This window comes from Pararge aegeria, chromosome 17, assembly GCF_905163445.1.
Source record: "Pararge aegeria chromosome 17, ilParAegt1.1, whole genome shotgun sequence".
NCBI classification, from domain to species: Eukaryota; Metazoa; Arthropoda; class Insecta; order Lepidoptera; family Nymphalidae; genus Pararge; species Pararge aegeria.
The window spans coordinates 13,601,255-13,745,433 of NC_053196.1; the positions used below are offsets into that span (position 1 = coordinate 13,601,255).

At 35.8% G+C, this 144,179-nt stretch overlaps 2 protein-coding genes across 2 annotated transcripts; both read left to right on the forward strand.

Annotated features, from left to right (window-relative positions):
* Positions 1-18,471: 18,471 nt before the first annotated feature.
* Positions 18,472-76,281, forward strand: LOC120631268. The gene is made up of 14 exons (XM_039900753.1): positions 18,472-18,581; positions 19,536-19,715; positions 54,689-54,862; positions 55,136-55,248; positions 56,057-56,145; positions 57,855-57,973; positions 66,511-66,794; positions 67,891-67,982; positions 69,765-69,923; positions 71,487-71,598; positions 72,260-72,429; positions 74,697-74,845; positions 75,443-75,550; positions 75,953-76,281. Exons 1-14 carry the CDS (start codon positions 18,472-18,474, stop codon positions 76,092-76,094), a joined length of 2,001 nt encoding a protein of 666 aa, XP_039756687.1. The 3' UTR covers positions 76,095-76,281.
* A 2,134-nt stretch (positions 76,282-78,415) lies between these two features.
* LOC120631175 (zinc finger protein 277) lies at positions 78,416-81,356 on the forward strand. The gene is made up of 2 exons (XM_039900637.1): positions 78,416-78,753; positions 80,175-81,356. The coding sequence occupies exons 1-2, from the start codon at positions 78,504-78,506 to the stop codon at positions 81,269-81,271; spliced, it is 1,347 nt and encodes a 448-aa protein (XP_039756571.1). The 5' UTR covers positions 78,416-78,503; the 3' UTR covers positions 81,272-81,356.
* Positions 81,357-144,179: the final 62,823 nt, after the last annotated feature.

Sequence of the window (144,179 nt, forward strand, 5' to 3'; positions counted from 1 at the left end):
GTGTTCAGCTTATAATATCCTTATTTATCGACGTATTTATGGCCGTTTAAACTGTAATCATGCTACATCATTATTGAATTCAGAGATATTTTAACATTAAATTAGTGACAGATGGGACAAAGCGACAAAGTCGTTTAAAAAAAGGGGACATTCTACTCAAATTTTACAGTCGAAAATATTAAATAAACTTAGATCTCGTGAATCCCTAGAAGTAAAATTCTACGTCATAATATATATTTATATTACTGCTTTAATTTAACAAAAAAATCAAACAATCGACTGACTAACACTGGCCGAAAACTATGTAGTTGAGTGTTCACATTATCTGTAGTTTGGAGGTTGAGTTTATTATATTTTCATAATATGATTCTTACATAATTATTCGGAGTTAAAGCCCATGTACCTATAGCATATAATTAAAATTTATTTCTCCAACTCTTTCAACTCAATTAATTTTCTTTTTGTTTAGTTTGGTAGTAGTCAGCTTTAATTTGATCCCATTAAATACTAGAATTTTCATATTGTAAAAGAGTGATTGTTATTTTTTTTTCAATTGTCTTCCCAGTTAAATCTGCCTTCGGACACACTGGTAAACTCTGACAGATTAAACTTTGCAAATGTGCTTATGATGTAGGCCTACTTGAAATAAATAATTTGGAATAAATAATGTAGCTTAAAACACACCAAACATGGAAAAAAAACTTACAAAACCTCAAATTAAACAGCCGTGTTTAGAAAAAGTCGTACCTAGTATCGCTATAGATCTCTTCCAGACGAATTGAAAGTCTAGAGGGAAATGTTAAAGAATATTTATTATTTTCAATTCAATAACCACTCTATTTATGAGGTATATATATCTATAATCTATAATCTCTTATTAAAAAGGAGCTACGCATCGGCAAGTAATAACGTCAAGACAGGTTTATACAGCCTATTGTAATTTTCATATAACTATTAAATAGCTCTATTTGTCCTGTTTTGTATTTGGTAATAAGCAATTTTAAACTTCGACTTAATATGTTGTTGCGATATAATAAATTAATTTTTGAAATAGTGGTGAATTAATACACTTTAAAAATATATCTTGCTTAAGGTTCTAAGTACTGCTAAATGAGGTTACAAGAACTTAAACCATTTATAATCTATGAAGTTCTTCACAGCAAAAAATCTTTGCTGAAATTGAAAAGTAAGCATAGGTATATTGTTTTTACAAGTTTTTATATCCCGTTAGAAGAAATCAAAGTTCCCTCAAAATGTTAGTTGATTTTTTAAGTTTTCGGATAAAATAAAAAAATCTATATAGTAATTATTTCATACTAGCTATCCCCGCGAATTTCATTTCGCCTTAATATATTTTACATCTCAATGTCTTTATAAAGTGCAATACGTAAAACTCATCTTACTCCGGAACCTCTCTATAGGTCACATCGACAGTTTTACGATTAGGTATAGACAACTTGACGTGCGCTGTCAGTTGTGTTTTGTTACTAATGAACGGCTAGATAATTGTTTGATTTTAAATAAAAAAAATATTTTATTTTAATACTTATTTTCCTATTCCGGATTAACAGGAATCAAACAAATCAAAAATAATGAAAATCGGTCCATCCGTTGTCAAATTATAAATGGTGTAACTAACACGACTTTCTTTTATATATATAGAAGATAGTATAATGGCAAAAAACATGAATACAGGCAAAAAAAAACAAATAATTGCAAATAGCAACGTTGCATACTGAAATCGATTCCAGTTATGTATCACGATCATGTCATTACGATCTTAAGCAGTAGGTATTATAGGACAGGTATTCCGTCTAATAGGAGAAATAGCTTTATACGTTTAACTAGGTTAGTTTGAAAGGTCGATAATAAAAATAAAAAAACGGTTCCCAACCTATCCTTGAATAAATACTAAGCCAAGCCGACGGCTAAATATTCCAAACATATTGTGATATAAATGGTTTAAGCCCGCAAACCCGCACTTTGAAGCGTAATAGATGTATGTAAAACCCTTTGCCTATGGGAAATAAAACCTGTAGTGGCGTTGGGGTAGACACCCTACGGTAAGATGACATCAAACGATTCGCTGGACCCAAGCTGCACAGGACCGTGGTATTTGGAAGCTCCCCACAAAAGACCTATGTCAGGCAGTGGACGTTAATTGTTTGATGATTCTGTTCAACAGTTGTCAGTTGGGTGCAATCTTGAACGCAGCTGGGAACTGGACGCCTCAGTGCCTTGTTGTTAAGCCGCAGTCCACGCCACTGTTAAGCCTGGCCTTCACTTAGTCAATTACAATATCAACGTGGGTGGCGCACAGTTAACATAGAGGATTAAAATACTACTTTGTAAGAGTAACGCCTCATAAAAATGTTCATAGACAGCTAGATCACGTTATATCTTAACATTTCCTTATTAGCAACTAGTTGCGAACAAAAGTTATGTTCGCAGTGCAAACAACGCACCCTCTCGCAAATAGCTCGTAAAATTTAATGACATTCCGCCGATCGATTACGAACTTAAGAAACGCAATTTTTGCGACCCTTTCGATCGCCGCCTTATATTTAAGGCTAAGTTTTACTAAACCGACATTCTGTTTTTCACTATACATGTCTGGAATTATCTGTCTCAAAATTCTCAGTAAGGAAATTTGTTCAGCATTGCTTTAGAGAATACGTTGAGCTGTATCACTGACATGTAATCATAATGTCATTAAAGCGCACCCGCATTGTAGCAGCCTGGAAGGTCTATTCTACAAATCAACAAATAAGCAAGGATAATCAAGTTAGTTTGGCGTGTGTGTTTGTTTGTCCAATTGCCTGTATCTAAAGATTTTACCAAACACTACTCTATTATAATTTTAACAAAAGTTATAAAAGTAGGTATATAATTTATAATGTTATATGTAAGTAATGTTCAAGTACTGTTCAGAAACTTATTGCACTAAGAGACTTCTTGAGAGCATCGCATTCAAAATTCTAAATATGCCTTTTTATCATTAGAATAGTTTTACCTTATTGGTTAGGTTAGGTGTTACTTTGAGGAATTTCAATATATATAATTAATAACAAGCTAAATTTGTAATAATCAGGAACTAGCAGACCAATCCACATGATGCACGCTGTCACTAGTATCTTATTTTCCGCCACTACACAAATCTCACAAATCGCTCTCTACGCTTGTTCAGCTCCAATACCGGACCATATGTGTAAATAGTATTTAGTGAATCAACTGGTTATTATATTCCTTGAGAACAGGGCAGCAACAAAAACTTAGCTGTTTATCGCAGGCGCCGCGGGCATGAGGAAAACTCAGCACTCACGACACCACACTCATTCGTTGCCCTACAGGATAGCATATTTAAACCACTATCTACTCATTACACATATGACCGGAGCTTTCTGAGGAGATGTCGACTTCAAAAGGCATAATTAAATAATTAAGTATCATTTTATCTATTTATTTGTTTTTATTAGGACTTCCAACAGAATAACATGTATTTTAGTTATGGATAAAGCTAGCCTTAGGTTACTAATGACTCATAATTCCACTTATAAGTAGTCACGGCATGCACTGGAACTTTAAAACATTATGACGCAAAATATAAGACATTTGTGCCGCGACATAGAGTATGGCTTGTGAAACGTGCTCTTAACTAAATTGTCCCGTAATTATTTTAAACGGTTTAACTTAATATTTAAGGCAAAACGGTGGATGTATTTTATTTTTATCGTTATGGCAACTCGAATAATTATTAAATAATAACGCCGGACTTGCGAAAGGTGTAAGATTCTTCCGTAATTTAAATGTTGTTAATATAACGGGATGTGACGTATTGGAGCTCATCTTCGACCTATTTAACCGTGGTATGTAATAATTCTACACTACAGATTTCAATTGCAGAGATCCTCGACATCCCCACAACATATAGTTAATGTTCTTTACTTTGCACCTACATAAAAGGCGATATGACCAAAACATTTATTAATCTATACAATCTTTACTAATATTATAAATGTTAAAGTGTGTTTGTTTGTCCGTCCTTTACGTTTTAACTAAGCAACCAATCAACTTTATTTTTGACAAAGAGTTAGTTGAAAAGTCGGAGAGTAATATAGGATACTTTTTATCCCACGAAAACAAACGTTTCCTAGGTGATTTGTAAAAAAGTGTAATATACGCGGACGAAGTAGGCGGGCCACAGCTAGTATAAGAATATTTTCGATATATTTAATCCGGTATAGGCTTTACCTGTTCTCCGTAGTAAGAAAACTACGATGACCCAAAAAGGGTTAGCGAAAAAGAAGGGAGTCATTGTGATAGCATAGTTGGGATTTCGGCATCCCTTTTGGAGGAACCGAGTTCAAACTACGGTACGCAGCTCTAACTTTTCTGAGTTATGTGCTTTGTAAGAAATTCAGCTTTGACGGTGAAGGTAAACATCGTGGTGAAGCCTACATGCCTTGGTGTTGTTGTTGTTTATAATATTCTCGAAAGCGTCTAAATTTTATCCATCCGAACTTGGCCAGCGTTTTGGACTATGGCCTAAACACTTTTTTAAACTTTTCTTGTCTTGTGGCTAGCACATTTGACTTTACGAAATGTCAGCTCAACATATCAACACATTACCAGCCCTATACAGAGCACGGGTTTCCTCCCACAATAAGAAGGGGTTAAAGCCGGAGTCCGCCAGCGTGGTGGCCTAGTACGGATTGGTCGACTTCACATAGCTTTTAGAACTTGTCGTAGAACTCTCAGGCATGCAGGTTGCCTTATGGAGCATTTATAGATATTATCATTACTTAAAACGCACATAAAAGTTAATGGTACTTGCTGGGATTCAAACTCGGCTCCTCGAAAGTGAAGTCGAGCTCCTACCCAGTGCGCTATCACTGCTTCAATTTCAGCTCAGTCGGCGTTAACTGATTTACTCAGAAATCACTCTATGATCCCCAGTTTAAGCATTTCATACAATTATTTAATATTAAAGGGTAAGTAAATCGATAACATAAACTGCCCAACTTCCAAAATAATCTACTAAAACTACTTGGCTAGTCAGATTTTGTTTGTTTAATGCATTAATATTGTTGCCTCTTTCCTTTTAAAATCTTAATATATATAAATCTCCTGTCACGATGTTTGTCCGCGATGGACTCCTAAACTACTTAACCGATTTTAAATTAAATTGGCACACCGTGAGCAGTCTGCTCCAACTTAAGAGATAGGATAGCTTAGATCTTTAATTATAGTCGCAATTTTATTTTATTGCTAATTATTTGTCTTTAATTAATTGACAGTCACATGTTATACACATATATACTACTATACTCATTTAAGGCTTAACGATACTGAATACTTTAAAAACAAAATCAAACGCAGACGAAGTCGCGGGCAACAGCTAGTAATTAATATAGAATTAGTTTTGTCTTTTTTTTCTTTTGTATAATTTTGTATATTTAGTTTCTCTTTTATTTTCAACGATAATTTTTTCGTATTATACTCGAAGTTGCCCTCTTCATTTAGCGTGGACTTGAACAATTATTAAGCAGGTTGTAATTACCTATCTACCTACTACCTACCTAAGTTGAATTATATGTGTATCTAATACCTTAGGCTTTTATTATATGACAATGTATTACATGTGATTTGGTCGGTGGTGCTTTAAATAAATAAATAATAAAATTTACACACATACTTACTAACGTGTTATATTAATACTAGGTAGTTTTCAACCGCCTTATTTGGGCATAATATACGACTGTCTATATTCAAACAATACCAAAACACGGGAATAGTCGTGGGATAGAGATAGAGAGGGTAATACACGCTAAGTAAACGCTATAAAAGCCACGAGAAGATCTAGCGAGTAAATAAACACAATTTGTTTTATTGTAATCCCTTATAATAGTAATGAGAATCGGATTCCGATATCGGCGTTCAATATCTTGAGAGTGCCACAGTAGCGTATACATCCTTAAGTTACGGTAGTAGTATCAAAGCTAGGCTATATTTTTTAAAGTAATTATAGATCACGTCCTGCAAAGTGCAAAGATTGCTTAAACTAAGTTACAGATTTGTCCTGTATCTGCAAATATAGAGCTCTGCGTAGCAATCCAAGCTGAGTAAGACTCAGCTTGGATCCATTGCTTTATTACAGCTACGTCCACACACAAACATCAACCTGAGGCGTATTTGATGACACACGACAAATGAGGCTTGTGTCTGTAAATACACCGAAAGCAACGCCCTTCAGACCAGAACGCAGAAATTCTGCATAACACAAGCTAACGCTTACTTTGGGGCTTGATGGCGATGTGTGTATTGTCGTAGTATATTTATTTTATTTATTTATAGCACATGACATATGTGGCTTGTGTCTGTAAATACACCGAAAACACATTGTATGAAACATTCAATACATTCTGCTTGGTAGTAGAAATAAGCATAGCTACCGCTATGCTTACTTCCCCGGACGAGCTCTGTCACAAAAAAGCTCTGCCACCACTGAAGCCAATAATATCTCACTTCTGCAGTGAGCTATACGAACAATTTGCTAGATATATCATTAATTGGCATTTTATGGTAATCTTTTTCATGTATGTTTCAACTTGTCATATATATGTTATGACGTTCCTGAGAATGAAATAAGATCACGAAAAGATGGACGAGATTTTTTTTTTAGATATTTAGCTACTTAATTTCTTTAAGGACCAACAGAACCCATAAAACAATTTAAATCATACTGAGTGGTCTACATTCTAAAAACCCGTTCTTTTTACTATTAATTCTGGGTGGCTTGAAACTAGTCAAGAAAACCCGATATTAATCGTCCACTGGCTCATGATGGCATAACATTTAAACATCCAAGATAGCTAAGACCATAATGACTCTATTAATACCATGTTTAGCGTACGATCATCGGTTCATAATGACTAAATTACCCATACATCATGAGCTTGGCAGTGAACTATTATTTATTGAACTATTGAACGATATAATTTCGCTATAACAGAACAGTGAAGTCAGCGTGCGATGGAGTGGAGATGGTAGGAGTTTATCTACGTCATCATCACAACTGGACAATATTTTTGTGATGAATTCTGGGTGTTTATCTATATATTATAAGTATTAATGTCTATGATTCATAAAAATTATTCAATTATTGGAACTTATCTGAAATAAAAGTCAACCCCCAGAGATATAGCCATGTCCTTATAAAGCTCGGTATGAAGGTAAAGTAGGAACGTTGTAGAAACCATTTTAGTTCAGTTGAGCATTCCGCTATAGACATAGTATTGTCCCCAGGAAAGCAGTAATGCATGCAACTATAAAAATCACTCGCTTATTTAGGGTTCCGTACCCGAAAGGTCCAACAGGGTTAAGTAGGTTTAATTTTGAGAAAGAGGTTAACCGCCGAATCAAACTCGTTCGGGAAACTTCGAGACATCTTTTCGTCCAAAATCCCTCAGTGCCTGAAGACCAATGTGTTCGAACAGTGCGTGTTTCCAGTGATGACTTACGTGGTCACTTACTATGGGCCTCATAGAAAGACTCAGAATCACTTAGCGGGTGATAGAGAGAGCAATGTTAAGAGTATCCCTACGTGTTCGAATCAGAAATGAGGATCTCCTCATTTCTCCTCATTTCTGAGCTATGTCGTTTCTTCTATGGATCTCCATAGAAGAAACGACATAGCTCAGCGAGTCGCAAAGCTGAAGTGAAAATGGGCGGGGCACAGAGCTTGGAGAAACGATGGACGTTGGGGTTCCAAGGTGCTGAAATGGCAACCCTGCACATGTAAACGCAGCGTTGGTCAGCCCCGAACGAGGTGGAAAGACGACATCAAACGAGTCGCAGGGAGCCGCTGTATACAAGCGGCCCAGGACCGTGGATTTTGGAACTCTCTACAAAAGACCTATGTCCAGCAGTGGACTTCAATCGGTTGAAGTGATTATGATGATGAAGGGCCCCTTTTTCTAAGCCTCTAACTGTCCGTCTGTTTATCGATTGTACTTTATGCCACATGGACATAAACAGTTAAATTTTTCTGAAAGTCCAGCGAACTAATTAATTAATACATTGGTTAATATGTTCAGTCCTTTAACAATAAAATAATAGTAATGCACATTAATGAAAAAAATATATACTAAGATGGTGATTTTCAAAATTGCTGCCTGCTGTATAAATGTACCTACTTTATGAAGGCAATAAATCTGAAATTTTATTTTTATGCATGTTGTTGTCTATAGGTTATCTCTAACCTCTTTGTGACGTCATGTCCGTCTGGCCGTATGTTCGACCACTGCTTAACAATATGTGTGAAGACTAAATAAAAAAGTTAATAGCCAGCTTTTAAAATTAACTTGGAGTCAGTACAATTATATATATATTTTTTTTTAATACTCTGACGTACACCTACGGAACCCTACACTGCATGTGGCTTGAGACACACTTGACTGGTTTTTGATACAAATGAAAACAAATAATAAATAATGTAATTTTTATTATATGTATAAAACGGTGTTTTATTGGTAAGTTATAGTAAAAATATAAAACACTCATAAAAAAAGCTGATAAGCGAACATTTATATCTAAAGGCACAAGCTTTACGATTACATTCACATAAAATTCACCCATTGATAAGTTATACCTTCTTATAACATGCTAGCTGTTTCCAGCGGTTTCACCTGCGATAAGCCTGACCTTAGGTTCTCTTAAAGTCGTTGATAAAGCGGTGATAGCCCAGTGGGAAAGGTTTCCGCTTCTCTTTCGGAACCGAGTTCGATACCCGGCAGAGGCAGTTTGGGCATTTATAATATAGAATATCACTTGCTTCAACGGTAAGGAAAACATCATGAGGAAACCTTCATGCCTGAGTGTTCTCGGTAGTATTCTCAAAAGCGTGTGAAGTCCAACCATCCGCACAGGGCCAGCGTGGTGGACTACGACCGTAACCCCTTCTCATTGTGGAAGGAGACCCATGCCCTGCAGTAGGTCGGTAATGGGTTGTTATGATGATGACGACCATGATGAACTTTCTCTGGTCTAGTCTGAGATTTCGGTCATGGTAGTACTGACAAGACGTTTACAATGCTGCACACAAACCGATAAAATATAGGCTTAAAATAACAGCTGTCAAGCTCCTTAAAGGTAAGTCTGCTTCCATTTTATATTAACTTCATCACTTAGGTACCAGCAGGTGGAAATGCAGTTAAGAGCTAACACGTAGGGGAATTAGGAAAAATCATTCGAATGACCTATTTCTAGTAGTTAAAGTACTGGTTGAAATGATGATGAATGAAGATATCCAAACCAAATTTAGAGCGGACAACAGACAGCGGCGGCCTCTGTCCTATTACAACCGTCTACTGATCACCGACCCGTCTGAGTGGTTATGGCAAAACGCTACCGTTGGGCGAGGCTAGCAGTGGACCTATACAGGATTGAAAACAAACTTAGAGAAGGTTAATCTTTGCCAAAAATGGGCAAAAGAAGTAATAGAATGGTGTCATAGATACAATAAGAGAAAGGTAGACGGTATCGTAAATGGGGAGATGATATTTAATTAGGTGGAAGGAACAATTTGGTAGAGGAAAACAAGGGATAGATCTCCGTGGAGAACTCTTAATTGCTTTTTCTTAGACCAGGGCGCGTTTAAAACCCTCGTAGTTTTAGTTTTAAGTTGACAAATTTAGTTATCGCCATCAAATCACTTCTATGTTGTATTTACATGTAATGTACGCATCAAAAGTGCCATCTTTGTGCCTATTTGAATAAAGAAATATTTGACTTTGTCTTTATGCTGGAGAGCAAAAGAATTAAATAACCGGTTTAAAAAAAACAATTTTTACCAAAAGGATTTTAAATTCAAAAATTCAAATTCAAAAATGTTTTATTTATGTAGACCTTATCACAGGCACTTATGAAGCGTTCATACATTTAACATGTTAACACTTATGTTAATGATGGTGATAACTCATTCGTTAACTAAAAACTAAAGCTAGGAGGGTTCCAAACGCGCCCTGGTCTGAGAAGAGCCCACAACTAACTTATCCAGGTAAATAAACTAAAAAACTTGAACCAAAGATGGCACTTTTGATGCGTACATTACATGTAAATACGACATAGAAGTGATTTGATGGCGATAACTAAATTTGTCAACTTAAAACTAAAACTACGAGGGTTTTAAACGCGCCCTGGTCTAAGAAAAAGCAATTAAGAGTTTGGTAGTGACTTTGGTAGTGCTAAATAGAAATAACATGATATGTAATTTATAACATTGTTAATAAAGGCTATTATTATTAATCTAGAGTGGTAGCTAGCATTGGCCAAACCGCTCCCTGGGCCGGACATGACCCAATTTAGATACTATAAATTAACTTCACTTCTTGCTCGTAGTATGTTAACTAAAGTAAACAAACAAAGGGTTCCACATCAGTATAAATACGAATTTGTAGAAATACAATTTTCTTTAAACAACCATGAGATCAGTGCTGCGCTTTAACATAACTACATAAGGGCTATATTTGCGTGAAAAGTGGCAAAAAACTGAAACTGGAAAGTGGTACCGCTTCCAGAATGAGCCGATATCAGGATCTGGCTATTAACGCGAAGAGTTTGGGGCGTGGTCATACTGACGTGTTGATTACAACTTTCTGTACCGAAAAATTTGGTCTCAGCTATAGAGATTAAGGTTAAGGTTAGAGCGGCTTAAGGGAACATTGCTTTTTAATATTGTAATCATTATATATCTTTAATAGATAAATTACGAAATATTCAAACATATTCAATATACATAAATAAAATACGTACGCAAAATGCATAAAATTCCAAATTGGTATTTGGAACTACCTACAATAGGCCTACTCATATTTTTTTTGATACCAACATATTTTTCATACGCATAAATTTTAGTTGGTTTGCTACAAAGTAATATCAGAAGAAATAAAGTTTTAATTTTAGTGTTTATGGAGCTTACCACATAACAAACACTAAGGGTCTTACAAATAAACATGGTATGACGTCATAATAGTTATGCAGTGTTTTGTTACACTTTTTATCGTAATAGCCAAGCGCAAGGCCTACCTGATAAATAGGTAACTGGAAAACTGTCGCCTAAAAACAGAGCAACACATCGCAGGGAAAGCAAGGAACACGTCCTGCAAAGTACTGCCTTATGCGTAGCTTCATGTGCCTGCTGTAACACCGGCAACAATGCCCTTCAGATCAGATTACAGCATTGCAACAATGCTGCTTTGCGGCAAAAATGAGCACGGTAGTTCTTTCCCCCAAGTTCTGTCAGAAAAAGCTCTACTACTACACTCCAACCGAGAGCACTTTCCAAATGAGAGCGTGACAAAATAGCCAAGCATAATTCAATACTATTTTTCAACTGTACTGCAGTTTATCAATGTACTTAAGAATAAGACCCAGTTATTGTAACAATTTTTAGAAAATAATATATATTTCCTCTGAATCAAACATAAATATTCACACATTAAATATTTAACATCCGGTCCTATCTGTCACTGATATTAAGGCGTTAATATCCTCGGCCGGAGTTACATAGGCGCTAGGCCCCAGGCGCTTTGGGCACTAATGAAATAATTCCACATGTAATTTAAGACTGTTTAAGATGTCAAATTTTAAATTGGATGCGCGAAAAGGTTGGCATGAAATAATAAATTAATCGGTTCCCTGAAGAGGTAAAGTGACTTCGGGTAATGAAATTTGAGTTAAGTAGGAGGTGCGTTTTACTTTTTCTTACGTTTATTAGCCCCCTTGACTGATGGGAGTCAATTTAAAGGGTAATCAGATAGCTGTGATCGCTTACTGAGTTCGCGAGGACTTGCATTATTAATACAATGTATCGGGTCAGCTTGTATTGACAAAAGTTCGACTTTTTAATGTGTCTCGATTTAAGTAAACTCTTAAGGGCACGAGACCTTTTTTTTAATGTTTATAGACGAGCGCTTGACTGCGATCACACCTGATGGTAAGCGATGATGCAGCCTAAGGTGGAGCGCGCTTGCCTAGAAGATGCCTATTCACTCTTGATTTGAAGGTACTCATATTGTACCTACATGCGTCAAAGTAGGTAAGTACCGATGCGTTCTAAGAAGATCCCGAAATTTTTAAATATGGATCTAGGATGGCTGAGGGGGTTTTAGTGACTTTAGACTTGTTCCAAAAATATTCCCTCGCCACAAAAAAAGGTGAACTTTTTTTATCATATCGTAATATTATTATCTTTATTATTATCTATATTATTTGACAGCCGATTGGCGAAGTTTTCAGCGACCCTGCTTTCTGAGCCCAAGGCCGTGGGTTCGGTTCCCACTTCTGGAAAATGTTTGTGTGATGAGCATGAATGTTTTTAGTGTCTGGTTGTCATATGTATATTCTAAGTGTTTGTATGTTATTCAGTTATCAGTCATCTAAGTATTTATCACGCCTCTATATTGCCTCGTGGGATATAAAATTAGCGTTGTCGCTTAAAAACGTGTAAAAGCAATTATAGATCGCTTAACCTAAGTACTCTCGGTCCATTATTATCAATTACAGATAGCAAGGCATAAATGTATGAAATAAATTTCCGAGCGGGTTATCGCGCAATAACTCAGATACAATCGCACAAATTATTCTTGCTAGTGTGGAAGTAAAAAAATAAGCCAAGTGCGTTCTATAAGTCTGGAAAATTAGTCTATGCGTTTTACATTGAGACATAATGTTCTGAAATAATAGCTGTTGCCCGCGACTTCGTCTGCGTTTGATTTTGTTTTTTGATGTGGCATTAAATTTAGTTGTAGTTCTAAAAAAAAATTATGCAGTATCGCTAAGCTTTGAATGAGGCGTTTGCTGCTGTCCGCTGAGGAGTTCTGTCCTCTATCTCCAATCACAGTTTGGGCAAAATTAAACACATGTTATAAACTCTATAGAACATAAATAATTATTTAAATCGATTATAATTTGTCGGAGTTATGGTGTAAAATCGTCAAACACTCATCCCCTCTCCCAAAGGAACCGAACTTAATGTTGGGATACAAAGTATCCTATATTACTTCTAACACTTCCAAGTATATGTGTACAAAGTTTTATGAGGATCGGTTTAGTAGTTTTTGCCTGAAAGCGTTACAAACAAACTTCAATGTAAGTTTGTTTGTTACGCATTCCCTACTAACATTTATAATATTAGTAGGGATAGGGATAGGGATTATAAGCGTAATATTTATAATTATGAGAGTAAGTGTATATAGGCATTGAATAGGCAAGTGCAATCCCACCTGGACCAAATAGATACCAAGGCTTTCCATCAGGCATCAGAATCGTCATCATCATCAGACCGGCCCACCACAGGGCACGATTCTTCCTTTTATAATAAGAAGGGTTTAGACCGTAGTCTATATATCTAGTATTTTGGAGAACTCTCAGACGTGCAGGTTTCCTCACGATGATTGACTTCGCCTTCAAAGCAAGATATATTTAATTGCATTAATTAAAAAAGCGCCCTAAGCATTAGGCTATCACCGCTTGTTAGTGGAAAAAAAATTCTGGATAACCAAAGATGGAAGGCTTCATTGGTGATCCATTTTGACGGCCGATTGGCGCAGTTTGCAGCGACCCTGCTTTCTGAGCCCAAGGCCGTGGGTTCGATTCCCACTACTGGAAAATGTTTTTCAGTGTCTGGGTGTTTATATGTATATTCTAAGTATTTATGTATATTAATCATAAAAATATTCATCAGTCTTAGTACCCATAACACAAGCTACGCTTACCTTGGGGCTAGATGGCGATGTGTGTATTGTCGTAGTATATCTAGTATAGTAGTAGTAGTTATGCGCTCTTGATCCTGCCTATATCAGTTTAAGAAGTTAAAATTACACAGAGCTGGTTCGATTAATAACTTACTGGTAAATACGGACCGTCAAGAAATTGTATACGCTGTTTTGTGATTGCTCTTCTGTTTTTTGTCATTTTATTCAGTTGTCAATAAAAGTATATTCATTCTTCATTTCATTCATTCATTCAATTTAATGTCTTTTGGAAGTCTATTAGATGTATGGGTTAAATAACTATAGACGGTAGGTAGGTAATTTCAACGTTCTTACCGCAAACAAACAGTGAAATAGACATAGTATGAGAACCTTAAGCCTTATTATGGCAAATCTGTACGGTGTAATTAATGATTTCTTCAATCGTTATGCACCGCACAAAATCAACACCAAACGTATATAGATTTGCATGGCAATACATTTGACAGAGTAAGAGTATGGGGAAAAATAGTCCATTTTCATCCGCAATATGGCGACGTTTTTTAATTTCCCGGTCTGGTTTTACAATGAACAATTATTATTGCTTAATAATAGATGTTACATCTTGCGTTTGTAATGGATTTCTATGGCATTATAAACTTTTTGGTGTTTTTTGTGTGTCAATACTATATCCGTCTTTAAAATAAAAATATATTAAACATACGAGTAGATGCCATCTAGAATTACGTAACAAATTGGAAGGGAAAATATTTATTTTTCCCTGTCCTCGGGCGAATGACAGATCCCCAAATCCCGTCGGAGACAAACCCAAATTCTATAAACATGCCTTGTTAGTCGCCCTGATTGGGTTCAATTAGGTTACGACATACGCGAAAATAGACTAAAACATTTTCATTTATTTTTAGATTTCCATTTTATTTTTACAAGCTTTTATTCATGATAAAAGCTTGATGCTTCAGCTTGGCCGATTGGCGCAGTGGGCAGCGACCTGCTCTCTGAGTCCAAGGCCGCGGGTTCGATTCCCACAACTGGAAAACGTTTGTGTGATGACCATGAATGTTTTTCAGTGTCTGGGTGTTTATCTGTATTTGTGTATATTATTAGTTAAAATATTTATCAGTCATCTTAGTATTCATAACACAAGCAACGCTTACTTTGGGGGATAGATGGCGATGTGTGTATTGTCGTAGTTTATTTATTTAATTAGCTTTTTAAAGTCTTCCTGATTCAGTAAGTGGTTTTTATGTCCTTGCGTTTTATAGAACTGTAACTCTTGCTTTTTTTTTCTTGCTGCTTCAGCTAATTTTTTCTTTTTTTGCGGCTCTTGCAGCTTCTTACGGCTATTTGAAGCTTTTGACGCTTGTGTCTATTGAGACTCTTCCGCACTAGCACCTTCTGCGGTTGCTATGCCCCTTGCAGCCTCTGTGACTGCTCTTTGAGTTTGAGTCTTAAAGTTTCTGCGCAAAGCTATATCGGTCTCTTCGGTCTTATAGCCTTTGTTTATGGGTAATAATAAAATAATAAGATTTGCAGCTCTGGGATTTGAACTTCGAACAGCTATCGAAGTTCGAATCCCAGTACGTACATCTGTAACTTTTTGGAGTTTTGCGTGTTATTAGATTAAGCTATTAAATATCCCTTGCTTGAACAATGAAGGAAAACATCTAAGGTGCGTTTCTATTTGACGCAATGAAATATCACTTGCTTGAACATGATTTGGGTTTAGGCTGTATTTCACCAAGCTGGCCCATTGCGGATTGTTGGACTCCACAAGCCTTTGGGAACGTAATAGAGATCTCTCAGGCATGCAGGTTTCCTCGCGATGTTTTACTTCACCGTTGATTTTGATTGTTATATTTTAGATTCGAACTCGGCCTCCCGGCCGGCCTACCCTCTGGGCATTCGCCGCATCATACACGCATGAAACTTAAATTAATAATTAATAATCACAGTCAACCGTGTTATTATTGCAATCCATGAAATCCATTTCGTTATCTAATGTTGGCTGTAAACAGCCGAGATCGCAGCTAAAAGCTAGCTATATCTATTCAGTCAGACCGTTTAGACCGCTGACTGTCCATTGTCACAGTTTATTTATACCGCGCCGCATTCTGCGCGTGCGCAAGCATTTTATTTCTACTCTAATTAAATAGCACTTGGAGACCGATCGAGCGATAGCTGGGTGTGGAGACACAGACCGAAGCTTTGTTTATCAATGAACAAAAGCTTTGATCAGCCACGAGTTTCACCACGATTTTCCTCATGGCATTTAGCTACCTATTTCTCGTACTTACTTACAATTATAGGACCATGTAGTAAATTTAGCTTTGTGTATATGTTATAAGGAAATAATTGATGAGAAGTTAGTTTATGCACCTGCAGGTGGATCTGCAGTGCACAGCTAGACTATATTACATTATTATGCTTTTATTTTTTTACTTTTTTTTATTAATAAAATAATAATATATGAGCACTTATGATTTGAGAACTCTAAGAGTGCTTTAGGCAGTGTGATGGTTGGATAGTAAAGGAGAATAGGTTCCTACAACGATAATAAAAAGCAAGGCTTATGCATAAATGGTATAAAAATATTATTTTTTAGTTACGTGAGAGGGCCCGGGTTCGATTCTCCGCGGGGGCAATTTGTGATTTTATCATTCAAAAATTTTCTCTGGTCACTTCTAGGGAGGCTACAGACGTAACAAGTCGCCACCCTACCTTCAAAGAAGTATGGTTCTTATATAACTGGCATACTGTTATATAAGAACCCATACCTCTTTGATGATACACTCTGAGATGGTAGTGGTACTAACCACTACCACCTTAGAGTGTATCATTTGTAGAGGTAAGATGGCGGTCAAGGCCATCGTATATACACGGATCTAATTACTATACAATAATAATATCTATCAATTAGATAATAACAATGTTTACAATCAAATCAATCAACGAAAATTATAAATTCCATATTCTATTAAAATTTATACAATTCTTATTATCTAGTTTAAATTTCGAAAATAAAGCGCGACTACAATATTCTATGTAAACCTATTCTTGCCTTCTACGCTATTTTATAGTTAGGATAAGGTAACGTATGTTTATTTGTATACTCTTTGGTCGCACTGCTGAATTTTCGGGTAGACATCTTTAACAAAGGCAGAAAAAAAATACGATTGGCGGGAAAACTAAATAATTGCATTTATTTCAAAAGCGCTTTATAAGCTCGTGAGAATAGCAATTCGTTATTTTGAATTCGTATAAAGTATAACTCCTGAGTTAGCCTGTAAGTGGTGTATACAATGTAAAATTCGGAATATTACTGTTATGTTTATAATCATTTTAAAACATTGTATATAAAGTTGGCTTCCTAAATAAATAAATAAATAAACTCCTCCAGCAATTGCCCAATTTCCCGGTGTCGACAAATTTCAGCTGAGCCATAATTTCGCAATAATAAATAATTTAAATATAGATTGCCCATTAAACTAGCCACATATTATTGAAAGGAAAACCATAAACTTTAAGAGTTTTTTTTATTAACTATTTACGTACGTACTTATCTACAGACTGACGTAAGTTATGAAAGTCGTAAATATTGAAATGAACGGATTAAGTTATTATTTGGAGATTCGAAAGTGAAACAGGAAACTAACATTCAAAGTCAAAAACAAATATTTATTTTCAAATACATGGTACATAGATGGCACTTCTATAAATATATATATATATATATATATAAATAAGATAAAAAATACATACTACATAGTGGTGAGATGATGGCGATAACTATATTCGTAAGTTTAAAGCGAGTTCCAAACGCGGATTGGTCAAAGAAGAAGCCCTTAAAAAACTTAGTCAGGTATTATTTTACAATGAAATCAGTGACTGAAGTTTTATCTGTAAAGTAAGAAAATTATTGGGTACTAGCGGTTACCTGTGACTTCAACGGCAAATTACTTCTGATCAGTAAATTTGCCAGCCCAATGTGTCGTATCGCCCATCGGCTCTACTCCAGATCGTAGCATAAGTTTAAAGCCTTAAAGGTTATATAACCTTCCTTTTTCTAAGTCCTATTTCTAGTAGGAAGCCCTTTTTTGTCCCAAAGCGGAGATAGACTTGAATTATATTAAATTTCACTAACCTTTTTGTACTGTATTCGGTAAGAGTTTTCTCCTTTAATATTTTTAAAATTAAAAAAGGCAAAGGTATACAATATCAACGTACAGCCATTTTCTTCTTTAAATACTTTAGACAACATAAAGTTAGGTCTCCACAAATTTAAAATTGTAATAGATTCAAGCGAGCGGAATTACTGGTAAATAAAAAGCGCAGGAAGCGTTGCCGCAAAAGGGTTAGGACATTGTTCGATTCTCAAATCAAATCGAGCAAATGGGGTTGGGGGGAGGCAAATTCATAATTTGAAAAATGACCTAATTTACTTTGTTTTCTAAATAAGTAAAGGTATGTTCCATTTTAAAATTTCAAGCATCTCAAACTTGTAGAGCACGGGACTGTTTAATGGCAATATCAATTACTGCTAGCCCTATATAAACTGGCTATAAAGAGGTTTAAACTCGCCATGCTAGTTGGACAACCGACTCCATATATGATAAAGCTACGGCGAATCCGCTAAAAGCTGTGAAATTAACAGCTCCGCGCCCAAGTCTCACCGCCCCCGTACAGTTTTTGTTTGATAGCGATGCACGATGCACCCATACTCACTGACCACGCATCGACGCCGTGGTGCAGTCGCGCGCACGCATCGCCGATGCAGCACAGTGCATCGCGTGTGACCTCAGCCTTACATTCGTACGCAAAAAAAAAAAGTTTTAACACTCAAAAAATACGCTTTGGGCGGGATTTCTTTGATATTAATTTAGTGTTTTTGCGTTAATTTTTTTTCGTGAAAATCATTAATAATTATTCCAGCGACGTTTTAAATCTTTTTCTAACTGTGTTTTGATTGATATAGAGTGTATTTTTATTGATGTCCGAATAATATATATAATAATAGCTGCCTTATTAATGTTAAACTTCTGGACACATCGGAGATATAGGAGAGTTTAGAATCAAGATAATTATTACATACTCGTACAGCGGCGTATTAAATTTGTTTAATGGTGTCTTGATTGTTTAGAGTGATATCGGAAATATGCATCATTACCCGTCAATGTCCAACTTCTGGTCACAAGTCTCTCTCTCATAGGAGAAAGATATAGGAGAGATTAGAATCATCGTGCTTTGCTGATCAATGGAGCACGAATTAAAAAGTATAAGTTATGACATTACCAATAGTATTTTTTATGCGAAATTTTTTTTATAAATTAAAGATTAACATTGGTTGCCTGGAAGAAATCTCTATGAAGCGATAAGGCTGCCAAATTGTATACGTTGTTTTGTTATACTTTTATTTTTACGTACTTTTTGTGGTAGGCAATAATATATTTTCATTAATTCATTCATTTAGATTATGAAATATTTTATATATATAATATAATGTATTAAAATGTTTAGATATATAAATTCTTGTTTTGAAAGTTTGTGTCTGCCTATTTGACCAAAGGTTGCAAGTGCATCGAGTGTATATAAATAACACTTACATTCCGTTCGCAAAAAGCTAACCCAAAAAAGAACTATTACAATATATGGTTCCCGCGTAATAAATTCAATAGCATCGCATCACTATGGGATAAAATGCACATTACTATACATGAATACACCAATAATAAGTGCCAGCTTCCACTTGCTAGGTGAATAACTTAGTTTTCGTACACGTTTTCGGTTTTTGGGCGCCCAAATGTTGAACCCATTTTTCAACTTCACATTGAATTTCAAATATGTCTTTATAAGCGTGTTAGTGTTTTTATTGTGGACTATTCCCAATTTGTTGTTCCGCGAAGGTGGATTGTGTTTTAGGACGGTGCAGCGAAATAGGAATATGAGGTAAGATTTTTTTTTTTTTTATGTTTTATAGGACGCAAAGGTTTTTATGTATGAATTTATCCAATGGACTTTTATTTTATTTTGTTTTACACTGCGTAATAAATTTACGAAAATAACAATTATTACAGAACTCACATTAATAGTACTTACAAAAAATTTAAGTCGTCTAAATGTTAACTTAAGGGCTTAATTATTATTATTATTATAGGAGTAGCAAATATAATTAAATAAATAAAAAAAAAATCCTTAAGTATTCGATTTTAAATAGTGTTATTTTATATACTTAGGGCTGGTAATATTTTGTGAGAATTAATTAAAATAATCTCTTTTGGTACCAGAGATAAAAAAATACATTTTTCCTACTAAAACCTTGGCCATTTTTAATTTTATTTACTCTGGACTCGGGACTAGGTTTTTTGTAACAAAACAAATAATCGTTATGTACTTGATATAAAATTCTTGGCCATTTGTGGCGGTAAAATTTTAGGTATTTTTTTAATTACATTATTTTAACGCAGGTTATATTTATCTATGCAATTTTGAAATACAATATATAGTACTTACTAGATATTTAATATGTTGTATTTTCACTTTAAAGGATACGTGAGTTTTGGCGGTAATTTGTTTATTTATTTTTTTATTATTTTCACCGATGAGGCTCTAGTGAAAAATCTGCCCTATGGTAAGTATTTTTTTTAAATTTTATAATAACTAGGGCTTCATGCAATTTTATAACTAAAATAACTTTTGAGTACCATAGATATATTATAGTAGTTATTTTACTTTCAGAAATTTTACTTACTTAGGTTTTTTTATAAAAAACCTTTACATTATATAGTAATATATATTATATATAATATAATTATAAACTTTTTATTTAATATTTTTCAGATTGTCGTTACAGTTATATTTAATTAGGTTTGAAATAAGAACACTTATAAAATATACTAAGTAATAATAATATGCGGTTTGCGCGATTAACACTGCAGTACATAAGTTAACTATGTACTTATGCCATTTGTACTTATGCCAATGTGACCGAAATTTTACACCTCTTCTTAAAGCTTGACATGCACATCAAGGCACCCGTTTTGACATAATCAATTACCTAGCCAATACCTAACATTTGGCCAAACGTGGGAATCGAACTCGTGATTCGAAGTCAATATATCACTCACCACTAAACCAACGAGCCATTATAGCTAAATAGAATTTGGGTTTTCAATGGACTAACAACAGAAAAACAAAAGAAAATGGAATAATTTATTGCGTGCAAAGTCGAGGGTTAATATGGCGCCACGATAAGCGCTTAAGACTAAAGGCGCATTCACACTGTAATATAATTATTTTTAATCCGATTTTGTTTAACTGACTCTTTACAATTTTTATATAACTAGGTGCCGCACGCTACTTAGCCTGCGTTTATTTTAAATTCTTAAGATCCCGCAGAAGTCCTTCATTTTTCCGGGATGAAATCTAACCTATGGCATTCTTCAGGATATAAGCTATCTTTATGGAAAATTTCACCAAGATAAGTTAAGCAACCAAGCTATGCATACGTTACAAATGCTATTTCTTTTCCGTGGGTATATTTTATCAGCAGCTATTCCGGGATAAACATTCGATCTCTAGAATGAAAGTTACAGTTGACTTAATTTCATCAAAATCTGTTTTGATTAAAAGTGAACCCGAAAACAGGTTACAAATAAACAAACAGAAATACTTTAGCATTGGCACCTCAGAATGAATATAGAGGAGTGTGTTTGCGTCTGTGTGTTTCCATTTTCTTTTAGGTTTTGTACAAATTTATCTGTTGTTTTTTGAACTAATACGCTCTTGGACAAGTTTTTTGGTTACGAGAAACGCATAAATCATGTTTGTTTTCTCTATGTCCCTAGATGGTTTTTAATAATAATAATCCTTTATTTTCTGGCAATAGTCCCATAACATTAAATATATTCTTTTTAAATTAGAAATCACATGTACATCTTAAATTTTAAATTATATTTGAATTTATGTGTCTCGATGATTTTTTTACATAAGTTTCCTTAAAATACATAACTACATTTACATTTGTTTCTCAGGAAAAATCTTAATAATATATCCAGATAAACTTTTCACTGAATTCAAAAAGTTTTTTTTTTATATTTATTTTTTTGGGGAATTTTATCCTCAAAGACATGTCAGCCCCAGATCCTTAAGATTAAACCAAATAGGAACCATATATTACAAATAATAAGTACTTACATACTATAGTATTCAAAAAGTTATTTTCGCACATGTGTGTGTATTAAGCCTCGTCCACACTTTTCCCTGAATTGGGTAGATACAACCTGCCTATCGATTCAATACACGTAGCAACTTAACCCCTTGTAACAGAATCGCGAAGCCCTGCTGCGACATAATTACTACACTGTTAATGTCAGGGAATATAATACTCGCACGCAATAGCGCTGTTGTTAACTTGGGGGTTTAATAGTACGAACATCCTTGATTTCAACGCTGACTCAGCGGCGAACTGGGTGATAGACATATTTTAATTAGGACCTCGTAGTTAGATACATCACTAGCATAAAAATGTATCATCAGATTATCTCCTCTCCTCCATGGCGTGGCGGGCACGGTAACTGAGAGTGAGATTTTGCTATGCCTACCTAATCGAGTTCACACGATCAACCGCTGCACAGCGTCTTCGCCGGCGAAGACGAGGTCCCCGACTTTTAACGTCAACCGGACGTGGGCTCCATTCCGAGACTCGCTATCAAGCCTGCGTTACGCTGTTAAAATCATTAGGGTTAATCAGCTACACACAATCCGAAAAAAAAAAACCTAATCGACTTCGTGATGGTTAACTAATATTTGTATGAAAATGAAAGAGCACCATCTAGTGAGAAAAATGGGAAACAGTATTGTCAGTATTGTCAGTAGTGTCCAAGCGATGATCAGTTGCTGCAGTTGCACAGAATCACAGTGAGTCAGTTTGTAGCGAGCTATTTGTAATAGAGGTCGTCCAGGGGTAACGCCATGCTTATTTCTGCTGTCAAACAGAATTGCAGTGTTTCGATCTTAAGGGCGTGGTTGCTGGTGTAACAACAGGCAAATGATGGTTAACATCTACGCCACAGGTTGATCCTTGCATGCAGTGGCGTGCATAGAGGGTATTCACAGGGTATGCAGATGATATAAAATGAAGAAAGTCTCCAGTACGAGTTATAAATACTAAAGGGTAGGCCTTTTATAACTCTTACAAAGCTTAACTCTTATTAGCTTAACTTTATACAATAAATTACCAAACTCAGTAAAAGTGTGTAATAACATTAACATTTTTAAAAGTCAGCTTAAGGATTATATCTTGGAAAATATTGATAAGTTAGTCATTCACTATATCTAGAATTCCTAACTTCACCACAGAAATACTGTTAGACATAATATAATGTGTGCATGCGTTCTGTGTTGTTTTAAAGGATTAATTGTAACACTATTATCTATTTTAAGTGAACAGTATGTTCTTTTTGAGAAATAAATATCTTTAAACTGAACTCGTACTGGAGATATTCTTCATTTTATATCATCTGCATACCCTGTGCATACCCTCTATGAACGCCACTGCATGCATGCCCTGCGAAGTGTTTCTCTGTTTATGGATGATTTTCCACTCACCAGCATTGGCTTTAGTCATTTACCAAAAAAAAACTTTTTTTTTGGGACAAAATATCTAATGATGACTTTTGTATGTTCCGTATTCAATGGTAACCACCAAAAAGAAATAGATGTCGCAGTTGCTTTATGTGTTTTTCCATAGTCCAAGGATTTTAAAAATTAATTCGACCATCCCACTTATACTTCGACGCATCCAAGATAGATTTTTTCGACAGGAAGTAGTTAGATACGAATCCATTCATAATACTTTATTCATGCAGTGAACAAGGTCATCATACGGACCGATGCGATGTTTTTTTTTGACGTTCTTATGACGCCGATAGCAAAGCTTGTTAGGCTCCTCACACACGCCTCAACATTGCCCGTGTGCAGAATTTAACAGTTGAAGTATTGGAAAAATATATTATCAATTATATCGACTGTGTGTGGGCAGCCTTAGGGCTCAGAATATCTTCTTTTATATATACATTCTAGCGTAAATCTTAAGCACATCAGTAATCAAGTACCTGATCTTAGTTTGACAACCTTATATAAGATTTATTAATCCCAGTTAATACTTGTGCAAAGATTGCCACAGTTTTCTTTTTGATTTATTTGCAGTCACATTATGTAGTAAGCAACGTAACTTTTGTTAGATAAACGAAAACTGTAATAGGTCCGCGGGACATATTTACGACATTCAATGTTTACTGATTGATGGATTCAAATGATGGTTAATTGAAGCTGCAATAGGTATATTAATCCCGAAAACTACAGCGGACTGTTCATTCTGATGAAAAAGTTGCATTATTTCTACTTGGTTCTGGTGCGATAAGTAAACGTTTGAACCACTGGTAAAACACTACCTGCCTGGACTTCCCTTTAACATCTGGCTTCTGATTCTGAAAATTTAAACGCAGTATACTCTAAGTACTATATGTTTACATACTCACAGTTGCTCTAGGTATGCTACGTTTATCTAGTAATCTCCCAAATAAAGCATCACTTTTGTTATGCCACAATAGCCCTTAAGTATAGGTATTTTTTTGAAAAAATGTACTTCATAAAAGATTGCTCATAAAATCGTCTGTCCGTTTGTGGCGATCTAACTTAAAAACTCTTAAACTGGTCCACACTTTAGGTTGCCAAATCATTGCATTACCAATTCATAAGGTATTGGGTAGGACTTGTAAGCGCTCCAAAAAGCAAGCAATGCACCGCGGCAAACCTTCTTCGTCATGGGAAAGCAGAAATTCTCCTGAGAAGAAGTCAAGAGTATAGCTAGTAGGTCCTTAATATTTTAGAAACTTTATGTCATGTCTAAAGACTACGTACGCAGCTTTTCGCTTCCTTTCTCTAATATCGTTTGATAAGACGTATAAGCTTCCGGCATCCGTCTTCCAGCTGCCGATAATATTTTAAGGTAAAAACTTAGGATTTTTGTTTGTCATATTCGCCATCTTGGACTTGTCAGTATAAAATACTAGCTGTGTTACGTTCTCGACCCCGTTTTTAACGGTTTTTTTCTAGAAAAACCCGTGGGAACGATTTGTTTTCCTGACATAAAAGAAATGACAATCTCCGTCTTTTCAACTAACTTTATGCCAAAAGTCAAGTCGATTTGTTGCTTACTTAGGGCGTAAAGAAGATACAAACAAAAGAACACACTTTCGTATTTATATTAGGATTATTATGATTCCCCTCTACCCTCATTCTAAATGGTAATGTGTAAAAATGTTGTAGCATTCATTGCGAATGTTAATACTAACTTTTAATACTTACTGTTAATACTTACTTAATTATGAATGTTAATAATACTTAGCTACAAGATTTACCAAGCTAAAATTTGTCCACGCGTGTACGTTACACCCAGCGTGTGCCTACGGAAAAATTATTTTGAGTTTATGCTTACACCTTCTAAATAAGATCTGTGGTGTATAATTATTATTAATAATAATAATAAACACAGACGAAGAACCATATTATTATTTAATAATCTGTTGCTAGAGTTTTACCGTTACACCCTGCGCCTACGACAATCATTGGTCGTGTATGACTATACTAACATGCTAAATTCTAAAATTATCATGCAAAATTAAACTAAATGATCATTAAGTAAAGGCAAGTGACGATAAATAATAAGTAGGTTAACAAAGATATACAGGTAAATGAGGGTAGGTTTAAAATAAGTGCTTAGATAAAACAATTACAAGGAGAGTACAAACATTGTGTTGTGTTAGGGAGTATGGTAGTCATACCCCTAATCGGTTTAGTACAAGATCGCACCGGAACACTAAATCGCTCAGCGGCACGTCTTTGTCGTAGGGTGGTAACTAGCCACGGCCGAAACCTCCTACCAAACCAGACCAGAGAAATTTCAGAATACAGTAGTAAACTATGATCAGCCTAGTAAAAATAACTAAAAAGAACCGAAACTCCTTTATCCGCACCAGTAAAGTCCGTTATTTCACAATACAAAGGTTAGATGGATAATTATAAAGTACTAAGGACAAAGACATTATATTATTTATAGCCACCTTTGATGTCTGTTTATCGACCCGAGTAACCTGCCCGTTTGTTTAGTCTTGATTCAATTGTCTGTTCGTATGAGAATTACGTAGTTAACTTAAGCCAAAACAGCTCAACTCATACTCAAAATTGCTTAGCTCAAATAAGTTTTTGCTTTATCATGTCGACATGGGTTTCCCTTCAGGATAAAAACGGTTTGGGTCGTAGTCCATGCTTGAAGTTCTTTTAAAAGTAAAGCTTTTTGTGACAGTGTTCGTCCGGGGAAGGACAAGGTAAAGGACAAGGTAAATTGGATGCAGCCAGCCTCGCTCTCATCTCCCGCAAGATAGAAAAATGATTGTAAATGTTGGAAAAGAGCAACTACTGAGTTTCTTGCCGGCTCTTCTCGGTAGAATCTGCTTTCCGAACCGGTGGTAGAGTCACTACAAATATACATACTCGTACTTGAGGTTTCAAAAGTGCTTATAAAGTAGGCCTACTTGAAGTAAATGAATTTGAATTTTTGAATTTGAATTTGAAGTTCTATCGCTATGCTCATTTCTGTAACTACATCCGATTCTGTTCCGGTCTAAAGGACCCGGTTGCCGGTGTTATTACAGGCTCAAGAGGTATTGGATAGCAGGCGTTACTTTGCGGAAATCCATTGTATATTAAGAAAGTTAAGCTTAATTTGCTATACTCCGCTAAAAGCAGGAGAATCTGTGTGATGTGATTTATAATTTCTTCAATCCTTATACTCCACACCAAACAGATTTTCGGCAATGTAGGGTACATTTCGCTACGCTTCCTCAGGAGATGTTGACTTTACAATGACTATAAAAACTCCGAAAATTTGAGGGATGCGTTTCGGGTATCGAACTCGGAACCTCCGATAGAGATGCCGAAGGATGTTCAGTGGATAGATACAGAGATGGCTTAGACGGTAATCTCTATGCTTTCGCTGTACCTATACCTTATATATGTAATATGTTTAAATAATTATAATTATATATATTTATGTTGTTGAGAGCTAGTGGTGCTTATCTTACCTCGCATCAAACCTTGGATTCCGATTACAAACGCAGCTTGTCTCTATACATATAAGATAACTTTTTAGTCTCATTGGAATCTGCCTTCCGAATTCTGGTAGAGTCACTACAAACAAATAGACTTGACGTCTCAAAAGTGCTTATAAACTAGACCTACATGAAATGATTAAATTTTGAATGTGGAATTCTTTTTGAGTCCTTTGCTATTATTTCCTTAAAAAAATTGCGACAATTGTTTTATAACCACAGTAATGGAAATAAAAGGTCTATTTTGTTTCTTCGAGCGGAACTAATGTTAGAAGCATATTAATTTTTACAAAATTAATATGCTTCTAACATTAGTTCCGCTATTAAAAAAAAAACAAACATATATATTCTTTAAGAATGAACCAAACCAGTTAATAAATCCTTTTTTTTAAGTAGAGTTAATTACGTTAGTTTTATTACAATAAAAAATAAAATTAACCGCAACCAATTATTAAATAATTATATTTACCGAAAATTGGTTCTTTTAAGAATTATGTACATACGAACCCGCCGGTTGATAGCTTAACTCCATAGAATTAAGAACACACAGAACCCTCATTGATCCATTATTGCATGCAGTGCATTGTGCCCAACAGTGAAAACGACCCACGCGCATCCTACCATCACACCCGCGGAATGTTGCTAGCTCAAAAAAATTTCCCCGGGTAAAATAATTACTGTCAACTGACTGATAATTACTGACTGACTTTGACTTTATTCGAGAAACACTAAATAAAATAAATAAATATAAATTAATATACTACGAAAATACATACATCGTCATCTAGTCCCAAAGTAAGCGCAGCTTGTGTTATGGGTACTAAGATAACTGATGAAAATTTATTATGAATAATATACATCAATACTTCTAATTATAAATAAACACCCAGACACTGAAAAACATCCATGTTGATCACACAAATATTGTCCAGTTGTGGGAATCGAACCCACAGCCTTGGACTCAGAAAGCAGGGTCGCTGCCCACTGCGCCAATCGCCCGTCAACACTTCTAAAGTGGAGTGGTTTTCGATGCTTTAATAATAGTCGTGTACACGGCTTCTGTATGTTCTTAATTCCGTGGTTTACTTCTATCACCAGCCCACTAACCAGAAGCTAAAATTTACTACATCAATACTTTGCTTTAAATTTTTCGAAGAAAAAAACATTGCCAAAAATGATGATTAAACTTTTTTTAATAAAGATGTATTATCGTTACCACTTAGAAAGCGAAATTAAAAAAAAAAACATTTATGTGTACATTTAAATACACGCGGAAGTTCAAAAGGGATGAATTAAGGACCGGAAAAAAATAACGAGTTCTTAGTGAATGGATACGATTAAAAGACTTTGGAGGTTACCTTCGCTATTGGTGGGTACCCTTTTGAAATAAAACCTTTTTTGTTTGTAGGAATTTATCATATCTACCAACCGTCAAATTCAAAGGCCAGGAAATGTGTAGACCGCTTGTATTTTATTTTTACTGACCTTTGTTACCTGTCAAAGATCTAATTTTTTTTAAGTTAAACTTTTTAAGACTGTCGTACGTTAATCTTTTGGGATAAAATTTCTAGGACGTCTTAATTCAGAAACAAAGCACGCCACACAAATAATAAAATAAGGAAAGACAGCTTTGATTAGTAGGTATGAGTATATTTATTTCTAGCAGCTGCTTGCGATTATTATGACGGCCGAGTGGCGCAGTGGGTAGCGACCCTGCTTTCTGAGTCCAAGGTCGTGGGTTCGATTCCCACAACTGGAAAATGTTTGTGTGATGAACATGAATGTTTTTCAGTGTCTGGGTGTTTATCTGTATATTATAAGTATTTATGTGTATTATATTGTCGTAGTATATTTTTAAATTTTAGGTATAATATAGTTATCGACCGGAGTGCTTCTTTAGGTAAATCACAGAAAAATGGACGATTCTTACGGGACTATCGGGTAGACTGAAAAGCTTAATAAAAAGCAAGATGCCTATACGTGTTGACCCATCTTCTTATTCCGGTCCAGAAAGACGTAAAACAAGTATGTTAAAGGTTTCTTTTAAGCTTTATGATAGTAGTGCAGCTTTTGAGACAGAGTTCGTCCGGGGAACTACCGCCATACTTACTTCTGCCGCTAAGCAGCATTGTTACAACGTGCGTTCCGGTCTGAAGGGTGTGGTTGCCGGTGTTATTCAGGCACATGAGGCTTAATGGCACGTTTCAGTTCCTTGCAAGCCCTGCTTAGGATTACTCTGTTTATAGGCGATGGTCTTCCACTTACCATCAGGCGGGCCATCTGCCTAGTCCATCAATTATACAAAAGAAATACTCTCGACCTATGTTGTACTTGTAAGCACAAGAAGTGTCCTGTTCAGTCAATAATGAATTTAATAATATTTTAATATTGTCGTAGTATATTTATTTATTATTATTTATTTATTTATTACGGGTTTTTTTTTACAAATTCTTTTTTTTTTTCCACTAAAATTTCACATTTATAATATGAGTGAGGATAAGTAAGACACTTGGCCGGTTTTTTTAAATTTTGATATCTCATTTATAGAGTTGATGTTCTTACACCGATGAGAGGAGTTTTTTTTTTAAATTTAATTTAATATACAAGTTGGCCCTCGACTGCAATCTCACCTGGTGGTAAGTGATCATGCAGTCTGAGATGGTAGCGGGCTATCCTTTTTGAAAGTATGGTAGTCATACTACTAATAGGTCTAGTTTATACGGCCAAAGCCTCCCACCATACCAGATAAAATTTAGAAATTATAAATTTCCAAATCTCCCCTGCCGGGAATCGAACCCAGGACCTCCTAATTGAATTCGCAGCCCTAACCGTTGCGCCAGGCAGGTCGTCAAAAATAATCATGTGCGAACTCTTTGTTTTCCTAGAATAAAAGTAGCCAATTTTACTCTCCGTCCTTATTCTATGCCTGTAAAGTAAAAATAAGGAAACAGAAAAACACACGAGATTATAATATTTGAAAGGATTGTATAATTGTATCTAATACAAATGGCGATTTATATCCAGTAAACTTTATGCCTCAATCATCCGATGACACGGGATTAGTTCACTCGTCCCTTCTCTTTTTGAATTTTTTATTATATTACCACTAACCACTACACCTAACTATTTTCTGTTTTTTTTCTATCTTCGCCGTTGGTTGCCTGATATTTATGTTTGATCAAAGCAAGGCATAGCAACAGTAATTTAAACAACCAAATTAGAACTCTAAAATCCGAATTAACAATATCACGTTCCAAATAACGAAACTATGTATACAAATCAAAATATACGTAACGTAATATTCGGGAGACGTCATGTGTGTTAGTAATGAGTAACAACATTGTATCGTTTGGAGTAAAAGGCACGTTCCCAGTGGCAATACAAAATATAATATAGTACCTGATTTATTAGCGGTTGTGCACCACATCCGAGCCGATCCGATGCGATAAAGTGCACTGCTTTTACGATTGTTATTAGATTTTTCGGTGCACCAAGGTTCGAGTGACGTAGATGTTTTTTTTTTATAATAATACTTGGCAGACCAAGCGATCTTAAATTGGTAGGCCCGCGACAACATATGCCCTTTCTAAGCTATATTTCCCTAGTCGATGTACAACTGCATTCTGATCTGCCATATCCACGTAATTTCCTCGCATTGCTTAACACTGCTTAAGTATCTACACATTTGTTTGTTTAAATTTCAATTTTTACTACTAAGTATTTACCAATTAGTATCTACCTCATATTAGAAAGAAGCAGGCGTTACTTTGCGGAATTCCATGATAAGTATATCAACAATTATTATCTTAACAATTATTCATAGTAAATTCAATATTCCCGGACAATGCTTCGGTGTCGGAACGAAACGTGCGTACAGGTTGCATTGCCGAAGACCTGTTTGGTGCGGAGTAAGTTTTTTTTAATTGAGCTTAATTTTCATAATTACGGGATTGGATTATCGGATCTAGGTTGACTGTAGTGCACAAGCTTTTTTGGACAAGGAAAATGGCATTGCGTCATCATTGCTAAGAATAGCGCGTTTTGAAAATCGAATTCGAATTTGAAATAATTTTGAAAAATGTTAAGGTGAAAATAGACAATGTCCATTGAACATGCAATTGTACTGTGTATTGAATGTTTCATAATTTCTTATGTAAAGATCTTTGAGAGAGTTGAAAATGTTAAATAATTAACATTTTCAACTACGGATCACGAGATCAGCGAGGCAGCTAAAACAAAATTATTCAAAATATATCTACTTTGCCGATTCAAGTAAATATTCCTCTACATAATATTTGTTCCATCTGCGGTTGAGACCCCCCTGGGGCCATGGAGTCTAGGTGCCAAAATAATCTTGCGAGACATCGACACCGCGGTTTGGTGGCAGAAGGGCTGGCTCATTTTTTGCGCAAAGAATCAGCCTGGCTGTTCAGCGTGCATATGCAACCAGTATTCTTGGCACCATTCCGCATGGGCATGACCTTTATAATAATTAGTTTAGTCATAAGTTTATTGTAACATTATCAATTAAAAAAGAAAGACCTACTCAGAAAGCTAGTTGTATTTGTAAAATGAAACGACATAATTACAGAACCCAACATTAGCAAGCTGCAAATGAATATGTTTGTTGTTACAATGTATTCCAGGAACGATGAAAACAAACACAAATCAGCGATTAAAGGATTTCTGAAATTGAAACATCCTGTAGCACTGGACATTTGATATTTATTTAGGGATGTGTTATTGGGAAACATTTCAGTATTTTGATTGTGTTGTTTTTTTAAATCCAGTATTAGGTTATGATTCAGTGATTTTGCAATCTAAGATGATCAAAATGGCAGGTATATTAAATGCATATTATTTTTAACCGGTTCCTGTTCTAATTTGGCACGAACAGTCCGTTATACGTACGGCCACACTACTGTCTTAGACAAACATACATAAACCTATGAACCTAATCGGTGCCCTAGACGATGCGTTTTTATTGATAAGGTGGTAACAAGCTAGGTTGAAACTAGAACAGCACGACTAGAATGGGCAGGAGACAATTATATCCCCGGGGAAAGGATATCAATTGATCTTCTCCCACCGCTTTATCAACTCACAGAGCACTTACGCACAAGTGGAAATAAAATCCATACAACATATGTGTATTAATAAACGGGGGTAAACTTCTCCTATTCCATGTTCCAGTGTTTTAGCAGGTGAGCAGGGGATATAATCGGGGGATATAGTTTTTATCTCCCACCCGTGCTAGCCCTGCAAAACAGAATAAATCAGAGATCATGAAATAAGAAATTACTAAAGAGCTAGCTAGCCGCTGCTCCGCGGAGGTTAAAAGTTGTTTAACCCTCCAACCAGCATTGTAACGAAGGGTAACTATCCTAATCCGGATCACAACTTCGTAGTGCTAATAACATTTGCTTAAAAAAACCACGAACAAATTACGGTAAGAAAAACATAAGCTTTGAAGGAGCATTAATGTATAATAAATTACCTAACGACATTAAAATAGAACAAAATTATAATATTTTTAAGAAAAAACTTAAAACTTTTGTTATTGACAAAATCTGAATGCGGTCCTGGCTATGTATGACAGTGCGAAGTATTTATTTATAATTTTACGCTCAAGTTTTTTTTTTTATATAATTTCTGTTTGTTTCGTACGTGCCGTTGTTTGTAGTTTTAATATTACCTACATGAAATAAGTTGTAAATATTCTCATTGAGTGAAATTTTAATTTCTTTTGAGAAAAAATAAACGTAACCACAGTCCCTTTACTATGTAACTAGAGGCTTGTGTCCAAAAGTGAGATATTAATAAGCCGATACTTTTACTACTTCCACTTATTTTGTTGCAGTTAAATACGTAGAGTTCTACAATCTACAAAAAAAGCATTACTTTTTTTGGTGGTACCTACTTTGAATTTATAAGCTGTGGATAACAGTGGTGTTATTTCTAAGATCAAGCTCAAGTCTAAAGTTTTTCCTTATTTAAACGAGTTTCACAGTTATACTTCCTTTTGCGCGTTCAGATAGTTAGTTTCATACCAATGAAAAGGGCGTTAGTGGTTCTAAACTAACAGACTCATGACGCTTGTGTCAAGCGGTTCTGTCTGCTTAGATTTTTCAACGCCGCGCTTACCAATACGCAACTCGAAACCTCAACATCCATAGATTCTCCAAAAAATGTGGCCAATCTATTGGCAAATCTTCGCCACTCGTTGAGCTATGCTGGTTATTTTGATTGTGCTAAGTATCTCCTCATTCGTTTATTTGATCTTGTAAAGATACTCCGAATAAACTCACTCCATCGCCTGCTGAGTAACTATGAGCCTTCTTACCTGCCCCATAGTTAGTTACTACGTTTTGGAGTTATAAGTCATCTCTGAGTGTTGAATACCTGAACGGATAACAGCATCATCATATCGGCCCATTACCGGCCCACTACAGAGCACGGGTCTCCTCCCACAATGAGAAGGGGTTAAGGCCGTAGTCCACCACGCTGGCCCAGTGCGGATTGTTCGACTCCACATACCTTTGAGAACATTATGCAGAACTCTCAGGCATACAGGTATCCTCAAGATTTTTTCCTCCACCGTCGAAGCAAGTGATATTTTTAATTTCTTAAAACGCATATAACTCAGAAAAGTTAGAGGTGGGTGCTGGGACTCGAACTCGGCCACTCGAAAGTGACGTCGAGCCCCTACCCACTGCGTTATCATCGCTTTGGACAACAGCATAGCACGCAGTAGCGTCTGTATGCACGCACAGAGTATGCACTAAGCGGGCAGATGATACACGTACGAACGTAAGGTTAGGCGTTGAGGTTAGGCATTGTAAGAGTTATAAAAAGCCTACCTTTTGGTTTTTATAACTCACACACACACACACACGCACATACCCTGTGCATACCCTCTGGCCTCTATTCCCGTAGTCCGTTAGTGCGACAGTTACGTACGACAACAGTTCCCTTATAACATACTTTCTAGCGATAATTTGTTGGTAAATACTGAATCGGTAGGTTAAAGTTTTTTGAGTTTTGTTAACATTTGAAAGTAAATTTATTTGTTCTGCAATATGAAACACAAGCATTAAAAAAAAGAAAAAGAAAATAGAAATAAAAGTTTGAAGAAATTAAATCATTTTTTAACTAAAACTTATTGAAACCCATGAAGTTTGCGCCACAGATTTTCCAATAAAAACCTGAGCGCAGTTGTTCTGCTAAAACCAGAACGAGTAATCGCATGAGCTCGAGTTTTACACGTTAAATGACTATTACTGGTAGCAAACAAAAACCCTTAAATTTTCAAATTTACACCATCAATATTTTACTTATCATTGTAGGAGAGCGGAGTTTGTAAAGTGTCGAATTTCATTGTTCCCAGAACGAAAGCTTCCGAGCTGTCTAAACGATTATCAATACTTTTTGAGATTAGGGCCTACTTGATACCGGGAATCAAACGAAATCAAGGTAAAATCATGTTTTGCTTTGCAACATCATAATCCTAACCAATATTATAAATCGGAATATGACTTTTTTTGTTTGTTACGGTTTAGTAACTATTTTTTAATTATGTTATTTCCATACACGTTGTCAAAGGTACAGAAAAGGACAAAAGTAACTATGTAAAGGGAAACATATCTTATGATCCATTTGTACGCGAGCCTCACTAACATTGGTACCACTTTTTTTGTTAGTTTATATAATTTAAACTATTTTACTTATTATTATAATGTTTATAATATTTTTAACATATTTTAACAATTTTTTTTTTTTTTAATAGATAATTGTCAACCCTTGTAATTTATGTTTGTATAAAGGATGTTCAAGAAACGTCCTGTTTACGTAAAGATTACCCAGACTTTATTATCGTACATTAAACCTTTTACTAATTCGAAACATCGGTAAAGCTCCCTACTGAATGAATTGTCATTCTGTTTACGTACTGTACACCCGTAGAGTACATTGGTGCGTCGCCATTTCGGGGATTCAGATGATTATTACATATTATTTTGATATTCCATTGTTTGATTATCGTAATTAATGTAAAACAACGAGATAAATGAGTTGATTAAATTATAATTTTACCTACATTATATTTTTTCGTAGTTACCAGTAAAAGTAGGTGTACCGCAAACTTTTTGAGCGGTCGAACTGTCTTCTAGAAAGAGTCTTTAAGAGTCTAGCTCTAGCCCTTTCCAACCATTTCTATCCATGGCCTTCTCTTTCGCCTCTTCATAAGACCCCACCCCAACTTATCGTTCTATTTGTTCCACTAAACCCAGTCTCCGGCGTCCTCTTCTCCTCTACTTTTCCCTCAATTGACTGTATATAGATTGAACTTTATAAACTAATAGGAAGTTTTAGAGCCAGCGAGTATTACTTAGACCGATGACTCGCATTACCTACAAAGCAACCTATTAATGAACTCTCTACAACTTTTATTTACTCACCCACACACACACACACACACACACGCACACACAAACGCACATACGCTTACACACCACGCGGAATTATGATAAGCATGTTGCATGTATCCCTTTTGGTCATTGTTTTTGGTTATCTTATATTATATTTTTTTTTGTATTTAGATTTCTTGATAAGTATCCAGTAAATAGTGGTAATCACTGTTACGCAGTTTCATACTTTTACAGTGATCATCGTTTCATTTCATCGTTTCTAATAAGTTATGTTATTGTTCACAAATAAATAAATAAATGAAATAAATAAACTACAGAAATACAAGCGGCAGCTGGCCCGCTGTTGATAATAAGTGGAAAATTTTCGCCTCGTCGTCGACAGAGCCAAACTTCGCAGGACATGCATGGCACACTTCCTAAAAAGTCACGCCTTGTGACAATCAACCTGAAGCGTAGGTGTTAAGACATGTCATGTACCTATTATTATTATCGTCAGTATCTTGCGACTTCAGCCTTGTGAAATTACTGATAACCTATGAGATGAAAATATATTGAAAATAATCTGAAGTTTTTAATTTTTTTGCTTTTAAATTTAAATATATGTAAAGTTTTTTATTTATTCTTTAAAATAATTGTTTTATAAATATAAAATAAACTATTTAAAACTAAATAAAATCCAAAACGTCCTTGAAACCACCGCAGGGAGGCACAGTTCCTAAGATAAAATAGATAGATAGATAGAAAGATAGATAGATTCCTTTTTAATTAATTGGCTATTTATTTTATTTTCTTTTCCTTTTAAGTCACCCTCGTATTGCGAAACGGCACGGTATTACATTTTTTTAAATTTATTAGAAGGCTAAGTAAAAGTAAAAGTATAAGGGTACAAAGATTTGCGCTTGAAGGCGTTGAAGAGTTATTGAGCCAGTTACAATTTTTCTTTTCATATAAATGTATTTTCCACGTAATAAGGATTGATTTGCGGTAATTTTTTGGTCAAAAAGCTCGAATCGGTCTCATCAAAATTTCGATATTATTAACCAGAGTTATGTGATTTTAAAGGGCAAGACATTTTCCGTATTGAGTTTATTTTTTAAACAGTAAGAAAGTGTCGTTTCGATGCCAAAAAATCATATTCACCGAATTACTTAATTATATATTTTCAGAAAATTTCCTTAGAAACGCGAAATGAAAGCAAATGGTCCGGCACCGGCGACGAGACGCTTTTCTGCAAACCGTGTTAATCCTTGAAGTTATTTATACGCAGACGTCTCGAAAAGCATTAAGTCAAATTCGAAGATATTTCAACGTTGTATTAGTGATAGACAGGACAAAGCGGCAAAAAGTACTCTGTGGATACACGTTATGCTCACGTATTACTCACACGTTAATAAATTTTTTTTTTTTTGTTAAAAACTTGTTTTATTGAGTTTGTTGTATTATCATCGTTATATTACTGTCCCAATGCTGAGCATAGGCCTGCTTCTCGTATGATTACTCTCACATCAAACACTCAGAATACATTTCAGAGTCTTAATTCGAGGCATATTCTTATTAGCTGTCTGTCTGTACACGGATTTATTCTTCTTTTGTTTTATTTAAATAGGAATCTTTGAAATTGGTTTTGTTAAAATTTTATTTGTATAATATTTGCTTAGCAAACCATTTGCTTAACAAACCAAGAACCTTTTTTTATATGAAAATTAAGTGTCATCTGCGATTCAGGTGTTTTCGTTTTTTTTTCTTGAGTAAACAGTAGTATATTTTCGTCTCCAGAACGCAAGCAGTGTCGATGCGATGCCGTGAAGCCGTGAAAAGGTTACAAATTCTATATTTTTTAATCCATGTGCCAAATTTCATCTAGATCAATGCAGTCGTAAAAGCACAGCACACGCAGTGCACAGCACAGGCAGTGGCGAGCATAAAGGTTATAAACAGGGTATGCTCTAAGCGCGCAGATTATAAAAAATGAAAAAATCTCCAGTCAGAGTTATAACCTTAACCCAAAGCGTACCCTTAACTATTTATAGCTCGTGCGGGAGATTTCCTCCACTTTATATCAACTACCCGCTTTGTGCATACCCTCTATGCACGGCACTGAGCACTGGTAACAAACAGGGACACATTCACATTTAGCATATAGATGTCTTAATATCCTATCTACCATTTAAACATCTTTGACTAAAATACATCAAAACACAGACAGAAATACAAAAGCGTGGCAGACTGACGGGCAGACGGCTTATTTATAGTGATTTTTACTCCAACCTCGACAGTTATTGATATATTTGTTGAAGTTTACTCATTGACTTTGAATTTTCTGTAACCATTCTGTTAATGGTTCAATTTATTGTTGACACTTTTCTTTTTAAATTAACGCTTATTTTTTACTCGAAGGTTTTCGATTATTTTTTTTTTTATTCGTTCTGTTTCTCAGAACAATTTATTTATTTTTCTCACTACAGTAAAAATATTTCTTACGATCTGCTTTGTTTAACTGTTGTTATAGCCTTATAGGAAGGCTCAGAGTCACTCAGCGGGCGATGGAGAGAGCTATGCTCTAGAGTATCTCCACGTGATCAAATAAAAAGTCAGGAGATCAGTAGTAGAAACCAGGGTTACCGACTTAGCTCAACGAATCGCAAAGCTAAATAGGCCATGGGCGGGGCACACAGCTCAGAGAACGGTTCATTCGTTCGCCGTCCACCTTGGTATCCAAAGGTGCTAGAATGGCAGCCCCATACTGGTAAACTCATTGTTGGTCGACTCCCAACGAGCTGGACACAAGCCGTGGAATTCGGAACTCCGTATATAATACCTATGTCTAACAGTGGACGTCCATCAGATTTCTAGTTCATTTATGGAGAATGAATAAAAATAAATAAATATACTACGATAATACACACATCGCCATCCAGCCCCAAAGTAAGCGTATCTTGTGTTATGGTTACTAAAATGACTGATGAAAATTCTTATGAATGATATAGGTAGACAAATACTTATAATACCTATATAGATTAACACCCACACACTGAAAAACGTTAATGTTCATCACACAAACATGTTCAAGTTGTGGAAACCGAACCCAGCGCCTGAAAGACCCTGCTTTCTGGACCCAGAAAGCAGGGTCGCTGCCCACTGCGCCAGTCGGCAGTCAAAGGATAATGGCTAGGTATCTATTTTTTTTCTAAACAGGGTGTGGAGGATCGTAGACGAGTCCAATCCACAGTAGTGAAATAAAACAACAAGGTGTAGTCGTTTTACCGGAGATGCGTTCGCTTCAGAGTCAGCGAGTGAAGTGCGTGATTTGACCGCGTGAGGCGGGGTTTTATGCTCACAGAAGCGCGCGCATATCGGTATCTTTATTAGAGTATGAGACAAGGATGCAAATACAGGTAAAAGAGATAGCAATATTAGTAGAGAGAGATAGTGATACATAAAGAGTGAAGCGGTTGTTTACAAATTGGTCAGCTTCAGTATGGTTGGTGACGGGGAAGCATCGACCGCTTAATTTAAATTAATCTTATATTTAATTTTACAGCTATAAATCGTCTATATTTATTACTAATAAAATATACTCTAAATAGACTTATCGGAGATTAGGTCTCGCAACTAACTTGTATTTTTCATACAAATAACCAATATATCTACATTATCAACTATTAAAACATAACTTCCTTATTATAATAATCAACTGTTTGATACAAGGTCTCGCAAAAGTATTTGTTAATTTACTTAATCAATTTAGGTATCGTGAATCTTCAACAGTCTCCCCTCCGTGCGAAGATGACATCTGGAGCACTTCATGTTGAGGAAGAAGATTGCGCGATTTTCACTAGGCGGGAAACCGGTCGCTTTAGTATTCCGGCGGTAGTGCGCACGTCTACTATACGTGTTTTTCCGTCTGGTCCGGGGTAGGTTTTGATGATTTCACCTCTTGGCCAGGTGCCTCGGGGAAGAGAATTATCAATTATTATTACAATGTCGCCGATGGTTGGGTTAATGAATCCATTTTGATTGTTGTTGTATCGCGGTGTTATCGTGGGTAGATATTCATTGAGCCAGCGTTTCCAGAAGTGATCGGTGAGGCGTTGTAATGTTTTCCATGTTGGGGGGCCGATGAGTTCGTCGTCCGTGAAATCTCCCATGCGAAGGTGCCCGCTTGATCTTCCAATCAGAAAGTGGTTTGGAGTTAAACCTTCTTGGTCATCTGGATCTAGGGATACCTCTGTTATAGGTCTTGAATTTATGAGGTGTTCTGCTTCTAGAAGTAATGTATGTAATATTTCTTCTTGAGGATGTCGTGTATTAAGGGTTGCGGTTAGTGCGGTTTTAACTGATCGCACTAGTCTCTCCCATGCTCCTCCCATGTGTGGAGCTCCTGGAGGTATGAATTTCCATTGAATTCCTTTTTCTTTGGATTTATCTATCATTTTTTCAAACGCTGTCTTGATTTCTTTATTTGCTCCGATGAAATTTGTTCCATTGTCGCTAAACATCGTTTTAGGTGTCCCTCGACGTGCTATCATTCTTTGCAGTGTGAGTATCATGTTATCTGCTGACAAGGATGTAGCAATCTCCAGATGAACTGCTCGCGTTGTGAGGCATGTATATAAAGCCACCCAGCGTTTATTTGTTTTTCTGCCAATTTTTATGGTTATTGGTCCGAAATAATCTACAGCAGTGCAGGTGAACGGGTATTGTTTGTGTTGCAGGCGTTCCACCGGTAAGTCTCCCAAAGGTGTTGTGATAGGAACGGCTTTGTGTATTCTACACCATTGGCATTCTCTTGCTATACTTTTGACGGTGTTTCGAAGAGATATCACATAGTATTTCTGTCGAATCTCGTTCATAATCGTGTTGTGATTACCGTGATTGTATTCTTTATGGTAATGGTTCACGATTAGTCGTGTAATCGGGTGTTTTCCATCGAGTATTATGGGTTTTTTGTAGGAAATCGCTATGTTGTTGGCAGCGGATAGGCGAGTTTCGAGATGCATTATATCATCTTCTATAACGGCGGTGAGTCTTCTTAGGCGGGATCCTTTGGCGAACTTCTTGTGATCTTTAAGGTTTTGAATTTCATTCTTAAAACTGTCATTTTGAATTCGTTGTATCAACATTGTTTCAGCTTGCTTGATGTATTTTCTTGATAATGGTATTAGTTTGTTCACGGTTTTTATAGTTGGTTCTTGATTCGTGGGTGTTTGTTGAGTCATCTGTTTTTTATACGGTTTCCAGGCTTTATCCTTGACGATTCGTTTAGTGGCGGTGACTTTGTCGGGTTTATTTATTAATGTTTTAAAAACTTCGACGCTTTGTATGAAGCGTGCTGAGGCTCGTAGGTAACGTGTCCATGATGAGAAACGACTGACGTCTGGTATAGGTGGTTGAACGAGACGCGCCGTGGCTACTGTCTGTGTTTTTTCTTCGCCCGTAACTTGTAGTGAGCGATCACTGTGATCTTGAGGCCATTCGTTGCAGTCAAGTTTTAGGAATTCTGGACCGTTGAACCATCGATGGTTGCTGTCGAAATTTCGGGGTGCCGATCTAGTTGCGTCGTCAGCTACGTTTTGTTTAGTGGGTACGTATCTCCATTCTGATGTTTTTGAGAGTTCTTCTATTTCAGCTAGTCTGTGTGCGACGAAGGTTTTGAACGTGCGTGGGTCGGATTTGATCCATGCTAATACCGTTCGAGAGTCTGACCAGTAATACTTCTTCTTAATATTGGTGTCCATTTCTTGGTGAATGCTGTTTGCTAGACGGCAGCCAAGCACTGCGGCTTGTAATTCTAATCGTGGTATAGAGGTAGGTTTGAGTGGGGCCACCTTGGCTTTTGCTGCTATTAGTTTTATGCTGACCTGGTTGTTCATAGTAGTTTTCCAGTATGTTGCAGCGGCATAGATGGTTTCACTGGCGTCTACGAAGGTATGTAGTTCCCCCTCGTTACAGGAATCTGTACATCGTGGAACGTTGAGATCCTTTAGACATGCTAGGTTGTTGAGCCATTTTGACCAATGGTCTCTAAGCGTGTCGGGTATGTGGTCGTCCCAATTTATTCCGGTGCGCCATAGTTGCTGTATAAGTGTTTTTCCTTGTATTAAAACTGGAGTGGCTAAACCTAGCGGGTCGAATACTGACATGACAGCGCTTGCGACTTCGCGTTTAGTTGGTGGTCTCGTTTCTTTAGTGACGTCATCGGGCGTGTTGCGAAGGCTGACAGTAAATCGTAATGCGTCGTTGTTGGTTTGCCATATCATGCCCAATGTCTTCCCATATTTATCGTGGTCTCCCAAATTAATGTGGTCGGGATGGTTGATTTCCATTGTGTTAATAGTGGATGGATAATTCGATGTCCATCCTCTTAGTTCGAAACCTCCACTTTTGTGTATGAGGTCCACTTCTTTACTTGTTCTTTTTGCTTCTTCGACTGTTGGGAAGCTTTGTAAATAGTCGTCCATATAATGACAACGTTGAATGGCATTCACAGCCTCGGGATATTTTTCTTGGAAGTCTTGAGCATTTCGATTCTTAACGTATATAGCTGAACAGGGTGATGACGTTGCTCCGAATATTAGCGACTTCATTCTGTATTCTTTAGGTTCTGCGTCTGTTTCGTTCTCTTTCCAGAGGAATCGTAAGCTGTCTCTGTCTTCTTCTCGTATTACGATTCTGAGAAACATTTCCTTGATGTCGGCTGCGACGGCTACCGGGCCTTGGCGGAACCTTATCAGCACGCCGAAGAGGGATTGTAGTAAATCAGGACCGGATAGTAAGGCATCGTTTAGACTTTTGCCATTTGTGCGTTCGGCGGCGTCGAACACGACTCTTAATTTTTCCTTTTGTGGATGTATTACTGCGAAATGTGGCAGGTACCAGGTTCTTGGCGAGGTGGGTTTTGTGGTGGCTAGTTCGGCATATCCATTGGATATTAGATTTTGTATTTGGTGAGTATATTTTAATTTGAAGTCTTCATTTTTATTTAGTTTTCTTTCTATGCCTTGTAGGCGGCGTAAGGCACTGTTTCTATTTTGTGGCATAGTTTCATCGTCGGATTTCCATAGTAATCCGCATTCGAATCTTCCTTCGGGCAATCTATGAGTTGTTTTTTCTAAAATTGCCATGGCTCGTTGTTCGGGATCTTTTAGTGGTTTTCTTTCTGTTATTCCCAACGAGTCGAGACTGAAATGGTTTTTAATTAGTTTATCTATGTCTTCAGTTTCTTTTTCATGAATGTGATTTATGAAGAGGACGGGTTTTGAGGTTTCAGTCTTCAAGCCGTGAAGTATCCATCCTAGGCTGGTTAGGGATGCCACGGGCTTTGATGCGCTACCAGTCTTCAAGTCTCTTGTAACTATTAAGTGCCAGTTGTCTTGGCCTATTAACAGTGATGGTGGCGTTCCATCGTATATCAGCTGATCTTCTATATCTTTAAGATGGGGGCAATCTTCTATGTCTTCTTTCTTTACGGATTGTGCTATAAGGTTGAGTTGTCCGATTGTATGTGCCTGAAGATCTTTATATGTCCTTGAGAATAAACCTTTGATACGAATTTTAATATGTCTTGATTCTTCCGTTTTTATTTGATGACCGCTTATGCCTTCGATAACTAGGCTCTTTGCAGGTCCGGAGGCTCCTATGTGGTGGGCGACTTTGTCTACCAGCAGAGTGACTGTTGACCCCTCATCTAGTAAGGCCATGACGGTCTCAGTGCCATTTGGTCCGCACAGCTCTACAGGTACTATTTTTAAGTAGGCTTTTGAAGTGCCTATGTGATTTACTGAAACTATCTTATTAGAGTCTGGTTTTAATCTTTCTTGATGCAGTAGCTCATGATGCTTTCTGATGCAACCATCCTTGCCACAAGGTTGAGTTTTGCATTGAAAGTGTCTGTGATTCGTTTTGAGACATTTGAAACACATCTTTAGTCTTTTGACTATTTCCCAACGTTCTTTGGTGGGTTCCTTTGTGAATTTGTCGCATTTGATAATATCGTGTGATTGTTCGCATAGGGGACATCTTTCTTCTTCTATTGCCGAGGCGGTAAGGACGATTCTCATTTCTTCTTCGAACTCGCTGTCGTAGTTTGAATCTTCGTCACTTTCGTAGGTTGATTCGTGATTTGCCGTATTAACTCTGGCTCTTCTTATTGGTCGTGATTTGTTATTTTCTATTTTAACCTTCTGTTTGAGACGTAAACCGGGCTCATCAAATTGATCCGATATCATATTTAAAAACTCAGACAGCACACTGAGTATTGGTTCCTTTGTCCGGTGGCATTTGTATTCTTGCCATCGAAATCTTACTATGGTGCTCATTTTTCCCACGATTCTATCTGATATATCGGTAGAGTAAAGATATTCCTTTCGGTCTAATTGTTTTATTGTATTTACGCTGTTAAATACTGCGCTAGCAAATGTGCCTATGCCCTTAATGTCTTCAGTCATTTTGGGCAATTTGTCGAGTTCTGCGATTTCGCTTTTTATTATATATGAAGGTTGTCCGAATCTTCTTTCTAATTCTGTTAATATTATTTCTGGGTTCGTGCTGGTGTATAGAAGAGATTTTACTGTTTGTCTTGCAAGTCCTTTGAGGGACTTCCTGATGCGAGCGGTGTTTTCGATGTCACAAAAAAATGATGCCGTGTCCTTGTAGTGGCTGATGAATGGTATCCAGTTGATGGGATCTCCGTCAAATAGGTACAGATCGTTAATATATATTGGTGGTTTCTTTGGTGCGGTATCCGTTCTGTGTTCGTGACTACTGTTGGTTTGTTGAACTGCCTTTGCTACTAGGTTTGATAGGATGTTCATACTGCGGTTAAATTCGGTATCTTGTGGCGGCGGAGTTTTGTCTATCCAATCGTTGACTAGGTCGTTTTCATTGTCCGGTTCTTGGTCGGAGTTCTCTGCTAGTTGCAATAGCTCCAATTTAGTACGAGCGAGTGCAGCTGCGGCGTCCGCCTGTTCTTTTTCTCTGTGCTGGAGTTCTAAACGGGCTTCTAGTTCTGCACGTTTGCTCTGCGATGTCCGTGATCCCGTCGCTTTTCTTTGCACGTCTTGTGGTGTGTTTTTCGCTGTGCTGCTTGAGTCTGTTGTGGTCGTAGTTTGATTGGTGCTAGTTGTTTGTTCTGTACAGGTGGTTCGCTCTGTACCTGACGTTTCGCCTGTTCTAGACGAATCTCCCGATTCGTCGCTTCCGACTTCCTTTTCCTTCGGTTGTGACTTCTTGCTTCGCGTTTCGATGGTACTCATCTTGGCGCAGGTCTTCAGTCTTCTTGACCCTAACAGCCCTAACGCCCTATCAGTCCTGGCAGAGGGTCCCAAAGGAAGAACACTCTGACAGGGATGGAAATAAAGGTAGGGTGGTGAGGAATCGCCCGACAGAGGGTAACGCGTGAGAATCGCGCGCTCGGGTACCGGGGGGAACGCCCGATACCGTCGTGCGTGCCTTCCAGGAGGGCGCTATCCCACGCGAACCGTACCGGCGCGATCAGACTGTTACAGACTTACTGCCCGTTAAGGCAAGCTGGCAGTACCGTCTGGTATACTGCTCCCGCCGTTAGGCGTTAACTCACTGTTCACCGTTTGACACCGTTAGGTGGTGAACAGATGAGGCGCGGTAAACCGCTTTGAGTTTTCTCTTCTACGTTGCGAAGCGATTTTCCCAACAGGCCTCGCGGTCTTCGGCAGCTATGCAGAGCTTCGCCTCAATGCACCCGCAGCGATGGTGGATTCCTCTTCGTATGTTGAAGGTAAGACTTCTTGTAGGTCTCCTCTGCAGCGCGGCAAAACGATCTTCCCAACAGCCTCGCGGTCTTCAGCAGCTACTCCAGAGCTTCGCTTCAATGCACCCGCAGCGATGGTGGATTCCTTTTTGCCAATGCGTTGTAGGTGGGACTTCTTGTGTCTGTAGCGCGAGAAACGATCTTCCCCACAGGCTTCGCGGTCTTCGGCAGCTATGCAGAGCTTCGCCTCAATGCACCCGCAGCGAAGGGTTGATGCCTTTTCCGTTGCTAGACAGACTTCTTGTACGTTGACTTCGGTCTGCAGCCTGACTTGAACGATCTTCCAAGCCCGCGGAACCCGTTCCGCAGCGATAGGTTGATTCCTTTCAGTCTTGCTTCGCAGAAATGTTCACTGACTTGAGCTCGTCTCCTTTTCTTATTTTGCCGGTTTCTTGGATCCGGCTCGAAGGACCATGCACTGTGGAGGATCGTAGATGAGTCCAATCCACAGTAGTGAAATAAAACAACAAGGTGTAGTCGTTTTACCGGAGATGCGTTCGCTTCAGAGTCAGCGAGTGAAGTGCGTGATTTGACCGCGTGAGGCGGGGTTTTATGCTCACAGAAGCGCGCGCATATCGGTATCTTTATTAGAGTATGAGACAAGGATGCAAATACAGGTAAAAGAGATAGCAATATTAGTAGACAGAGATAGTGATACATAAAGAGTGAAGCGGTTGTTTACAAATTGGTCAGCTTCAGTATGGTTGGTGACGGGGAAGCATCGACCGCTTAATTTAAATAAATCTTATATTTAATTTTACAGCTATAAATCGTCTATATTTATTACTAATAAAATATACTCTAAATAGACTTATCGGAGATTAGGTCTCGCAACTAACTTGTATTTTTCATACAAATAACCAATATATCTACATTATCAACTATTAAAACATAACTTCCTTATTATAATAATCAACTGTTTGATACAAGGTCTCGCAAAAGTATTTGTTAATTTACTTAATCAATTTAGGTATCGTGAATCTTCAACACAGGGGATATTCTGCTTTATGTTTGCCCTTGAATGCATTATAATGTCATAGTAAAGTGCTGATGCAGTATCATATGGACTATGGTAACGACCCAACCTGTTAGGAGTCCGCATCGTACCGGAACGCTATATCGCTTGCCGGAACGTTTTTGTCGGTAGGATTGTAACAACCAAAACAGATTTAGAATCCAAAACAAATGAAAGAATGTTTAACGATATAGTTACGAAAAAGAACATGAAAGTCTTTTTCTAGTTAGCAGAGGTTGTAAAACATACGATTTATAACTTACCCAAGTAACAAAGTACCTATTAAAGTAAAACCTGAAGAAACGGCAAGGGTTTCCATCATAAAGAGAAACAATTCAAACACGCTGTCATCCGCAAATGATCGTATTTGTTTCGAGAAGAATTATTGGCAATAAATCTTCTTTTTACTGCACGTTATTACAGGTACACTTAATTTTACTTAAGTAACAAATAGAGTTATCACAAGAGCAACTACTTTTGACAAATAGACTGACTGGGAATTGTGTGGTATAAGAATAAGGTTGACTCATGGCGCTAAAAATGGGTAGTTGGCGGACTTTGGTAGTAGGAATTTAACATTATCGAAGTAAGTTACTTCCATGATATTATACTACAATGCTAGTCTAAGCTTATAATATGCGCGCTACCAATTCATTATGTCCACGCGTTTTCTCGTCTTGTGGAAATAGGACGACATAATGGTTGAGATAACCCTACAGGTCATCGCGAGATGTCTAACATCCAAACTGTTTGTACTTATTTGTACAGAACATATGCCATGACCAAAAAAAAAAAATTCTGATTTTGAAATAAGAATATTCTTTATTAAACACTTTAAGCTCACTGTGCGTTGCCACGCCATTCGGTCTGATATTATATTCAAAATATTCATCATCATCATCCTCAGCTTATAAACTTCCCACGGCTTGACACGGCCCTCTATCATAGCAGAGAGAGATTAATTCCTTAGACCATTCACGGTGCTCCAATGCAGGTGAACGCAAATGCGGACAAAGCTATGCTCATATTCTTACTTCCAAACTAGAAATCGAACTCAGAACCTCCAAAATTTTTATCACAGCACTAACAAGGCAGTTATTAATATACATAAGTAGATTAAAATATTTTAATATAGCACTGCAAAGTATGTCAAATCAAAAATTCACTGACATACTTTAAGAGTTCTCACCACATGCCTGCATTAGATAGGTATATTAAATGTTGCATCACCATGTGTACATGTCACTGTGATATGTTACGCCGGATTTTTGCTAAAGATATAATATATAACTGTCAGCGACCACCAAATACAGTGCTTGTAACGACTAGGTGTTGATTTAGTGCCAGAATAAGGTTCACCAAGCTGCTACAGATTATATAGGACCTTCTCATTCTTATTAAAAAAAAACTTTAGGACAAATAAACGATTTACTTGATAGGTGGATATAATATAAGAAAAAATATTTTTAGAAAACTAACATAACAAAGCATAATTAATAGATTTCAATGAGTTGCAGTATCATAGGTAGATAGAAAAGACATAAAGACATCAAAATTTCCGGATTGAAAACGCTTAAACCAAATTGGTGCTAATCTCACAGACGTTGCACTAGATCCATAAACATCGCATTTTCTTTTTGTAGTAAAATTTTAAAATGTATTGAATTTCTTCATTAGATTCGCTCATCTTCACATCACGAAAAATAAATAAAAATCACACATTTGTCTAATTTGAATTTGGAATTATCTCCTTTAAAATTTAAACTTTTTATGATACAAAAACCAGCCAGATACAAATAGTATAGCCAAGGAGATTTTATTACAAGTTCACACATACTATAATGCGAAAAGACTTTTTCCTCAACCTATTATATACTATGTAAAGATCTTGTAGTAAAGAGGTGTTAGTACTGGAGGATAAGGTGTTTTTCAAGTCTAAGAAAATATGCGCTTTATTAACGATCGTAAAGTTCTGCATTAAGATAGCTTGCAACCTCGAGACAGAATCCTTTTAACCTCTTTTGAGTTTTTTTTTCCACTGCAAGTTAGGTCTTGACTGCAATCTCACCTGGTGGTAAAAGTGATGATGCAAAGTAGATGATTAGATGGTAGTGGACCTGTTAGGGAGTGTGGTAGTCCTGCCCCTAATCGGTTTCCATGTGACATCGCACCGAAACACTATATCGTATATCGAAATATAACTATATACTATACCGAAACACTATAGCGGCACGTCTTTGTCGGTAGGGTGGTAACTAGCCACGGAAAAAAACCTCCTACCAGACCAGACCAGAGGAAATTCAGAAATTATAAATTTCGAATCGACCTCCTACTTAAATTCAGGGTCGTCGAATCTTTACATTTTTTTAACTCACCATTTTCATTCACGTATAATGCCTTAATAAAGTCCTGAAATTTTCACCTCCTATCACGGTGACACTAACTGAAACATAAAGTGCTCGTACATTGCCGATTCGTCATAACACCTATTCCTGAATCACACCATTTGCCGCTTTATCGTGATCAATGTACAACATCAAATTATAAGTGAGGCATTAATAATTCAATAACTTATTGCGTACTCACGTTGGGCGATCATTTTCTTGATCTATATTGAGAGGCGATCGGCTGTTACATTACGTTTATCCTGCCTAAGGTGTATGGACTATTTATAAGCTTTTATTTAGTTTCATCCATCCCTGTTTTTCTGTTATAAAACTGTTAGTTAAATTTGACCTACTTCCCGGTTTTCCTATTAAGCTGTCCATCCAATTTACACTAGAAAATTAGATTATTAAAAAAAACATTTGTTCCTCTCACAGAATTAAGAACCTGCAGAATCCTTATTCAGCCATTATTGCATGCAGTGAATTGTGTCCAAAGCAGGGACGCCCTTAACACGTCTCACTTCACACCTGCGGAATAATAAATAAATAAATATACTACGTCAATTCACACATCGCCATCTAGCCCCAAAGTAAGCGTAGCTTGTGTTATGGGTTTTTAGATGACTGATGAATATTTTTATGAATAATATACATAAATACTTAGAATATATAAACACCCAGCACTGAAAAAAAACATATTCATCTTCATCACACAAACATTATCCAGTCGTGGGAATGGAACCCACGGCCTTGGACTCAGAAAGCAGGTTCGCTGCCCACTCCGCCAATCGGCCGCCACTTGTTATGGAACGTTACTAGATCACAAACTTTTCCCATTTTAAGGTTAACGTTTCGAACATTAGAGATAAAATAATTACTGAACAAAGTTACTGTGTATTCTTAATTCTGTGGTTCCTATGCACGGTTACTTCTTCTCGATCTTGGCTGAATTCTGTATAGAGACAGCTTACATTCTGGAGATAGACATAGGAAACTTTTCATCCCGAAAATCCATCCTTGCCAGACACTTCAACAGATAGTAGAATTACTATAGATTCATCATCTTCATTAACATCCCGTTATGAAGAAAGTTTAATGTACAATAATTAAGACTGGGCAATCTTTACATAAACAGGAAGTTCTTAAACATCCTTTATACAAACATAACTTATGAGGGTTGACAATTATCTAATTCAATTCAATACAATTCAAATTCAATAAAAATTCAAATTTCTAAAATATCACGGTGCTTTTATTGACCGTTAAAGAAAGTGATATTTAATTGCTTAAAGCACACATAACTTCGAAAAGTTGTGTGTGCCAGGGATCGAATTCGGTCCCCCCGATAAGGAAGCCGAAGCCGAACCCTGGCTATTACCGCTGATTACAATAGATAACAGCTCATATAAATAAAAGATCTTGTAATAAAACACATTGGAATGTGAAATTATACTACTACTTTTGAAATCATATCGCAAACAAGACAAAGGGTCCAAAATACACTCGATACGACTGCGCTACAACCTTCGAGTGCGCTTACCTTACCAGATTCCGATGTACCTTCTTTTTTAGCAATGAAACTATCACTTAAAAACGCGCGCGCATGTATTGTTTGCAAAAAACACCGCTAATGGAAACACTAAATCATTGTGAAATTTACTACACCCTACTACGCCGAGATTTATAGAGTATGGTCAGGGATCGCGGGCTAATGTTTCATCTGTCAATATTCGCGCCACCATTTTGAAATTTGCGTTCACGCAAATACAGACGTTTTTGGCGTGCGCGTTTTTTTGATATATCGCTGAATATTTCTTTAGCGACGTGAGAAACAATGACCGCTTGTGGTATGGAGTACAAATTTATGGTCATTTTGCCATATGAGCTTATTGAACTCCGGTGCGCTACTTAGTTCCAGGAATTTCATGAGAAACAATAAAAGGGTAGGTAGGTTATATTATACGTTGTACAACATCGATGTGAGTACAGACCTATTGATATTTGCTTATACTGAGGTGGAATATTTTTAACCATGTTCCATGTGATGTCGACTAGTGGAGATCTTAAGACCGGATGTAATAATTATGGATAGTTTAATGAATCATTTAATTTGTTAACATTACATTAAGATTGTTCTCGTTTCGAAAAACTAGGATTCGATTTATCGTCTGAAAATTTATTCGAAAATATTTTCCAGAGAGTGTATTTCTATCAATTCCGGTTTGAAAACAAATTCTTAATACAAAAAACTCGAATCAACCGTGGTTGGGACAAGAAAAAGACGGCGCGTAACGAAAAAATGTGACGCGTAACCGAAAAATGTTACACTAAATTTTTTTCCAACCCCGATAAAGAAGTTTCACTTCAAAAAAAAAATTAAGGGTGTTTCACCATCCTGGATAGAGGTTTTGTTTAAGCCTCTTAGATTCCGTTGACCGATAGGGAAAAACACACATTCCGGGATCGTATGGGTCACCAAACAATGGGAATAATTGCAATACCCTGTAGCGTGTCATTGTACTGGTAAGTTTTGTGGCAGAAGTACTGTCGCCATGCTTATTTCTGCCGCAAAGCAGGATTGTTGCAATGCTGTGTTCCGGTCTAGAGGGCGTGTTTGCCGGTGTAATTACAGGATTTAACACCTGTCTCATATTGATGACACAGGGTGGCTTATTGCAGGACGTGCGAAGAAGCTTTTTGTGATAGTGCTTGTCCAGGGATATACTATCGCCATGCTTATTTCTGCTCCAAGGGCATGGTAGCCGGTGTAATTAAGGGCTAAGGTTTATGAATATGAGACGGCACTTTTTTTATTTTTTTATTTACTTTGCACGCCCTGCGAAATATAGCTCTGTTTATATTGATTTAGTAAAGATAACTCCTCCAATGCATAAACCTCACTGTAGGTTTAAAGAAACACATTTATTACAGAAGTTCATCAATTGTATAGTAACCTACTATACAATTGATGAATTTCTTAAAGACAAGGTTGCTTGGAGGCATCCGGGTCCGCTTTCATCTCTCAAAAGATAGAAAAATTAATGTTAAAATGTATAATGAAAATAGTTGATGTTGGAAAAGAGCAATTGCTGAGTATCTTGCCGGCTTCTTCTCGGTTGAATCTTTCCTAACCGGTAGTCACTACAAACAGATAGGCTTGACGTTTCAAAAGTGCTAATGTTAGGCCAACTTGAAATAAATGAATTTTGAATTTTTATACTCGTAGGTAACTGTTTTCATTAGGTGGGCCACAGTGGCGAGCACATCATACATGCACAAAAGCACTGCCTACTCAAATGATTTTATATAGCTTGCATTGGAAGGGATCTTTTCTATTTTACGCTTTATGCATAGCAGTGTATGCCGAAGAACCTGTGCACGCCACTGATTGTGGCGCTATATTATAAAAAAAACAATATATTAAAAAAAAAATTACATGTTCTTACGGAACCCTTCGTGTGTTCATGACACACTTGGCCGTTTTGTTTTATAAAATAAACTAATTCTACTTAGCATAATATAGCTGAATCATCTTTAAAAAAGTAGGCCGCGATAATTCTTATGCGTGACTGGACTCTTTTCGATCCAGTTTTGTAGACAAAAACAAACTAGTTTATTTATCAGTTTGTACGGTTCGTGGGATCCCAATAGGTCCCTGGGATAGAACAAAAATTAAAAAAGAGAATGTGTAGATATATACAGAACTTCCTGGCGACTTAGCATCTCATTAAAATCCATGGTATAATATCATAAATAACGAAGTTCGAATAGCTCTGTTTGTCTGTAATCTTTTTACGCCCAAACCATTAAACAGGTTTTCATAAAATTTGATGAGGAGATAGAGTGCACCCTGAAGATGGACAAAGATGGGTACTTTACATCCCATATAACATACCATTAAAAGTTTGTTTTTTTTGTTTCATATGTTCGGCATAACTACAACGTAGATATTGACAAAATTTGGCAAAAATTTAACAGCTTGCACCTTGGACGTAATTCAAAATTAAAAATTCATAATTCACTAGCTGTTGCCCGCGACTTCGTCTGCGTTTAATTTTGTTTTTAAAGTATTCAGTATCGCTAAGCCTTAAATGAGTATAGTAGTATTTATATATAACATGTGAGTTGTGACTGTCAATTAATCATAGACAAATATTTTGCAATAAAAGAAAATTGCGACTATAAAGTGCTTATATTAGGCCTACTTGAAATAAATGAATTTTGAATTTTATAATCAAAGACCTAAGCTATCCTATCTTTTAAGTTGGACCAGACTGCTCACGGTGTGCCAATTTAATTTAAAATCGGTTAAGTAGTTTAGGAGTCCATCGCGGACAAACATCGTGACAGGAGATTTATATATATTAAGATTACTATTTAATAAATCGTGGTTACTACAATCGTGTAGTTTTTAGAGATTTATTAAATGTGTTTTAACATAGTGTTTAAACTTAGGTAAAGGTAGATCTAATATTACCTTCGGTAATATGTAGGAAAACGTATTATGTATTACTAAAGCGATGTATGTAGGTATCCTGGAGGCGAATCATAAGGTACTATTCAAACCGTGAATAGTAACGATTCCCGCGATTTTTTTTCCACTACAAGTTAGCCTTAGACTTCAATCTCATCTGATAGTAAGTAATGATGCAGTCTAAGATGGTGAGGGGGAACCTGTTAGGTTAGGTTAGGTTAGGTATATTAAACCCATACCTCTAATCGGTTTAGGTGACGCTAAATCGCTTAGTGGCACGTCTTTGTCCGTAGGGTGGTAATTAACCACGGCAGAAGCCTCCCACCAGACCAAACCAAAGAAAATTCAGAAATTATTAATTCCCAAATTCCCAGATCCCTAAGATCCAACCCGGGACCTCCCACTTGAATCCGCAGCGCTCACCACTGCGCCAAGACGGTATATTTAAAAAAGATAGATAGAAGATAGATTTAAAAAAATCAAAGAAACGGGAAACACTGTTGGCGACGAATATAACAAATAGGTATATCCAATTTGTATTGTTGCTAAAAATCACCTCTATCATAACCTTGCTGAGGACAAGCAGTTATATATTATCGTCAGGGTGTAAACTTGAGCAATAAAACTATGAAAAATAGTAAGTAAAAAGTGAAAATATTTGTAAAAATTATAGATTATAAATACATACCTACCTAATAAATTAATATAAACCGTAACAAATATAAAACAGAGAACAATAAATCACACCATACAATAATTAAAAGCCATGAATGTAAAGGAGAATGACAAATAGCCGTCATAGACTGATCAAAAATAATTTAAAGATTACTCTGCTTTTAAAATAACTAGAAAACAAGCATTCGAAATTTTATTACAAATAATGCTTTTATCAAGCAAAATTACCCCTAATGATGATAGATTTCTGATAGCCTATTCCAATATAAGCTTCAAGGCATGCACTACAATCACTTCTAAATTGGGCATGGCATAGACATGAGTTAACGCCCGACCACAAGCTTACCTGATGAAATATAAGCCTAGAAGTGGTCTAAGATGGGACGTGCTTGCCTCAGACCAAGCCTTAATCACTGTAGATTTAAAACTTAAACCTCGGGTGGGTGTACAGATCAAGATTTCACAGATCTCGGAAGAGCGTTCTTAACCATAGCCTATACTTTCTACCGCCAAAACAAATACGCCTTAGGTTGATCGACAAAGTATGGCACTTCGCAGGACCATTTTTCCATTAACCATCGCAGGTGGGCCATTTGCTTGTTCCGTCCATTATTTATGACACTTTAATTAAATATGAATTTACTAAAAGACTATCAACCACCTGTCTTCCGAGGATTCTTGAGTACTTCAGACACATTGCCAGAAAAGATGGAGTCAATCTTGAAAAATAGTGGTCACCAACAAAGTGCAAGGAATGAGACCTCGAGGACGTAGCCCGGTTCGTTGGTCTAATCAAATCCGCACTGCGCTGGATTCCAAACTGCATATAGTTTTACATGATGCTAAAAGCCGAGTCAAATGGCGCGACGTCGTCCGAAAGGTTGTATGTGGTAGGGGTCATAGCCCTAATCAATGAGGAACAAGACGTAGGAGAGAGAATTAAATATGACAAATGGTATTTAATCAATGTATGTTATTGTCAACAGAAACCTAGACGTCCTAACCACCAGGCTGGCGACGCTTATCCTACTTAACGCTGCTGGTGCTGGACTGGCGGCGCCAAGTGTTTTGGTCACCAGGCCCATCTCCAAGGTCTCAGTGGAATGGCTGCCAATGGACAATCAGACTTTGTATAGGCTCGAGGAGGGGGAAAGTCGGAAGTAAGATATTTATTTCATTCCTGATCCCTAATCTATACTAATTATAAAGCTAAAGAGTTTGTTTATTTTTTCTTTATTTGAAGGCGCTAATCTGTGTCACAAAAAACTCTACTAGTTGCAGAGCTTTATATGACATAGCTCCTGCGGGGAGGGAACCATGATTATGTCTGCCGCCAAGCAGAACCTTCACTTCATATTAATGGACATTAATTACTAATTATTACAATGTAAATAAAGCTTTAGAATACCAATTAATAATGTTGTTTGTTTCAGCCTGGAGCTAAACACGTCATTGATCTCTCAGATGACGGTGTATATCACAGTGAGCCCGTGCTCAAGGCATATGCACTGGGCGTTTTATCGAGGACCCCCTGACTCTGGTGACTGTAAGTTTATTTATCTACTTCGATATAAAAATGAAATATCCATAAACTAAGGAAAACAAAAGGAATGGCAACGGTCGATATCTATACAGCCAGATGAGCCTCATAACTACACTATACCATCGTCTAAAGTACGTCCCGGAGTGCTGGGACTTATAGTAAAAGTTGTATCGGCTTCCGAGACTTTCAAGTCACTCAACGGCTGTTGAAATTGTAGTATAATATAATTTTCAAAAGGTCATTCGTAATTATCTTTACTAGCTTACTGTACTATATCATTGAAACCGCCTTTTATTAGCTAAACTATTAAAAACTAATACTTCGTTTTATATTGTGGTTATATGTGTTTCTTGGTGTGCAATAAAGGCAGCGTTGAAACATTTCCTAAAAACTACACCACAGAGCTGTAGGCGACCCTTTGGCAAATGTAAAATTACTATAAAAATATAAAGTGTAGTTCTCGTTCAGTTTATATTTCCGTTTAAATTGTCGTCAATAAAAGTTTTATTTAATCACGTACTCTTAAATGTCAGCCATATTGTTGCTTTGTGATATTTGTAGAGATCGTGATATGCGATATTTTGGTCTTAGCTAAGTTTATTTATTACAAAGTTCACTTTATTAAATGATTTTAATTTTTATTTAAACTGTTTTTTTTTTTTGAATTTGAATATGAAACATGGGGATAAAAATATGTTAAATTCTAATAATTTTTTTTGGCTTTTGGCGTGGGTGGTTTCGGGTCCCGGTACTTTGAGAAAGTCGAGTATTTCCAATCCCTAGTAAGCCTTATAGGATTTTTCTTTTCCAGCCAAACTTCAAGTAGTCCAAGAGCACGGAGGGGGGGAGATGCACACCTTATCATTTTCAATATCTAAACGAGACAGATATGTTTTACAGGTATATTTATATTTTTCCTATTCATCAATCCGTTAACGTTACTACTACTTATACCTATACTATACTTTGGTTATACCTCTCTCTGATATTAAAATTTAAAAAAAATTATAGAAATTATTTCTTACACACAAACACACATACACACACACACACATATATACGCGCACATTCACGTATCAACCAAATAAACCTACGCACCCACCTCTAAAATTTATATTATTCTTTTTTTAAATTTCTTTTTTCTCTTCATATTATTTAGTAATTCAAATTCTTTGGTTAGTAGTACGATAGATATAAAGAAGACACTGCGTCCTGTAAAACAGTTTAAAGTACCCCAGGAGACAGGACTTTACACTCATAAAATGTATACGTTTTCCGATTATAAATAAAGATATATTATTATACAATATTATTATTATGTGAAAGAGAGCTTTGGAACATAAACCCACCATGCTGCTCCAATACCGCTTACTAGGTTTTAGACTAATTAGTGATTATAACCGGTATTGATAGCTTAACATGATCTCCGAGGTACGTGGGTGGGCGTCATCAATTACCTAACTTTTTTTTTAGTAAAATCGAATATCTATTAATCGAACCCAGTGCCTCATGATCTGCAGTTTAACATTTCAACCACCAGATCAGCAAGGCAGTTGCAGTGGCAAAGTTATTTTCTTTCAATTAACAAGAGAAAATTACTAGTTCAACGTGTTATAAAAATTGCATCTGATAACCAGTTGAAGCAATATAATGAATCTATTAAGTTCTGTTTTGCAAACATGGGCTAGAAACTTGGTTGCTATAAACAGGGAAGTTGATACCATTATAATGCCATCAAATCATAATATTTGTTATGCGATTTTACGCTAACACAAATAAAAATCTGTTCTTTCTGCAAAAAGATAAATAATGTTATTCTTTTCCAGAAAAAACACAATTACTTACTACTAGTAGACAAGTCTTAAAGTTGTGTCATCTCTTCAAACGAAACTAAATTTACAAGTTAAAAAGTAAAAGTGCAATAAGGTCATATTGCTTTGTATTTCTACCCTTTTTGTAGTAAAATTTTAAAATGTTTTGAATTTCTTCATTAGATTGACTCATCTTCACAGTACGAAAAACAAATAAAAATCAAAGATTTTCCTAATTTGAATTTGGAATTGTCTTCTTTAAAATTAAAACTTTTAATAATACCAAAACCAGCCAGATACAAACAGTATAGCAAAGAGATTTTATTACAAGTTCATACATACTATAATGCGAAAAGACTTTTCCCCAACCTATTATACAGATAAACACTGCAGGGCAGGCAGTAGACACAGGCAGGAGACGAAAATTATATCCCCGATTATATACCCTGACAGGGGATATAATTAACGTGTCCACCTGCTAGATCTCGGGAACATGGAATTGGAGCAGTTTATCCCGGTTTATTATTATTTGAATATTATTTCCACTTGTGCGCCAATGCTCCCAGAGTTTATAAAGATGTGGGAGTACTTAAATTTTTATCCTTTCCCCTGGGAGATAATTGTCTCATACTAGCCGGGCCGGAAGACATTCATGTTCATCACAAAAACATTTTCCAGTCTTGGAAACCGAACCCACAGCCTTGGAATCAGAAAGCAAGGTCACTGCCCAATGCGCCAATCGGCTGTCATTGTACTACCATGAAATTACCGGGTTTTTTTTCTATTTTGTTTTTTTAGCTGTCGTCGTCAAAAGGTGGTGCGGCTTCGGTGAGCGTACGTGGAGAAGCTACAAGACTCGTGCGCCTCCGTCTGCGTGTCCGCTCCAAACGGAGGCTCTCTGCCAACTGGGATCCGAGGTAAGCTAACTACCCTTGATAACAGTGGCGTGCACTTCATACATGAACAAAAGCACTGCATACCCTAACATTTTCATATAACAGAGGAGGATTTTGACATTTTATTGCACTTAAACGCTTTATGCTTACCCTGGTCCCAATTACTGTGCACGCCACAGCTTGACAACCTTCCTGGCACAGAGGTAAGCACAGTAGTTTATTAGTCTTATATTCGATAGGGCGATATAAGAATGATAAACTATAGTCTAGTCACTATAGTCTTAGGTTCGATCCCCGGCAGGAAACATTTGGGTTTTTATATTTATATTTCTGAATCTCCTCTGATCTAGTTTAGTAAGAGGCTTCGGGCGTAGCTAGATAGCTAGCTACCACCTTATCGACAAAGACGTGTAGTTAAGTAATTCAGCGTTCCGGTAGCTTAGACACCGATTAGGGGCAAGCAACATTGCCTGGTTGGTCTAGCTATTACGCTGTTTAGCTACAGATCACGAGGTTTTGGGTTCTAATCTCGGGTAGGGCCATACATTTTCAGTACCAGTCTTGAGCTAGTAAATTTGACCCTCATGCCTCGGGAAGCACGCTAAGCAGTCGGTCCCAGTTATTATCACTATCTTGTGACAACCAACTCGAGCCCACCAACCCACATTGGAGCAGAGTGGTGGGTCTATGCTTCGATACCTAACCTAACTTAACCTTCGAAAAAATTATGAGAGAGGTCTGCGCCCAGCAGTGGATGATGGACTTAACATAAAGAAAAAAGAAAAAAAAAATTTTTTCATTGCGCCACACATTACAATATTCACAACACCACATATGTTACGTGTGGCACAACCTAGAAAAAAGGTGCCAGCTCAGCATTGGACTGCATGCGCCAGTGGGTGCATACAGCGCTGATTTTCAGTTGGCACCTTGTACCAGGTGCGGAACAACACCACGGAAATACCATATCCACTGACCACATTTTAATATTTTAATTTAAATGCTTGGTTTAACAAAAATCAATCGAGAGAAAAAAAAAAACATACCGTCCATAACTCCAATAATTTGGTCCTCTACCAAAGATTGCAGACAAGCAGTGGTGTGCATACAGTACAGGTATGCACAGGGTATGCACTATTTGGGCAGATTATAGAAAAAACTTAAGGAAAGGCATTGAAAGAGTTATAAAAAACACAAACCCTTTCGATTTTATAACTCGCATTGGAAACTTTCTTCACTTTATATCATCTGCATACCCTCTATGCACACCACTGCAGTCAAGGGTTAACTTGTAATGGTTTAAAAAAAACCAATACCGTTAACCTGCATTTCTCGCCAATAATTTAGAAAAAGATCTCGCAATACACATCTGTAGATACCTATTGCGCTTTATAGCCATATCTAGCCATACAAGGCGTATCATAAATTGATCAGTACTCGTTCTTGTGACGAACAAACGGACAGCTCGGATTTATGGCCTGGGAGAGTTATGGTTTAACGGTGTTATTCCATACGGGTTTTTATATTTGGACGATGCATATTCCCGTTAGGTTAGGTTTTACATTATTGTACATGTAGGGTCAATTGGTATTTACATTTTAATGTTTATTTACTGGATTCCATGGAAAAAGTATTAGTTAAAAGAAAAGGCAAAAAAAAAAAGGCTAACACTTCGGAATCCCGTCCTGTGGGACCGAGTTCGATCGACCTCAGGGGACTTTTCACAGGTATTAGCGTTGCTATATCCTTTACCTAGTTTATTTATTAGCGGTGATAGCGCATTGGGTAGAAGCGCGACTTCACTTTTGGGGGCCGATTTCGAATCCATCCATTCCCAGCTCGCACTTTACTAAGTTATGTGCGTTTTAAGTAATTAAAATATCACTTGCTTCAACGGTGAAGGAAAGCATCGTGAGGGAACCTGCACCAAGAGTACTACATAATGTTCTCAAAGGTTTGTGGAGTCCACCAATCCGCACTGGGCCTGCATTTTGGACTACGGCCTTAACCCCTTCTCTTTGTAGGAGGAGGAGACCCGTGCTCTGTATTGGGCCGGTAAAGGGTTGATGCGATGCTGATGATGAACTGAAAATACAAAATAGTAATTTACATCAAAATGATGGATTTTTTATTACTAGATTTTAATTTTAATTACTACATACTTCTATTTCATTTCATACTGTAGAGTTGTTGAATGAAATGTTTATTTACTGAATTCTATATATTTAAAAATGAATGTTATTCTTCTTCTTCTTAGGGTGCGTCTCCTTACGAAGGTTGGCAAACATTAAGGCTATCTCTACTTTGGACACCGCCTCTGTAAATAATGATTTGGTGCTCTTTCGAAACCATTGTCGTAGGTTTTTGGGCCATGGTATTCTTCTTCGGCCAGGCCTTCTTCTGCCTGCCAGTGTACCTTGTACGATAAGCTGAAGAAGTTATATGAATGTTATACGTAATAAAATATGCAGCATCCCTACTTAGTCCGGCTACTACTTAACGTTTGAATTATTTTAAATGAGTATAAATCAGGATTATTTTGCTTTCAATTAAAAAGTATCTTCGCCCGCGGCATCTTTGAGTATACTTTGTTATAAATAATTAATGATAATTGAAATCCGAGTTTTCTTATTAGTTTGACTCAGGGCATCGATTACAAATAAGCATTTTAGTAGTTTTAAGTGAGAACGTTTAAAATAACAAATAGTTCCCACAAAAACTGACGAGGTATATAAATATTTATTTTTTCTGAGCTTGTTATGGCACAGAACAAAAACAGCACCAATGGCTGTCGCTCACAGATTATAATATACTTTTATGTCAGGCCGTTCGCTTAGTGAAGCGAAAAGAATATTTGAGTCTTCCGCAAAAAGTAGAATGAATTTAAATTTTAGTCCTCTGTAATATTGTGGATAATTTGAACTACAGCCTTGGACTCAAAAGTGGGGTCCCTGCCTACTGTTCGATCAGCTGTCAAAAAATTGTTCAACATATATAGCTGATTATATCAATGACTTTAATGTTTAAGTCTAACACTGGAGGCTCAGAAACGGCTTAAGATATTGAAAGGTAAACGTGAGCTAGAATAACATAAAGAGTCTGAATATTAAAGGACAAGACTACAAATGGTACGGCTGTCACATGTCAATTGACTATTAACTTATCACTAGTGATGGGAAATATATATTATCGCACGGATTTATTCAGTCGGGGCCAAAGAGGGCAATGGAATGTTCGTAGACTTAAAGGCTAACTAATAATTTAAATGCGTGTGTTTATTTTTTTTATCAAAGAAGTTAAAATGATTATGAGATGAGATGGCGTATAGAGTCCCAACCGAAGATAAATATGCGTCCAGGGATTGTTTAGGATAATAACATAAAGTTTGAAACAAGACCGGCATGCCTGAGAGTTCTCTAAAACGTTTAATAGGCGTTTAATCCGCACTGGGCAAACATGGTTGACTACAGCTTCTGCTTAAACCTTTATGTGTTAGACCCGTGCCTTGCAGTGAGCCGGTTGATATGATGATGATAATTTTTTTTAAATTGCAGTCTTGATACAATCTAAATAAGTAGAATAAGAAGGTCACAATTTAAATTGACCATAATAACCGTAAAAGATCGTTCTATTTATTTTGTTCTCTTATCGTATGAGTAGCATAACTAGTCAGCACGCGTAATTATTTCTCTCCTTTTTTTTTTTAATTAAACATCTCCCGTAATAAAAAGCTATCTGGCCGCAACATTGTACGGCGCGGAACTGTTAATTGTAGGCGATCATGAACCAATACTGCCTCCGCTTCTACATTCCGATTTATACTGGCACTTTTATGAAATGGCTTAGTGTTTATCGGAGAATTAAGTGGGCTGTTTCTATTTTATTCTCTCGTTATTTTATACCACGGCACCTTTGTGCAATTAATGAATTAATAAAAAGAGTATTAATACCCTTTAAATAATTTTAGTTGGGAGGAAGCCTTATTTGTGATGATGCAGTCTAAGATGGCAGCGGGCAGACCTGTTAGGGAGTATGGTAGTCAAACCCCAAATTGGTTGGACATCGCGCCGGAACACTAAATCGCTTAGCGGCATGTCTTTGTCGGTAGGGTGGTCTAGCCACGGCCAGAGCCTTCAACCAGGCAGCTGCTGAAATGTCGATCCCGCTTAAGAAAATATTGCGTAGGTACTTCGGTAGAAGTAGAGAGTTTTGAGACAGAGCCAATTCGGGGAATTACTATCGCAATGCTTTTATATCTAAGCAGTAGGTGCTGTGTTCCAGTGTGAAGGGCAAGGTTGCCGGGCATATGAGACTTAACACCTACGCCTTAGGTTGATGGCACAGGGTTGCACTTTTTTTTTATTTATAAACGCTGGCTTTCAACTTAGCATCAAGAGGTTTACATCCTCTAAACTAACATCTATTATTCACTAAGCTTAAACAATAAAAAAAGTGAGACTCACTCTAGCGCACTATGGTTTCTGTGCTTTGAAAGTTATAAACAGTTGTTTGTTACTAATAATTGAGTTTGTTTGTATTTATTAAAACAGAGTGAGAGAAATGTTTTATCCTGTGACATACAAAACGTGAATTTAAGTATTTATGATTTTAGCTTTGAAAACTTCGGATATAAAATGCATTTTTGGGAATGAAGAAATGGCTTTTCGTAATATTTTATGATAAAACAATCATACTGCAGTTTTAAAACTTGCAAATGTTGATTTTCAGTATTATAGTTTTTCACTTTTTCTACGAGTAAGGAAGTAGTTCAAATTTCTACGCTCATTCATTTTTGCAACGAAGATCCAAATCTTGTTTAAATATTTAATTTACAAATCTTTTTGATTGTTTTTATTAAATTTAACGGACAGTTTTGCAATTTAAAACATTTTCAACATTATAGTTACGACAGGCGGAAATAGTCATGGTTTTAGTTGTACCATTTTCGTATCATGACTCTACAAATATTTTATAAAGCCATGCTACTAAGTTAGTATATTGGTAATTAGATAAGTACTTATTTTCGGTTATTCTAAACAATAATCTTACTTTACCAGCACTCTACAAATTAAAAACATATTAGCAAGAGAGAGAGATAGAGAGATATTTAAGTTAGAGAGATAGAGAGATATTTAAGTTGGCTTTGTAGGTGCTACTAAAGCTTATTTATATCGCACTATGTTAAGTACAAAACGAGCCACAATCTCGCAGTGAATTATACTAATATAATACCCACATAAGCTCCATGGAGAATTCAATCCGAGCAAAAAAGAGTAAAATTTAAATTCTCGGTAACACCGACAACGTTGTTAAATGCAATAAAGTTAATTAAACAAGTAACAAGTTTCTACATGTTGTATCAAATTGCCAATATAAGATGTCTTTACTATTTGCAGAGAACGCTACTGGGATAGTACTCGGTAAATAGAAATAAGAGAATAAAGGCAAGCATCATTCCTTCAACTTTTTGTTTCCGATTATCCGCACCTTCAATGAAAAATGACCCCTACATATTGCAAGTTAAAGTCAAATGTTGTTTATCGTATAACAGCTAGAATTTACACATTAAAAGTGCTCAGCGGTATCAAAACTTAACGTCTTAAACATAAAGTCTTAATTGCTTCGCCGCGGTATAAAAATCCGAGTAGCGAGTAAGCTTTGACCGAGCTTAATAAATTAGTTTGCGACACTTTTGTTTATTATTGAAATATGGTTTATTTTCAGTACTAAAATTAACGCATATAAAATTTATATGACATCCATTGAGACAACTAGTGCTTTATTTGTTTGATATTTCAGTCCCATAGCTTGTCTCGGTTAGATAAACATTTATTTGCGTATTGCGTATCTGTAACGTACTTTTTTATCGTTTTGTGTGTCTTTTAGTGTCTTGAGATTACCAGATGTAAAATATATCCAGGCAAGATTCAAAATGTAAAAAAAAGTCACGCATTGAATGATTTTTTTTTTACCACGTTAGTGCATATGAATTGTTCGCGAGGGCTCATACTGGAGACTGTTTTGCCATCAGAAGAAAACGAATAGTATCCATGATGAAAAGAGCGTGGGTAAGCAGTAACGGCATTCTGAAGTCATTAGTAAATTTACAAGCTTTATATTAAACTCCATGTAGCACTGCTTGGAAGCAGAAATTCTAATTTGTAAAAAACTATTAATAATATACTATATTTAATATTAATATCTCATGTAACTTTTCTTTTTAATTTATTTTTTATTATAAGTTACTGTTTTTATTCATTCTGTTATATAATAGTGTGGATGGGCCATAGTTACGAAATAAAGAATAAATATTATAATTTATTTAAATATCTGATCGGGTTAAGCAAGGGAATATTACTATCGCTAAACCAAATAAATAGAACAGTGAAAGATACCGCCGCGCACAGCGTAGGTCGCATTCGCTACAGGGCGTTTCTAACAGCGATTGTAAATTTCCGTTCGTTTGTCTTACCAATGCTGACGTCAAAGTTGTCATTCATAATTATTATGTTCATTACTCGAAACCAAGCACTAATTAGTAAAATCCCATTAGTTCTATAATAACAATTTTAATATTAAACAGGACACTTTGTATATTTGAAAACGACCAGGGTAACGTAACCGGAGGTTTTAAAAAAAGGATTTTTTTAGCAATATTTCTTCAACACGAAAACCCCGTTGGGGGGTGTGGGCATTAATATTAAAATTATTTAAATATTTTTTTTTATTAAATTAAATCATTCAATTAAATAGTTATGTAAAAACAATAATATTAGAAGAAAAAAAAAATTTGTTGCTTAAAACGCGCATTTAGTACAAGGTAACACATGCAAACACGAAAACAAAGATTCGAGATGCGTGCACCGAATCAACCGCGGTCCCCTAGGAGTGAAGCCGAAGTCATAACCACTAGGCTATCACCGCTTCTAATAATTTCTTGATAACCGTAACTAATAAACAACATTTTTTTCTCTTAGAAGTAGGATTCTATAAAAGTTAAAGTCACCCAGTTAAGTTACCATTAAAAGAAATTGAATAGGATTTTAAAAGCGCTTCACCTAGTTCTAACTACATAAATAAGCTTTTTACTAACATTAAAAAAAAACGTTTCAATGACTAATTAATCAGTAATTAGACTTGTTTGTAATGAATAAAAAGAAATAGTTTGCTTATAGAAAATATTCTCTTAGAGTTAATAAGTGCGATTAGATGGATGCAATTACCTACATATTTTCAATTTTTTATCGATTAACGTAGTAAGGTAGCATTGATTTTATCATCGATAACAGTCGTCTACAGGGCTAGCACGGGCGGGAGATAAAAATTATGTCCCCCGATTATATCCCCTGACAAGGTATATAATTAACGTGCCCACCTGCTAAATTACTAGAACTAGGAATAGTTTACCCCCGTTTATTAATACACATATATTATTCGGATATTATTTCCACTTGTGCGCCAGTGCTCTAAGAGTTGATAAAGCTGTGGGAGAAGATAAATTTATATCCTTTCCCCGGAGATATAATTGTCTCCTGCGCTAGCCCTGATCACGCTGGCAGACGGATTAAGTAGGATAGTAAGGATTGGTGATCGCAGAAGATGGTAGTAGTAGGACAGGGGACGCTGCTGCCCGGTTTCCGTCATTTCTGTAGTACTACACCCGTGTGAATAGGGAGGGTGGTGATAACTGATCTGCCTTCACAACACGGCACATAACATTATGTTAATTAAACTGGAAAGCTCACATCGTTCACTAGGGACTGCCGACCTAGTGAACGATGTGAGCCCATGGATGAGCTCGTATCGTATCGCTCGTATATTTTATATACACGTCATACAGCCGGCCGGTCCGGACGATTATAAACTGAATTTCCTTTTAGATAGAGCTTACTTTTGTTAGAACGACTTATGACCACAGAGAAATATAATAACTATCCCCAGTCGTACCAACATTAAAATGTCGATTGCAGAGGAAAAATAATGAAACTATGTCAGTTGAAAATGACGTTATCGAAATTCAAATTAGAATTACGCGAATCTAAGCTTTTACATGCGCGAGTGTGCCATGGGGCGCAACCTCATATTCAGTACTCTTCCCCCATTATTAAGGTACTGCTTAATTGATTTCATGGAACTTAAACAATTGATAATCTATGTAGTTCTAAATAGTAAAAAAAAACGTGTGTGTCCTTATGTAAATTGCTGTGCTGAGATAATTTTTTTAAATCTTTCGAAAAATTTCATCTTTCCAATCTAAGCTTTATTTGTAAAGAGTTAAGTTTTTTCATAAGGATAAAGGTTTGCGTCGCTATTGTTCTCGCATTCTTTTTTTTTAATAGTTTATGGTACACTTCAGCTTCTGTTAATTACACTTTCATAAAGATAAATTATTTAGGAAGCCATTACCGCTTTCAGAACCATGATAGAACCTGAATGGTGACGTAACAAAATGAATGAATAAAGCCATAAAGATTTTTTGGTTTATCAATACAGTAAAAATAGTATAGTATAGATAAAGTCCAGTACAGTATAAATAATATTATATTCTTTTGTTACAGCCCAATAGATCCCCAGACAACCACATACTGCGTTGTTGCATCTCACAGAAAGAACTACACGTCTCTCTGCGCAGCCCAACACGACGTCAGATCGAATCGATGTGATAATAAACCGAATCGATTCAACTCGGCTGAGAATCGATCAAACGAGAGACTTCGTACAAAGCAAAATCAAACTGACAAAAATACCGGATTCTCTAATAGCAATAAAATAGATGCAGATATTGACGGTTTTAATATATACGATGGAAATTTCAAAAGTATTTACAGGAGAAAGAAGTTCGGTAAGACTTTTGTAATATAATTGAGTATTGTAATATGTACGCATATGTGTATGTGTTCTATTTATAAAAGGAGAAAGAAGTTCGGTAAGACTTTTGTAATATAATTGAGTATTGTAATATGTACGCATATATGTAAGTGTTCTATTTATAAATATATCTATATGCACCACCTACCTCTCGTTTTGAGTGTTTTACGCCATTGATGACCTGGAAGAGGTCGCTATGTAGCGATAAGGCCGCCTAATTCTATACATCGTATAAACTAGTTATTTATAATTTCTCCTTTATTTTTAATTGGTGAACAATAAAAGTGTATTCATTCATTCATTCATTCACTGACTTTAGTAATATAGTTCCGACAACGCAGGACAGATGAACCCAAACGACACAACAAAAGCTTGATGTCCAGCAGTGGGCGCCCATTGGTTGACATGATAATGATGATCGTAATAGTACTGCGGAAGAGAACTGCAATGATGCCTAGTGGGGCCTCGCTTTAGGGGGTACCGAGTTCGATTCCCGGAACCTTTCGGAATTATTAATATAACGGTGAAGGAAAACATTGTGAGGATGTAGGTTTTCGATGGACCTGTTACTTTTCGGAGTTACTTCCGTTTTAAATTTAAAGCAATTAATATACTACGACAATACACCCATCTAGCCCCAAAGTAAGCGTAGCTTGTGTTATGGGTACTAATATAACTGATGAATATTTTTATGAATAATATACATATAATATAAAAACATTCATGCTCATCACACAAACATTTCCCAGTTGAGGGAATCGAACCCACAGCCTTGGACTCAGAAAGCAGGGTCGCTGCAAACTGCGCCAATCGGCCGTCAAATAATTGCGTCGTGGCCGTCAATTAAAATATCTCTTGCTTTGATGGTGAAGGAGAATGTCGTGAGGTAACCTGTATGCCTCAGAGTTTTCATTGATGTTCGTAAAGGCGTGTAAAGTCTAAAATCCGCTCTTGGTAAGATCGGTGGACTGCGGTCTAAACCCGAGTCATCCTGAGAAGAAACCCGTGCTCCGTAGTGGTAATCGGTTAATTATGAAAGGTTTTTAAAGAATTTGCATATTCATCAACAGGACGAAGTACGAGAGTATCAAATGAAGATCCAGTTATTGCATGTGTCGGCGAGAGAACGCATCATCTGATAGATAATCTGGATCCAAGCACGGTAAGCTGAGATAATTAGTTTTAATTATCGAAACTAAAAACACTACATTGATTGTTAAAACTTAACAGTGTGTCATATAAATAAAATATACTACGACAATATGCACTTCGCCACCTAGCCCCAAATTAAATGCTTGTGTTGTGGGTATTACGATGACTGATAAATATTTTTTATATGAATAATTTACATAAATAGGTATAAATACCCGGAAACTGAAAAACATTCATGTTAAACGCAAAAACATGCCCCAGTTGTGGGAATCGAACCCACAGCCTTGGAATCCGAAAGCAAGGACGCTGCCCCCTACGACATCAGCCGCCGATATAGGAATGCTGAATAATAAAGAATTTATAAGAATAACAAACTTTTATTCCACAAGTTCTACCAAAAATTAGCACTTTAAGAGAAACAGCTGTATCTAATTTCAAATTTGTCAGAATAATTACGCAGTGACAGCCAAAACATCAGCTGTTTTTACATTTAAGGTCAAATGAAGTCACGATTTACTTTATCAAAAGTTTATGGGTATATATAACATTAAAACAAAAATTCACACACACGTTTATATGCACATACGATTACGAGTACACGCAAGTATAGATGCGATTTCAAATCATTACAATTAATTAGTGTTGTAATTTTTTTAAAGGATATTATATAAAACTGGATTATACATAACTACGGATTTTTTTAACTATAACCATTACGGGGGGTTTATAATAGCCTTGTATAAAATAGTACTTATAAGTCGAAATAGTTTTAGCATCTTACAATATATTACTAGGTTTAAATATTATAAAAAGTCGATCCCGTCAACAAACTAAAGTGTGACGGAATGTTTGTAATTTATCTTCATCCCCACCATCATATTATTCCCACCATCCCATTACCGGCCCGCTCTAGAGCACGGGTCTCCTCCCACAATGAGAAGGGGTTAAGGCCGTAGTCCACCACGCTGGCCCAGTGCGGATTGGTGGACTTCGCATTCTTTTGAAAACATTATTTAGAACTCTCAGGCATGCAGGTTTCCTCACGATGTTTTCCTTCAGTAAAAGTAAAATTATTTAAAACGCACACAACTTAAAACATTTAGATTTGCGTGCTGGGATTCAAACTCGGCCCCCCGAAAGTGAAGTCGAGCTCCTACTTCTAAACTAAATATTTTCTTAAACTATATGTTACCAACTGGCATCCCATGGATTGGAAGAGAAGACCCGGTAGGCCATTGAAAAGATGGGAAGACGACATCGCGAAAGTTGCGGGTAAGACATGGAGTACTCTTGCAAGGGACAGGTGCAAATGGAAAAATATGGAGGAGGCTTTTACCGCCGCTGGCGGTCCTTACGTAAATTAGATAGTATAAGTACAATAAAGACAAGTTGGGGTCCCAAGGTGCTGGAATGGCAGCCCCGTACTGGTAAGCGCAGCGTTGGTCGACCTCCAACGAGGTGGACAGACGACATTAAGCGCGTCGCAGGTAGCCGCTGGATCCAAGCGGCTCAGAATAGTGGAACTTGGAACTCCCTACAAAAGACCTATGCCCAGCAGTGGACGTCTATCGGTTGATGTGATGGTGTGATGATGAAGTACAATAAGGGCAATATATTACTTAGCTATGAAAACATTAAAATAGAAAATAAGAATTTAGGATTAAGGAAAATTGTATTTAACTCTATTATATTTAGCCAGTAAGGTACTTAATTGTAAGGAATGTAAATAAAGCTTTATTATTATTATTATTATTATTATTATTATTATATGTAACAAACAAAATCTTTGCAGACATATTTCGTAAGTATTTTCGGCGTTGCAAGAGATCGTAGAATTGGTACTTTATTAACGACGGGCAGTGTCCGACCTAGAACTTCAACAGCCAAGAAGCTAAAGGAAAACGTGCAACTCAAAGCGGATATAAAGGGAAAGAGCGTTTATTACTTGAAGGTAAAGGAAAAATAAGATCTCTAATGTTGCCGCGAACAAAAAATCAAATTTCCGTTATATTGACACACTTTCTGGAACCGTTACTATATTATCTGATTGTATTGATATCTGTTCATAAATGATTAATCTCTCTTATAATATTATTTTTTTTCGTTCTAACTCTATGTATTTATGCTCCTATATAGAGCGCCGTTTTTTTTTTTATTCCACTACAAGTTAGTCCTTGATTGCAATCTCACCTGGTGGTAACGGATGATGCAGTCTAAGATGGTAGCAGGCTAACCTGTACCGAGTCATGCCTCTAATCGGTTTCTACGCGACATCGTACCGGAACGTTAAATCACTCATCTTCGGAACTTTAACATGCCTATTCCCTTCTGTTTTATTTGGGGTTTGACAATATTGTATATATTTATGTATTATTGATATTAATTATATAGGTTTATATTAATTATCAGTATCTATATATTTTATTGTAAGTTTATTATATGTAGGTATATGTTATATATGTTTATATAGGTATATATGCAAATATATATTATGTTTATTTAAATTCACCACCTACCTCTCTTCTTGAGCTGTGTTTAACGCCTTTTGGTTGCCTGGAAGAGATCGCTATGTAGCGATAAGGCCGCCAAATTGTATACCTTTTGTTATATTTTTATTTATAATTTTACTATGTGTTTATGTGGTGTACAATAAAAGTGTATTCATTCATTCATTCATTTACTTAAAGCACGTCTTTGTCGGTAGGGTAACTAACCACGGCCAAAGCATTCCAGACCAGACCAGAGAAAATTCAGAAATTATAAATAGCTCCTGCCGGGAATCGAACCCGCGATCTCCTATTTAAATTCGCAGCGCTCACCGTTGCGCCAGATATTTGTTATAATATAATATGTAACAACGTCCTTTGAATATATCAGTAATTTTATGTAGCCTAGTAAACTGCACTACGAGTTAATTACTTTACTAATTAATTAAAATACTTCTTATATTCATATCGTTACAGTCCATTTTCTTTTTAAATTTTGTTATATTTTTATGGACACACATTAATTTTTACATTGCCACTACAGTTTCGTAACTCTTTTAGTTACAAATCTGGTTGTTTTACCGATCTGCTCATTTGTGATTTAAAACGCCAATAAAAATTATAAAATTAAATACAAAATTTTATGAAAACATCTTAACCAGATGATGATGTTCGAAAAGAGCAACTGCTGAGTTTCTTGCCGGCTTCTTCTCGGTAGAATCTGCCTTCCGAACCGATGGTAGAGTCACTACAAACAGACAGACTTGACGTTTCAAAAGTGCTTAAATGAATTTTGAATTTGAATTTTGACACATATTTACTCAGAAAATAAGGATACTGATGAGAGCTTTATGACTAAAGTATCTGAGGGCCGTTCCTTAGTGACACTCATTCATTGGTGTCACTAAAAACATGACAGTCATTCCGTGCATGAAATAATAGAAAGCGTCCAAACGTCATCCGAAGTATGGGAAAAAACTGTAATTATATTTATTTATTGTATTTATTTAACTTGGTTTTTTTTTCAGACGACTGTTGGTAGTGGAGGGGGTCTGTGGCTTGCAGCGTCGACTTGCGGAGGCTCCATAGACATAGACGTTTCTGTGAAAGGCAAACGATTGTATCTAACCAAAAATATTGGTAAGTCTATCAAAATTAACGAATCCCATTATTAGGTAAATTTTTTTGACCCTTTAGGCAATGCATGGAACTTGCCAATATTTTCTAAACATTATAGGTACTTAGTTCCAGCCGTATTGGACATCCACAGACTAGCAAGATGATGAAAAATGCACTTCCCTTTTTTTAATCCTCGGATGTCTAATGATGGCCCGTTTAGTATAAATAAATGTGTAAAGCTGAAATTGTAGATATAGTTCTGAAATTGTAAATACCCAAATTGCCGGGGATCGTATCTGGGACTACCTGATCACAGTGTTCAGCACTGTGCCAATGCGAAATTATGCATGTTGTGTTTCTTTTTCAAATCTTTACCAATAGTTCCCACAGCGGATTCATTTAAATGAAATGAATGAAAATGTAACAGAGAAAAAAAATTAAAATAGAAACTAAACATACAAAATTATACAAAAGGAAAAAAAATCAAACTCTTTCTAAATTATTTAATTACTTTAAAAAGAAAAAATAAACAATATTAATGGAATAACAAACAAAATCGGACTAGCTAAATGTTAACTATAATATATAATTTAGAAAAGTTAGAGATCCGAAAGTGAAGCCGAAGTCCTAACCACTGGGATATCACCGCATTAACTTAATAGCTGTAAATTATTGTTTTCAGAACCACATCTAAAGTTCTTTATACCAGCACCGATAGCAAGCTCGTCAATACAAGAGACTAGCGACGAAGGGTCTGTCCAATTCGACTCGAGCTCCGAAGAATCCAAAATAAGATATGTGATAAGGATATTGCCAAATAAGTGGTACAGAGATCTAGCAGTTACTGTTGAGGTTTGTTTATTATTTGAAGGCTAAAGGTTTTTTACTTGCTTTTAATTTTCACCAACAACCTAGAATTTCGAAAAAAAATCTTAAATACTAGTTAGTTTAAGTATATTCTAACACTTTGTTTCCTAATTCTTGTTTTACCTATGTTTCGTAATTCGTACTTAAATACAGTTAAAAACACACATCTGCACGGTTAGCATAGGCAGGAGACAATTATGTCCCCGGGGAAAGGATAAAAATGTATCTCCTCCCACAGCTTTATCAACGTTCAGAGCACTGGCGCACAAGTGGAAAGTATATCCAAATAATATAATGCAAATAATGTAATATAGGTGGACACGTTAATTATACCCCCTATCAGGGGATATAATCCCTATCAGGGGATAAAATCCCTATCAGGGGAAATAATAGGGGAATATAATTTTTATCTCCTGCCTAGCTAAAGCAATGTGTTATTTTTTCAGTATTCTGTAGTTTATATCATTCTCTTTGATTTGGATCGGAGACCTGTAAGACCACAGAATATAATATAGATTTATTCTTAAATGCCTGTTCTCGTTGGTAATTGGTTAAGGTTGCAATCTCTTTGTATAATATAATTATTATTAACTGCATTTTATTAGAAAAATGTTATTAGCACTAGAAAATCTCCTATTTTTAGTAATCTCTTGATATCATAAACCAGCATTTTAAGAACATGAAATGTGAAAGAGATTATTTTCATCTGATCTCTTACTAACAGATTAATCATAAAAACATTTCTAAATTTAAGAAAATATGTGACTGCAATAATTTAAACATTAGAAGTAAGAATAAACTTACAGTGCAATATACTAGGTTACATAAAATTCATAATTCGTCTAAAGGAAATTGTATAAAATTCTACAATAAACTACCAATTGACAAAGTTTGTATTAAACGTAAGCTTATAGAAAAGTCCTATTATAGTATAAAGGACTACGTCATCGATAAAGAAGCTTGGGTGTAAATTATTGCTCTAACCAGGTTGCTCTTATATATATATATATATATATCATAATTTAAAATGACATGGTGACATAAGATGGTGATAACAAAAAATAAAACACCCGGCTAAGTTTGTTGTGGGCTTCTTCTTAGACCAGGACGCGTTTGGAACCCTCGTAGCTTTAGTTTTAAGTTTACGAATGGGGTTATCGCCATCATCTCACTACCGTGTAATTCTTATGTACGCATGAAAAGTGCCACCTATGGTCATCATTGGCGTGCATAGAGGGTTTCCACAGGGTATGCAGATGATATAAACAGAAGAAAATCTCCAGTATGAGCTATAAATACTTGAGGGTAGGTTTTTTATAACTCTTACAATGCCTATCCCTCGTACTCCCTCGTACTCGTACTGGAGTTTTTCTTCATTTTATATCATCTGCATACCCTGTGCATACCCTCTATGCACGCCACTGATGGGCATAAAGATAAAGATAATACATACATACATACTTGAATAAAGATATTTTTGACTTCGGAAAAAAAAATACAGATATACCTACATATTACTCAAAAATTCCTTGAATAGGTATTAAAATACAAGACGCTAGATGTCAAAATATTCCAAGAGAATAGTGGTACTGTGAACTTGTCTTATTCAATCAATTAGTTTAATGTTATACTTGTTTCGGGCGTTGGCTCGCGTCAGACTTTCCAGACAGACCCTTTGACAACGTTAATCCCTAATGTTATTAGCACGTGATGTGTACCTAGCTACCCAGCAAAGTTACGCGGAAAGTCACGTTCTCATCAATTTAACGGCAGTATTGACTTCATTACATTGACAAGGGCTTGTTATATTATAATGATCATAACAATCTCCTTAGTTTTTAATTCAAATAGCGCAGGATCAAATCCAATCATTTAGGAACCTTTTTCTTATAAATGAACTTTTGTACTCGAATTTGCATCATCTGTATTGCATCTGCCATTTATTTTAAGATTCTTGACTTTTTCAAAAATTACCTTTCAAAGATTAACTTAAATTGTTTCGAAATACAGCTTTCAAATAAAAATTCTTAAATTCAAATTAAAATTCATTTATTTGCTTAAAACATGACAAAATATTATACATGTTTAATCGCAGTCTACGACATGCAAATCTTAGAGCATCTAGGTATATTAATTTATTATACATATCCAGTCAATTGCAAATATATCAAAAATAATAAAAATTGTAATTAAAAGAACATCATATGTACCTACACTATATTCTTATCATGATAACAATCTGTATGTTCCAGCTCACGGCATCAACAGCACGGTGGGGTGTCAGCACACCGGAATTACCCGAAGATGGAGGCAAAGTGTTGGAGTTAAGACCGAAGAGGTCTTGCAACTCTGTTGACATTGCCTTTTTACCTGCTTCCCACAACGCTACTGATGTTATCAGGTAATTTAGAGATTCCAAACCTTTTATAGGAAAAATTTGAACAAAAAAAGACACACAATTTGATGTTTGCGTTTGTTATACCCATCCATATGTCAGGCACTTTAAAGTCCTTATATCCCACGTGGAAATGGCGAAGTAAATTGTACCCACTCAGTCATTGGTAGGAACCGCAACACGCCATAAAATCAAGTATTAAATTGAATTGCCAACCCTGTTAATTATATTCAAGTTGAAACTAATACTGAATATCGAGATGATGGTTTCTATCGCTGTTAATTTTCAAGCTTGAAAACACAATGAATGATTTACCAAAATCGAGGTGTATCATTCATAAATCAGAAATCCTACGTAAGTCTCCGGAAACAGCTATTTCAAATTTTTTAAATTTCCATTTGATAACATAAATGATCTTAATAATAAACGTGGCTTAACGTTGGAATAGTTACGCAGTTGTTTGTCACGCTCAGATTTGAAAGGTGCTTGTCAGTATTGAAAGATGACAATAACTATTCCGAGGCTATGGCGCGTTTATATAAAACACATGATTTTTTAAAAAGAGGAGTTTGCATAACGTATACTTAACTTTTTCTTTTTCAGATATTGCATACTTACTCGTGAAATATTGAATAATGATAATTTCATTTGTGCCTTATCCAAGAAGTCCCCAAGTAAAATGCCGTGTACAAGTCACTTGCAACGACCTCCGTAAGTATTCTTTCCGTTCAGGTAAATACGAAGAAAACCTGACCAAGCTAAGCAAGCTAGCTACACACATTCCAATGTGTCTGTAAATACATTTTTAATTAATGTGTCAATTCTGTTGTACATAGGTGCCAATGCAGTTATCTCAAGACATCATTAATTTCAAAAAAGGATTCAAAATAGTGCTATCTTTTAGCCAGTTAATTTAATTTTGTTTAGAAATATTTTATGCACAACAGAATAATATTTTCACCAATAACATTATTCTGGAAATGACATTATTTCGCGATCTGAATTATTTTCTTATTTCTAAGGCTAATAACGGTGATGCAAATGTGTGTCATCCGAGTAGGTCCGTAATACTTGTCTATTTTTATTTTTAAATCAAAAGTCATTCTTTTTCAGAACCAGGGCTATAATCCAGAAAGTCACAGGTCTGAAACCGGGAAGGAAATACGCTGTGCAAGTAACTGCTGCCTCAAAGGGGAGCTCGGTGCCATACAAAGTCATATACGTAGAAACTAATGTATCTTGTAAAGAAGAGTAATCATTTTATAAACTGCTGTATCACTGGGAAAGGTACCAGATAAAAAAATGATATGATAGTAACAAAATTAAGCTTGTAATAATAATTGAAACTTGGCTTTGACACACTGCCTTTTAAAATATCAATTGACGAAAATATAAGACGTGTTTTCGTCAATGGATATTTGCAACATAGTTAATTGCTACTTTCAAAGTCGAGGATTTAATAAAAATATATTTTAGATTTTTATATGACATCAATTAAAATAATTCCTTTATTTTACCTTTTTCAAGGAATTTCAAAGTGTTAACTATCAAGTTTAGTAATTTAAATTAGCATCATATAAAAATAGACTCAATTAGAATCGCAAATCGGATATGTGTAAAAAAGGTATGCAAACACAAAAAAGTTAACAAAATTGCATTGAATTGACAATTTAGTGAAAAAAAAATTATTATCTTACTTTAAATAATTTAATAAATTTCGATGCTACTAATGTCTGAATCACAGTCATATTACAGCAGTTCCTTATTGTAATAGTAAATCAGTATTAGTGACATTTAGTTATATTTAGTGTAGGCACCTACTGTATTAATGTCTTGATTACACGTAATGCGTGCAATGCTCTCGGTCAAGAGTTTTGTAGGTATACTGTTCTACGATGTATTTACTATTCTATTAACTAGATCAAGTGTCTAGTTCCACGCTTAATAGCGCTACTGCAAAGGGCAAGGTAATTATTTTGACGTCAACTTAAAAACCTATTCAGTGTTCACGCGTTGAATCAAATAAACGCGAATATGACAGATGTGGTGAAACTGACTACTAAGTTACTCTAATCAGTCGAGCTTACTTTAAACCTGTCAGGTTCTCTAACTAACTCCAAAAAATGAGTGGATCATGGACTGTACTGTACTGTGCCTCCTAAGTCTCGAGTTTTTTGGGTATAGCGGTCCCTTCCGCTTCCGCGCATGATCTGTCCAGAGAACTTTCTGTTACACCATTAATAAAATGACATTGTTTAATAGACAGTGCCTTGGTTTCGGTGGCATGCACTTAATACATGCACAAAAGTACTGCCTACCCTAAAATTGATATAACTCGTATAAGAGGAGAATTTTAGCCTGCTGTATGCATACCCTGGTGAGAAACCCAGTGCACGCCACCGCTTGGTTTCATATGTGATCTCGACTGTTGAGTCTATCAGTATTATTTAAAATTACAGTTTTATTATAATATTTTATTTTATTATAATTAGTATAGACATGAACTCGCACACGTCACATTCTCAGCCTGGTCTGCCATGCCGTCTCAGCAATGTTCTCGTTACGTGTAATTAGTGTATCATAATAATATTGACATTTAAGTTTAGACATATAAATTAATAATAATAAACTAATTAGTGTATGTGTCCTGGAGTATATTATGTAAATACAATAACACGTACCTATCAGATTGCAATTATCTATAGCTATATTATGAAACATAAATTATATCACAATACTTAATTATTATCATAATAATTTTTCATGTATTGCTTAATCCCAGGCAACATTAAAACTACCTATTTTATTATATTTAACGCTAATACAGCTGTAAACAAAATCAATATTGCGTACTTAGGTAACTTTAATTAAATACCTGATTAAAGAGGCATTTTTTGTAATAATTTATTACTGTAATGTTATAATAATAATTATTTTAGTTTCTAACCTTAACATAACAAGGGGTATTTGCGTAACGCCGGTGACAATATTATTATAATGTAGGTAGGAACTCAAGATTGGCTTTAAAGAAGAAACCAACTTTAAAAGCGAGGGCCTGATAAGATTTGTTCAGTAGAAGTCACAGATGGAAAATCCGAGTAATTATTGATTTAATTAATAATATAAGTCGAATATGTTGCGCAATTACCCTTTTCAGCTTTAGATTTAAGGCTTATTACATGCTAAGTTACTTGTGGCATTTAGTTGAACAGAATGTAAGTTCCTACTATTTTTATGCAGAGTGTATTGATAAAAATAAAGTATTTTAAAATATAGGTAATAAATATTAAATAAAACTTGCACTTTTTATTTCCCAGACTTTTCAATCATATCCATCAAGTCCGCTTATAGCATAAGTAAGTATAAACGACCTACGATTAATAATGCAAATTCCGTTTAAGTTTCATTAAAAATTTCAAAAAATAAATAATTCACTTAGCATATTCTTGAAGACAATTGATTCACATGAACCATGGGAGTATGAACGCAAAGTAGCTGTGAACGGGCTGTCAACCCTGTGTCACCAGCTGGCAAGGTTTTCGGTAGGGTGACAGTGACAGTTTAGCAAATGTCATAGTCAGTGTTGGGAAATAGAAATATTTGCTATAAAAATTGTTACTGTGTCCGAAATTTTACTGAATATCTGTTACTAAGCATATTTAAAATGGCTACAAACGATAAACAGTTCTTCGGCCCGTTGACATTGCATCAGAAGATTGAAAATCCAACAATATTTAAGTCCGACGCTCCAAATGAGTGTGCATGCGTTTTATGTGACGAAGTCTTCTTGTTACCGACCTCTGAGAAACAGATGTTGACGCATTTGTTCATGGAACACCGCCTTGTTGTAGGTGACGCTAATCAGATCGCAGATTTACAAGGTTATACGAAGTATTGGAAGCTGAGATTTAAAGGTTAGTTCATACTAAACATCACCATTATCACTTTACTGATGGACCCAGACCTCTTCTCTCATAGGAGAGGAATTCAGACCTTAGCTTCTCTAGTGGATATTAATGATTAAAATAACTTGTTAGTATTATTAAACCGAAAAAAAACACTCGGAAACATGAGGGTTGACAGTGCCAGTTTTCTTACGCAGGGTCAGTAAGAAAGAAAGAAAGAAATTTTTCAAGTTAAGTGTTACATACTACATCTTATATTATTATAGTAACAGAATGTCTGTGTGTGACACCAGACAGAAAGGGTGTACAGCTCCGCATTTGCCATGCATTTTAGGTTCATTCATGCTGCTGATTTTCAGCTGAGACCCGAGTGATGTTACAGTAAATTAAATAGATAAAAAATTATAAAAAAAGTAGTAGTTAGTATATTTTAACATAAACAAACTTTTGGCTGTGCAGGGGAATCAAACCCAGTGCCTTCTGATCATGGAACATGTTAACCACTAGGCAACTAAGACAGCCTTGTAAGATAAGTGAATAATGTAGTTGGAAAAAGTTGAAAAGATTTAAATTTATACCTAAAAATATTATATTTATAGCAAAAAGCCTGTTATTCTGTATTAAAAATATATTTCCTGTTTATTTAGGAAGATTAACATGGTATAATGTTTGTTTCTGTTTATAAACCAGATGAACTTATCTCTATTTTATTTTGTATAAACTGAATTTTATTTCTATTTGGTTTTCTCTATTGGAATGGCATTGGTATGCATTTTGTAATGCAAATTTACCAGTGTTAAATTATTTGCATAGCAGATATAATTATGTTATCAGTAAGTCATGATTTCCACACTAGGTATTTGTAAGTTCATTTTAAGGTTAAAACAAGATCTGAACAAATTGCCATATTGATCCGTTAACATATTAATGCTTTTAGGTTCAAATGTGGGAAAACAATTGTGAGCATTATACGTAGCTACACTCTAAAAGGCTTGCTTATCAAATATTCTATCTGCATAGATATCCACTTGATAGGTGTGTAAGGTACCATACATATATTATCATTATCGGTAAATGTGCCTCTACACGCAGACTTCCTTATTTTAAATAAAAAACTTACCAAACTTAGCAAATTTTTAGAACTTTGCACCAATTATTATAAGTTGTTAGTGATAATGAAAGGGACCTATCGCTTAAATGCTCTTTGAAGCACAAGAGGGAAAATAAGGACTAAAAAAGAGAAACCATCTGACTGATTTGTACAGTTCCAAACTAGACTAGTGTCACAAACAAAGCAAATAGACTCTACTTGCAGCCAAAACTTGTATGTATTTTAATAGCTCAAAAGTTATCATGAAGAAAGCCTTATCAATAAAAAAATATTTATAATTAATGATAATACTTTATAATTTTTATCATTATATTTACAGATCAAAATCTTCCATACTTCTGCACCACAATGCTCCTCGACAACAAACCAGATGGAACAAAATCAAAGAATGAAGAGTACTTCTTACTAAGTGATGTTTTACCTGAGGATAAAGAACTAAGACTGAATCTACAACAAAGCAAATTGGAAACGTTATTAGAGAGACACACATTTGAAAGAGAAGACAAGAACTATTCAAAAGAGTGTCTCTTCTGCAGGTTCTCTTCAAACGATACTAGAGCCAGCTATCTAAAACATTTGTACGAAAAACACAACTTTCACATAGCTAAACCAGACAACTTAATATTTATTGATGATCTCATTGATTTAATAAGCTTAAAGCTAGATAAACTACATTGTATTTTTTGTGAAGGAGTGTTCAAAGATCGGACAATTTTAAAAGAGCACATGCGTAAAAAAGGTCATAAGAGGATAAACCCTCTAAACAAAGAGTATGATAAGTTCTTTTTAGTTAACTACATAGGTGACAAGCATCCTACTAATAAAGAGAAACCACTTAATATGCATCCTACTAACAAACAGAAACCATTCAATATGTCAAGTAGTTCCAAAATGTATAACATTAAAGTTAGGGAAGAGGAATATGAACCAGATTCTAATATAGATAGTGATCCAGAATGGTCAGAATGGACAGAAGATAATGGACCGTTAATCACATGCTTACTATGTGAGCATACAGATGTGGAATACGAAAATATACTCGACCATATGGAAAAGAAACACGAATTTTCCTTCTCAAAAGCAACAATCGGCCTCGATTTTTACCATAAAATTAAAATTGTGAATTACATACGGAGACAGATACATTTAAAACAATGTTTAGCATGCGAAACTAAGTTTGACGACTCAAAGAATTTAGAAAAACATTTAAAGGAAATGAAACACTGGATTTTAAGTAAAGAAAAATGGGACCAGCCAGAATATTACTTTCCGACTTACGAAGACGATTTATTTCTGTGTTTTATACATGATGATGATGAAAGTTGGTGGTCAGGGGATGAGACGGAGGTTGAAAATCAGAATACAATGTGTGATAATATATCCAAAGAGATGGCAATGTCTGTACTTGATGATTGAACAGTGTTCTGTGTTAAATAAATGCTATATATATAATATGAAAAAAAAAATAAAGAGCAAAAATAACTCGCCGCTGCAATTTTGCTTGCAGAAATTTTTTAATACTTATAGTACACTTACAAGAAAGACAGAGACACTCAGCTATGGGCAGAGGGTAAAGATTATGTCTGCAGCATAAAATCAAAAGTGAGAAAATGTGAGAATTGATGGGCAAGGCAAATAATTAATTGAAAGCACTAATGGAAATTAGTGTCTTAGAGTGCTTTAATAACAAGGTTACAATAGTAGCAGTGGCATGCATAGAGGGTATGCACAGGGTATGCAGATGATATAAAATATAGAAAATCTCCAGTACGAGTTATAAAATCTTAAGGATACTCTTTGTAAGAGTTATAAAAGATAAGGCCGCCTTTTGTATCCTGCTTCATTCTTCATGTGTTTGTTCTTTTTTTTTGCCACGTTTTTCTGAGTGGTGTACAAATAAGGAGTATAAATAAATAAAATAAATAAAATAAAAAACTTTGTAAGAGTTCAAATTTTATAACTTGTACTGGAAATTTTCTTCATTTTATATCATCTGCATACTCTCTATGCATGCCATTGAATAGTAATGACTACAGCAAAATATTTTTGCATTGTAACAGGTATGGACATTAAGTGCTTTAATAGGAACCCCACAATGGTTGGCCAAACACTAGTTGTGGCAAGTTGCAGGTAGCCACTTGAAACAAGATTTCTAGTAGTGGCCGTACAATTGTGGCTATATTAACAATACATTGTAACACTAGAAAACTATGTATGTAAATGCTTTAAAGTGCTTTAATAGAATCCCCACAATGGTAAATGCACCATTGGTAGACCACCCACTAGGTGGATAGTAGTCATAGCAATAGGTCCCTATTGCAGGTAGACCACACGTCCAGTGATCTACAACAACAATATTCTTACAGAGTGAAGTTACAACAACAATATTCCATCATGTTGTTATATATAGCATTGGTTATGCTAGAAAGACACATATGGGAGTTATGATCCAAAAGTGTTATAGTGCCAACCACACATTAAAGACGTGCGCAATGATTACTGTTGTTACAACAATAATATTCCATCATGTTGTTATATAAAGCATTGGTTATGCTAGATACATATGGGAGTTATGATCCAAAAGTGTTATAGTGCCAACCACACATTAAAGACATGCGCAATTTCCGGTAGTGCTAATCTATGCTATTTCTAGATTATTTCGAGATTAGAAGTTATTACTTTGTAAGTCTAGAAATCGACAATATTCCTAGAACGTATACCTTTCTAGGAATATTGTCGTACCTTCACTACTGTACATTGCGCATGTCTCAATGCAGCATGTCTTTAAAGTGTGGTTGCCACTGTAACACTTTGCTATCTTAACTCCTATATGTATCTTTCTAGCATTACCAATGCTATATATAAGATGTAACAATATTATTGTTGTAATGTATGTTATGATCCCAAATTGCAGCGTTGGCTACCAGAATGGTAAAGTCAGTCGAGTAGTCATGGGTGAACTTGCACCAAACGAAAGGAAATGTGAAAGTACAACGTTCCAATGAAAAAATTCTTACACTGTTATGCCAGAAAACTATGCCTTAACATTATACATAACAAAGGCTGAAAACGTAATGGTTTCTGAGTACTTAATTGATTTTTCGATAGTCTTTTGAGTTAATCTGAATTAAATAAAGGAATAATATATATAAACATAATATTATAATCAATATACACCTTTTTGTTGTTATCTGATCGCATTAATTAACTTATTCATAAACTTTTTGCTAATTATCTTGTAAAATGCATCTTTAGCAATTAGTATCTGAACGGTGCTAGAAACCGCCGCCGCACCGCATCGCTGACACTGTCTATAAAGTATTTGAATGCACCAAATTACTAAATATTTTTTTTTACGTAACTCTAATTTAATTTTTATCAATGCACAGTAGGCAATAATGATAATTCTATTAAAAATAACTCTAAATTGACAAATCTATAAAAGTGCCATTCTTTTCATAATTCTTCCTGTGGAATAGGAAATGCCTACCAATTTAGTTACGTTTGCAGGTTAACATATGTCATATCATTACATACAAAATGAATTTTGAAATTACATACTTTCGTAATTCCGGCAATACCTTAAGTGTTCACAGTGCAATATTTTTAAGGCCAAGCAATTTGTTATGGTGAGAACCTTCAATCTGATTCAGCAATAATAACTTTGTAAGGTAACTTGGTTGTAAGATATTATAATTTTAAATAATAAGTACATAGAGTTTTTAAAGTATGTTATGCAGCCAATTTCATACTATTAAAGGATTTTGATGTTAATTTTAAATAGATGGAATTATAATAAATTAATAATGAAATAAGTAATAGTTAATTGTTTTTTAAATAACCTTTACAGCTTTTACAAAATTGATGTTTATATAATAACGTTTAATATTGTTACTATATTCTCACTAGGTGTGAAAATGGTGATTATTCTGTTATAATTGCCAGCCATAGAATAAAGAACATGCAAAACCTTCATTCAGCCATTATTGTATGCAGTGCATTGTGTCAAAAAAAGTGAAAACGTCCTGTGCACATCTTCTTTCACACCCCCAGAATGTTGGTAGCACACACACTTTTGTCATTTTCCCCATTTTATAGTAAACGAAGTCAAAGTCAAATATTTCTTTATTCAAATAGGCATATAGATGGCACTTTTGATGCGTTGATTACATACAAAATGTGTACATAGTAGTTACTAGTGACGGCGATAACTACATTCGTCAACCTTAATCTAAAGCTACGAGAGTTACAAACGCGCTCTGGTCTAAGGAGCGGCCCACAACAAACTTAGCCGGGTGTTCTTTTTGTTATCACCATCTCGCATTGTCATTTGAAAATATTTAAGAAGCAACATGGTCAGAGCAATTTTTTACACCAAGCTTTTTCATCGTTTACGTATCCTTTATATTATAATAGGACTTTTCTATACGCTTTCGCTTAATACAAACTTTGAACTTTTTAGAGACATCCCCAAGATATCAACCGGTTATTTATTGTAAAATAGTATACAATTTCCTTGTGAATTTCCAAAAATGAATTGTGTAGTCTAGTATACTGCACTGTAAGCTACTGTAGTGGAATGGTTTTTATACTTCAACTTTAGTCGTGTAAACAGTTTCTGCATACTTATTATTACTGTGTTGTCAGCACGGCAGGAGTGAGGAGACAATTATTTATCCACTCACATGGGATAAAATAAAATAATACTTGTCCACCTGTCAAAGCATGGAACGTTAGACATTATAAGTATTTTATTTATAATGGATGATACTGTGTGAGGCTATATTAGGTACATGCTAGCCATGCAGGCCTAAAAATACTTAGTTCTATCCCTTGCCAAAAAGAAAATAGTGAGAGGGGATGTACACCCTTCCGGAGACGTTCCTCTTTGCATCAGACTTGATACCATTGGTTATTTTACTTGCCGGTAAATGTTTATCTTTTTATGTAAACTTTATCAACACTCATACCTTGAAATACTGGTAATGGATTTAAAAACATAACATGATATCTCATTAATTAAAAATACAAGATTATACAGCAGGGGCACTGCAAAGAATTCCACTGTCTATTGTAACAATATGACTCTGCTATAAAGTGAAATCTGGAAAGTTTAGTTTTTATAATTTAAATGTATTTTTGGATATGCAGATACTTATAGATACACTATAATTAATTAGGTGTTTTTTTTTAATGTTAACTGATACTGGCACTAGAAATTGTATACAAATGTTATTTAAGTTTTTCATGTTCCTAAACTTCTTTATGCTATTTGTCAGTGTACTTAAACTGCTTTTTACGCACTAGTGCGTAACAGTGGGTAAGGAGTATACAAATTTCATACAAACCAGTTACAGTCATTTTTGTAAGGTGCATAAATAATACAACTTTTGGTAACTATAGCTTGATATATATTATTATAATGCTTAGCATTTTTACATGTGAGGTAAATAAATTAGATTTATCAGTAAATTTATAGAACATCTACTATGTTTTTATGCGGGAATTCAACTTTTAGAGAAAACGTTATTTTTCGGACTTCTTAAAAAATAAACAGTTGTACCTGCCTAATTGTTTTTATTATACCAGCTTAGACGGAATTGTCTAGCGAGGTGTGAAAGGTAAAGCATAATAACGCAGGAGTTCTTCGCTTCGCTTCCAGGGCATTCCTAGACCCCTAGTTACGCTGAGGATCTAACCCGCCGCCCTTAACTAAGACATTGAATTACCCTCTTGTTGAACGACTTTGGCATTACAGTATTTGATTACTGGAAACCAACTGATTATATTATGGATTTAAAGGAATACGATACACTGAAAAAGGTTTCATAAATTTCATATCATTATTATCATTTATTAGCGTCATCACATCAGCCGATAGACGTCCACTGCTGGACATAGGTCTTTTGTAGGGAGTTCCAAGTTCCACGATTCTGAGCCGCTTGGATCCAACGGCTACCTGCGACGCGCTTAATGTCGTCTGTCCACCTCGTTGGGGGTCGACCAACGCTGCGCTTACCAGTACGGGGCTGCCATTCCAGCACCTTGGGACCCCAACGTCCATCCTTTCTCCGAACTATGTGCCCGGCCCATTGCCACTTAAGCTTCGCGACTCGTTGAGCTATGTCGGTAACTTTGGTTCTTCTACGAATCTCCACATTTCTGATTCGATCGCGTAGAGATACTCCGAGCATAGCTCTCTCCATCGCCCGCTGAGTGACTCTAAGCCTTCTTATGAGGCCCATAGTTAACGACCATGTTTCAGAGCCATAGGTCATCACTGGCAACACGCACTGTTCGAAGACTTTCGTCTTCAGGCACTGAGGGATTTCTGACGAAAAGATGGCACGGAGTTTCCCGAACGCTGCCCATCCGAGTTGGATTCGGCGGTTCACCTCCTTCTCGAAATTGGACCTACCTAACTGGATCGTGTGTCCTAGGTATACGTATTCGTCAACAATTTCGAGTGCAGTGTTCTCAACGATTACTGGTTGAAGCGGAACATGAGCATTAGACATAATCTTCGTCTTGCTCATGTTCATTCGTAGGCCAACCTGTTGAGAAGCTCTGCTGAGGCCATCGAGCATCGTATTTAGGTCTCCCAGAGTCTCTGCCATTATGACTACATCGTCGGCAAACCGAAGTTGAGTGATGTACTCGCCGTTAATGTTGATGCCAAGTCCGTTCCATTCCAGAAGCTTAAAGACGTCCTCCAACGCAGCGGTAAATAGTTTCGGGGAGATAACATCTCCCTGTCGCACGCCTCGCTGCAATTGGATTGGTCTCGTAGTCTGATCCTGTATACGAACTGACATAGTGGCGTTTTTGTACAAACACTGCAACACTTGGATATACCGGTAGTCAATTCGGCATCTCTGCAGTGACCTAAACACAGCCCAAGTTTCCACCGAATCAAAGGCTTTTTCATAGTCCACAAACGCTAAGCAAAGTGGCCGGTTATACTCTTCAGTCTTCTGTATAACCTGCCGCAGCGTATGAATGTGGTATATGGTACTAAAGCCCTTACGGAAACCGGCTTGTTCGGGAGGCTGGAAGTCATCAAACCTACGAGCGAGACGATTCGTAATGACTCTCGAAAACAGCTTGTAGATATGACTCAGCAGCGAGATGGGTCTGTAATTCTTCAACAAGGTATTATCACCTTTTTTGAAGAACAGAACCACCACACTTATTAGCGTAGGTAGGATTTTATTATTTTTGGCCAAAAACTGCACTGTGCATAGTGTGCGGTATTTGGTATTACAACTTTTACAAATAATAGATATAAATAGCAAGAAATCGTTTCCTTGAAATCGGACTCTTTCGGGATTCTTATGTCTCCGCATTACTCCGCGTACTCCGCAGCCGTACTCAAGACATTGAGCAGATAAAATAAAAGGTAAAGTTCATGTGGTGTTTGTGAAAACATCATATTATAGCTAAGTATAATTATGACCAAAACCGATATTGCTATATATATATATTATATATTATATTATATATTATTATTATCTTACCTTATATCTTTAATCGAGCAATTCTTGTATATATAATTGGAATCTCGGAATCGGCTCCGATTTTCATGAAATTTAGTATACTTACAAGGGGTTTCGGGGGCGATAAATCGATCTAGCTATGATTCATTTTTAGAAAATGTCATTTTATTCGTGTTTTCCGGTAATAACCGATTTGGTGCAGACGAAGTTGCACGGGTCAGCTAGTAAATATTATACGCTACGGCTACGCCAAGTGAACAATACACGATTAGCCCTGTCATATGAGTTATGAGATTTGTTCAAATTTTAAATATTGATCATTATAAAAAAAAAATCCGAAAATGTGTTTTTTTCCACTACAAGTTTGTCGTTGACTGCAATATTACCTGATGGTAAGTGAAGATGCACTTTTGGTGGTCGCAAGGCCCGGTTTCTATTCCTGACGGTAAAATTTGAATTTTCTCCACTCTGGTCTGGTGAGAGGCATTTACCGTGGTTAGTTACTCTACTACCGGCAAAAAGGTGCTGTCAAGCGATTTAGCGAATAGAAAGACTGGACTTCACACGCCTTTCAAAACGTTATGGAGAACTCTAAGGCATGCAGGTCTTCTCACAACATTTTGACGGTAGAGTAAGTAATATTTTAATTGATTGCATAGAAGCAGGCCGCTCCGCTCTCTTCTATCACAAGATAGAAAATTGAAGAGTTTGTAAACTACTGTATCCTACCATCAAAAACGTGCTGCCAAGCGAATAGAAAGACTGGGCTTCACACGCCTTTGAAAACGTTATGGAGAGCTCTAAGGCATGCCGGTTTCCTCATATTTTTACGGCCGCTCCGGTCTCATCTCTGACGAGATTGAAAATTCTAAAGATTGTAAACTAGAATGATGTTGAAAAATAGCAATCTGCTGAGTTTCTTGTCGGCTCTCCTCGGTATAATTTGCCTTCCGAACGTGTAGTAGTAGATTCACTACAAACAGAATACGTTTCAAAAGTGCTTATAAATTAGGCCTTCTTGAAATAAATAATTTCGATTAAATTAAAGCGCATAAATCTGAATAGTTTGTGATGCGTGCCGGCGATCGAACTCTGTGTCATCGAAAGGGAGGGGGGAGCCCTAACAACTAGGCTATCACCGCTTCACTGATGTTATCTAAGTATAGGTACATTAGGTCACGTAAAGGTTCTGAAAGTGTATTTGAGAGCATTTTTATTGGCAAAAGGAATTAAGGGCCATTAACGTAGGAATCTTTATTACAAGGTTCATTAAAAGATTCCGGTTGCCTCTTTGGTGTAGTGGTTAGTATGCCCACGGATCACCAGGCCTAGGGTTCGGCTCCCGAGTGGGGTTAAATTTCACTGAATTTTGTTTTAGTAATTTTGGTAGACACCACGCCGAAGTACGAAATCGGCTTGGCTATGTGGAGTTAGAACTAATATGTGATAATTATTGTTAAAGCCCACCAAACCACATCGCAGCAGCGTTGTGGGCCTATGCTCTAGAACCCTCTCGCTTATGAAAAAGAGAGAGTAAACCTCCTAATGGTGAGACTTTAGCAGGCTAGGATAAAGGTGATGTTGAATTGTTTTTTTAATAATTAAGACGAGAGTTCGTTCGCACGTCATACATATTTAAGTGCCTACTTCGATAATTTGTATAACATTAAGAAGCTATGTAAGACCTCCTTTCTCGTCAATTTTTCAATGTCAACGTCGTCAATTATTTTCCAGATGACTTGAATTTTCCTTACAAGTCCGTAACGCTTTTAAAAGGTCGGACTGTGGCCTTTGCATTTTCATACAGTTTTGGCAGTGAGATGTTATTACATCTAGAGTACAACCACATTGCTCTGCAGTAGTTTTTCTTTGAAATATAAGCAACACTAGCTACTAAACAATATATTAAAACACATTTAACCAACCGTGGTTACTACATGATTGATGAACTCCTCAACGACATGAGAGCGGAGTTCTCATCTCGTACAAAATAGAAAAATTCTAAAGATCGTTAAACTTTAAAACGATGTTGGAAAAGAGCAATCTGCTGAGTTTCTTGCCGGCTCTTCTCAGTGGAACCTGCCGTCACTACAAACAGACTGATTTGACATTTCAAAAGCGCTTATAAACTAGGCCTACTTGGAATAAATGAATTTTGAATTTGAATTTGAATTTACTAGGTCTTTGCTGCAATCACACCAGATAAAAAGAGATCTTGGTGGTTTGCCTACAAAATGTCTATTTAGATGTTAAATGGTTATTGGTGGTAAGTAATACTTACATAGATACCGGACCAATCTGATGGCCTAATCGGCTAATTATTCATTGCTCTTTTAGACCTAAATTGGCAACTATTTAGAGCTATTGATAACAAAAAGATCTACGAATAACTCAAACACCGACAAAATTACACGAAAAGCAGAATAATCTGTATGGTGTAATTTATAATTTCTTCAATCCTCATACTCTACAAAACATATATTCGGGAAGGGAGCATCCTCAAGAGATATTGAATTTACAATGAATAATTGTTAAGTTTATTAAGAGTACATGGCCGTAGATCTGTGTGGTGTGGAGTATAAGGATTGAAGAAAATATAAATTACAACATACAGATTCTCCTGCTTTTCGCGTAGCTAATTAAGCTTAATTTTCATAACATATCATGGATTTCCGCAAAGTAACGCACGCTTCTGTCCAATATTCGACAAAGGCGTGCCACCAAGTGACCAGCGTTCCGGTATGATGCCGCGTTGAAATCCTCCTAATAAGAAAGGCTCTTCTTATATTCTGCCCAGTAGTGCGACATAATTTCAAGCTGATCATTTTGAGGTAACTCTAGAGGAAGTAACATCTCACTTTTACCCGCTACTATGACTTATGACAATAGCTTATTGTTGTAACGACCCATACAAAATTTATAAAGAAAGCTGAATTTTAAGTATGAACTAGGGGTGGATTTTGAGATTTGTGGTCAAAGCAAAGCTTTCTAAGGGTTCCTCGAAAACAAACCTCCTAAATTGGTCTAGTTGATTTTGCAGCCCATTTCTCCGAAAATGTAGATTTATAGTTAACAAAAGTTTAATTATTTACGTACTTTATAAAATTACTGTGACATACTGTAAGGCAGTGGCGTGCACTTCATACATGCACAAAAGCACTGCATACCCTAAAATTTTCATAAAACTGGCAACGGAGGAGGATTTTGCCATTTTACTTCTTTATGCTTACCCTGGCCTAAATTCCTGCCCACGCCACTGCTGTAAGGCTGCCTTTGCAACACAAATGGATATTGACTTGCAGCATGCAAAAATGCATTCTTAGGGGTTGTTCATACGCACAAAATAAGTAAGACATAACTATTCCGACGTTACACCAAGTTGGTACAAGGCCAAAACAGATTAAGATGTTAAAGATACTGTAGGTAAGTAAAAATCACATTACGGGGAAATTTGGATTGGGTAGTGTGACTCTGCAACACATCCTGCAGTAAAATAATAATTATTTGTAGAAACTACCATCTACAATAAGAATACAGGTGTAACTACCACCTCCTCTTCCCGCGGCGGTATGAGGCGACTATTGTGAATGGGCAGCAGCGTCTGTGTTACCACTAACATCTGCTGCGATACCGAACCCGTCTGCCCAGGTGTATGGAGGGTAGAGGTAAGGAGAGTCATCTTATATGGGAGAAAAGTTGAAAAAGTGTCCAGTTGTTGCGCTAAATAACAGTTCAAAAATCCTCCACAATGGCGCTGGTGGATGCACAGGGTATGGTATGAATGTAGCAATCGTAGATGAAATGAAGTATGCCGAGTTAAAAAAATTAATGTCATTATCGACTAAAGTAGTTAATTATTGAGAATTTCAACAACTTACGTTGTACAAAATATTGTGGTAAATATAATCTTACATATTTATTATAACCAAACGTGCGTTTAGAGTGATTTTATTTCGTAAACAGTAAATAGTACGGTATTTATATTTGGCGCTTCTTTTAAGAGTTACCCTGATGCAAATGTGGCGCCATCCTAATTTAATACATTTTGACTACACTTTTTCATATACACAGATGACTCTCCTTACCTCTACCCTCCATACCCAGGTGATTACGAGCAAACCTCCCCGTTGGGAGAGGCTAGTCCAGCAGTGGGCTGTTATAGGATTGATTGACATTATAGGAACAGGATATCATAAGTACTTGACAGCAGACAATTAAATATAGAACAGGATAACTCGTGACACGTAACTGGCAATTATTAATACTGTTAATGGACATACAATTTGGCCTCACATCCGATCACCTGACACCTTATAGGCGCGTCTTGTGGACACACAGATAAATGATTTCTGATTATTACCTTTTTTAGCAATATTATACTTATTATGAAGCGGAGTCACCGTGGTGGTTACGATGTCAGATTTCTTTCGAGGAAGAGTTTAATCTGCACCTCTAACTTTTAAATAAACTTTCAGACTTCGAAGTTATATGCGTTTTAAGTAATGGTTTTAAGAAATGTTTGACTACTAACTGTTATTTATACCTCACAATAGTTTTCGTTGCGAGCCGGGGACCAATCCGAGGACCTCGTGCTTCATAGCGGGCCATGCTTCCACTAAGCCACAGGGATAGTTATATAAATTAATATATAAATGATTGATCGTGGTCACGAAGGGACCAGGGATCCATGCAACTGGGTCGAAATATCGGCAAATTCCGTACCCGTTGAACTATATTTAAGAAATGTTGATTAACCACGAAAATCTATGGTTAAAATCTTTAATTTATTGTGTTGATATTTGTAAATTTTAACTCAAAACAGAACACAAAAGTCTGTATAATATATCTGCAACACTGCATCAAAGAAGTTTTTTTAATAGCACGTTTATAAATCGCAGCATAGAGGATACAAACACAATAGCACCAAATACATAATTACGCTTTAAGGATACACTTGGCAATCATTTATTACGATGCCATTACAAACAGATGGCCCTTGACGTGCCTTCTTTTTACATAAGTACTGAAATTGTTTATTGTTTACTCTGAGCTTTACTCACAAATTGTTTATAGGTAAGTCTATTCTGTTTTTTTTGCACTTTGATCCGAAATAGCTGTAAATAGCACCAACGCCAGATGCGCTGTTTTATTCTTATTATGTTATTCGAGAGTTTTTTTTACGATGTTCCTAATAAATCAAAGTAAGTAATTGACTGCAATGAAACATTTGAGATACTGTTTTGTACGTTACATAATAGGTGATTAAAAATCTATCATAGAGTTGAGGTTGTATGTGGAAATAATATAAGTACCTAGATATTAATAAAGTCTATTAAGATTATACTTGAACCAAATTACAGAGAGAGAATGTTTAATATGTTAGTAGCAGTAAAGCTTTTTGTGACAGATATTTATTCAAAACACAAAACAGATCATGACATAATATAAACATAAGAACCTAACATAATCATAAATGCCTGGAAGAGATCGCTATTTAGCGATAAGGCCGCCAAATTGTACGTTCTACCTTATTGTACTGTTGTATTTGTATCTCTGTAAATTTTCTCTGTGGTGTACAATAAAAGTGTATTCATTCATTCATTCATTCATTCATTCATTCATAATCTTAATAGTGATAAGGCCGACTTTTGCATATCATTTATGTTAATGTTCCTGTGTGTGTTTCCTTTATTATGCAATAAAGTTGTTTAAATAAAATAAATAAATAATATAACTTTTGTTGCAATGTTGTGTTCCGGTCTGAAGGGATTGGTTACCGGTGTGATTAAATAGCTCCCTTTACGCTGTAGACCGTGGTCTCTTATGAGCCCCATAAGAAGGCTCAGAGGCACTGATGGACACAGCTATGCTAACAGAGTATCTACGTTATCAAATCAAAAATGACGAGTTACCGACATAGCTCAGCGAGTCGCGAAGCTGAAGTGGCAATGGGGTCTGGAATGTCGATCCCGCACCAGTAAACGCCGCGTAGGTCGATGGAACCCGCTTAATACAATCGGCCTGCGACCGTGGATTTTGGAACTCCATACAAAATACCTATGTCCAGCAGTGAAGCTCAGGCAGCGATTGTCAGAGAGTCGAAGGTTCAAATCCTGTCGGTTCCGAAAATTTTTATATGCTTTTTAAATTTATAAAAATAACTTAGCGTATTCGTAAAAAACCTATTCAATTTAATGAAACATTTGACCAACATGAATTTATAGTTATCAAAAGTTTAATTATTTACCCACTTTATAAAATTACTGTAACTTTATAAAATACCGTAGCTTTGTTAAAAGGCGATGGATTTCAATTTACCATCAGGTGGGCAATTTTGACCCTAATTCTTTACGTAAACCATTGTAGTGTGTAGATAATAGGCTTATGTTACTTTGTCTGTTAAGCCTATTAAATTACGGCTGACTGGCGCAGTGGGCAGCGACCCTGCTTTCTAAATCAATGGCCGTGGGTTCGATTCCCACAACTGGAACAAGTTTGTGTGATGAACATGAATGTTTTTCAGTGTCTGGGTGTATCTGTATATTATTAGTATTTATGTATATTATTCATAAAAATATCAGTCATCTTAGTACCCATAACACAAGCTACTCTTACTTTGGGACTAGATGGCGATGTGTGTATTGTCGTAGTATATTTATTTATTTTATATTTAAATGTAAAAGGCTTTAGATGAATGTTTATTGTTTCCGAATATAAAGGGTTCCGTTTTGTTATTACATGGAAAATTAGGTGGAAGTCATTTCTGGGTTATCGTCGAGCTCGCTAGCCCAAGTATGGCCGATACTCTTCCGGGTGTTTCTTTAAAGATTAGGCAACGTCCATTTACTAAATTGGTACTTTATTCGTATTTATTATTATTAAGATATATAAAGACGGTTCTGGAGGAGGCCTTTGCCAACAGGCAATCCGAAACGCGTGACATAATAAATTAATAATTTAAGTACCTACATAATTTTAACTAATAAGTTGACTTATATGCGGACAAAGTCGCGAGGTTCAAGGATAAAAGTGTGAATAATCTTTTTGCATTAAAAAGACCAAATTTTAAGGAAAGCAGTTCAGTGCTGATTTTCAGTGAGAGCTTAGTAAACTTCCTTACATCAGTTACGTAAGTTATCAATAAGTTTTTGTATACTTAATGATAACAGGTGAGAGTGATATATGTTAATGAGAGCTTTAATATTTTTTCGAACCCGTTACGATTTACGAATTATAAAAATTAAGCTTAATTTGCTTTACTCCGGGAACAGCAGGAGAATCTGTATGGTGTAATTGTAATAAGTCAACCTTAACAATTATTCATTGTAAAGTCAACATCTCCTGAGCATGCTCCGGTTTCGGAGCAAAACGTGCGTAGAGGGTACATTGTCGAGGATCTTTTTGGTGTGGAGTATACGGATTGAGAGATTATAAATTACACCATACAGATTCGCCTGCTGTTCGCGGAGTATAGTAAATTAAACTTAATTTTCATAATATATTATGGATTTCCGCAAAGTGACTCCTACTTCTATCCAATATTCGAATTACGAATGTTAAAATAAAATAAATTTTGTAGCAAGTAGGTTTCTATTAACAAAAGACGTAAAATCCGAGTGTCCCACATATTTATTTTGCAGACAACAACCGAACGCCCACTGACATCCAATGAACACCTACGCCTTGCATTCACATTTCGTAATCCCATTGCAGTATACCTGCAGCCTTTGTCCTTTGTGGAAATTTCATACGGTTTAGTTTCAGCCGGACTACCAATTGAACACGCCAATGTAGAGATACAATCTACAAAGAAAAATATAATCTACAAAGTCTCTACCAATACAATTTTGAGAAAATGGTGAACCACAAAATCGAGTTCGGATAAGCAGGTTTCGAGAATTCAAAATCCCTCAGTGCCAACGTCAACCAAAGTCTTCGAACAGTGCGAAAATGCGTCTCTAAAATTTGGTCGCTAAATATGGGCTGAATAAGAAGGATCAGGGTCACTCAGCGGGCGATGGACAGAGCTATGCTTGGAGTGTCGCTACGTGATCAAATCAGGAATGAGGAGATCCGTAGAAGAACCAGACTTACCGACATAGCTCAAAGAACGCGAGGCTAAATTGGCAATGAACGGCGAACATAGCTCAGAAAACCGCAGGGCGTTTGGGTCACAAGGTGCTGGAATGGTTACCTCGCATCGGTAAAAACAGCGTTAGTAGATCTCGAAGAGGTTGTCGATTGACATTAAGCAAGTCGCTGGGACCCGCTGGATCCAACCGGAACAAGACGTTGTTATTTGGTATATAAGCTACTTTTGAACCATACAAACGTGACTAGAGTTTATTAGATTTCTAATATTTTTTTATTCATAAGGTAGGGTTCAAACTCAGAATAAACATCCATTAAAGTAACTAAATGTTGCCAATTCTGCTGTACACTAATGTTTATTCTAAATAAATCATTACCCTACTACAACCTTGGGTGAGCCTTGGCTTGGTCAAGCGAATTTCTCCAACTGTTAACTCCCAAAACCCTTACGTCTCTCTCTACTACACCACTTGACCGGTAACTAGGTCAGCGTTTACGCCCCTTAAATTTTCTCTCTATCCACTTCTTGGGGCTCTCGCATCGTACGTAATACATATACAAAAGACCTATGTCCAGTATGGACGTCCATTGGTTGATTATGAAGTCCCTACGTATTAAGATTCTGATGTCATTGGATAAGATATTGAGAGATAAATTTAAAGATGTAAGTATAATGACAGTTTTTAGCCAATACATATTCGAAATGTTCACAAAAATATAACTAAATTTAAGAGAAAATGTGACTGCTATAATTTGAACATTAGAAGCAAAATATAATTTTGAAATTGTATACAATTTTACAATAAACTACCAGTTGACATCTTGGAGATGTCTCTGAAATAGTTCAAAGTTCGTATTAAACGTAAGCTTATAGAAAAGTCCTATAGTATTAAGGACTACGTCAACGATAAAAATGCTTGGGTGTAAATTATTGCTCTAACCCAGGTTGCTTCTTTAATAGTTTTAAATGACAACGTGAGATGGTGATAACAAATAAAAAAATAACAACCGGCTAAGTTTGTTGTGGGCTTCTTCTTAGACCAGGTCCGTTTGGAACCCTCGTAGCTTTAGTTTTAAGTTGACGAATTTAGTTATCGCCACCAACTCACTCTATGTCACATTTAACATGTAATGTTAATTAAAAGTGCCATCTACGAGTATGTGCCTATTTGAATAAAGAAATTGACTTTGATTTTGACAAAAAGAAGGCAGATAAACTAATGTCACAGAGCAGAAACCACATAGCACTGGTAGCACGCATAACTACGAGACATTGCATCTTAAATAGACATCTAACAATAAAGACAATTGTAGAGGTGCCATCTTGTCCAGAAAATGTTGAGATGGAAACCAGATTTCACTTAAAAGCTGGTTTACATCTCAATGTACGCGCTTTAATGGGAACTACATGAGAAGGATAGAATAAGTGAAGTAAACTTAACCTCTAAATAATCTCCATATAAGATATTGTTAGCTTCAAAAGTGATTGGCAAAATTCGTGCCTGCAGCCGGGACACCAGTAAAATCAGTGTCTCAATCATAGTAAAATGTTCCTCACATAGGACAGATCAGAAGTCTGGCAATGGCAGGCGTACATACCCGCAATAAATACACCCTATTTTTATATAAATTCAAAAGTTTATTAATTCAAATAGACCTATGAAGAAAGCTCTTTTAATATGTATAATATTAAATGCGAACCAGGTATTTATTTTAATCAAAAAATTGATATTGCTTTTTCAGTAAAATCCACACTTCCGCCGTCAAGTCATACGACAATACTACGATGGTGTCTCGCTCTCTCTTCGTCATTGGATATTGTTTATTTATTTTGTAACAAATTTCTCTTGTTTATTTATAATAGTTATAACTGACGGACAACGCGGAGGCCCACTTGATGGTAAGTGAAATATCATCGCTGCCTATAAATAGATTAACACCTCATAGGTGTTAAGCCTTCTTGGAAAAAGAAATAAGCATGACGGTAATATTTACCGTGACTATAAACTCTACCAGTATTAAAAACTTTCATTTTATACATCTGCTATGTTTTTGCAGATTGCAGATTGGCGCGGTTTCAGCCGTTAGTTACCACCCTACCGACAATAACGTGCCGCTAAGCTATTTAGCGTTCCGGTACGATTTCGTATGGAAACCGATTAGGGGTATGGGTGCCATACACCCTAACAGGTTAGCCCGCTACCACCTTAGACTGCATCAACACTTACCATCAGTTGAGATTGCAGTCAAAGACTAATTCGTCAGGAATTAAAAAAAATACTTTTCCTTTCTTGTAGTGATTATAACATTCTTTAACTTAAAACAGAAACTATTAGAATTCTCTTACTCGAAGCTGGGTAAACTTTACATTCTACTCGTAGTATGTGGATATTGATTAAAGTTATGAGAGTGGCCCGTAGATTTATTTTCGTAAGCTAGCATTCCATTGAAACGCCCACCGACATACAGCGGGCAGTCGACACCCACGCTTTCTCCATAATCCCATTGCATCCCTACCTATCGTCTCATTGTCCTTTAGTGGAAATTGCATTTGGTCTATTCAACGATCGGCTTTTATTTCGACTTTTTTTATTTTGGCTATATTGAAAGAATATTATTTTATTTCGGCTATATAGACGGCCGATTGGCGCAGTTTGCAGCGACCCTGCTTTCTGAGCTCAAGGCCGTGTGTTCGATTCCCACTACTGGAAAATGTTTTTGTGATGAGCAAGAATGTTTTTCAGTGTCTGGGTGTTTATATGTATATTCTAAGTATTTATGTATATTATTCATAAAAATATTAATCAGTCATCTTAGTACCCATAACACAAGCTACGCTTACTATAGGCTTACTATATAGCGATGGGTGTATTGTCACAGTATATTTATTTATTATTTAAAACTCTGAAAATAATAAATAAATATACTAGGCAATCAAACTACCAAAATATAATAACCGTTAACCGTTCCTGTGCGTTATTAAAATATTACTAATAAATCCTTATCCTTACTAATATTATAAATGCGAAAGTGTGTTTGTTTGTCCTGCTTTTACGCCCTAACTTAGCAACCAATCAACTAGACTTTTGGCATAGAGGAAGGACAAAGAGGAAGGACAGAGTAGCATAGGCTTGATGTGCCCCGGGTATCCAAACGCAATCTATCTCTGTAAAACATTTTATCGCAAAGACAGTTGTGAATATCATAGATTTTTTTAATCTGACGAGAACATTTTTGATTTCCTAGACTAACTCTCTATTCTGTTTGTATACAGAATGCAATCTATTTTCAGTCATGAAGTCTTGTCCCGCGAAAACAAACGGTTCCCACGGATTTGTAAACAAAAATAAAATAAACGCAGACGAAAAACGCAGCTAACATCTAAATGAATATAAATTCGCTAGTTAAAAAGTAAAGATCTCTTGTGATAGGCAATAACCGCATAAAACTATTATTGAATCATACAAACGTGACTAGAGTTTATTAGATTTGTTTTCCGGCATTTTGGTTCCGCGATTCATGAACGAAATACCTTCAACGTTTATCCAAAAAGTAAGTATTAAAAACATAAAGCGTGAAAAAATATTTTTAGCTAAGTTAGTTGGCCGAATCTTTTGTATCTAATATACTTTATATTTATTTAGTTTAGTACTTACTGCTATGTAGCAGTATGTTTCTTCCACAGCTGGTTTTTTTAATTCTTTCTAATTAAATACATAAGGTAATCGTTGCAGATAGGCACCGAGGGCAAACCTCTACGGTTTTTCGGTGCTTTTATACTAAACATTTAGATGCTTGCTTTATTCGATAAATAAATAAAAAAAAAAAAAAAAATTTGGTTATTCATAAGCTAAACCTTATATCTTACCATGTTCGGTATAAAAATCCATTTAAGCATCTTAATTTTTCCACTTCTGCTGTACACAAATGTTTATCCTAAATTAATCATTACCAAAGCTCTACAGCGAATTTCTCCAACTGCCAACTCCCAAAACCCTTACGCCTCTCTCTACTCCATCACTCGACCGACCACTAGGTCCGGCCGACCGGTCAGCGTTTACGTCAGCGTTTACGCCCCTAATATTTTCTCTCTATCCATTCATTGGGGCTCTCGTATCGTACGTAATACGTCCCGCACATCGCAATCGAATTGTTTAGGTTTTGACAACTTTCTGCTCTTTAATAAGTTCATTGGGCTTTTTATTGTACCAAATACGCCTAAAACTATTATCCTAAACAGAACGAAATACTATTTTTAACTCGGCTTTTTTCGTTTGAAAATAAGTAGGGCGTTTTCGTATATTTTCTTTTGAAAATAAGCAGACCGTTTACGTCTATTTTCGTTCGAAAATAAGCAGACTGTTCGTATTTCTGGGTTAAGACCCCAACCCTCAGCGGCAAAGAAAACTAAAAATTTGTAGGTCTAAAGATATTGCTATCATTTTCCACAGGGAATATTGTGAAAAGAACAACCCTGATTTTAGACATTCCAATTTAGTTTAGTTCAGATATCTGTGTATAACAGAATATTGGCATCAATGCCCCCTTTCTTACTATACCGATACCCATTTCACTCCAAAGGTTAAATGTCACATTTGAAACTACGTAGACTACGTTTCAGATTCATAAAAAAGAGCTCCAATTTTTATGATATCCTTAGCATATTTGTATTACATATACATACATATATTTTCAACTGATTTAAAAAAAGTAGAAGGTTCTCAATTCGACTCTGTTCTTATTTTTTTGTTTATGTGTTACGCGATTACTGCACAAATTATGCACCTGATTTTAATGTTTATTTTTTTGTTTGGTATGTCATAACCTCTAAGGTGGTTCCATTCTAATTTAGTGTGTCTAAATTTTACTTGGCACTGACTTGAAAATGTTGTAGAAAATATTTATTTCATGCGTTTTAGTTGTTCTATAATGTAAGTGAAAAACCATCGCAACAAGCAACCAGCAACAAAGCGACACTTTTCAGGGCATGTAAGTACAATGTCTTGCGACGTGCCCGCCAATCAAAATTCAAATTCAAAATTTCTTTATTCATGTAGGCCTATCACAGGTAATTATGAAGCGTTCATACATAAATGTTTACAAAATTGTAAGGGGATGATGATAACTTCGTTCGCCAACTTAAACCTAATGCTACGAGGGTTCCAAACGCGCCCTGGTCTAAGAAGAGCCCACAACAAACTTAGACGGGTAATTTTTTTTTATCAAAATTAAGCTTAATTTGCTATACTCCGCGAAAAGCAGGAGAATCTGGGTGGTGTAATTTATAATTTCTTCAATCCTTATACTCCACACCAAACAGATCTTCGGCAATATACCCTCTACGCACGTTTCGCTCCGAAACCGGAGCATCCTCAGGAGATGTTGACTTTACAATGAATAACTGTTTGACTTAACAATAACAACATATATCATGGATTTCCGCAAAGTAACACCTGCTTCTATCCAATAATTTTTTTTTGTTATCACCATCTCACAGTTAATTTATATTAAGCTATGAAGCTAGAGGAATCCACACCCAAGCTTTTTTATCGTCTAAGTAATCCTTAATATCGCCTAAGTAATACGCTCTACTTATTTTCAAACAAAAAAAGGCGAGTTAAAAATAGTATTTGGTTCTGTTTAGGATAATTTGGTACAATAGAAAGCTAAATGAATTTATTAAAGAGCAGAAAGTTGTCAAAACCTAAACAGTTTCGATTGCGATGTGCGGGACATATTACGTACCATACGAGAGCCCCAAGAAATGTATAGAGAGAAAATATTACGATTTTTCTGTAAGCTTACGTTTAATATAAACTTTGAACTTATTGAGAGACATCTCAATGATTTCATTTGGTAATTTGTTATAAAATAAAATAATCTGAGGCTGAGGCGTGCTATTGCACTGGCACTGAACGGTGCTCCGTTCTGAAGGGCATAGGTTAGGAATAACAAGGGCATAGGGAGCAACATTGTTGCAATGCTGGGTTACAACAATGTTGCTTAGCGGCGGAATACCCGGAAAGCTTTACTAATGTCACTGCTATTTTTTATGTAACTTGGAATCCGATGTATGGATTTAATCTTAGGCGTAATTGCAGTTAAGGGCTAACTTGTATTTATTTATTTAAACTCTTCATTTGTACACCACTACACAGTTAGGAAAATAAAGGATACATAGAGGGAAACACAAAGACTGGAGTACAAAGACTGGACTGGATACAAAAGGCGGCCTTACCAGGCGACTTTAGGATTAGACAACAAGCGCGAGAACAAACAGGTGGTGTAAAATTATTATAAAAATACATTCAACTACTCGTGGTGGAATAAAAAAATTTCTCCTTGCAATTATTACATAATGTTATTAGGAGTAGCGGCTATGAAAATAATAATTTTCTGAGTTTAATTTTACGGACGGAGTCCAGATTTTCGTTTGGAAATTGGAATGTTACCAAAAGAATATTTGCCTTTATGACCGTAGACATGAATCGCATTTTTATGAAAATTTACGAATACCTATTGTGGTACGTGATTGTTTTTGGGAATATAATAGCTTCAATAGTTTAACGGTTTACAATGCAAACCGCAACGTTGTAAGTTCAAATCCAACCTTTTAGTGTAAAGCGTTCTCTTTATGATACAGACAATATCCACACTCATATTAAAAACGCTAATGTAATGTAATGTGTTTGTTTGTTTGTCCTTGCTTGTTAAATAATAATTAATGAATGGAATTACTTTAAATAAATATATACTACGACAATCCACACATCGCCATCTAGACTAGCTTGTGTTATGGGTACTAAGTTGACTGATGAATATTTGTTTATTGAATAATATACATAAATATGTACTTATAATATACATATAAACACTCAGACACTGAAAAACAGTCATGTTTAGCACATAAACATTTTCCAGTTGTGGGAAGCGAACCCACGGCCTTGGACTCAGAAAGCAGGGTCACTCACCACTGCGCCAATCGGCCGTCAGTTTAAAGGTCGGAAAGTACAATAGGCTACGTTTTATCTCGGGAAAAGAAGGTCCCCATGGGATTCGGTGGTTGAGTTTTCCCATGTGTTGGTGAGAGATACAAGAAGTGTCGGTTTTAAAATACAGATCAGAGTTTTGCTGTAGTGGAATTTGCAACGGAAATTAGCATACCTATGCCTTTTACATACGTCTTATAGCGACTTTAGCGCCAGCGTATATGTATTCTCAATTCATAAAATAACTTAACAACAGTAAAGTTAACATCAGTCAGAGTAAATTTCCAAAGATTTGTGTGGTGTGGAGTAAGTATACAGATTTAAGAAATTATAAATAACACTGTACAGATTCTCCCGCTTTTCGCGGAGCATAGCAAATTGAGCTTAGTTTTCATGGTTTGATAATGATGGTTAAATTGGCCTGAGACGATTCAAACTAAACGATCTTACAACGTGAGGCAACTTTTAAAATGCTGGGCCAATGTTTTTGCACCACACTGGCATATAGGTCAACGGTATAAGGACTTTAATGCCTATTTATAGCTAGAGGGTTTAATTGGAGGAGAAAGGTAATTTGACTAGTCGCAATACCTACTCTAGCTCTGTGATTAGTCTGACGTCATCATCAGACTAATTATTCTGGGGTCTCGTGTCTGCGGATAACTGCCTTGTTTGTCTAGGCATTAGCATGTTTGTCTGCGGATCATGTAGTCCTGGTTGTGGACAGTAATTACTAGGTGTAAATTTCCTGATGAAGCGGTGATAGCCCAGTGGGTAGGACTTTCAGGGAGCTGAGTTCGGATCCCAGCACGCACCTCTAACTTTTCGAAGTTATGCGTTTTAAGCAATTAAAATGAGAACCTGCATGCCTGAGAGTGCTCGTTAATTTTCTCGATGGAGTTGGACGTTAATGGAGTCCACTAAATCGTAATGGGCCAGCGTGTTGGACAACGGCCTCAACTCCTTCCTTGAGGAGACCCGGCCCTGTAGTGAGCAGGTAATTTGTTAATATGATGATGATCTTCTGTCTAAAAATTTTGAGTACCAGTGGAGTCAGGAAATTGGCTTTGCCCCACTCCGTGCTTCGGAAACTCGCTAAGCCATCGATCTAGGTTATTATTGCTAGCATGTGAAGACATAAAAGCATCGGCCGACCACCAGCTCGATGGAGGGATGATATCGTAAAGGCAGTAGGGAAGAACTGGATGCAGCTAACTAGCAATAGACCGAGATGGCGTGCGAATGAAGAGGCCTTAGTCCAGCAGTGTACTGATGATGATGATAATAAAATCGTTAAAGTCTTCCAACCATTTTTAGTAGTGGTAGAGCTTTTTGTGACATAGCTCGTCCGAGGAAGTATTACCACCATTCTTATTTCTGCCGCTAAGCAGCATTGTGTGCTTGGCTAAACAGATAAATCGATCGTGATGCAATTTTGTTACCACACTGATAATTTGTATCCTGGAGAGTGTCTGAGGTTACATACCCTAAAACTCTACAAGACTTTTTAGAACAGGCAACACCAAATAAAATCAATTTTGCTCAACCTTCCGAAATCAACAATTCATTCGAAACCAACCGGATCCCAATACAACGCTATTTTGGATCTAACCGAACCCTAACCTTGAGTCCACCATTGAATCGTAAAAATTATGTGTAGGTATGCCACAAAACGTTTGCGCTGATATTTTCAGCAATAAAATCCAATCCATACCCCCATTTCCTAAAGCCATAAAACTGCCCGATGTAATTTTTACCGATGCAGCTATCGGCTTATTTGAAATGTTTAGATTTATTGACTTGATAAATGTATCATAAACGTATGGACTGTTTACGATGTCCTTCACATCATGATACATAATCTACTTACTATAAAAAAGTAGTTTTATAGTATTCATGAGAAATAGCTCAGCGAGTTGCGAAGCTGAAGTGGCAATGGGCGGGGCACATAGCTCGGAGAACCGATGGACGTTGGGGTCTTAAGGTGCTGGAATGGCGACCCCGCACCGGTAAACGCAGCGTAGGTCGGCCCCAAACGAGGTGGACAGATGACATCAGGCGAGTTGCTGGGAGCCGTTGGAGGCAAGCGGCCCAGGACCGTGCATTGTGGAACTCCCTACAAAAGACCTATGTCCAGCAGTGGACGTCAATTGGTTGAGATGATGATGATAGTATTCATTGTCGGACCACCATCCCAATGCGATGTAATTGAAAAATATCTTTGGAGAGTGACCACCGTGGCCAAAATCGGTCAGAGAAACTGTCTAAGCATTTTTGACTACATATCATGAGATCTTGGCCTCTCAAAGTCACGTGTTGAAAGTTAATTCAGACCTCAAAGTACGTAGGTACTATTGCTTAAGACCATGTTGCATAATCCTCTAGACCACACCGGTCTGTCGAAAATCTATATTCGCCTTTTATATGCATACATATAAAATTTTCAACAAACAGTCCAAATTTCGTTAGCTTTTTAGTGGTCTGTTTCTAGAGCACTGTACCACGTGTATGTGTAATGCACGTGAGCAACGTCAATGTGTACGCAGCGGAAAATTAGGTTCAAGACTACTCGAGCGTGCTAGTCGTCAGAGCTTGAGAGCACAACTGCAATAAAATGTAATGTGTATATAACTAACAAAAATAATGTTTCATCATCTTCAACCCAATACAGGCCCACTCCGGCAGAAGGGTTTTAACTGTAGTCTACCACGCTGGTCCTGTGTGGATTGGTAGACTTTACACGCCCTTGAGAACATTATGGAGAACTCACAGGCATGCCGGTTTCCTAACGATGTATTCCTTCACCGCAAAAGTCAGTGATCTTTCATTGCTTAAATTATTTATCATAAATGTACTGTCGCATCGATAGCCTAATAGCCTATAAAAGACCCAGCTGTTAATAGGAAATGGATGATGCCAACTAGAGCTGTGTGGTGACGGAATATCAGAATACAGTTTGTCACCAACGGTAACGGTTTTAGCTACTCTTCGTCTAGGCATGCTTAATTTTCTAGAACAAGCTACACTGCACATAAGCGATGTCGATGTGTACGCAGTGGAAAATTAGGTTCAAGCAGCGGCGTGCATAGAGGGTACGCACAGGGTATGCAGATGATATAAAATTAGGAAAATCTCCAGTACGAGTTATAAATACCGAAGGGTAGGTCTTTTATAATACTTACAAAGCCTATCCTTAAGTTTTATATAACTCGTACTGGAGATATTCTTAATTTAATATCATCTGCATTCCCTGTGCATACCCTCTATGCACGCCACTGGGTTCAAGACTACTCGAGCGTGTTAGCCATTAAACCTCGAAAGCGAAACTGCAATAAATAATAAATGGTTAGTATTTTTAAAGGTACATAAGTGAACTGTCCATAAGAATCTTTGTTTTAAAAAAACGAACATTTCAACACAATTTTGGCCGATATGCTAAATTACCTTTGTTGTTTTAATAATGGTTGACTCACCTACTCTTCGTCTAGGCAAGCTTAATTTTCTAGAACAAGTTACACTGCACATAAGCGATGTCAATGTGTACGCAGTGGAAAATTAGGTTCAAGACTACTCGAGCGTGCTAGCCATCAAACCTCGAAAGCGAAACTGCAATAAATAACAAATGGTTATTATTTTTAAAGCTACATAAGTAAACTGTACATAAGAATCTTTGTATTAAAAAAACGAACATTACAACACAATTTTGGCCGTTATGCTAAATTACCTTTGTTGTTTTAATAATGGTTTACTCACCTACTCTTCGTCTAGGCAAGCTTAATTTTCTAGAACAAGCTACACTGCACATAAGCGATGTCAATGTGTACGCAGTGGAAAATTAGGTTCAAGACTACTCGAGCGTGCTAGCCATGAAACCTCGCAAGCGAAATTGCAATAAATAACAAATTGTAAGTATTTTTGCTACATAACTGAACTGTCCACAAGAATCTTCCGTATTCTTGTTTTTAAGCCTTTATTACAAATTTTTATTTTCTACCATTATTTTACAAGCTTTTATTTTCATCTAGCCCAGGCATAGCAGTCTACTACTAGAATAGAGGCCTCTGCATACGAGATGGTTTGCCTTTACCTAATCAACACGCTGGGAAGACGGGCAGTAGATGGTAGCATAGAGTTTAAGCAGAGGAAGAGCTTTATGAGAAAGAAAGAGAAGAGAAATACTCTATTTCTTATTTCTGCTACTAAGCGTGCATGGACGTGTTTCTGGCAAGTCCTGCAGGGCTAGCACAGGTAGGAAACATAAATTATATCCCCCGATTATATCCCCTGACAAGGTATATAATGAACGTGTCCATCTGCTACAGTACGGGAACACGGAATAGGAGAAGTTTACACCCGTTTATTATAACATATATATGTTACTAGCGTACCCAGCCCGCTTCGCCGAATATATTAAATCATTTATTTCTCTCCGTATTCATTCTCTTCTTTTCTCTTCTCGAGCGGGTGAAGCTCATTATCTACACCCATGTACACCCAACAATAGAATATCATCATATAAAAGCTGTATTTGACAGTTTGACAGTTCAAAAATAAGAGTGCTCCGATCGTTACCAAACTACAGGATTACTCGCCAGGTCAATCCGGGGATTCCCTGAAAGTTTCATTGAAATCGGTCCAGCTGTTTCGGAGCCTATACGGAACATACCCACACACTTTCTCTTTTATATATATAGATAGATAGATTAGGATATTATTTGCGCCAGTGATCTGAGAGTTGATAAAGCTTTGGGAGAACATATTTTTTTATCCTTTTCCCGGGGATATAATTGCCTCCTGCGCATGCTAGCCATGCAGTGGAGTCTTGCTATGTTTATAGGCGATGTTTTTTCACTTATCATCAGACATTTTTTTTAATCCACTACATGTTAACCCTTGACTGCAATCTCACCCGGTGGTAAACGATGATGCAGTCTATGATTGCATCGGGCTAACCTGTTAGAGAGTATGGTAGCCCTAATCGGTTTCTACGCGACATCGCACCAGAACACTAATTCGCATAGCGGCACGTATTTGTCGAGAGGGTGGTAACTGGCCACGGCCAAAGCCTCCCATCAGATAAAAACTTCCAAAACGTACTTAATTATGCGTTAAAAAAGATCGCAACGATGGGTAAAACCGCATGAAAATCTGCCTGCTGTCTGTCTGTCCATCTGTCTGCTCTTCATAAATTGCGTAGTTTATGAAGAGCAGACAGACACAAAACGCGACTTTGTTTCATACTAGGTATATTAGTTGAGATAACGTGATCTAAATCAAGAGCAATCTGTCAGTAGTTACCTACTGACAGATTGCTCTTCAGTAATCTGTCAGTAGTTACCTACTGACTGATGTTTCTTGTTTGCAAGCCGTATTGTGCGAAAAGATTTCAGGAACGCCCTTTGCATTATCATCGACATTTTTATTATACATTTTCTAGACGTATAACTAAACTACAACAACAATAAAAGATAATTTTTATAACACAGTGGATGTTGAATAGCGGCAAATTGCGACATGTCACGAGAAATACACATAATTCACGAACCACGATACGAACACTATAGGTGGCGCTCTTGTGGAAAATTTTCGGCTCGTGCTTGATAAGACAAGACAAGACGCAAGACAATTTGTTTGCTTGTATCCAGCATCTTTTTAGTAAAATAAATAAATAAAATAAATATATTAGGACAGTACATACATCGCCATGTAGCCCCAAAGTAAGCTCAGCTTGTGTTATGGGTTTCTTAAATAACTGATGAATATTTTTATGAATAATATACATAAATACTTATAAAATACAGATAAACACCCGGACACTGAAAAACATTCATGTTCATCACAGAAACGTTTTCCAGTTGTGGGAATCGAACTCACGGCGTCGGATTCAGAAAGCAGGGTCGCTGCCCACTGCGGCAATTGGCCGTCTAATTTCCTTGAAGTCTCGGTTTCCAATGACAGACCGTAACCTGTAGATATTTTTTACAACAACGCACGTCGAATAGCGGCGAATAACAACATGTCACGAAAAATTTACAAAATCAGAGCAGAAAACACGAAAATAACATGTGAGGTAGGGAGCTAGTGGACAATTTTGTGGCCGTGCTTGGTAAAAGACGAACGTAGCGTTTATAAGTACCTTTCTAAACAGCATTCCACCTTTTAACGTTTAAATTAAACCTGCCTGTGGTATGCTAATGTAAAATAATAATTTTAAATGGGAATATCAGTTTTACTGTGAATTAAGGCCCAGCAGGGCTAGGACAGGCAGGAGACAAAAATTATATCAATAATTATAGTGTCCACCTGCTAAAACACGGGAACAGGGAATAGGAGAAGCTTACCCGCGTTCATTATTACCCATATATTATGTGGATATTATTTCCACTTGTTCGCCAATGATCTGAGAGTTGATAAAGCTGTGGGAGAAGATACATTTTTATCCTTTCCCCGGGGAAATATTTGTCTTTTGTCCATGCTAGCCGTGCTGGTAAGGGAGAATAATATTGCGTAGTTATAAAATATACGTGTGTGTATGTGTATCGTTTTTGTGTTCGGGATTTTGGGGAACAACGAGTTATGAAGCTTTGAAGCTACAATAAAAAGTAAAATAGAGTCTTAAAGCTAAATAAAAAACGATATTTACTTAGGTACAATATACTCAAAAACGATGTGCTTTTTCAAGCGCTACCTCAATTTTCACCATGCTATCTCGGGGCATAATTCCCGAACAATAAAAGGCCCTAACTCGCCTAAAATCCTAAAATCTTTATTGTAATTTATTTTCGGTCAAACTTTCGTTCGGAGCTGTTACCTACGTTGATTGCTTTTCTTTATTCACACCTTTTTGTGATAAACTGGTAGCCTACCTGGTAAATTGAAAGTTGACAGACTTTTTTGTTAAAAGTTAGAGGTGTTTAAAAAAAGTTTTTGGTCCTTTTTCAATATTGTTTTGTACTTTAATTTTCCTGGTATTATTTTTTTGTATTAGTCCATCTATTAGACTTTTTCTTTGTTTGTCTGCGTATGACATCAATTTTAATGAACACCTATTTAAGTTGTTTTTCTGTATTTGTCACAGAAGAAGAATTCAATTCAATAAACTTTTTTTTTTACATGCTTCAAATATTTAGGTGAGTACAAAAGAACCGCGTGTTAACAGTGAATATTTCTACGTGAACATAATATATATTATATTCTACTTGTTATAAATGCACACCTTATCAGTCTTCAAGCGGTCTACTAAATCGGATAGCGTCACTTCTTTTCCAGTAGGTCGATAACGAGCTACGACCGTAGCGTCACAAATCAATTCCCAAACTGCGCCTGCAAAAAGAATTTTCAAAATTGATCTTTTTAAAGTAGACCTTGGTTATAAGCAAGCTTTTTCCGGCCCACTTAGAGCGGTGACTGAAGCGGCGCCATGGCAGGCTGTCATATCGTCTAGTGCAGGTACTTACCGGACACGGCTGTTTTGGTAAGTACTTGCACGGGGTTGCGAGGAGGGAGGCTGCGAGTTGCATGCGACCGCGATCCTTTGACGCTCCAACTTGGGCGCAGGCGGCTCCGCTGGGTTTTAGTGGGTATTCTGGCTGATTCTTCATCGGTCAACGAGTACCACATACCCTGCTGGAGGCTGCACAGTTCCTACTGCGCAGCCTCCGACAGGGATGCCTAAACGCATTTCCCAGCGAAAAAAAAAAAGGTTATAAGCACTTTTGAAACGTGAAGTCAGTATGTTTGTAGCGACTCTACTACCGGTTGGGTGTTCCCACTTTTAAGATCACAGTGCTCAACATTGCTCTAGGGAGGTCGGCAAAATGACGATGTTTGTTATAAATTGGAAAGCCTTCCTGTTATAACATAATTAGAACCATTCAAGCTACAGTAAACATCATCATTCTGTAGTCTATTGTACGTATTGTAAATTGTAATTTGTGACATAATGTATTAATAAAGAAATTTTCTTATTGAAGTTATACTTCTCTTGGCGCGTTAGGGAAAATTATGAGGGTAAAAATTTACGCTGCGCGGGCACACCCTCACAAAAAACCGACACCATCAAGTTAGGTGCTTCTTAGTTAGAAGCTATAGACAACCTTTTAATTTTCCATAACATAACTAGATAATGTGTTTTGATAAAACTTTCAATGTATTAAATACGCGTCGCGTGTCGCTTTTCTACAAACGTAGAATAAGGCGAAAGATAACAATTTTGAAAAGATTGTTATCTAGTTACGCCAAAGAAGTACAACTTCTAACGCGTGTACATAAGTACACACACAGTTTTTCTTTTTAGTTCTTATATACCGTGTGGTCCTGCTCCCACGGGAGTCGTACGTACTCCTAAAAGAATATAACGGTAAACGGACAGCGTACTGCGGTCTACTGCGATCACTTCCGTTGGCACAGGCCTTTAGTCCAGCAATGGTGATGAATAAAATATTTCACAGCATTTTCACATATCCATAACAAAATCCGTTGCCTCTCACTCGTTCATATTGTATTCTATAAATATCACTATATTCTAGCCATCGTTTTTCTGCAGGATTGATAGTTCCGAAACATAAGTATCTGCGAGTGAAACCACAGTTTAGCAATAACGTAGAACAGTTCAAAGAATTTCGGAAGTAAAAAACTTTCTTCATATAAATTTCTAATTATTACATTTTTAACGTTTCTTATTCAACAAAATTTTAAATTAGTTACTTTAGAAAAAACCGTGTAAGGTCAAGAGTCAAGACATCCTTCACAGGCCGCTATATGCAGTATGATCCCGACCAAGTTTCTACTTATAGTTCCACCATGCCATTTTTGGTTATCCTTAGAATTGATTGGTCGTTTGTGACATTGCAGTCAACTTTCATTGAGCTTTTATTACCTCGCTGCGACAGAGAACACAATAAGTCGTCAGTTCCGGTTATTATGTATTATGTCTGCGTTATGTATATTCAGTAACACATTCAATCAATATGAATTTAATAAAAATGTATAACATATCAATTGCATTGCATTTAAACTTTGTTTTAAAGTTGTTTGTTTTAAAACCTTGCTCTGTTTTGTTTTAGATGCTCTGTAAGAAATTTAGAACGTCTTTGTTGGTATAAGATAAAAAGTTATTTTATATCAATGTATTAAAACTTTGTTGAAATAAAATGTTCTACTCTTCAATATAGCACCAACCTTATCAAGCCAGTGGCGCACTTACAAGTTAGGAAATTTGTCATGAAACATTGTTTGGGCACCTAGCCCGCACCTTAACCTTGCTAGTTATAATAGATAGGTACTTGTTAACTAGGCAAATAAGCACAAAAATAACATCCTCATTATAAAAGTAATAAAATCATAATAAATTTAAAAAAAATAACAAAGAAATAAGAAAAATAACAATAACCTAACTATGTTTCAGCTGAGCTTGGTGATCTCCACACAATTTTTTAAAGTCGAGGGCCAAGCGGTGACATCACTGCACTAAGACAATAAAAAAAAACTTTTTTTTTTAAGATCTGAAGGAGCACCTCGTGGTGCACCTTTGCACTTTCTACCGCGCCCCCCGGTCTCTGTGGCGCCCAGGTTGGGAAGCTCTGATGTATAGCATAAAAATAGATCATATAGAGTTTTATTATTGTGTTTTCTTTGGTGTACAATAAAGAGTATTTGATATTATTTTAATTTAAAATATTGTTAAAATGCAATGCTCGGCTCCATAAATTAGCAAGTATTTTGTTATGTATCGCATAAAAATGTATCGTACATAAACTTTGTTCTCGGTAGAATCCACCTTTCGAACCGGTGGTAGATTCACTACAAACAGACAGACTTGACGCTTTAAAAGTGCTTATATTAGGCCTACTTGAAATAAATGAATTTTGAATTTTGAATTCGCTAAAATGCAATGCTTTGCTCTTAAAATTAGCACGCCTATTAAAGACCTTGAAATCCTCTACGTCTGTCAGGTAGGTACAAGCAAGTTTGCTTGATCACAAACTTAACGAGCCGGAGAGAGGAGTTTCCACTTAGCGGAGCAGATAGGCGATGTGCAGGAATTGATAGATTTAACGATACCTTCCAATAATCTGCTTCGGTGTATTCCTGCAAATTCCACTTCTCGCAACTCCGCTTTAGTAATACACAAATAACAGCCAAAGATCAAGTACAAAACTTTGACAGCGACGATGGCATTTTTATTATGCACAAAACTGAACAAAAGTGAATCTAAATTAGGGGGCATTCATAAAATACGTGAGATGTTTAAGGGGGTCAAGTCCAAATCTCATCTAATCTTACGTTGGAAAGAGGGGCGGGTCTCTTTTTTTTCTAATTGAAACAAAAACAAAATTATGCTATGTTGGTCTTTTTACAATAACAATCGCGTTTAGGGAGGGAGGGACAGAAATGAAAAAAAAAAAACACCTCAAGTTATTTATTGACGCCCCCTTAGCATGTCTTAAAATTTGCTTATATATCACAATATTTTCTATAGAAAAGGACAGCACTATTTTTAAGATCATCAATATAGTTTAGTAAAGAGTTATGATTGTCTTCTTACGCCAATTTTAACAACTACAATTTCACTTTTGTCATCATCATCATGTCAAACAACGCCCAATGCTGGACATGAGTTTTTTTGTAAGGAGTTCCAGTTGATATTATATATAATCTGATTAGTGCAAGCTACTGGAGCATGTAGTTTCTGATGCGTACCGCTAAAGTTTGGAACGCTCTTCCGGCTTCGGTGTTTCCCGATTCATACAACTCGAATGCCTTCAAGGCAAGATTACTCTTGCCATGAAGGCATAGGCATTTTCTAGGCAAGCGCGCCCCAACTTAGACCGCAACATTGCTTTACATCTGGCATGATAGTTGTCAAGCGCAAGTCTATCTCGTATAAAAAGTGTGTACGCATTACCTTTACGCGCGATTGAAATTTTTTTTTTTTTATTGATGAAAGAGTTAAATGTTCCTGGGACTCCGCCATTTCATTTAACATCCACTATTTCATTTTATATTTTATTTAAAATTCATTATAATCACTTTCACATTTTATAAATATTTTCATTTGTTAAATAGAATAATTGAGAGTAGAAAATTGAAGGTTAGATCAGTAGGTACATGTCAAAATAACCTTGTCATCGAATATTATAGAACGTCACAACCGTCAGAAACTTTATTAACAATTATTTATTAATTATGATATATTTAGAGATTTTCAAAAAACTTTGCAATCATATTTTTTTAAAAACTGTTGAACTTCACCTTGCTATTCACAATTGATCCGTTTGAAAATATTGGAAATAACTAATCCTAATTGATTATGACATTTGCCACTAGCTGTCGTATAAGTCAAGAATCGTGGAGTATATGACCTTTACTTACGACCAATCCAAATTATTATTTAAAAAAGAAACTACACAGACGTCTTACTTCCGTCAGAAAAAAATCCCTAGTCGCGCCTACAGAAGTCTTACTTAAAAAATAAAAAAAAATGTCTGGCTGACTTCATGGTTTGTGCTAATGGGCTTGAGAGAAGCACCCTCGAACATGGCATGAAAGTCACTGAATTGCTACGAAATAGTTTCTTCACTGCTGCTGCTGCAGAAAAAGATGGAGATCTTCTGCTGCTTGCGATTCAGGTTGTTTTGTTTCTGGCACGTCACGTCCTTTTACAGTCTATTGTGACTGTAAAAGGAGAACTGTATGTTACGTAAACCGTGTATTGAAATGTTGAAATATAGCTCTAGGGTTCGCTATCAATCTTCTGAATTTATCGAATGGTTGATAGCGATGCCCACTGCCGCTCCTAAGCAATAATAGTTCAGAAAATAGATATTCAACATCACAAAGAGATTCCGGAGACTTCATCTGTGTATGATAAAGAAATAAATAAATATACTACGACAATACACACATCGCCGACTAGCACCAAAGTAAGCGTAGCTTGTGTTATGAGTACTAAGATGACTGATAAATATTTTAATGAATAATATACAAAGATACTTATATCTATTCATCATTCATATTGATGAATTTTTTAATGACAAGGTTGCTTGGAAGCATCCGGCTCCGCTTTCAGCTCTCACAAGATAGAAAAATGAATGTTAAAATGCAAAATGTGAATTGTTGATGTTGGAAAAGAGCAACTGCTGAGTTTCTTGCCGGCTTCTTCTCGGTAGAATCTGCCTTCCGAACCGGTGGTAGAATCACTACAAACAGACAGACTTGACGTTTCAAAAGTGCTTATATTAGGCCTACTTGAAATAAATGAATTTTGAATTTGAATTTTGAATTTGAATTTGAATATAATATACAGATTAACACCCAGACACTGAAAAACATTCATGTTCATCACACAAACATTTTCCAGTAGTGGGAATCGAACCCACGGCCATGGACTCAGAAAGCAGGGATGCTCCCCACTGCGTCAGTCGGCCGTCAATATCTATGAAAAAAGTTGCCATAACTTTCTTTTTTTAATTCCGTTAAATTGTAATATTTATTTTATTTCATTCTTAATATTTTATTTAATTCAAATTAAAAATTCAAAAAATTGTATTTGTGCCTATCAGGCACTTATGAAGCGTTTATATGTTCATATATAATGTTGACATATATAGACTTTGAGGGAAAATAAAGAATGAAATACACAAAATATGTGTGGGGTTTCTTTGCATAACAATCCCACACAGAAACCTTTATTTCTTGAAACGTGAATTTCATGTTTTCTTATCAAATTGTGAATATTCAGAAGGTAATTTCGCTAAGCAAATAATAATTATTTCAACTGTTAGATGCGGTTTGTATTAATAGGTGGGTATAGTAATTTGACAAAACACAATACTCGCTTACTAAGCAATTTTATCTCTTGTTCTTCTTACGCTTCGATGAATATTATATTATTTATCCAAAAAAACAGAGAAAAGCCACTGACTTCTAATAAAGTGTTCTTTACTCTACTAGTACTACTACACACACACACACACAACCGCACACACACACAAACACTCACTCTCACACACACATACACACACACACACACACTCACACACATATACATAGTGCGTTAAAACTTGTTCTTTAAATTTAGTGATTTACAATTTATGATGACTGGAAAAAAGTTACAAAAAAATATATATATATTCATATTTTTTTTTGTCTTGGAGGAATATTATTCAGATAACAAATTCCATTTGATCAAAGGGACGAAAAATTCGGGTTGATTCGTAAAATTGATTCAGTTATTATGCTTATTTGACTGCCTTTGTGGGACTCATCTCGTTTTGTAGCTGGCAACAAAGCGACGAGAGGCGACGTTGGAATTATACGGTACTCCTTTTGTGTCGTACTTTTTACTATTTATGAAACCTTAAAAGTGAAAATAAAGATTATACAAAATTTTATCTCCAAATTTTCTATGAAAGTTTCTTGAACCTATATTTACTCGTAGATAGAGTACCTATATTTTGAATAATAGGGGTTTTTATGTTATAGTATGGAGCCTCAGGTGGAGTCTGGCTACTCTCGGTCATTTGAATTTCTTTCCTAAAAAGTGGCAATGCATAAAACCTGTAGCTCGCATCAATGTCATAATGGCCACATCTGCTAAAGTGATGAACTTTAATATTTTACAGTGCCTGGCGGTTTTTCTGCATATTATAAGTATTTATGTATATTATTCATAAAAATATTCGTCAGCCACGTGTTACATGGTGTAATGCCCTGCGTAAGCGTAAGAAGAGGATGTAGTACCGATCGTCCAGGTACGCGGTAAAAGACTGTTCCCACGATTAGGAAAGATAAGGAGAAATTTCAGAAATTGAAATTTCCTAAATTTCCCATGCTGTAAATCAAAGCCGGGCACCCTGCTTAAATTCACAGCGCTCACCGTTGCGCCAGGGAGGTCATCGCAAGATAAATCTGCCCGTGAAAGAACGAAAAATAATAGAGCCAATTAGAACGTTTAATTTTAGTTCTTATTATCTATTGATAGCTTTTATTTCAGAAACCTAGCGCTCTCTCAGATTCTGATTTATTCAGTAAATCTTGTTTGGACTGATTTCAGCTGACGATGTGTAAATTATATGTGAATAGCTGCTTTCAAAAAAGATAAAAAGAAAATAGAAAGAACAGTGAACATATTGGTAAATATTTTCAAGACCTTCTCTCAATTCAGCTCATTAGGGTTTTAATCGTTGAAAAATTAAATATTATTTTTGATTGAAATGACGCGACACTTTTAGTAAGTGTCATTCGATTGAATTTTCAATTAAACTGAGAAATTCGAATAGGTAGGTCCTCGTCCTAGGTAAACCTTTATTCTGCTACGATCGTAGTATTATTCTATTCGTACTATTGTGAAATCATTAATTGTGAACTGCTAATGTAACATAAACATTTTGCTATAATTAATACACAGGGATGGTGTTATTTTGTAATGTTTAATGCTTTCAAATCAACACAACCGTATCTGGTTGTATTCGCATTATCTGAATACAAGAACGGATGCATTGATTAATGGAAATTCACTAATATAATAAAAATCTACATTAATATAAATAATTAATTATAAATAAATAAGATATTATTTATTTATCCACATAAATGCTTACATATCTATATATATAAAATGTTATGTTGGTTTGTGTACGCTTCAAAAACTCAAAAAGTCCTGCACTGATCGAGCTGAAATTTTAGCATGATATATAATCCGCATCAAGGATTATTGTTATTTATTTTTTGCATCAATCACATATCCGCGACAGCGAAACTACAGTTTTTGCAATTTAAAAGATTGCAAGTCTCAATTCGATTGGCATTTGCAATCACAATCAATAAAGGTCAGTATTTAAAATTGTGTGTGTTAGATTAAGATGAGGATTGCTTTTCACATGGACAACTGTATGTGCGTGTTCCCGAGTCGGCAAATAGTCAGATAGTCTTTATACGCAGACAGTGAAAAAACAAAAAATATTGTATATCCACAAGTATTGCAAAAATAAACTTATATGTAATGTATTCTTTGTTTTGTTTCTCATTTAAAATGTGCGAAACGAAGCGTGGCAGGGTACAACTAGACACTAGTATATACATAAATATAACTAACCTAACGATTTAATTTTAAAGATTAGTTTTAAAAGTCATGTGTAATAAACCCATCCTTTTTCCAACTTGTGAGCTCTATGCAAACACTAAGGTCCTGACAGTGCGACAACTGTTTATTTTATGTACCATTTTACGAAAACACCCCGAAGTTCCCTACGATCCAATTATTAAAACAAAACGAAGAACGGATTTGGCGGCTACATATAAGTCTGTTCGTACTGCAATTTCCAAACGGCATTATCCTTTCTTAAGTTGTCTACTGTACAACAGAGTTAACAAATTATTAAACATACTTCCCCTCACAACTCACATTTGTAAAGAAAAATGTTCCAAATGGCTTCAGTCACTCTCTTACGAAGAGACTGAAAAACTGCTATTAGTAGTTAAATAATGTTTATTTTCATACTCTTTCGCCTTATACACATGCACACGCTCGCATTATCACTCCAACTCAAAACAAGCATACACACTCACACACACATATACACATGCACACACATGCACACATACACACAACAATTATTATGTTTCTTGCATGCTGAACTAACTGTATACTTTATTTATACAACAACTTGGTTTAGAACATAATATAATAATAGCTTTAGTTTCGGAGGTGGGCGCGGCGGCTGGAACGCAGTTTTAAACTTTTCCTGTCGCCATCGTCTCTATTGTTATTGATCCAATGTAATCTGATCATAAATAAATGAATTTTTAATAATTTTTTTTTTTTAATTAGTAACCATCATTCATGTATTTGTTTCTTTATCGTGACGCATTTTCTTTTATCGAGTTTTAAATTACAACCATTCTAAAGTATTTCTATAATTTTTATTAGTGTTTTTACCTACACTTGGAGGCATTATTAATTTAATAAATTTAAAATGCATATAAAAAAATACGGTTAAGTAGGTACTTTTTTAAGGTAAACAAAATGTTATACCTAGATAACTTTATAGGCCTACTTCATTCAGCTATGATATTGTTAACAAGCTCAAATAGCCTCGAGCCTTATTTACCAATGCGTAAACATTGACTGAACGTGACGCGTAGCGTTACCTTGGAACCAATGTTCAGGTTTGAGATTCTAGGTCCCTTCAGTTAGCACAAAGAGCTGTCTTTATATACTGAAACCCTAATTACGCTAAAATAATCATAATTTGCAGGTTAGATACCGCCGCGATAACCGTTTGTTTAGTTTACAAAAGTATCTTACGTATGCCTCCCAGTTATTTTTCTCTGCCGCCTCGCTTTTTTCACGCTTTTTTTTCTAAGCAGCATTACTGTGTTCCAGCATACCAGCATTAAATAAAAGGGCTTGACTCATAGAATATTATACAATATGAATTATCACAAATTTCTAATCCAAGATGGCCGCTAGTACAAAATGGCGAATTACTTTTATTTCAAAACTTATTGTTATTTAAATTTAAAATTTACATATTATACGTTATTAACTTTCATTCAATCATTCATTCATCATATGGACCCACTACAGGGCACGGGTCTCCTCCCACAATAAGAAGGGGTTAAGGCCGTAGTCTACCACACTGTCCTAGTGCGGATTGGTGGCCATTCATTCATTCATATTAAAATATGAATCAATATTATGAAAATTAAGCTTAACCAATGAACAATTATTCATTGTAAAGTCAACATCTCCTGAGGATGCTCCGGTTTCGGAGCGAAACGTGCGTAGAAGGTACATTGCCGAAGATCTGTTTGGTGTGGAGTATAAGGATTGAAGAAATTATAGATTACACTATATAGATTCTCCTGCTTTTCGCGTTTTATCATGGATTTCCGCAAAGTAACGCCTGCTATCCAATAATATGAATGAATGCATGATTTAATAAACCTTTATTGTACACCACAAAAAGTACATAAAGCTAAGAATATATATATATAATAATATATATATATATATATATAGCTAAATATATTATTATAGTCTCACAGTCGAGGAAACGCCCCGGCCCTAAATACTCCGATACATCAACAGCATTCTTTATTTTAACGAAATTAGACAAGCCTTAACTCAAGCAAGGATATCCTTTGTCTTAAAAGGGCCCATTTTGTATAACGAATGAAAAGTTTCTCATTTCAATACAGTTCACTAAACAACACAAAAAGTATTTCCAATGTTATATTTTCCAAATAGGTCAGAAAAATACATTGAACAATTTGTTATTATGCTAAACTTTTCTTGACAGTTGACTTATTCCCTAAAGATAATTTTTATCTCGTATTTTTATCCGTTTCTAACCCTTTTTTACCCGACTGCCCCAGAAGGAGGGGTAGTAATATTCCAGCCTACGTATAGTTAGTTTTTTAGACAGGATAAGGTGGATAGATTTAAATAAAGAATGGAAAAATATGGTATTGGTTGGTAGTATTGATAAAAAAAAAATACGGAAAAAGTTATACGTCCCAAGCAGAAGCGAACAAAAAATCGTTCGCTGTCTGGCACAGTTCTTGTAAAAGCGGCCAATTTCAGCCTCCGGGGAAATCCTTTTAAAATTGAAAAAATTAGCAGTGTATTTTTTGCATAACTGTTTCTATAATATTTGCATGGTTACACCATGAAAACAATAATGTAAACATCATGTAACAGAATTACAAAATAATATTAAATAATGCACAAGTATATTACATAACCTGTAAAAATACTGAATCAAAAGAAGCATATTTAATTTTCCATACAAACGAATTCAAATCATTCTAAGTGTCTATTTATGACAACCCTATTGAAAATAAAAGACCGACACGCGCATAGTACCTACGCTACGCAACACGTACTTATTAAAGTGTCAGGAGTCACATGATTTTAATATTGCAAGTAATGTTAGGGCTGTATCCGATTTCTTTCAGTAAAAACCATGGCAGTGATTTAATAAAAAACTATTAGGTTTTCGGTTTCACAAAAGTCCCAGAGACAGTACATAATGTACCTCTAAAGTATTATTTCGACTTTCATGTACACGGTGTATAAATATTGCTTGGTAATATTTAAAAAATAAATAAATAAATATACTACGACAATACACATCGCCATCTAGTCCCAAAGTATAATAGCTTGTTTTATGGATGCTGAACTGATGAAAATTTTTATGAATAACTTACATAAACACTTTTAAAATGCAGATAAACACCTAGACACTCAAAACATTAATGTTCATCACACGAACATATTCCAGTTGTGGGAGTCAAATCCATGGCCTTGGACTCAGAAAGCAGGGTCGCTGCCCACTGCGCCAATCGGCTGTTTAATGTACTAGTTCTAAATAATTAACTTTAGTCTGTAAAATATAATACCTACTCTGTAATTGTTGCACGCCCAAAGAGGCAATATACATTGGGACTTCATACTTATAATTCTATCCAACCAGACCTGTAATATGCAATAAATGAATTTGAATTTGAAATTTGAAATTTGAATTTGAGGCTCATATGCCTGTGATTACACCAGCAACCACGCCCTTCACACCGGAGCTTAGCGGCAGAAATAAACATGGCTATAGCACGAGTACTTCCCCGGACAAGCTCTGCAGAAAACTCGAAGTCTTTGATTATTAATTTTCAACAATAGTAATTAATTATTTCACTGCTCACAACTTTACAATACGCAATTTATATTACAGACGTCATGTTTTATAATTTATAATAACTTAGAGGCGTGTATGAAGTTTGATAGCGTGTCGATGGCACTTATTAATTAGCCATTACGTTTCGTGTACACATGATGAAAGTTTTACAAGCTTATAATTACTTTGCGTGTTTTTATACAGAATGACTTTTCATACTATATTTTATTAATAAACTTTTACATGTCGAAGAAGATAACTAAAAAGTAGAAGTGGCACACTGAAGAGCACGGGTCTCCTCCAGCAATGAGAAGGGGTTAAGGCCGTAGTCCACAACGCTGGCCCAGTGCAGATTTGTGGACTCTACAACTTAGAGAACATTTTGCAGAACTCTTAGGCATGCAGGTTTCCTGACTATGCTTTAAAACGCACATAATTTATTAAAGTTAGACTTGCGCGCAAGGATCCAAACTCGGCCCCTCGAAAGTGAAGTCGAAGTTAAATCTATATTGTTAAAAGCTGAAATTTAATTATTGTATGTAAGTATGTATTTATTTTAAGTTACTCTACTTACTAATTTAGTTTTCATAATAATATGCGTTGTCATTCAATTTTCATATGCATGAAGACTTTTACTCCATTTATAAATAGGTTACTAATCTTAAAATGCATTGGGTGGTGGTGCTGCAGATGTACATCTGCGGCAGTGATCACTTAACATCAGATGACCTGCAAACTATATATATCGCTATAAAAATACAAGTAAATAGAATAAAATATATATTTTTTATTAAGAAATGCATGCCTCGTATTAAGCTCATAATATGGTGATATAAAAGATAGCATCGCTTAAACACACGTTTTGACATTTGCCTTCATTTGTCTAGGCTAATAAAGGCTGAACCGATTTAAATGGGACTTTCACAGATTCGGAAAAAGAGTAAGTTAAAAAAAGAAAGAAAACTGTCCGAGGTATCTTTGTACGAGGTGGTATTGAATCCGATAAAAGGCCTGTTAAAAGGTTTGAAAAAGGAACACTGAAAAATTTGCAGGTATGGAAAAAGGATTTTGTAAGGTTTGCTTTAAGACGTTTGAGATTATAATGAGTTTATGGTACAGTTAGAGATACACGATTAAGATAAGAAAAGACGATTTATAAAATCAGATTCATGATTCACAATAAGAATCGGTAGTAGCATAACTATGCTATGTCATTTAATTAAAAATTTATTAGTGTTTGCAAAAGGTTTCTGCTAGTTCTCTACAAATAACTGAAGAGAACTGCCTAATTGAGTTTCAGAGGACTTTAAGAAAGTCGGAATTAAATGTTCATGGAATTATTAATTGTTCTCCAGATAGTAAACAAAGAATGTTTTCTAGTCAATCGACTTATTCTACAAACAAACCATCCCAAACAGTTTCATATTTAAATATATTACAAGTCAATAAACCAAAAAAGTGATTTTTTATTTTCATTTAATTTATTTATAAGTACAAGTATAATTTTTGTGATCCTTAGAAAGACTGCTATTAGTTAAATTTGGTTTTAAGCCGACCTTAAGAAAAAAGGAGGTGTTTCTCAATTCATCTGTATTTAATTTTTTTTTTGGTTTTAGGTTCGATAAAAATAGGGCCAAAAGACGTGCGTAACTGTAAAATAAATTAGTCAGCATTTTTTTTTTCGTTTTTTTTTAAAATCCCGTGGAGTGTCCTACACCAGACTCTAGGATGCAAGCATTCTTTATGCAAAATTTCACAAAGACCCGCTTAGCTGTGAAAATATTTTTTTTTTAAATATTCTGGAAAGGTTACTGTTATGTGGTCCTTTATCCGTATCCGGGATGCAATCTATTACACACAATTTTATTAAGATTGATCCACGCATTACGCATTGGAGGTCATTCAGGTACTTCCCCGGATGAGCTTAGTCACAAAATTCTCTACTATAAATAAACAGACACACCCTCCCCTTTATATATTGCTTGCCAAAAATATAATGTTAAGTAATTCTACAAGATATGAGCAGTGATTTGGCTTTTCAAAACATTTCACATACTCGAGTAAAACAAATGAGAAGAAAAATTCACCTCCTACTTTTTTAATTGTAACCATTGTTGAAACCACGAATAATTAATTAACCGCTTAAAACAATGAAAAATGTTATTTTTATTTAAAAAAATATTGTAGTTATTTAATTAATAATTCAAGAGTCTGTTCGAGTGTGTTCAAATAGTAATAATATACGTAATATTTATTCGTACAAACTTTTATCTCCTGTCATACGCCTTTGAGGGTCTTTTAAAAAAAACGCTTTGAGGGGTATTTAATTTTAACTATACAGGTTTTCATGCTCTCACTTAAAAAAGTAATACTTTCATACAAGCTTCAAACCCCTGTTTTTCCAATTTAGGATGAGATTTTATAGAAATTCGGACCAACATCCTAGACCAACTTCGTACAAAAAAGATTATTCTTTCTTCTAGTATTGCTAATAAAGACAAGGTTTATCTTATAATTATGTTTCATCCTTGTAAAAACTTACAAATTGAAATGCGCGTATATATTACATATAATATTATGTTACTATTAATGTTAGGCTGAAGTGAAATTGAAGTGGCAATGGGCGGGGTACATTTATTGACAATCTACCTGCCCCCTGGCGTAACGGTGAGCGCTATGAATATAAATAGGAGGTACCGGGTTATATTCCCAGCAGAGGCAATATGGGAATTAATAATTTCTGAATTTTCTATGGTCTGGTCTGGTGGGAGGCTTTGGCCGTGGCTAGTTCCGGTGCGATGTCGCGTAGAAACCTATTAGGGGTAGGACTACCATACTCCATAATATTTTAGCCCGCTACCATTTTAGACTGCATCATCACTTACCACCAGGTGAGATTGCAGTCAAGAGCTAACTTGTAGTGGAATAAAAAAAATACAAAGCTCGGAGAACCGACGGATGGTGGGGTCTTAAGGTGCTGGCAAATTCAAATTCAAATTCAAAATTTCTTTATTCATGGTAGGCCTATCACAGGCACTTATGAAGCGATCATACATAAATGTTTACATAATTGTAAGGGGATGGTGATAACTTCATTCGCCAACTTAAACCTAAAGCTATGAGGGTTCCGCGCCCTGGTCTAAGAAGAGCCCACAACAAACTTAGCCAGGTAATTTTTTTTTTGTTATCACCATCTCACAGTAAATTTATATTCAGCTATGAAGCTAGAGCAATTCACACCCAAGCTATTTTATCGTTTAAGTAATCCTTAATATTATAATAGGACTTTGCTGTAAGCTTACGATTTATATAAACTTTGAACTTATTGAGAGATTACATCTGGCAAGTCGCTGGGTGCTGCTGAAGATAACCGGTCTAGGACCGGGACTTGTCTAAGTCCCAACAAAAGACCTTGTCCAGCAGTGGGCGTCAATTGGTTGATTTGATGATTAATGTTAGGTGTTGATGATAACTACATTCGTTAACTAAAAACTGAAGCTAGGAGGGTTCTCAAACGCGCCCTGGTCTAAGAAGAGCCCACAACAAACTTAGCCAGTTTGTTTTTTATTGTCACCATAGTAGAATTGGTATTTAGCTACGAAGTTAGAGCAGTTCATACCCGAGCTTTTTTATCATTCCTGTAATCCATAATATTGTAATAGGATGTTTCTATAAGCTCACGTTTTATTTAAACTGAACTTGTTAGAGACATCTCAAAACAAAATGGGAGAACAGATGAAGTTCTTTACCGTGAATTTATTACGTTTTAAGACAGTAGATATCTATAATATACATGCATATAACGCGAGTTCTTACTCGGAGGCGAACATAATAAGAAGTGTCAGAACTATTAGGTTTGACGTCAGTAAACCACAATTTATCATACATTTTTTCTACTGTCTCCCGTCTCCGAGAAATCCCAAAGTAATAATACGATTCCCAGTCTTATTGCCCGCTCTCGAGGTATACTAAAACCTTGCGATACTGCTATTTATATCGTTAGGTGCACAGTTAACTCATTGAATTATACGAAATTCGGGTTTTCCTCAATCTTCTTTAGTGGAATCTGTTTTAGACATGTTGGGGAAGACAGGACCGCTCAAAATGTGAAACTAAATTTCAATCAAAAGTAAATATAAACATATAAAAAAAACTTGTTTAATTTCCTGATCTCAGATAATTATTCTATCATCATATCAACCCATTACTGGCCCACTACCGCCACGGGTCTCCTTCTCCGATTAGAAGGGTTTAGGTTAGGCCGTAGTCCACAACGCTGCCCTAGTGCGGTTTGGTGGACTCCACACGCCTATGCAGGATTCCTCACGATGTTTTTCTTCATCGTTAAAGCAAGTGATATTTTTTTGTGTACGGGAGCTATGGTCGTACGCTCGACCGTAACAATAGAAAAATCTTCCTCCAAGAGGGTGATCGTGCCCGGGGACCGAGGTCCAAACATTCATTTATGGAAGTTGTATATATAGGCATTCTTAGTGAACACTTCGCTAGCGCGATGCAGGATTTTTCTTGCGCCATCTAGTTTTGTAATGTGAAGACCGCCACAATTTGCTTAAACGCGCATAAATTAGAAAAGTTTAAGGTGCTTGCTGAGATCCGAACTCGGCTTGCCCAAAGTGAAGCCGAAGTCGTAACCACTAGGCTATCACCGCTTCTAATTGATTAATCTATGTAATCAGCAAAATCTGCCTAGAATTCGGTTTAGGTTTTTGAGATACATGGCATTAAGGTGCTTTTCGTCGTAATTAAAAATAAGTATTGAAAATCCTGCAGTATGAACATAGGCAAAACAAAGACAGTGTCCTGTAAATTATCTATGATTTTTGTAAGGTAATTGTTTGTAATGAATATTACAACCATTCTTAATTCTCAAGGCAGTCTTAGAGATGTAAAATTTATAGTCCTTATTTTGCGATACAAACTTCCTTTTCACTTCTCATGTTCTTAAAGTCGTACTTAGTAAACCTATGTTTAATATTTATTATTAAATTTAAATTTCATTACCTAAAACGAAAGCTATAATTGACTTGCAAAGAATTTATAAACAATGCCTTGTAATGCATTTTTTTATTTTTTCTATTTTATTTATCTGATTTTATCCATATCTTGATAATATTGATTAATTCCTTGATGTTTCACAACTCCTGATACCTGAAAATGGCAGCAACGACCAAATATAAAACGTATGTAAAACAAAAAACAATTAGTGGGAGAATTGCTTTGTATTTTTTTCTAAGATTATTATTATAATAATATTTCGATGCGTGTATTGCGATGCGATGTGTGTATTGTCGTAGTACATATACTACGACAATACACACATCGCCATCTAGACCCATAGTAAGCGTAGCTTGTGTTATGGGTACTAAGATGACTGATGAATATTTCATAAATGAATAATATACATAAATACTTAGAATATACACATAAACACCCAGACACTGAAAACCATTCATGTTCATCACACAACCATTTTCCAGTAGTGGGAATCGAGTGTGTACTACTCGGTCATAAAACCGATTTTATCCTTGACTTAAATGTCAACCATCTCGGATAAAATAAATTGTACTATCACCTTGTAGCACATTCTGCTATTGGTGAATTTAATAGGAGGAATAATGTTGACATTTTACTATCGTAGCCACGGAATGCATGCACTATACATACGGTGTGAACCTACCTATACTAAAAAACTAGAAATACTGATCTTTTCGCAAATACGACTTTGACTACCGCTACAAAATATAAATTTAACTGCGGTGCTCCAAAACAATCTTTATCAGTAGTAGAGTTTTTTGTGACAGAGCTCATCGGGGAAACACTGCCTCCGCTGGCTCCGCTTAAACAAGATAAAGCTATGAATGTTAAAATGTATAGTATAAATTGTTAATGTTGGAAAAGAGCAACTGCTGAGTTTCTTGCCTTCTTCTTCTCGAAAGGATCTGCCTTCAGAACCGGTGGTAAAGTCACTAGAAACTGACCGACTTGACGTTTCAAAAGTGCTTTTTGAAATAAATGAATTTAGTGTTTTTAATTTATGCTTATTTCTATTCGACTCTCCTAAAGCAAACCTCAATGAATGTTAAAATGCAAAATGTAAATTGTTGATGTTGGAAAAGAGCAACTGCTGAGTTTCTTGCCGGCTTCTTCTCGGTAGAATCTGCCTTCCGAACCGGTGGTAGAATCACTACAAACAGACAGACTTGACGTTTCAAAAGTGCTTATATTAGGCCTACTTGAAATAAATGAATTTTGAATTTTGAATGTAAATTCAAAATATTTAATAAATAAGTAACGGTCGCCATTACTATAATCCCTTGAGATTACATCTTATAGGCGGGACAAATTCGACGTGGTAGATAATATAATTCTTATTATGATGAGATATTTTATTTTATTATTATTCGTTTCTACAAAGGAAAAATCTTTGAGAGAGATCTATTTTCTATACTATAACATTTTAAGTGTAATAATAGAAACAAAGCTTGAAAATGGGCATTACAATTTTTTTTTATAAGTTAAAAGCTGCACAGTTTCAAGCAAAAAACCTTGGTTGTTTATATTTATATTTTATATTTAGATTTTAGTAATTTAAACGACTGAACCATTTTCTTCTTAAACTGGCTTACTTTGCAAATTTATTACTTGCTTAGCATTTTATTATTACTACATATATTCATGTTTCTACGTCAAAATTTTCAACTTTTATGAGTCTTAAACACAACCTATGATATTGTAGCGTGTAGTGTAATAAAAGTTCATAATATTACCACCTACTGTGTTTAATTAAAAAAAACATCAATAACAAAGGTCGTTACTTTAAATTATGCTTTTACCAGGCAAGTTTGTTTTATAGCAGGCACGCTGTAAAGTCCTTCGTTGAAAGTGTAACGCAGATTTATAGTCTTTGGAAACGACAATTTGCATAATCTATTACTTTACAAGTTGGAAGAAAAAGAAAAATAACTTTAGGAGTCTAAGATAAACAGATTTACTCTAAATACTAAATACTTTCGTACTAAAGCCTATTACATCTATCTATACTTATATTTAAATTGTAACTGGTAGATTTCTGTACATATAATATATTTTGAAAACTTTGATTGGGGGATGCTTTATAATCTATACTGAGTCCAAAACAATATTTATTTCATTGTTGTCTGTCTGTTTGTCTGTCCGGGCATCACGTGAAAACTACTGAACGCATTTAAATAAAATTTGGTATAATGGTAGCTGGTATTCCGGGTCAAATTATAGGATACTTTTTATCCCGATAAACAATAAGTTTCCTCCGGAAAACGGGATGCAAGTTTTTATCAATTTTACTTCATAGCTCCGTTAAATTTGAACTGATTTTAATAACTCTTTTTTTATTTAAACGGCTATACTAACAAGCATGTATTGTGTTATTTTAATGAAAATCTTATAAATATTGTCGGAGATAAAGGATATAACTCTTCACAGATACTAGCAAGTCGCAAGGCATATAGCACAAAGATTGAATGCATGCGTACCATCCTACTGATATTATAAATGCGAAAGTTTGTGAGGAAAGATGTATGGATGAACATAAAGCTGAAAGGAAGCCGGTTGGCCGAGCCGGGCTAAGTCAGCCACAAATATTGTTGACCCGACACAGATAATAAACGAAATCATGAAGAATAAAAAGAGAATAACAAGTTTTGTTCTAAGCTACAACCCAAAGTATGTGTACACAACTTGGAATTTAATTAAACAGAAAGTAAAGATAAAATTAAAGTTGAAACAAAAAAGAAACAGTTAAAAAATAATATATATATGATTTCCCTTAAGATTTTGTGGAATAGTGCTTAATAATTTGATTTTTAAAAATATTTATGCTTTTGTTAAAAATGTCAATATTACGATTACTTGATACTAAACGACGATGATACTGAACGATGGGATTGTAAAAGGAAGTATTGTTCTTGTAGACACTTAGGACGAAGGGTTTAAAATATTTTAATCTGGTATTAACGCGAGTAGTAGTAATGAGCGAGAGTAAGATGGAAGAATCAATTTGGGAGTTAATGAGCTTAAATAAGAAGATCAAATGAAAGTATTTTCGACGAAATTGCAAGCTTTGCATCCCAAAGTGTACAAGCCTGTCATGGTAAGTTGTACGTTTATGGCCGGGGTGATGTCGATATGACAATATTCGTAAAAAAAATTTTTGAGCAGTTTCTAAACGATCGCAATGAATGGTATGGTATGGTATAATACGGTGACCATATTAGTGAGTTATACTCCACTATACTACGGACCATAGTTTGATAAAGTTATTGTATTCGTAAGTTACAAGTGTTGTCAATTCAAATTTAGTGCCAGCACCATCCCAGAGGAAATAAGTGGTGTCTACCCTCCTGCCTCAGAGACATATTCTTTCTCATAGAGAGGTTCTCGGTCCCGTTTATTATCACTAACATGTTATGGACGGATATAGTAGTAGTGCAATAAAAATAAATAATAATAATAAATATACTACGACAATGCACACATCGCAATCTAGCCCCAAAGTAAGCGTAGCTTGTGTTATGGGTACGAAGATCACTGATCAATATTTTAATGAATAATATGCATAAATACTTATAATATACATATAAACACCCAGACACTGAAAAACATTCATGTTCATCACACAAACATTTTCCAGTTGTGGATATCGAAACCACGGCGTTGGACTCAGAAAGCTGGGTCGCTGCCTACTGCGCCAATCGGCCGTCAAAATGATGATTTTTAAAATCCTTAGTAGAAAACGGCCCTTCCATTGTCTTTATAAGTCGGTATCAAGTAATAATGTTTAGTTACGGTCAATTGCAAAGGAGTTAGGATTTATGTGGAACTTTCATTTAACACAACTTTATCGCCGTTTTAATTGCTACAAGGATCCGTGGCACGATATTAAAGTTTAGATAGACGTGGACTTCCTTTCAAAGGGTAATCCTCTTGAAATGTTACAACGCCCGTCGGCTGGGCAATTTTAGTTGCCTTGACAATTTGAGTTGCTCCGGTTTTGTTGCGTGACCAAATTATTTTTTGACGCCCGTATGGGTAAACGCAGGCCACGTGGTCAGACACGTTAGCATGGCGATATTCTAAAGTATATTTTTACAATTGCAGTGCAGACGGATCGGTGATTGCAGTAGTTGTGACACAGAGGCCGGTGCTGCCCGTTTCCGTATAATCAACTTAGTCACCTCGTACGACATTCGTGGGTGGGCACTTAAATAATCAAATACATATAATATGCCCCGCATACAACTTCCATTTGTTGGGTGACGAACTTGGCCTACTAAGCAAATAATGAGTCCACCTTTTGATTAATCTGGTTACAGCGCCCTCACAGGGTTCCATTTTAAATGTGTACATTAAACTACAATTCTTTTTTATATTATAAAAACTATATAATCTATATTAATTTTTTAATTCATTGAAAAAAAATATACATAATTTTGTCACACTATGTGCCAAATAAACTACAGTTGGTGTTACTTACTAGATAATTTTAGTACAAAATATATTTAAAAAAAAAAATAACTCCCACTTATAAGTCCACCGCGCTCACCACTGCGACGAAAAGGGAGGTCTATTTACCACAGATAAAATAAAGGAAAAAAAATCCTATTCATACTTTTTATTTTACATTTTTAGGGTGCCAATGAAACGAACTTTATTGAAAAAGGTTTTTAGTTCAAACCAGAGTAGCTTTACGTGGCTTCATTAATTTAAACATTCTTTAATATTAAATCTGAATAGTAATCATTTTTTATCGGAGCTGAGGCGATGTTGGCTATAAAGCCATAAATCAAAAGAAGAAGAAGAATATGCTAGCTTATTGTCTTCACTGAGTTCTTTATTTGAATGCAAATTATTGTAGAATTAATAAAAAATCGTTTGTGTACTTATGTACATGCGTTAGAAGTTATAATTATTTGGCATAACAAGACAAAAATATTTTCAAAACATTGTCTTTCGCTTTATTCTAAACTTCGAAAAAACGTCACTAAATACAACGAAAAATATGAAATAAAGTTAATTCATTGGAAGTTTTAATGTAGCTCATCATCTAGTAAAACAAAGTTTATTTAAAATATCACAAAAAAATATTTAAAAAGAAATGGTATGTCCATTTCTTTAATTATTAAATATTTTTTTACCTTTTGGAGTGAAACGTGGTGTACGTTTCACTCAACATTAAAATTTGGGATTTTTGTACAATTGAATAAATTCAATCACAGGAATGAGACCGCAGACTTTTACAATTGAATATGTACACTGTCAAACCAACTAACTTCAGAGTGTCTATTTTTTGTGACGGTGTGCTCGCGCATATTAAAAATTTACTCTAATTTTTCCCTAACGCGCTAAAAGAAATATAACTTAAAAAAAATTGTGATTAAGCGTATATTTACTAGAGTTTTTGGTTAAATTCCTTTGCTGATGTCTATACATTCGAACATGTAGGCTTTAAACTAGACATCAGTCCACATTATCTGCAGTACGTATTCAGACGTAGAGTCATAATCGGATCTCTGCACGGGTTCCATTTTGCAAATGCGTAATCGAGTTGCCCTATTAATTGCCGACTACTCTCTGTATAGAGTTGACAACAATCAAATTTTCAACATACGATTTCGTTATTAAAAGTGACTGCTAACCTTGTTAGGTCGTGGGTTTAGACAGCGATATCTACAACGGCTCTCTATGGAGGGTTGACAACAATAAAATTTTCATCATACGACGTCGTTATTAAAAGAAACTAGCATTGCTAGGTTATGGGTTCAGACAGTGTCATATAAATACCTTTAAACGAGTTATTCTTGTATTTTTTTTTAATTTCAAAGTAAAATTCATTTACTATTTAAATTAGTTAATTATTTATTACATATTATTTCATGCGGGGTCGTGGAGGCTAAGTGGAAAAAATTCTTGTGTAAAGTTACTCTGCGGTTGGATAGAAGCGTTTCTTTGCGAAATTCCATAATATATTATGAAAATTAAGCTTAATTAGTGTATGGTGGTTTTTATAATTTCTTCAATCTTTACACTCCACACCAAACAGATCTTCGGCAATGATCTACGCACGTTTCGCTCCTAAACTGGAGCATCCCAGGAAATGTTGTATTTACAATGAATAATTGTTAAGGATTAATTGAAGGAATAATAAATTACACCATACAGATTCTCCTGCTTTTCGTGGAGTGTTGCAAATTAAGCTTCATTTGGATAATAAACCGCGGCTGATTCCAGCCATCTGTCACCAGATGAGAATTTGAATTCTTATGGCTGGAATTCTTACTACCATTCCGTGCCAGCCAGTTCAGCCACGGTGAACATTCTCCAAAGAAATACACTCTCTATTCTCTCTCTCTCTCTTGTAGTCGACAGAAACAACACGACCAGAAAGAGATCAGGCCAAGGACTAAAGATTGATATCTTAACGGAGCGAGGGGATAATACACCGCCAATTTCCAAACTTCGGGCTGGTAGTAAGGATTTCTTAAAAGAAAAACCCTCGGGGATCGATCCGGCATCGTGATCTGCAGTCAAACATGCACCACTAGACCATGAGGTTAAATGTTCAACCAACAGTGTTGTCATCATTAAAAACAAACAATTTTTTTTTGTATTGGGTCGTTTTTATGTTTTTTTTGACCTGATTGATGGTATGTGGAAAAATCATCAAATCGCCTATCAACAGAGCAAGCAGCATGCCGCCCTGTATCCACCAATATTTAATTTATTTTATTTTTATAATTTGTCGTTTGACGGCCGACTGGCGCAGTGGGCAGCGACCCTGCTTTCTGAGTCCAAGGCCGTGGGTTCGATTCCCACAACTGGAAAATGTTTGTGTGATGAGCATAAGTGTTTTTCAGTGTCTGGGTGTTTATATGTATTTTCTAAGTATTTATTTTATATATAATTCCTAAAAATATTCATCAGTCATCTTAGTACCCATAACACAAGCTGCGCTTACTTTGGGGCTAGGTGGCGATGTGTGTATTGTCGTAGTATATTTATTTATAAAAAAAAAAAAAAAACGTTGATTGTTTTAACTAGGAAAAACATTAAAATGCAAATACACACTTTATTTATACCTTTGCATGCGCAAAAAAATTTTCTGAAAAAATTTAACGATGCCCGTTGAATATCCCATAAAATGTTTTGGATTTGGCGGAAATTTAAAACCCTATAGCGATTTTTCAACTCGATGAAAAAGTGAAATACAAACGAATCGGCATATTTATTTTTAATCCTACCTAACTGTTTATAACTCTGACTTTATTGATTAAAAACTATAGCGTAACGGTAAAGCGGTAGCATTCCGAAAGCAGCTTCATACACACTAAATAACTTAGGGTTATGGTATAAGTTAGGGATATGACATCTGCATATCGTCTGCGAAAGGTACAGAAGTCATTTGTGGCCGTGGGATTGAGTATACGCTTTTATAATATGATTCCTAAGGTAATTTTGGACCTACCAATACATAAGTTTAAAGTTGCTATACAATTGATGAATTTCTTAATGACAAGGATGCTTGGAAGCATCCGGCTCCGCTTTCATCTCTCACAAGATAGAAAAATGGATTTTAAAATGTAAAATGTCAATTGTTGATATTGGAAAAGAACTGCTGAGTTTCTTGCCGGCTTCTTCTCTGGAAAATCTGCCTTCCAAACCGGTGGTTGAGTCACTACACACAGACAGAATAATAAACATAAGTACTTAAAATATACATATAAACACCCAGACACTGAAAAATATTCATGCTCATCACACAAACATTTTCTATTAGTGGGAATCGAAATCACGGCCTTGGGCTCAGAAAGCAGGGTCGCAGCAAACTACGCTGCGCCAATCGGCCGTCAAACTACTATTGCTTGAATCCCGTCTGGGCCGCTGGCCTTATTCTAGGTTGCGGAGCACTTTTAAAACCTCACCTTGGCGAATGTTTATCTCTGCCATGACAGAGTCGCAGGGTAAAAGAGCACTGGGCTTCTCAACAGGGTATGCATACAGTGGGAAGATTGCCAAAAACGCCAAAAATCCCCCAAATTATAGTCATATATCAATTTAAGGGTAGGCAGTGCTTTTGTGAATGTACGAAGTGCACGCCACTGGAAAAGCGTAGGTGGTGAAGCGAGCGACTGAAAGAAACATCTCATCTCATCATAATACAATTTGCACTGTAGCGATTATTTTTGGGTACCGTAAATGTATGTGTAAAATGTAAATTGTTAATGTTGGAAAAGAACAACTGCTGAGTTTCTTGCTGGCTTCTTCTCGGTAGAATCTGCCTTCCGAACCGGTGGTAGAGTCACACACAGACAGACTTGACGTTTCAAAAGTGCTTATATTAGGCCTACTTGAAATGAATGAATTTTGAATTTTGAATTTTTTTTGAATTTCGGTTAAGTTACTAAGCGTCAACCAAGTTCTAAGGGCGAAGTTCCTAAACAGACTCACCGAATCTTATAAAGATTCCAGAAACAGGCAACAATGCGCAATGTTGCCTGTTTCTGGAATTGGTGCTAAAAACTAGCGTAGTTATGCTTTCCAATGTCAGTAACCTCAATGATTCATACGGGTAAAGAACAGTTACATATTGTGACAAACAAACAGAACTCGGTGCAAATCATTAGCTATAGACGTAGTTTCAATGTACTTGATTACATGTGGGAAAATTAATGCATTTGAAAAGCTAAGTTTACTTTATTTGTTTTCCACTCAGTTCGGGGAGCGTTTTTAATCTGTCAACACTGATATTGCATTATTTCTACATATGCTTAAAAATGAGACTGTTTATCAAACTATTGCATAAATTACTGGTATCACTGTTGTCCATTATGGGTTAAGGGCCGTCATTCGTCAATTATGTAAATCAAATCTATCTGGAATGTATTAACGAACATGAGACATATAATAATAAAAAGATGCCAAATTGTACTAACTTACAATAGGTTGTAATTTTTATTAACAACTTAATATCTTTATAACATGCTTTTATATATCTATGCTTTTATATATCATTGTATCTCTTGTTTTGTTTGTTTACCTACCTTTCTTTTATTGTAATTTGTTAAGTTTATTTTAATTGTAATGGAAGAGCGGAGTCATAGTACTCTTAAAAGAAGACTTCAGTGATGTATTATAGACAACTTTGTTTCTTACCGAAATAAACTATTTTTTTTTATTTTTATATAACTTACGCTCTTACTTATTTTGGCCTCTTTACTGCCTACTATAGACACGGCCTCTTTGCTATAGCCACGGCCGAAGCCTCCAGTAAAGAAGCCAAAGTAAGTAAGAGTGTAAGTTAGTGCCATTAGGCGTATTTTTATTTTTATATTCGACGCAGACATATTCCTGTACGATGCAGCTTTGAAACCGATTAGGGGTATTGGCTTAATATAACTCCCACACTCCCGAAACAAGTCGGAAAAATCGGAAAATCCTCACTAATTTCCCTACCTCACTTTTTTTTATTCCTCTACAAGTTAACCCTTGACTGCAATCTCGCCTACTGGCGCTGAACTGCTGGTTATCTCACTCGCACTCAGTGCATATCTAAGCACACATAATATTAAAAAAATATAAAATTGTAAAGTTCATTGTTTTTTTAGACAGCATGGAATTAAAAATAAAATATATTCTTAAAAGTACTAACCATAAGCTATAATCATACGTTAATTTCGTCAATATAAAAATATTTTAAGTTTGTCCCAAGCTCCATAAAAACTCGCCCAATCTCCTTTATGTTAAATCTGCCGTAGGTTTATATTAATTAAAAAGGAAAAAGAGGAAAAATAAGAGCGAAAATTCAGTGTTGACGGAAGCTGTCGGCCTTTTGTCACGGAAAATGACTTTACTCAGCAAATGGAACGAAAGTGGCCGTCAGCCAGCCACAGGACATTTCCCCCGTCTGAATGCATTGTTTCTCATTGGATTATTGGTCACGTGATTTTGGAAGATTACATAAGCATTATGAAAACTAAGCTGCGAAAAGCGGGAGAATCTGTATGGTGTAATTTGCTAAACAATTATTCTTTACGTTGCAAATTTTAATAATAATTTTTAATGTTTTCTTGAAACTAAAAAAAATACTTTTCATCAAAATCTTTTTTGTTGTATCATTATTATACAACGTGTAAGCGTATTACACGTATATTTCATAAGGACTCACCATGTAAAATTATTAAATCAAAAGTAGCATATTTATTTATCCATATAGACTAATTAAAAACATTTTAAATGTTTACTTACGACAAAGTGAAGATAAAGTAGTGACACGGGCATAGTACCTACGCTACGCGTCGCTTACCTTCATAATAGATTAAAATAAGTGTCACTTAATTTTAATTTTGCATATGATGTTATATATAGTAAATATAGGAATGAATCTGATTTTTTCAGTAAAAACTTTTGTCAGTGGTGAACAAAAACTGATGATGATGACGATGATAGTTGAACTCTGTCAAACTAAATATCTTTTGCACCAATTTTAGCTCTTGTCTTAGCTTGTCAATTAGCTAAGACTCACAGAATTATGTGTATCGCATAGATATCAAATAGATCAATCTTGTCTCCAACTTTCTCAATATTGCTAGAGGAATATGGATGATTTGAAAACTTTATACGACGTTTATTATATTCATCTTAATTCCCAGCCTATATATGATCCTACTGCTGCGCACTGGCCTCGTTGGAAAGATATCTTGGCTAGGAGGCCTCGGCCGTGGCTAGTTGCAACCTTAGTTAGAAGGCCGATTGGCGCAGTTTGCAGCGACCCTGCTTTCTGAGTCCAAGGCCGTGGGTTCGATTCCCACAACTGAAAAATGTTTGTGTGATGAGCATGAATGTTTTTCATGGTCTGGGTGTTTATATGTATATTATAAGTATTTATGTATTATATTCATAAAAATATTCAACAGCTACGATCTTAGTACCCATAACACAAGCTACGCTTACTTTGGGGCGATGGGATTAGATGGCGATGTGGGTATTGTCGTAGTATATTTATTTATTTATTTACCAGACAAGACGTACGGTGTCCCGGTGGTGGTATTAGCCCGCAACCATTTTAAGTACCCACCAGGAGAGATTGCATTAAATGGCTAACAAATAATAGAAAATAGTTTATATTATGATCACGTTGTCCTAATGTGGTTCTATGGTCGTTCGTTCATAACTGAAGATCGTGGTACTGGTGATCGCAACTTCGAGTGGGTACATTGTCTCCATCGGCTTCTGATGGAGGCCATTTTGGCGATTTGATAGAAACGTCACGAGTTTGACTTTTTCAACAGGTCAACCCATCTCGTTTGGGACTGGCCAGTCTAGGTGAATATTTTTATAAGTATTATACATAAATACTTATAATATAAATATAAGCACCCAGCACTGAAAAACATTCATGTTCATCACACAAACATTTTCCAGTTGTGGGAATCGAACCCACGGCCTTGGACTCAGAAAGCAGGGTCGCTGCCCACTGCGCCACTCGGCCGTCTATAAAAATATTATTATAAATAGATTTATGTAGTACCTCCTTAGTTTGATAATTAAAATCCGTCTGAGTCAGATTGTTCTCGAAAACGCCAGTAACAAGGTGTATTTAGAAAGCGAGATTTTAATTGAAATTTCGGTTGACCGCCGATTTGAACTATCCCAAAGCGAACCTTTATCATTGAATGGAAATTCAAATTATTACGCTGAAAATTACTAAATTCAAAGAATGGATACGTATGCTAGATTTTAAAATGATAGGCCTCGATTTTAGTAGGCTGGGAATCTCTGAGACACATGTTTTGGAACCAATGAGGACCAAAAGCCCACATGACGAACTATTTTTTACGGGGGACGTGGCCTGTGACCACCTTATAGGATAGGCTGGAGGTTTATTGTAGATAATATTATGAGTACGAGTATATTCACATCATATTGAACATGTATTTATGTTTTTTTTCTTTAGTGGCTGTCCTTTCATTCGTTTTTTTTATATATAAAAGTATTTTATTTTGTCATCTCTTTGTCATCTCCTTATCAAATGCACTTCGCATTCTGTTGAAACCTTTCCCTGTCAGGCCGTGACGTTAATCAAGGTTATACCTGAAAATTATATCGGCTGAAACATCTTTAGAGAAGGCATTTAGTTTGTAATATAGTATACTCTAAAGTTTTAAAGTAATTTGTTTTTTAGTTTAGTTTTTAGTTATTTCTCTATCATTAAAAAATTATACATATTTTTTTGTGTTTTATATGTCACAATGTTAAATTATATAAAATAAAGAAAAAGAGTATTTTTTTTTTTAAATCCGCTTTTCCGCTTGCGGGGCTTTTGAAATACTCAAGCACACGGAAGCAAGTAGCTACGTGATATTGGAACACATAGTTATGATCCCGGGAAATACTCCCGGGATCATAACTATGTGTTCCTATCAAGAAGAATCTACAAATACTCAAGATATCAATTGTATATATCTAGTCCCCAATTTCGCATTATGTTCAGAGGAATATGAATAATTTGTACTTTGACAATAATAATAATTGTTTGGTACCAATACCAATATCACGTAGCTACTTGCTTCCGTGTGCTTGAGTATTTCAAAAGCCCCGCAAGCGGAAAAGCGGATTTAAAAAAAAAAATACTCTTTTTCTTTATTTTATATAATTTAACATTTTGACATATAAAACACAAAAAAATATGTATAATTTTTTAATGATAGAGAAATAACTAAAAACTAAACTAAAAAACAAATTACTTAGATTTTACTAGATCTGACTATCTGAACTAGTCTAGACACGTAGTCCACCAGACCAGACCACAGATAATTCAAAAAACCATAAACTCTAACACAACGATGATCACTTCGATAGATCGTCGACCCATAAATACTTAATGTTCTCAAATTGCTTATATAGTTGTTTAGGTAAACAGCAGCGTTACCTATTTGGCTGACGCAAACACTGACGTAATAAGAAAATTTTAAATGTTAAAACAATGGTTTCTTTCCTGGAAAAAAAATACGCCATCATCTATTCATGCTTGAGTTCTGTAATTTTTGCATGTACCTATTTACCATGCAGTATGCCATTTTGAATGTGTCATATGTTAGTAGAACAAATAAAGACTGGCGCCAAATTCATACCGTTTTTCGTTTCCATACCCTTTTAGTTCGGACGTTTTTGAGCGCTGATCCGAAGTCCATTTCTTATTACGTCGCCATTTAACACCTTGTCAACTTTTATACATTGTTGACAAACGCTGACTCTTCTTACAACTCGGTTTCGGAGCGAAACGTGTGTAGAGGGTACATTGCTGAAGATCTGTTTTGTGTGGAGTATAAGGATTGAAGAAATTATAAATTACACCATACAGATTCTCCTGTTTTTCGCGGACTATGGCAAATTAAGCTTCATTTTCATAATCTTCTTACAACTGTTTAGTCTTATCGGTAAATAGAATAAGTGCTTTGTCATCTCAGTTTAGATAAGGGTTTGTGTAAAACCCATAGTCTTACTCTGTATTGCTACGTTAATCATGATAATCATCTTCCTAAACCTATTTCTATCCCACTGCTGGACAAAGGTCTGATCCCCAAAAGGAGAGAGGAGATTGACATTGACAATTTATTAAGCATTGACCCTCCACGTTACTCGAACTTAGTTTGATGGGTTCAGCTTGTTTGTGGTATTTTTTTATTATTCCACTACAAGCCAGCCCTTGACTGCAATCAGACCTGCTGGTACGTGATGATGCAGTTATATACATACATACATAGTACAGGAACGTTACAGCGCTTGGCGGCAAATCTTTGTCGGTAACTAGCCATGACTCGAGCCTTCCGCCAGATGAGACATATAAATTCCCAAATTGTCCTAGCCGGGCATCAAACTCCCGGGACCTCCCACTTAAAACAACAGCGCTCAACACTGCGCCACGTAGGTCGGCCTTATGGTATAAAAGTATTGACACAAATATTGCAAGATATTATTAAACCGCTCAACCTCATCTGGCATATTCACAGAAATATTAAGCAGGTACATAGCTGAATATTTAATAAATCATATTACTTAATATTCCGAATATATCACCGTTGAGCATCTTTTTATTAGGTTTTCCTCATCTTAATTTGAATACACTTGCGATTCAAGTTTCTTTGCTATATTAAATAATATACCGCTCACATTGATGCAGAAAATGTATAGATACTCATAGAAAAACCTGCGCGACTTCGTTTGCGAATGAGTTGACTTAAAAAAATAGTCGTGTGTCCAATATAAATGATTCCGAAATTCCAATATAAATGAGTCCTAGCAATATATCGCCACCGAAACCCCCTGTATACTAAATTTCATGAAAATCGTTGAAACCCCCTGTATACTAAATTTCATGAAAATCGTTGGAGCCTAGGATACAAGAATTGGTCGTTTAAAGATAGAAGAGATAAGGGATAAGATACCGCTAACATTGATGTAAAAGATGTATAGATACTCATAGAAAGATGTTACGATGTTTTCTTTGTTGTTCAAGCAAATTTTTTGATTACTTAAAACGCACGTAACTTCAAATATTTAGAGGTACTTGCTGTGATTCGAACTCCTGCCCTCGAAAGTGAAGCTGACGTTCTAACCACTGGGCTATCATCGCTTCCATTAAAAACCAAACATATAATAGGACTTAAAAAAGACCTTCACGAACTACTTTTGAATGAATGAATGAATGAATACACTTTTATTGTACACCACATAAACACATAGTAAAATTATAAATAAAGATTTAAAAACAAGTATACAATTATTTGGCGGCCTTATCGCTACATAGCGATCAAAGGCGTTAAACACAGCTCAAGAAGAAAGGTAGGTGGTGCATATAAATAAACATATATATTTGCATATATACATATAGATACATATATAATATACACATATAATAAACTTACAATATATAATAATTACTGATAATTAATATATATCTATATAATTAATATCAATCCCTACTAATATTATAAATGTAAATGTAAGTTTGTTTGTTACGCTTTCACGCAAAAACTACTTAACCGATCCTCATAAAAGTTTGTACACATATTCTTGGAAGTGTTAAAAGTAATATAGGATACTTTTTATCCCGACATTAAGCTCGGTTCCTTTGGGAGAGGGGATGAGTGCTTGACGATTTTATACTATAACTCCGACGAATTATAACCGATTTAAATAATTATTTTTGTACTATATAATATGTGTTTAATTTTGCCCAAACTGTGGTTGGAGAAAGAGGACAGAACTCCTCAGCGGACAGCAGCAATCCCTAAAAATTTAAAGCTTAGCGATACTGAATACTTCAGACTATTCTATTTACTATCTAGAACTAAATTTAATGCCACATCAAAAAACAAAATTGTACGCAGACGAAGTCGTGGGCAACAGCTAGTAATATATAAAAATATACAATATTGTACTTTTGACTGAAAAATAAATGGACATTTTATCGACGACCTCCCGGGCTTAACGCTGAGGGCTGGGAATTTAAGAAGGAGGTCCCTTGATCTGGTGGGAGGCTTTGGCCATGGGTAGTTAGCACCTTACCGACAAAGACGTGCCGCAAAGCGATTTAGTGTTCCGGTGAGATGTCGCGTAGAAACTGATTATGGTTACTGACTACCACACTGCCTCACAGTTTAGCCCGCTACCATCTTAAACTGCGTCATCACTTACTACCAGGTGAGATTGCAGTCAAGGGCTAACTTGTAGAGGAATAAAAAAATATATATATATTATCCCGAAAAAAAAAATTTGAAGTCAGTTGATATTTTCAACTAAGTTTTCAACTTTATAAGCAAGAAAAAATAAAAATAAAGTAAAGTGAGAATTCTATTGATATGCACTTAAAGAGTAACTTTCATGAATAGCCTTTCCATGAAAGGTATCTTTGGTTTTTATATCAATTTTTTTGTATCATTATTTTTCTACGAAAGATATTAATAAGATAAAAAAACCTATTTTAACTTCATTAATTTCTAGGGTTTCGTCACAAAATGTGGAATTTTATATACGTTATCGGTTTTCGACCGCATATTCGAGTAGAATAATGTTTCTATACTACTCGTATATAAGAAGTCGGTGATATTTGCAAAATTTTAAATTAATATTAATATCATTTTTATTGTCAGATATGGTGGTACCGGCACTTCTGTATTAGCATTAGCAGTAAGTAAATAACCCATTTTTGCAGTTTGTATAAAATTGTATTAAAATTCTGTATTGATGTACCCAATCTAGATAGATTAGGTACATCAACGGAAATAGGGTTGCGAACTATCCACGTTTCTCCCTTACTGATTATTGCATGTTTATTTTTAGCAACATTGTTTTATTGCTACTTCTTGTATAATGTTAGCAGAATACTTTTTAAGACTTCCCTCGCACAGTGGTGAATAATTGGTCTTTTATATATGAGGATAACTTTAAAAAACAGAATACCAAAAAAAAAAGAGAAAGAATTTATATTTTACGAAATTGTAACTTTTAATAGTTATAAATTATTATGTGCAATCACTTTACTGTGCAATAACTAACGAGTTTTAATCCCAGCACGCACTTTTAACTTTTCTAAGTTATGTGCATTTTAAGCAATTAAAATATCATTTGGATGACGAAAGTTGAATGCCTGAGAGTTCTCCAGAATGTTTTTAAAGGCGTATGGAGTTCACCAACCCGCACTGGACCATCGTCATGGACTACGACCTAAGCCCTTCTCATTGTGGGAGGAAACCTGTGCCCTATAGTGAGCCGATAGCAGTTTTTTATGACAAATTATCTATACCTATAGGTGAATAGGTGCAATGTACTGTGCATTCGCCAATGTTTACAATAAATGATTCTTGTTTCAGCCTAAATCAATACCGAGATACATTTAGACTATGTTTAGGAACGATTAACGTTGCTTAGTACTGTGCCAGAAACGATAAAATTTAATGGCAAATCTGAACTACCAATATTATGATCTGATTATAATAATGTTCTAAATTAATACTATATTAATATGAACAGCTTTGAGCTGTTCACATAAAATTTGTAATTTGGTTATCAACATAGGTATGCTGTGTGATTTCGTTTCAAAAGAAAAGCAAAACCAAAAGCCCTGTCTGAGAGTTATGGTTGCTAGTTTTATCACAGCGTAAGGCTTAGCACCTCTATTCTTCTATGGTGGAATTCTTAGTGTCGTACCGGAAAGAATAGTGGAGGATGGAGGAGGTTTTTAGCATTCAGGTCACTTCATAATTAATATAGAGGTGAAGTTATATTGAATAGAAGCAGGCGTTACTTTGCAGAAATCCATGATATATTATGAAAATTAAGCTTAATTTGCTATACTCCGCGTAAAGCAGGAAAATCTGTATAGTGTAAAATATAATTTCTTCAATCCTTATACTCCACACCAAACAGATCTTCGGCAATGTACCCTCTACGCATGTTTCACTCCAAAAGCGGAGCATCCTCAGGAGATGTTGACTTTACAATGAAAAGAGAAAAATTTGCCAAATGTGCCTATTATACCTTTCTTACCCCTACTTTATCTATCTAAGCCCCTCCCACCTCTTTTGTGTCTCTGAATATATTAAATAGAGGTGAAGTTGATAAGTTTATTTGTTCGTTTAGCAATTCGGACCTCCCATTCTTATGTTTAATAATTTGTAATTGTTCTCTCAAATCAAGTCTCAACTCTTTGTCGCAAGTATGTAATATTCCGTATGACGGATTACTGGCTTCGTTATGTCCATTGTCTAAAAGATGATGTTGATTGAAGGCTGCCATATGCTGTTTGTAACTTTGTTTGTATTATTAAACATAAGAATGGGAGGTTCGAATTGCTAAACGAACAAATAAACTTATCAACTGATTTCATGTTTGAAGAAGACATCTTGTTCCAGCTAGCAAGAAAAATAACATTTTGTTTTCATTCCACTATAGAACCGTGTCTGAAATCTCACCTGGTAGCAAGTGATGATGCAGATGGTAACAGGCTTACATGTCA

Bases quoted from the DNA above. Each gene is read 5' to 3' on its own strand.
- LOC120631268 (XM_039900753.1), top strand. From the start codon at position 18,472: ATGCACGATGCACCCATACTCACTGACCACGCATCGACGCCGTGGTGC. The intron at 18,582-19,535 runs GTACGCAAAAAA...TGAATAACTTAG, and splicing joins GTGACCTCAGCCTTACATTC to TTTTCGTACACGTTTTCGGT. The intron at 54,863-55,135 runs GTAAGATATTTA...TGTTTGTTTCAG, and splicing joins GAGGAGGGGGAAAGTCGGAA to CCTGGAGCTAAACACGTCAT.
- LOC120631175 (XM_039900637.1), top strand. From the start codon at position 78,504: ATGGCTACAAACGATAAACAGTTCTTCGGCCCGTTGACATTGCATCAG. The intron at 78,754-80,174 runs GTTAGTTCATAC...TTATATTTACAG, and splicing joins TTGGAAGCTGAGATTTAAAG to ATCAAAATCTTCCATACTTC.